Source organism: Lissotriton vulgaris, chromosome 7, assembly GCF_964263255.1.
Source record: "Lissotriton vulgaris chromosome 7, aLisVul1.2, whole genome shotgun sequence".
In the NCBI taxonomy this organism is placed as follows: domain Eukaryota; kingdom Metazoa; phylum Chordata; class Amphibia; order Caudata; family Salamandridae; genus Lissotriton; species Lissotriton vulgaris.
The window spans coordinates 887170525-887314703 of NC_141695.1; the positions used below are offsets into that span (position 1 = coordinate 887170525).

The window sequence follows — 144179 nt, forward strand, 5'->3', positions numbered from 1 at the left end:
TCCTCTAGTTTCTTCAGCTCGGCTTCTACCTGCGGCCGCAGGTGAAAAGGAACCCTTTGTGTCGCAGTGCCGTGGGCTTCACCGTGTGGTCGATGTGCAACTTGAACGTCTTCCCCTTCAGGCGGCCTAGCCCTTGAAAGAGCGCTGGGAACTCGTCTAACATGGCATCCGCATGTCGTTCATGTATCTGGTTAGCGAAGAACACCAGTTGCAGGTCCTCCGCCGTGTGGCAGCTGAGGAGCGTTCCGCGCTTGCCGCCGGTCACATGGAACTTGGTGGTTACTTCCTGGCCATTGCAAGCAACTGTTATGTCAATTACACCTCGCAGGGGTAGTGGGTCATCGCTGTCGTACGTGTATATTCTTGCCTTTGAGGGTGACAGTGGCGGTCGAGGGGGCAGTTGCTCATACTGCACATTGTCCATCACATTTACCGATGCGCCGGTATCGATTAGTGCTTTCACCGGGGATCCGTCAATCTGAACCTCGCACATGGGCGGTGGCCTCCTCCTCGAACCTTCCCGTCCCACAAACGAGACGAAGAACACCTCGTCATCTTCATCGTCTATTCTGCAGGCCGACTGGGCGGTGTCACCATCGGGGCTAGGATCCTCCAGCGATAGTTGGCGCACCCCTTGGGCGACGCCTCTCCCCCTTTGGCCAGTCCGTCGATTGCCATTGCTGCGCACACCTTCGCGAAGTGGTTCAGTTTACCGCAGTTTGAACAAGTCTTCCCTCTCGCAAAGCATCGACCCTGCGATGGGTGATCCATTCCGCAGTTCCCACAGGCAGAACGCGGTGACGTAGGCTGTTGGGTCTTCTGCGTGTTTTGGAAAGACCTTCTTCGGAGAGCGTCGACGTGTTCCTCCTTCACCGACACGTGTTTCGCTGGAGCAGCAGGCCTGTCGAGCGCAGCTTGCATCGCCTCAGCCCGGGCATTGGAGAGTTCATGCGACCTTGCTAGGACGAGGATCTCGTCGAGACTTATCCGGGGCTGTCGTAGGATGAGGCGTCGCAGTTGGACTGATCTGCAGCCTTGTATGAGTTGTGCCCTGATTTCCAGAGTCCGGTCCGGCAGTTCGCAGGAGGTAGCCAGCTTGTGAAGCCTTGCATAGTAGACGTCGATCGACTCGCCTTCCGCTTGACGGGCCTGGCGCAGTTTGAACATTTCGTAATCCGGGTTGGCGCGTGGGTCGAAATGGCGATTGAGCGCTGTGACCGCAGCCGTGTAGTCATCTTCGTCACCCCGGTCCGGCAGGGTCTCGAACAGCTCGTACAGCTCGTCGCCCCCGTAGCACATGAGTAGGGAGCGCTTAACCCTGGCGTCAGTCTCCCGCACACCTACGAAGTAGTGTTCCAGCCGCCCCAACCATAGGCGCCACCGCGCAGCCGCTGTGGGCGGATCCGCCAGCTCGCTGAAAGGTGGGAGCGGTGCGGCCATGGCATGTCCTGGCAGGGCGGGCGTGGCGTTGGCGACGGGGGCCGGCGCCTGCGCATTAGGAGGGGCCGCTTGTTGCTGGGCCGGAGCTTGAGGGGCTGGGGCCGGAGGAGCCGCGTTGCCGTCCCCTTGCACGTTCATTCTCTATGTGTGGTGGCGCGTGGGCCACGCGCTGGCCGAAGCTCTGCGAGGTGACGTGCGTCTGTCTGAAGCAGCGTAAGCGAGCGTGTGCTTCCGCAGCCGCCAAGGGGGGGTGTCAGGCGTGCACCCCCGCGTAGTGGCCGGTTCCAGGAGGCTGTGGAGCCTTGAGAGCGCAGTATCTGGTTCACAGGAGTAGCCCCAGTCACTTCCTGCAGTGAAAAACGGACCTCCGCGAGATGCGTGAGGTTCAGCAGGGCGGGAAACACGTGCCCGTGAGACAGCGCTAGGGCAGGCAGTGCACATCCGCGGACGTTGAGCGCGGAGGCGGGGCACGCGTCGGGGGCCGATGCTACCCCCCGGCTGACGCTCTTCAAGCACCCGCGTGGTATGGCGGCCACTGGCCACGCACAGCCGCGCGGGCCCGTTGGGGACGGGGGCGTGAGGTGGGGGCCCCTTCCCAGGACACACGGCGGGTGGCAGCAGACAGCGAGGTGAGGCCCCGAGGATGGGAGTCGGGGGTGGCTCACCTGAGCGCCGAGGCAGGCGCGATGCTCCTTTCCGCGGTCCGACAGGGCTGACCAGGCCCAGGCAGCAGTGCCACCCACGTGAGAGGCGACGTGGGCCAAGGCCGCAGGCTCGAGCGCAGGCAGCGCGAGCGCGGCGCCCAAGACACCGCGGGACACAGCAGGCGTGTCCGCGGGGCGAGGCGTGGGCAGAGTACCCGCCTCGTCGCCAGTGCGCTGTTGGCAGGGGTAGGGACCACCTAGGCCGCAGAGTGGGGCCTTACTAAACAAGAGCACAATAAATGAATGCTGACACTAGCTAGCAGTTAGGGCCGAAGACCCCGAGGCGGTCTCGCGCCCGTTTATTTATACCTGGGGCGTGACCCGCCTTCAGGCTGTGTGCGTGCGTGCGTGCGTGCGTGTGTGGACGGGCCGGGTGGCTCCGTCAGTACATCGAGCAGCGGACTGTAAGTTACAGTTTTCATTGTTTGGAAAAAAGAGAGATATGTAGTGTAGCGGTCTAGTGCATGCACGTTGCGTGCCCATGCGACGTGCGGCGGCGGCCATCTTGCGATGCGCGCGCATCGCAATGCGGCATTAGCGCGAGTGCCGGAGCAGAGCAGGCGGCTGGCTCAGCGATCTCTGGTTATTATAATAATAAATTCCAAGAACCACACAACAGTGTCCTGTGGTCATTTGGGGGCATAAGAACTTTACAGAATTAAAAGCAGATAGCAGGAAGGGGATGTGAGCAGAAGAGATCACAGGCACAAAGTAGCTCGCAGTCTGTCACAACACACGAGCGGAGAGCGAGGAGCTGCCACCACCCTCGCACTACCGCATCGAGTCCCACACTGTCAGCCGATGTATGCTCAAGCCCTTCCCCCAGCTAGATTAAATAAATAAATAAAAACCTATGAATGGACTCTAATATCAACCTATGAATGGACTCTATTTACGGCTGGTAGCAGTAGCAGTTCAGGGAAGAAACGTTTTCATCTACAAATTCACTTGCTGCAATGTTGAGCTAAAGATACTAAGGTGTGATTTGTCTAGCGCCATGGCTTTAGTGCCGGTACATACATCACAGTCTGAAAGAGCACTCTAGTCGTTTATTAGAGCTCCTGTGTGCCGCTGCGTTTTTGTTTCCGGGTCCCCTACTGCATTATGGGATAACGGTGGTCTGCGCATGCGTAGCAGAGGTGGCAGTGGTGTTCTCCAAGATGGCGACCTCCCTGGGTTCCAATACTTACAACCGGCAGAACTGGGAAGACGCGGTATGTTGGTAGATCGGCGCACGGAATGCTTTTTGGGGAAGCGCCAGGGGGGTGTTGGCCTTGCTCTCTTTTTAAAACCATAGGCACCTATGCAGTCCCTTTATAGAGGGTAGCTCGCCACTGGGCAGGGGTTCTGCCAATTGTTATGCTTTGATGCCATGATTAGGGTCTATCACTCTCCATGTCACTTTGCGGGGTTTGTTCCTCTAATAACAACACTGCTTTATATGTGAGTTTCTAGTCACCGAACACCCTCATGAATACGTTCCATGTACACTGGCAGCATCCTGTCATGTGGATGGTGGTATTTGGTGTCTTCTAGGGAAGGGCTTGCTGACCTGTGGGGTTTATGTGGGTTGCCCTCCCCGTGGAGGTGCCTGCATAGGAGAGTAGCTGTTGACAAGCTGATTTTCGTAGTATAACATATTTTTCATTTAAACTACAATGAAAATAATGTACCCTTCTCCCATTGCCCACATCAACGGTCTATTACAGAGACGATTCTAATGCTGTTCTGAGTGTTGAAACAGAAAGTGAGATATTTCGGTTAATAGAAGTACCCATGAAGAAATAGTCCAGATCCTTTCTTAAATCAATAATGTTAATTATTAGATTCGTTTTAAATGTTGACAGAACAGTGATATTTGGAAACGCTGCCTCTTATTCCAACTTTATTTGATCATGTATCCCTTTAACCGCACCCGAACCATAAAGCATGTCTAGGTAAAGCCTCCTCTATATATAAAGCCATGCGTGGAATATCCGGCAGTTATCGTCCCTTTTGTAATATTTCACTTATGCAATTAGTATGCGTGCAAAGGCTGACCCTATCCGGCACATTTTCGAACATTCATCACGTTTTGGGTAGTTAAGGTTTCAAAGTAACCGTGATATTGTGTATTGTTCACAGGAACTTGAATATGATTTTTGCGTCTAATGGGAGCCAACCATACGATTTCAAGGAGGTGTAAAGGATGACTTCTTTCTAGTTTAATAAGTTAGATTACTACCTGGTTCTAGACTCGCTGACGTGGTAATTTGGGCCATCAACAATGATCTTGTTTATTGTGTCAGACTGTCTGAAGAAATTGTAACATCTTTCGTGGGGTGGAAAGTTTGTGTATTTTCAAATGTATTTGAGGTTAGAATGAACGACTGCATACAAAATCGAGGTTTAAAAAAAAAATTGCGTGGGTGTTGTAGAACCACATATTGCTTGCTGTTGGGCAGCTGAAATTGAAATAATCGTTCTTGGTGCTACACACTTTTAGAAGTTTGACTTTGGGAGAATCTTCTATTGTCTCTATGTTTCCAATCTAGAGCAGTATGTGATATTTGTACTTCATGATCCTTTCTTAGCATTCTGACCTATCTTGCATACACAGTTTGATTTTAAATATCCTGAATATACACTTGCAATTCGGGCATTGTGTGAATCTATCGTCTTGGAAAATTGACATGCATGCATATTTCGAACAAATTAAACAGGAGTGAGATGAGCCCAATCCATGTGATGAAATCTAAAGCAAGAGGCAGCCTCTTGGCAATAAGTGTTAGACACTGTTTACATTCTTCTAAATCCTGAGATTGGAAGTTGCATGGAGAAGATAGACTGGACTCTAAAGGAAAGTTAGATGTGTTTATCCTTCAGTTTAGGTAGGTTGAAGAGCATTAGCAATATTACATACCGATGTATTGTACAGTAAACACAGCTAGTGGAGCTAAGAAAAAGAGGGTGAAGTGTCTGCAAAATAGAAGCAGGGAGGGAACTCATCATCATCATTAGTCTTTAATGATGATGATGAGTTCCAAACTGGATACATATATAATATTTTTATATTAGTATTTCACAAAAGAGAAACGGAGTGGAAAAGAGGTATACCTGAGATTCTGAAGTAAATATTTTGAGAGGTATTTCATGCAAAAAAATCCAATCCATGAATTGAAAAATAGTATGGGTTTAATGAGGGACCTATGGCAGTGCTGTAGCTTCCTGCCACCACATAGAAGTCCGTTGCTAGTTCGGAACTCTTAAAACCTGAGGTAGCCACCAAAAAGAGGCAGTATTTCATGCATAGGATTTCAAAAATTCATTAATAATGATTAGTTGGGGGGGCAAGATGGCCGCTGAGGAGTTGAGCTGAGCGGTCGCATCACTTTCCTCTCCTGCTCAATATGACTCGACAGGTTAGGACGCTGTGCATTCCCTGATGGCGTTTGATGTACTGTGGCAAGGTGGAGTAAAAGAATACTGCCGATTCAAAAAACAGCTTCGGTTGAACAGCGCGGCTCTGAACTGGGTAAAGTAGTGTATTTACAAGTTGGTGAGAGCGATAAGAGGTGAAGAAGACCCAGCGAGCGAGATGCCTCTCAGACCGCCGCGGTAGGATAAGCCCAGAGAGATGGCAGATCCGAAGACGAAAGGATCGGAGAATGGGGAGACACTGACAGGGAAAAATCCCGGAGCAATCCGCAAGGTGCCCGCTATACCGCCAAAAAGAAAAGCAGAAGCCCGCGGTAAGACTCCGGTGCTCCCAAAGAAGACACCGGATAATCGTACAATATCCAAAAGCATTAATTCATCGAAATTAAGCCTGAAAGAACGCAACGCGTGCAAAAGCAAAAATAAAGACAGCGGGATGCGCCAACCTACCCTGACGGAGGTTTTCTCCACGGTTACCCCCGGACAGCCTGAGGAGTTGCTGGAGACGCAGGCATCGGGAGAGAGCGTCCGCGAGGACGCAGCGGGAGCGGCCGACGCAGCGGGAGCGGCCGACGCCGCTGAGAACCTGGGTGCTAGGCAACCAAGTCAGAGCGCTGAGGCAGCAGGATTGACAGACGTGAGTAAAGAGGTTACTGAAGCAACGATGGTAGGTGCAGCTCGAACACCACTACAAGCAAATCAGAAAGTTACAACAGATTCTACGGAGACTCAAACGGTGGAGTCAGCAGGTATAGCGCCAGCGCTGGTAAAAGTGATATCAGGCAGAGACATGGGGAGGCCCCTTGGAAACGCTGATATGCTGGGGGCTCTGATGTTGGTGGAAGCGGAGATGGAAGAAGGGAATAGAAGTACCCAACACCAAAGAGTTAAAACCTGGGGTAGCAATGAAAGCATGGCAGATGATAGTGGACAGGGGAAGAGCTACAAGAGCAAGCATTTAACAGAAAAGCTGGAAGGAGGCTGGTTAGAAGGCGAGCGCTTTTATTCAGTAAATGAAGACTCGGAGTCAATAATTTCTTCTGAAGAGAGCCAGGAAGAGGAGGTTGATGAGGAGATTACAGACTCCGGGTCCAGCACTTCCGGTAAAGCATCCACGCAAAGAAAAAGGCTCTCGAAAGTAAGGAGGCGCACTTCAGAGTCTTCCCCCCCCCCCCCCCCACCATGATAGACGATTACTATGGGATTATTCAGCTACATCCCAGGTCTATCAGGATAGTGGTAGTGGTAATGGTGGGGGCCCTACTCCTGACACTGCACCCCAGCAAAAGTCTTTCGAAGTACTATTTGATACCCTGAAGGAGATGCAAGCAGAGGCAAGAACTGAAAGTCGGAGAGCAAGACAGGCCTCAAAAAAGATTCAGGGCTCACTGAGGAAAATAAACAAATTGTATAAGGAAGTAGAGGTGAGAGTTACAGAAGTAGAAGAACGTACAGGCAGACTGGAGGACGACGTGGGAAATTGGCAGGCATTCAAGACGGAGCAAGAGAAACTGGCAGAAGACATGAGTTGGAAGATGGAGGATTTTGAAAATAGGCAGAGACGGAACAATGTGAGACTGTTGGGTGTGGCAGAGGGGGCAGAAGGGCAAGATGTTAGACAATTCGTCGTTAATCTCTTAATAGGCGCTTTCTTGGAGTCCCAGTGGCAGTGGGAAAGGGAAGTACAGAGGGAACACAGATTCCCCTTTACAATAAGGAAAACTAGAGGCATGGGAGGTACAGGTGGTGAGACCCAGGGGAACCTGCCCAGGGCAATCTTGGTTAATATAGGGAACTTTTTACTGAGAGAGGAGATAATTGGCAAGGCAAGGCCGGATAGCAGAAGGTCTTTTGAAGGTATTACTTTCTTCGCCAGGCCTGCTTTCTGTCATGTCACCATAGAGAGGAGATGGAAGCTTAGACAGATGATTGCTCCTTTTCAGGCTCAAGGCTGTGAAGCATATCTCCTCTTCCCCGCTAGGCTCAAGGTAGTTGTAAGGGGAAAGGCCTGGATGTTCTCTTCAGAGATTAAAGCCCAGCAATTTCTGGAAGAAACGAGGAAACAGAAAGGCGGCTAAAAAGAGGAGGGCCAGGGTATTGGTATATAGAGTACTCCACAAGTTTGCTGAATACAGGTATAAGAAGGGGAGGTAGCACAGCACATCAAAGGGAGAAGCAGGAGAGGGATGCGATTGGCACAACTCAAGGCGGGCACTCATAGGTCGACTGACCTATTTGCCTGTAAGAGGGAAGGAAGGGTCCGGGGGGGTAGGAGGGGGAGAGGGGGAGGGGTAGGGTGGAAGGGGGGGGAAGGACACGTAGGCTTATTTTTGTTTTGGTATATCACACTTGGGGGAAAAATGCAATAGAATGTACACAATATGAGAATTGCAATGCATTGGAACCAGAATGTATACAGTGCAAGAGGAAGATTGTATGGTATCAGCAGATACAGAATTTTCTTAAACATTTAGTAGATTCATTGGAAGGACAAGGGGCGCTACTGTATGGCGTGTAGAATTGCCTCGATAAATGTATGCGGGCTTAATGAAATAAATAAAAGACTTAGAGTAGCTGCTTTCCTCAAAACATTGCGCCCGGACTTAGTATGTCTGCAGGAGACCCCCACATAGAGGTTGTTAAAGGTCATCTATTGGAACAGTTGGGTTTCTCGTTACTAGCGAACTCTAAGCAAGGGACTAACACCAGAGGAGTAGCGGTTTTAGGGAGAAGGGGAGATGCAATAGTGCAAAGAAAGAAGGAAGATCAGTGGGGAAGGTGGGCTATATTGGAACTTTTTTTTAAGGGAGATACCTTCAAGTTGGTTACGATTTACGGGTTAACAGAGGATGACCCAGATGTTTTTCAGTACCTGGATTTCGAGTTAGCTCAGTGGTCCGAACCAATTGTCTGCTGGGGGGATCTCAACTTACACGACCTTAGTAGCTCATTTGCTCAACCTGGGGGACAATATACGGGGAGGAAAAAAAAGGTGTATAGAGCACTTCCAGATATGGTGTTTCATAATTCCCTGGACATGGTGGCATCCACACTTAGATGGTAGTACATTTTATTCAGCTCCACACAAGGTATTGGTTCGTTTGGACTACTTTTTGATTTCGAAGAACCTTATCGCTGATTCAAAAATTGAAAGACATCCACGACTAGTCTCAGACCATAGTCCACTGGTAGTGACACTTAAGCTGGGCCAGAATCAAAAGAGGGATGTTTCATGGACTTTTGAACGAGCACTACTACAAGACCAGGCATACCGGGATTATATGAGCATATGGATAAAGGACTTCTGGGACATAAATAGAGGACAGCATCACCGGGGGTTGTTTGGGATTCATTTAATGCGGGGATTAGGGGGGAGACACTGAGTTTTGTGTTATTTAAACAAAAGGAGAAATTGAGGTCTGATGAAATTCGACAAAACCTTCCAAAACTTGAAGCAGACTTAGCAGTAGCTGTAACGCAGAACTCCCCGCTCGACCAACTATTGCTTAGGATTACCATAACTGGAGCAGAAGCCCTTGAAGGAATGGCTAAAAAAGTAGTGAAGTATCTGACTCAAAGGGAGAATGCATATGAGTTCAGTGAAAGGGTGGGGCACGGAGCAGACAAAGGGCAGCAAAACTTGATGTGAAGCAGATTGTTGATCCACAAGGCAATTCATTTACAGAGGCTGGGCAGGTAAGGGAAGTTTTTAGACAGTTTTATGAAGATCTTTATTCCTCTGATAACATAGGGGGTGTGGAAGAGATAGAGGGATATCTGAGGGGTGTTCTTCCTCCTGAAATTGAGGTAGAGGACAAAGAGGAATTAGAAGCCACATTCCAAATGGAAGAATTTCTCATGGCTCTGGGTAGCCTACCCTCTGGGAAGGCGGCGGGTCCAGACCAGATCCCATTGGAATTCTTTAAAGTGTTTCAAACTGTATTGGCAGCTGATATGTTTAATGTTATGGCACTTGCCCAGAAGGGGGAATCAGTACCTGACTCCTGGGGGGCTGCGGACATCATAGTGATAGCCAAAAGGGGTAAACCAGCAACAGCTCCAGGCTCGTATCGACCTATCACTTTATTCACTTTAATGAACGCCGATGTGAAGGTGTACTCTAAAATGCTGGCTAAAAGACTATCAAGGATTATTGAGAGATTGGTTAGTCCCTCCCAGCATGGGTTTATCCCAGGAAAGGGCACAACGCAACATGTCAGGCAAGTAATTACTATGTTCGATGCAGCAGGTACTCTAGGAGACCCTATGGCAGCACTCTTCTTAGATGCTGAAAAAGCATTCGATAGGGTCTCCTGGAGCTATCTATGGGCTGTTATGAGATGGAGTGGTATAGGGGATGGATTTATAAAGGCTATACAAACCCTTTATAAAGACCCAAAAGCTAAGATCAGGGTCAATAGGGGGCACTCTGCCTAGGTTAAAATCAGCCGAGGGACCCAGCAGGGTTTTCCTTCCTCTCCCTTATTATTTGCGCTTTATTTAGATCCTTTTCTCCGCCGACTAGAACAAAATCCGAAGATACCGGCAATGCTGATGAATGGCTGCTCCATAAAATCTTTGGCGTATGCTGACGATGTGGCCATTTTGACACCCAACCCGGCAGGGGCTATTAGGGAGGTGGAACTGGAAGCCAGAAAGTTCGGCCTGGTATTGGGATATAGTTTCAACTCCTCAAACACAGATAGTAAAGAATAGGCATGTAGACTGCAATGATGACAGGGTAGTTGGCTCCGCAGTATACTTGGGAATTGTGATCTCTGCAAATCTAGAAAGCGTAGTAAAGAATAACATGACTCCTTTAATGACGCAAGTAAAAGCAGACCTGGACAGACTAAACAATTTACATTTGTCACTAGTCGGATGTACGAATATAATTAAGATGTTGATTCTCCCTAAGTTTCTTTCTTTTTAGATCCATCCCACAAGCTGGTTTAATGCACTAGAGGTCATTATGAATAGATTCATATGGGCGCAGGGGAAGATACGGAGGGCTTATAGGTTCATCTCCCTTCCGAGAGAGAAAGGTGGGTGGGGAGCACCAGATTTTAGATTGTATTATATGGCCGCATCTTTACAATACATGCAGGGATTAATTGGAGGGGCAAATCTTGATAGAATAAATAAATCGTAAATCATACGTTCTTATATAGCGCCTTTCACCGCAAGGTCTCAAGGCGCTTGCTTTGGGAACCCGTCCTGGCTTTTCCCTGCGAGATAACCCCTAATAGGCATCTCCAAGGTGAAAGTCAGGCATCCCATCGCAGTGGGGCCATAGTGGAGATTAAGCAAGTTGCAGAGTGTGAGCCCATGATTCGAGTAGGCACCGAGGCGAGAATTATCGAGTCCGTGGACATTTTGAGCTCAAGACCCTGCCGCGTCGGGGATTGAACCCTGGTCCTGGGTCTGACCTCTGCATCAGGGTATGCCTCCTCTAACCGGTGAGCCACACTTCTTCAAGTATCCAGCTTCTCCACGGAGGTATATGCTACAATACTTGGGGCAGAAGCGGGAAACTACTTGTTAAATAGCATCGATTTTGGATAATTTAAAAGGGCAAGGTATAAAACAATAGCTGCCGTAGTGAATATTTGGAGTGCTTTTTTTAAAAAGTCTAAATTAGGTAGATACAACAGATATGTTATTATGTATAGAAATAAGTCGTTTCCCCCAGATGTATTCTCAGATACAGTAAAGCAGATTGGGTTGCAAGGGGGATCACACAGATTGGTGACATCGTTAACTCTGATGGAATGATGCAGTTTAGCGATATGAGGCACAAGTACGGTCTGGGTAATAGATTTTTTTAAGTATCTTCAAATTAGGAGTTTTTTAGGTAACAAGCAGGGTGGAGCTGCTGGGTTCAGTAGAAATGATATTCTGGAGAAAATAAAAATGTCGGGGACTGTACAATACGATTGCGTAAAAGGAAAAAAATGATGAATTGGAAAAACACAGTAATAAGTGGGCTGAGAAATTGGGTGGCGGCCAGGTTTGGTTTCAGGAATCCCTAGAATTAGGTCGTACAGTTCTGTGTTCATCCCCTTTGCAATCACAACACTATAAAACTCTTTTCTCTTTATACTTCACGCCAGCCAGGATTGCAAAGTGGGGTGGTAATACGGGTATTTGTTGCCCTTTCTTTTCCATGCCGCATACTATGCGAGTCCATGTGTTTACTTGGTCTCTTCCTAATGTGATGTTTCCCTCTGTCCTATAACTGCCCCACACCCTATGTTAATCCCAGCCCCTCCCCACGTCACTATAAAAGCACAGCAACAGGTATATTTTTGGGTATTACTAAAGAGCAGATTGGAAGGTTTTGTTTTTATCTTATACATTGCCTCCTCGCCACAGTAATTACCCATGAGCCTCCGGCTCCACACAGAACTCCAAGTATAAAAAAACGCTCTAGTCTCCCTCTCCAAGATGGCCCCCAGTGGCTCCAGCCAATCCCATAAAGGGATACAGAGACCTGAACTCGACCTGTTCTTTTTTTCTGCACTACTCCAAGTGCTGTCTCCCTGCTGGTCAGGTGAGTGGGGCTGGGGTCTTGTTTCAGCATCCCCTTATGTCCGTTGGTATTTGGAGGGAGGAAGTTAGTCTCGTTGGTATCTGTAATTATGTGTTGTTTTTAATTAAGTTGTTTTTTTTCCACCTTTCTTTGCTAGGCGCCTTTTCCTGCTATAGCGGACTTCCTGGTGCTTTTGGTGTTAGCGAGTACGTCGGTGTTCTCGCTTCGTGTGCCTCGCCTGCTCTTCCCGCTGAGCGTGGAGTTTGTTTGTGTGGCTCCTTCCCGTCCACGCGTCCTGTTTCTTGGACGTTGCGCAGTCGGGTGATTTCTCCCATTGCATTTCATCGCTTACCGTTTGCCGTCGTTTTTATCGGCTGCGGGAGGCTCGCCTGTTTCTCTCGTGATGCATCCAGTTGTAGGGAGTGGGGGTCTCTTTGGGAGACGCGCGCTTGACTTCCTCTGTGTTGTGATGCATTATGGGCGGGCTATGGGAGTTGGCTTTGGTTGCTTAGCGACCTGCTGCTTTATGTTACAATCGCATATTTCAGTGCATTGCTGGTTTTTATCACTTTGTCTTTGGCTATCTTCGAGAGTGGATCTTTGAGTTTATCAGCACATGACTCCTTGGAAGCTTCTGGTTCTGGGATGTCTGTTCCTTCTATGGATTTGCTGTAGAAGATTATCAATTCTGCGGTGGCTGCTGCCTTGCAGGACAGGGTTGCTGTTCCTCCTGACAAACATGCGCGTGTTTATGACGTCCCGGCTGTTGACTCTGACGCTGAGGAGGATGTTAATTTCGGGGGTCGTTTTGTGCAGGGTGCCGACCTTAAGGAGGTGCTGTGTCACATATGCAATAACTTGGTTTTTCCTAGCTCTATTGTGCCTATGGAAGATGATTTCTTTTCCCTGTATCAGCGTCCTGGGCCTGATTCTTTTCCCCTTCCTTCTTCGGTGTTGAAGGTGTTGGAAACTGAATGGAAGGATGTAGACAAAGGCTCTTTTCCTCATTTCCTGGATTTACGTTATCCTCTGCTGGATTTTGCTGCGCAATTTCCTTCCTCGGTCAAGGTGGATTCCTTGATGGCCGGTATGACGTCGCATGGGGCTGTGGTCTCTGAGGATTCTTTGTAGTGTAGTTCCTATATTCCCAATAGGCTCTACGCATTGAAATAATATATTCAGCAGTGTAGACGTAGGACTGAGGTCGACTAGGTCTCTACTGACTATATTAGACTTAAGGTTTGCCAGCTAGCTCAGAGGTCACTAGAAACTTTCTCGAATAAACGAGGAGGAGTTTAACCACCCTGGATAGACAAGAAGGGATTAGCTTCTGACAACCATATAACATGACAACTTTGCTCCCTCAGAATAAGAGTGTATCTCTAGAGTCGTGAGAAAACAATAGACCGTTATTTCACTCAGTCAATCGTGTGTACTTAGTTTCACCAGAGTGCAGAGAAAAGAGAGACGGGCGTTTTCAATAAAAGGTGTAATTTATTGAGCAGTCTTCTTTCTCATGCAAGAGAAATGAATTGCCATAATTGCAATACTTAATGTAAAGTAAAGTGCGTACAGTAAAAGGAGTATTATGAAATAATACTGTAAAAGCATTGATCTGGTTTCTTAGCCATAAGATATTTTAAAATGGATAAAATATATACATACATATATACATTGATTAATGTACTCACCTGGTGCTTCTAAATACGCCTACCCCGGTGTACCTGACCTAAGCCTAATACGTGGGAAGGAGTAAGTAAGTAGCAGTTTAAGTTCAGTTGGTTTTGCCGAGAATCTGACTCAAGAATTCTCTTTAAGGGTTTAGTCAGCTCCGTACCTGGGTAATAGAATGCAGGAGGTCTGGAATCTCTCTTTCAGGACTCGATATCCCAGCAGCCCACGAAGGCGGCTGAGAACACCGGAGCTGGATTTCTGGGCAGGAGAAAAGACAGCGTCTCTCTCAGTGCGTCAAAAGGGAGGGTCGGCGTCCGTGGGCTCTCGGATCAGCTGGGCTCTCGGGCAAGTAGATAGCTGCCGGCTCCAAAACCACCACCATGTGTTTGCTTAAGGCAACGTTGGTATATTGATACCTGAAAGGTGCCGGGTTTGACGTAAGGTTGGACATAAGACGTCAATAAAGATGTCACTAAGAACTGGCCGTTCTTACAGTGCTCACAGGAGTTCTATGACAAATCAAAACAAAAGCCATGGGGATTTCCCAGGTTGCTAGAGGTTTGGTTTGTTTTGAGAACTTGTTGTGCTTTCTAGGAGTCCGGGGAAGTAGCCTTGCTTAATGTGGACGGCATGGGCTACGGCTAATATGGATATGATTCCTATGCCTTTATGAGGATATTATTTATTATAACCACCCAAGGGCATAAAATATGAATATCGAATTAGGATCCTAGATAGAAACACAATATCTTCTTCTGTTGACCCTGTTGCTCGTAAGGTTGAGGGTGCTGTGAAGCGCACTTTTGCGGCTGCCACTTTTTCCATTAGAGCGGCGGCCTATTCCTCTTACACTATCCAGTCCTTGCTTATGGATTTTCAGTCTCTATCGGAATTTTTTGACCAGGGGGAGGATGTTTATTCTACCCTGGAGATGATGGGGTAGCGGGTTAGACTGCTTTCATATGTCTCTTTTGACTCTTTGGGAGCGGCGGCCTCGGCTGCTGGGTCTTCTGTCGCTGCGAGACGTCAGTTATGGCTTCGTTCCTGGAAGGCTGATGTTGCACAAATACGTCTCCTGATGAGGACCCCCTTTTTCTGGGGTTATGCTTTTTGGTTCACCTCTGGATGAGATGGTGAAGGAAACGGCAGAGGACCGTTAACTCCTTGCTCCTGAGTGGGCTGGTCGCTTCCGTTCCTTTGGTTCGCAGAGGGCTTTTTGGTCCTTCTTAGAGGGGTCGGGCTGGTCTGCCCTTTTGTGGTGGGGGGCGTGGCCGGGGTGCTCCTTCCTTTGTCAAGTCCCAGTTCTCTGGTGCTTCTGCCTCCTCCACTCCCGCTTCCGAGTCGTGACTGGATCGCTCCTAGTGTAGGTCCTATTGGGTGTCGCCTCGCTCCCTTCATGGACTCTTGGCGCGAGACTGTGTCAGACCGGTGGGTCCTTCAGGTTGTTTCAGAAGTTGTGCGTCTTAGGTTTACCCAGACTCCCCCAGACTGTTTCGGATCCACACCTTGTCCCAGAGACCCTCTAAGGCTGTTGACGCTTTTGTGAGGCATAGATTCCCTGGTGGTCAGAAATGCGGTGATTCCTATGCCCGGCGATCAGTTGGGGTTGGGCGTGTATTCCATCCTGTTTATGGTGTCCAATCGCACCGGGGATCTTCGGCCGGTGATGGACCTGTGATGGGTCTATACTTTCATCCCTCACCAGAAATTCAATATGTTTTATCTTCAGTTGATCCTTCCTCTGGTGTCTCAAGGCGTTTCCTAGCATCTTTTGACTTGAGGGATGCTTCTCTGCATGTGCCTGTTCGTCCCGACTCTCTGCGGCTTCTCCGGTTTTGCGTCCTGGGTCGTCATTGCCAATTCCAGGTATTACCTTTTGGGCTCTGCTCTTCCCCCGGATTCTTTACTGAGATTCTGGCTCCTCTTATCGGACATTTACATGGGGAGGGCATTAGTGTTTTTCCTTATCTGGACGACAATTTAATTTCTGCTTCTTCTCTTTCTAAGGCGGAGTTGCATGTCCAGAGTGTGTGCCATGTCCTGAACCATCACAGGTTCCTGGTATACATCCTTAGGGGGCGTGACATGGGTGTTTCCTTTGGTTGCCTGGCAACCTCCAGCCTTTTTTACCGGTCGAGGATTTCTGAACATTATCCGGGTTCAGGGACTGATGTCTGCATCCTTGTTGACCGTACCATGGGCTCGCCTTCACATGTGTCCGGTGGTGTCCCTCGTTTTTGTTGCATTGGGACCTCTGTTCCCTGGATTTGTGTGTTTTGATGCCTGTGTCCGCGGATGTTCGAGTGGTCCTAGATTGGTGGTTGGACGTGGGTCTTCTGTCCAGTGGCCACCCATTTCTGGTTGTTCCCACCCGGGTTCTCGCTACCATTGCTGGCCTGCTGGGGTGGAGGCTACTCTGGGGGATTCAACGACTTAGGGTGTTTGGCCTCGGTCTGTTTTGTCTTGTTCTTCCAGCTACAAGGAGCTAATGGCCGTCGTTTTGAGTCTGTTGGCCTTTTTGGATCTTCTTCTGGTTCACCATGTGCGAGTCCGGACGGACATTCAGGTGGTGTTGTCCTATGTCGACCATCGAGGGGGGTGCAGGGTTCGTTCCCTCTGTTGCTTCGGCCGTCGGATTTATTGTTGGGCGGAGTTGATCCTGGCTTCCCTGTCTACGATTTACCTGCCGGGTCCGGTGAACACTGTGGGGGTTTGTCTGGCCGGGTGTTTCATTCCATGGGGTCTTTTGTCCCTCACATGATTGCTGTTCGGGTAGTTACGGTGGATGTTTGGTTCTCCGTTTGTGGACCTGTTTGCTTCCCGGTACGATGCCAAGATCCGCTGCTTTTGCAGGATTATGCCTTGCCGGGATGCCTGGTGAGTGGACGTTCTGTCGTTCCTTTGTCCAGGGGGTCGGTTGTATGCCTTTCCCCCTGTTCCCCTGATTCCGTTGTCTTGCAGATGATCAAGAGGGAGGGGTCGTTTTTCCTTCTGATTGCTCCTGGTTGGATACGTCGCCCCTGGTATCCCCTGTTGCTGGAATTGGATGTATCTCCGGGCTGGACGTTACCGTTCGTGCCTTATCCTCTGTTGGGTCCTCTTTAACTCTGACTGTGTTCCGGTCCCTGGGTCTGCGGGCCTGGCTCTTGAGAGGGGATCGCTGTTGCGTGCAGGTTGGTCTTTTGCGGTTGCTGGCGTCATTCAGCAATCTCGGATGCCTTCTACTCTTCAGTCCTACGCTAAGCATTGGGATAACTTTGCCTCTTGGTGTGTGTGTCATGGGCTGTCGTTGGATTCTTTGGACCCTGCTCGGATTCTGGATTTTTTAGATGATGGTTTCATTTTGGGCTTGGCCATTTCCACTCTCAGGGCTCAATGGGCCACTGTTCGGGCATTTCATGTCCTGCCTTTGGTTCAGATTTCTCCTTTGGTGGCTCGACTTTTTAAGTCGCTTTCTTTGCAACGTCCCCGTCCTATCTTATGTTCTCTTCCTTGGGATCTTCCTCTAGTATTGCGTTCTTTGCAGTCGGCTCCTTTCGAGCCTTTGGAGTCGGTGGGCCTGAAGTTCTTAACACTCAAAGTGGTGTTTCTTGTGGCTATTGCATCTGCCTGGTCATTTTGGCTGATCGTGTGGTTTTGCGCCCTCATCCTACGTTTATTCCTAGGGTCGATTCTTATTTTCACCGTTCTGCTGGAGTGGTTCTTCCGGTTCTTTGTCCTGATCCTTCCTCGGCTGAGGATTGCCTTTTCCACCTGTTGGATGTGCGTCGTGCATTGTTGGTTTGTTTGTCACGCACTTCTTCCTTTTGTACGGTTGACAATTTATTTGTCAATTTTAGTTTGTCTCGTCAGGGCCTGTAGCCCTCCCTGTCCCCTGTCAGTTGTTGGAATGAGGAGGCCATGCTGTTGGCTTAAGGTTCTGTTTCTGACCTTCCCCCTCTTCCGGTTCTGGGTCGGTCCACCAGATCTGTTTCTGTATCTTGGGCCGCATTTACGGGGGTGTCCATGGAGGATGTTTGCAGGACTGCCGCTTGGTCGTCCCCGCATACTTTCATGTCCCATTGTCGCCTTCAGATTGGAGGTGGGGGTTCTGTTTCCTTTGCCTCTTCTGTGCTGTCGGCTGGGATTCCTTGAGGCCTCTGTTTCTGTGGAATTTTTGTACCTCTTGTGATTGAAATATGCTTCTCTGCATGATTTCTGTGGAGTGTTTTCCTTGCATGAAGCTGATTGCTTTGGTATCGGCTCATGGGTAATTACTGTGGCGAGGAAGACAGGACGAGGAGGTAATGCCCCGGTTACTTACCGGTAATCTTCATTACTCCGAGTCCATGTCTTCCTCGCCACAGTATAGTTTCCCTTCCCTCCCGGCCCTGGTGGTGGCTTCATGTCTGCGGCTTGGTTTTTCAGGTCGAGTTGAGGTATCTGTATCCCTTTATGGGATTTGCTGGAGCCACTGGGGGCCATCTTGGAGGAGGGAGAGAGAGTCTAGAGCGTTTTTTTATACTTGGAGTTCTGTGTGGAGCCGGAGGCTCATGGGTAATTACTGTGGCGAGGAAGACATGGACTCGGAGTAATGAAGATTACCGGTAAGTAACCGGGGCATTCCCACATATTTTTCAAAAGCTCAAGGCTTGATTCACACATGCTATTAGGGTGGCGGGGGTACTGACTGCTGCTCAACAAGTGTTTGGAACAGAAGATGCAATTAGTATTTCTGAAAAGGAGATGTCTCTTCACCCGAGTCTCATTGAGCTGTTCTGTGGTATACAGCAGAGGACTAAGTGGCCGATGCATGCTTCAGTTCAAAGTTCTATGGAAAGTAAATTAGGCCTTGACAAGTGTTTCCCTTTAAACCTCTGTATTATTTTTATTTCAGAGAATCTAAAGTGAAACTTATTAAAAAAATTAGCGAAGCTATTTGAAAGGATACAAACATTGGAATCCGGGTACATATGAGAGATGCCTTTTAAGATGTGTATTTGCTTTTCCTCCATTAGTTTGAGCTGCTATTTTTCTTTAATTAAAAAAAAAAAGTCTTTATAAACTAGCACTGCTAAAGCCAATAGCTTTGTACTCTCTTGATAAAGTCATGCCCTGTTAGTTTTGCCAGTGCTTGTTGCAGTCTGTGAATGGTGCAGTTGTCTTCTCGTATACAGAGATGGGATTACAGTGAGCTATGAATGCTTCAAACAAATTTAACTAGAATGGAAAAAATAGAAATGAATCATACCTAAACCAAGATTATACTTTTGTTGCCAAACCGGGTTAAGAAATTGAGCTGGAAAATCAGCAGTAGTAAAATTACAAGAGTTTTATCTTAGAATTATGTGGGAGTGTGGTTCGAAGAACAGAGCACAAATAGATGAAGTGTTATAAATTTCAGCCAGTATTCTTATTTTAGCTTTGGGAAGACTTGTTTACAAACTGGACAGCCAATATATTCATCCGACACTACAAGGGATCTAGGCAAAATATTCGACATTCTTTATGTATGCACAATACGTTTTTCAATGTGGACAAGGTGCAAATAAGTGATTTGCATTTGCACAACATAACAAGCATTTGCAATGCAATAGGTCTCGCATTTGCGAGAGTTTAAGCTATTGACATAGTATATGACAGTGCCTTTTATCTGTTTTGATAATTAACACATACATAAAAGGCATTATCATTTACAATACCAGTGGCTGAAACTCTTGTAAATGCGAAGCGTATTACATTTAAAATCAGTGGCCGCCTTTGTACCGATCTGCTTGGAAAGTAAAAGCGCACATGGGCGCTGAATGTTGCAGGGAAGCATGTCGTGCATGCAGTAGGAAAAACTCATTAAAGAAAATGGTGCTTACAGACTAAATAAGACCTATCGTGTAACAATAGAGGTAAAAGGGCCTGTCCTCATGGGAGGTTACAAATGAAGACAAGGCTGTACTTAGGAGGGACTAACAAGCCTATTAACGAACCAGAAGCCAGCATTTACAAAGGACAGTGACGCAAGCCAATGCCAAATATGGACGAAGAATGGGTGCGGCTTCAACTCCATACTAAAAGTAATTTCCTACAATACTGCCCTACAGTGAGATATGCAGAACCTGGCATCAGTAAAAACATCGTGTAGCTATATATTTGCAACCAACAGTTCTCATTGTAGCCATGTTTGGGCCAGTTATTGTTTTTTCAGCTATATTCAGCCTGGAGGTATTGCTGTATGGAGATGGCCAAAGCATCTAAAGAAACATTCATATTGAAAACATTTTTAAGGAGGAAACACACTGTTTGTTTATTACCATCTTATTCAAATCTGAACCCACAGAAATGTGTAGGATTTATATATAGCTCTTTCTCATCAGTTGGCAAGACTTGGATTCAGTGAATTCAAAGGGACATACTGGAATTCAGCCCATCATGGGCTCCTCAGTTTGAGAAGTTGAATGTCGTTTGACTGTGTGGTGGGCACAACAAAAATATTAGCCATATAGCCTGTATAGTTTCAGTATTCCTCTTTGCATGTTACTGTCTGAAACCAATTTTTAGCAAAAGCTATTCTCGAACTCTGAAAGATGCTATTTTTATGTGTTTAAATCCACCCTATGCAGAACTGGTAGGTAGTCTGTCAAAGCTTTTTAATAATTAAAAAACGATCCCAGTGAATTGTAATAATTTAGTCTGACTGTGTTTTATTGTTAGCCGGTAATTTGCTATGTAGGATCCTGGATTTTTCTGGTAGTTTCCCCTTTTGGCCATTGTTCTTTTTTTGAACAGCATTTTTCCTCTACTGCTCGAGACTATGTCAATCATGCCTTGGCTCAATGTAGTGACGTATCCATCTCTCTCCTTATGCTATTGACTTTTTGGGAATATCTTACCATGACCCCTGCAGTGCTTGCATTTATACGCATTCAGTAATACCTTATAGAGGTAGCCCTCTGCCCTCTTCTGCTGGCTCCCCCTTTGTGCATCGCTTACATGCAAAGTCATTCCTTAAAGCCTGTTTATGTATAGAAGCAGATCACTGAATTTATCATTGATCTTTGGGGTTTTATTGGATTCTGACTGTGTTGAGATGTTCATTATTCTTTTCATGAGTTTACGGTTTGATTTCATAAGCAAGCTCTGAGCAAGTGTTTTCCTGAACACTGGCATCACCTGTAACAAGTGTTTCATTCTTAAAAAAAAAAAACACAGAACAGTAAAAGTCAATGTGCTTCAAAAATTCATGTTTTTTATTCCTTGGAAAAATGTTTTTTTCTGTCTGGGGCTTCTCATATATCCCACCCCCTTCTCCCTTTAAAAAGAAAGTGAGGGGAAAAAAAAACAATCGCAACCTAAGGAATAGTTTCTCCGACTTGGCATCAACGTTTGAAAATGGATATAATTGAAGTACACACACTAACAAAAAAACTGCATAATGGTTCCCAGCCTTTTCAACAAGGACGCAAAAACAGTGGTGGTCTAGTCGTAGCAGTGTCACCGGAGGTGGGACCATGGATGCATATAAAGAATACATATTTTCTTCAGCCTTTCAGCAATCCACATTGACTTAAGTATAAGCTTGTAACATACTGTTTATATCCGCCTCACACCGCTGTCAAATTACTTATTTGTATAGATAATCCTGCATTCCACCTGATTCCCTTACTGTAGAAACTGTGTTTATTCAACAACAATAAAACATTTTTTTATTAGTTAAAACAGCTACCTAAATCTATTGACAACCGATATTAAGGATCCAGTAAATAAAATGATAAGGAATTTGTTACTAAAAGAATAAATCAGTCCTTCTGAAACTATATCGGTTGCAGTAGCTTCAAAAGGTCAATTTTCTCTTGTTCTTATTTGCACTTATCTGAGACATTACTTTCTCTGAAATTACTGCAATCATGCCACTACCCAATGTTGGATTTAATTTCATGAAGCCTAAGTGATCTCTCCTTAAGGATCCTTTACCTGATGAAGACCTCAGCTTAACTATTGTTCCGTACTTCAAGGCCGCAACATATTAACAGTTGACTGGAGTATTTTGAAATTCTGGAGAGAAAAATGCCTTTCTTGCCAGGTTCATAAATGAAATGTTGGTTGGCTGGTAGAATCAAATCTCAACCGTACTTTTGATTGTGTGTTTTTTAATTTTTTTTTACTCAGGACTTTCCAATCCTGTGCCAGACATGCCTTGGTGAAAACCCATATATTCGTATGGTAGGTGGGGTACTTTATATTGAATTTTCTTGAATGTTTACTTGTCTTTTGCTTTCTCAATGCTGGTGATATTTGCTTTGTGACAAATTGTAGAACATAATTCAACAAAAAGGGGTAACCCTGTGTCCCTCAGAACCTGGGTATTGGTAATTAAACAAACAAGTGGTTCTGTTGGGTAGGACCAATTACTTTGGAAAATGCTAGTATATGCAAATGAAACAAATATAAGAACTCTCTGATACAAAAATGCAAATGAGAAATCAATGCTCAAGCAGAAAAAAACAAATAAATGGTATAGCCAAGTGTTGAATTCATAAGTATTTATATTTAGAATTCAAAATCGTTTGTGCTGAATTGCTTCATTCAATTACAAAACAATCGATACAAAATGAGACCATCAAACATAGATACAGTTCAGTGACAATAGGTGCAAAACGTGCTCAAGTGCTAAGATATATATATAGAGTGATGGTGAATAACTACAATTATGTACAAAGATGATAGATAGGCCAAAAATTAATTAATCTCCAGGGAATCCTAGTACATGTAGAGGAATCGCGGAGTGTCTGGACCTAATTGGGTGCCGACGTTTCGACCCTAATGCGCCCCAGTCGGTGGTCGCGGCGGGTCTTTATCAAGACAGGAAGTGGACGAATGACAGTCTGCAATGTATAAGGCTAGGTATCAGAGAGAGTATGGTGCAATTAAAATTTACAACAGAAATAGAGGTGAGCGCGAGGGTACTCACATGAATCGGGAATAATGATTTGCGTGATGTGCTGCCACTCATTTGATGGTCATATCTATAGGTAGGAAACGGAAACTATTTGAGTAACCTGTGCGGTTGAAACTAAAAACCTAATGACTAATGGACCTATCCACTGTTGAGTCATGCACTAAAAATGCCGACTGAGTTAGAATAAGTAATGTTAGGCAATGACTGGAGCCGTGCCTGAGGACGTAAAAAGGCCGACTGGGTGTGATGGAAGGTGGCCCTTAGCGATCCTTTTAATAACCAGTACAACGAGCTCAAGTGCCAAACGGGGTTAGAATACCCAAACAGTGACTCGATCCGTGACTACAGACGAAGAAACCGCCCGACTGATGCTGTGCAAAAGTGCCCCTTCAAAACCTATATTTGCCGGTGAAAAGTGAACTTGGGATGGATTAGAGGCACGATGTGACAAAAAAGTGATAGCCGTCTAACTCCATGCTATTTAAATTAATGCCTATGTGGAATGGAATGCGGCAACCCCCTCATGGACTTACCCGTTGTGAAGACGATCAGATAAAGCTTGCTCACTGTCGGGAACTAGACGCGATGTGAAGCGATCCGTCACCAGAAGCGGTATAAGACAGTTCATCAACAAGCGTGTACGCAGAGCACGCCCATTGCTAAGCGACCGCGTCAACCAATGACTGTAACACGCTACGTGCGTGAACAGTGAGAGTTAACCATTGGGTCACTGGGGCAGCGTAGCATTAAGATTGGAGAGATTTGACAATTTCAACAATTTATATAAGCCGTACATGGCAACAAAACTAGGGTCACGGGATAAAGTTCAAGCGATCGTGATCATACATAGGAGGATGGTACATTTCATTGGTACAATGTCCAAGTGTGACCCATATGGAGTAGGTTAAAAAACAATCGTTAATCAGAGACGCATTAAAAGTTTGACAAAGGCACATGAAACAGTGTTGCATGATATTAATACAGTAACCATGTAGGGTGTGTATGGAATAGCTAAAAAGGAGCTAATGGTGTTGAATTGCTCATAGGTATTGGGTCCAAAGGTTTTTGACATACAAGACAGCTGTACTGATCCGCAAATTGTAGATGTAGGCATAAACCTGTGTGGTATCTGTAAGTTCAGAGGCAAATTGTAGAACGTGTCAGGCTGAGTGTACAAGTGAGAGGTGAACAATTTGTTATGCCCTTCAGGTTCTGCAACACTATTGCTGATGTTTTGCTTAAAAATATTGCTATGTAGACAGCCAAATAAGCACATTTGTTGGATGAACTTAAATGTATTTGCTTTTCTTATTTAGTAAGTGAAAAGGTGTTTGTGCAGAAGCCTTTTGCTACTAAGCCACCAGGCCCATCCGCTTGTCTCATACTTGGCCCATTTATACATAAATATTGATGCCCGGTGAGAACTGCCAAACCCAACAAAGTCTGCCCGTTTTCCTTCCAACTGCAACACATAAACTCTTCTTATTCATTTGCTACAATGTGCTGTGAAACACTGCAGTCAGGAATCGCGGTCTGCTTTAGATTTGCCATTTCCTGTGAGAAATGTTACTTTCTTTGCAGGCCCGCAGAACATCCTTATTGTATAAAAGGAAATTCTTGAAACTCGGTTGACAAGTGCACAGTGGCATTGAACTACTTATTTCTGTCTCTTTTACAATAATCTGTTTCTTATTGCAGACTAAAGAGAAGTATGGCAAAGAATGCAAGGTACGTTTTGTCTCTACAACAAAGAAAATTGTTTATGTGGCAGGACATGTTAGGGCCAGCCCTAATGGGGTTTATGAATATAATCTGGATTGCGTTCTAGCTCACTGCTGGGAATGCGACTAAGGGAAACTATGTCATGAGCTTGGGTAACATAGGAACTGCAATTGATTATGTATGATGTGTGAAACAAAAACCCAATAAAAATTTGTTTAAAAAAACAAAGAAAACTGTTTATTTGGGATTAAATGTTGCTAGGTAAAGAATGTGCCTGTAGTCAATAGTGAAACATTTAAGCTTAATATTCAGCTTTATGGATAAATGTGTAATACTTGGTATCTGCCTGTCCTGCAGATTTGTGCCCGTCCGTTCACTGTCTTCCGATGGTGTCCTGGTGTGCGCATGCGGTTCAAGAAAACTGAAGTTTGCCAGACATGCAGTAAGCTGAAGAATGTGTGTCAGACCTGCCTGTTAGACCTGGAATATGGTATGTGCTAGGCTATATACTGGTGCCCCTAGGTTTTTATCATGTGGGTTATTCTAAACACTAATATCCCAGGTAGGCCCGTATTGATCAGATCTTTGCTAGATTTTCAGGATATCCTGATGAAGTATGTTTGCAAACAATTATTCTAAGTGAAAATCAGTAATATCATTATCAATGGTTACCTCCAATCCTGTATCTACTTTTCACTCCTGTTCTTTTAGACCAGAATTCAAATTACAAGTGTTGATGTCTGCATTGCTGCAATTGTTTCGGCATTGCGGTGGCAAAAAAGTGCAATGGGAAATGATCATTCTGAAATTATCTTTTGATCTCTCCTGATTTGTAGGATTACCCATTCAGGTCCGTGATGCTGGCATCTCCTTTAAAGATGATATGCCAAAATCGGATGTAAATAAAGAATATTACACACAAAACATGGAACGCGAGGTACAGTATAAGGGGTGTTTCTGACTGTACTCAAAGTTGCTGTGTGGGTGGGGTTAATGGCTGAATATGTTCTTGTTCTGATGTGATGGATGGGGTGAGATATAGTGGTTTGGGAGAGGTAAGAAGCCAGTTTACTTACTTGTCCTCTGGTCCTTCTTTGCGATTTATTTGGATTTCTTGATACTTCATGCAGATTTTGAACTCCGATGGTACAAGGCCCATCGGTGGCCTTGGAGGAAAGGCAACAACCACTAGTGACATGCTCCTGAAGCTAGCCCGTACTACTCCATACTACAAACGTAACCGGCCGCACATCTGTTCCTTCTGGGTGAAGGGTGAATGCAAGCGAGGAGAGGAGTGTCCATATCGGTAAGTTAATATTTTGGTTGTAGTAAGGGGTGAGGCATGACCTGTGTGCCTGCAGCATAACCGGATAACTGGTTAGTGCCATTTCATAGCAGTTCACCTCCTTGTCAACAGTTGAGTAAAGGATTGTCCTGTCATATAAGGAACGTCTTTTCAGGTAAATTCAAGAAAGGTAATTAGAGATCATAGAGTGGACAGTCCTTAAAGATGGTTTCTGTGCAATTAGAGATGACGAGAATCATTGGCAGATATATTTATCTCCGGTTCACATGTTCAGCATAAAGTAAGGGGTAAACTTAATTTCACTTTACAGACCATATCCCTGCTTTTTTAATCCCTCTCTAACTCTTTCTCTTAAATACTTTGTGTGCTGTTTACTGCCCTTCCTTACTGCACTCGCTTAAGAAACATGACAATGTAGTGCTGCTAATTTTCCTCCGGGTGCTCTCTACGTTGCTGAATGTGTGCCAGAATAACTGGGGTCTTACTACTTGTCGAAGGAAAATAGAGAAGTTAGAAGGGTGTTTGTTCTGATGGTTTGTGTTGATCCCAGCCCTATTATGTTTGCATCTTGGCTATTCAAGAGGGGTCTGTGGCATCTAATTTGAACACCTTGAAAAACACCCTATAGCATTACATACCAATTGCGGATCTGCTCATTCTGTTACATCCATTACTCTCCTCTCTTGGCTACATGTCTGCCCAATTGTGGCTTTTTATGGTTGAATGGCACCTGTGCCCAAACACAGTATTTCGAACATTTCAAAAACAATGCATCCAGAATGAGATTACACAAAGAGACAAGTGAAGAAAATGACCTCCATGCCCCTCTTATGTAGGATTTGGCGCTATTAAGTTTCTGCGGGAGATGTGGTTGTTAGAGACAGATTGTATGTTGATTTAGTTTAGAACCTATTTATAGTGTTCAGTAACCATTGTAGTAATGAGGGTACAGAGGGATGGGGTGAAGAAAGCTTAAGGTGAAGGACAGCTGGATTGTGTTGAGTTGGATTGAGATGAATGGTTCATTAAGCTTGAGCTTAGAAGAATCCGTAGGAAAAGGGTTTCTGTAGACTAATAGAGCAAGCTTTAAGCGTACAAGGAGATTGGGGCTTATGTGGCGGTAGAAATCTTCATATGGCGAAGTGGGAATGGTGGCTAGATGATGATACTTTTAGGAAAGGGGCGAGGGCTAGGAGCACAGTTTAGAAGTATGAGGCAGCTCTTGTTGAGTTGTAGGTTAGTGGTGTACGGCTCAGGAAGCAGTACAGCCTGGGAACAGAAATTGAAAAGAGGTTTTAGGTGTGTCAGCCTTAATTAAATATATGAAAAAAGTTTAGGAAACTTGAGTTAGGCATATGAGAAGGAAGCGGAAGAGGTTGGGCAGATATTTGGTTAGTGGAATTGTGAGATGAAGTGTTAAATAAGGATTTGTATGTTTCCTTGATAACTAAGAGAGGCGGTGACTTAAAACTGTGAAATCCTTCTATAAATACTTTTTAAACATCCATCTATGTTTACTTTCTTTACAATAGTAGATATCCCCTATTTGAAAACCTTTCTCCGATTTACCCTTCAGGCACGAAAAGCCCACGGATCCTGATGACCCCTTGGCGGACCAGAACATTAAAGATCGTTACTATGGAATCAATGATCCTGTGGCAGACAAACTTCTGAAGCGAGCGTCTACCATGCCACGCTTGGACCCACCAGATGACAAGACCATCACCACTCTGTACGTGGGCGGGCTGGGTGATACCATCTTAGAGAACGAGCTTAGGTAAGAGATGATTTCTTTTTAATCCTTCCTCTGGTGTTGCTAATTCCCTAAGAACATGGATTCAAGTGGGAACTGATCTATTATATACATCACAGAAACAGGCCAGATGTGGATTGCTTTGTTTTCCTCTCTAGCTGCTATTATCCAGCTAGCCTGTTGAAAAATAATTTAAGTATATCTTTCTGTTGGGTATACCCAAACCCTCCTGTCTCCATTGGTGCTTGTCAAAAAGAGGTTAAACATGTAACTTTTTGCCCTCGCCTCAGTAGACCTGGAATAATAGTATAAAAAGCTTAATAATAATTCCATTCTTTGCATGACAAACCAGAGATGCTCTAATTTCACGTAAAGTGCTTAAAATTAGCACTGGCTTGCAGCACTAACTAAGAATAAAAATGTGGTAATTGTGTTGCTTTGTAATAAAAGCTTTTGCATTGAGGTGGACTGATGTCTAGGTTTTTCACCAAATCTATATTCCTAATAGCATAAACCTTTCTTCCAATTGTCTTGCTTCATCCACTTTTAACAATTATATTTATTGAGTTTCTATCTGATGCAATAAAAACATATCAGAGACACTTAACCTCATGCTACATGAACACCATAGAGACATCAAGGGGCTCATTTATATAATTTTTTTAATTTATTTCATTTCACTTATAGAGCGCACCAATCCCCTTGTAAGGGTATCTCCGCGCTGGGGGCCACATAAGCGAACTGAGGATACTTGTTTAGAAGAGCGATGTTCAACAGTTTCCTAAAGGCCAGGTAGTCTGTACATTGTCGCAGGCGAATGGGGAAATCATTCCATAGGCTTTGGGCATGATGGTAGCAGGCCTTACCACCTTGTCGAGACTTTATAAAGTGTGGGACTGAAATCCGGGCTTTGTCTCCTGAGATAACTAGGGCCTAATCTGTATACTTCTTTGTAAGCCATACAGCATATTTGAATCCTTTTCGTATGGGTAGCCCATGTAATTTCTTCAGCAAAGCGAGGGAGGCTGTTCTTGGGGGGGGGGGGGGGGGTGCATTGGCCACCAGATGAGCTGCGGTGTTTTGGACAACCTGTAATCTGTTGATGTCCCTTTCGTTGGCTGAGATCAACAGCGCGTTACAGTAGTCTAAGTGGCTTAAAATCAGTGCCTGACTCAAGGTTTTCCTCGAAGACAGTGGTAGGAAAGGGAAGACTCTTCTGATCTTGCTAAGGCTATGGAAGCAGGCTCCGATAGTAGAAGAGACATGGTCTCCCAGGGTGAGTTTTTGTTCCAGTCAGACTCCAAGGTTTTTCACCACTAATTTTGGGCATGGGGTGGGACCTAGTTCCTCTGGCCACCAACTAGGTGACTATATCACAGTGGCATCACCAAATAGCATTATCTCGGACTTGGTAGCGTTCAGTTGGAGAAAATTCATTTTCATCCATTCCGTTATAGATTTCATTCCTTCATAAAAGATGGCTTGAATATTAGGGTTGGATTTGTCAAGTGAAAGGAGTAGCTGGATGTCAGCGTAATGATATAGGGATAACGCCCAGTTTTCTCAACCGTCCCGCAAGGGGAGCAACGTAAACATTGAACAAGGTAGGGCTCAAGCATGAGCCCATGGTACTCCCTTAGTAACCTTGGTGATCTTAGAGCAGGGGTCTTCAATCTGTGGGGCGCGACCCCCAGGGGGGGCGCCGAGTCCTAGAAAGGGGGTCGCGCATTCCCGTTGGACTTTTGCCTTTAACTGCCTGAATCTGAAATCCAAAACATTTGCTCTTTGTTTTGGATTCCGAATAGTGGCATCTTTAGGCGCTCTCTGATTGGAGGACATCGTGAAAGTATGCAGCGTCATCGATGCTTGTCCTCCAATCAGCAAAATTGAAGATTAAACTCCAGGAAATGCCTTTTCGAGCTTCTTCTTCGTGGCTGCAGTTGAAATACTATCTTGTGGCTGTTTGCTGGTTTCCACGGCAACCGGAACTTCGACTGGTTTCTCTACTCTGTACCATCGAAAACTGCTAGCATGCAACTCCAGTGAGGACAGTAAACTAACCCAAATCAGTTCAAAGAAATATAAATAGACATAAAAAAATGTAGGGCGCATTCAGTGTTTACATCAGCGCCTTCGTTAAGTTCCCGCCCCTGCTCCCCTCGGTGTCAGTGAAGCCCAGCAGAGCTGAAGTGTTAGTTCTCTGGGGGCGCCTGTCAGTCATTTCTAATTAGGTTTACGTAGTCAGCAGTAGTAGATTAAGGGAGATGTTACTGTAAATCCAAGCAGAAATGTGAGGCACGAAGTGGCCGCAGGGAATGAGCTCACAATTGGACTGCTTGAGAGATCGTTAAGTAGGGGGCATGTTGCTAGAACCAGTGGAAACATACGTGATATTGTTCTTTTCAGAGCTGAAAATAGTTCCCTTGCACTCTCACATATTTCATCTCATCCCTATCACTCCCCTCACACTCACTCATGTCATTCACCTGGGTTTCACTCACAATCATTGTGCTTGTACTTCTTTTGCTCTCTCCCGCTCCTCCCCCTCCCACCCCTCACTCAGACTGACATTTACTCAGACTGACATTCTCACTCAAGATCTTTTCCTAGTATAGAAAGTAACGAGTAGCATCTCCACCTGTCATTATGGATTGAAAAGCATGTGAGGGGCTGTACTAAGATTCCCCCTCACCAACCAAAACCCTGTTGTCTCCAGCTGACCACGTTATACAGAGCCACCATTGGCACCCAGTTACCATTGTGACAGGAACATGGTGTGCGTGTGGTATTCGCTGTATTTCTGTTTAGAAGATTATCCATGGCAGGGGGGTGGGGGGTGTATTCCGGCCTTACCTCCTTGTCGAACTTCCTGTATCTCTTCCTATCTCCTCTCCCTTAATTTCCTTCAGGTAGCTCCTTCACTTCTGGTTTTGTTTTCTCTACACCTGTCCTCCCACTGCCATCCTGTCCAGGGCAGGCATGACTCTCTGTTTCGTTATATTAGTGCATTACCCACCATCAGGATCATGTGGATCCTTCTCACCCCTCCTAGCTCTGTCTTAGACAAGGTCTCCCCCTGTTGTGAGTGAGGGGTGTCTCTCCCACACTGGGGCTCTCAGGTGAGTCCTGCCCTCTCACCCCTCCAGTGGTCTGCCAGGGCCTGGCTCTCTATTCCACAAGGTCTCCCGCTGGTGTCTTCCACACCGAGGATCTCTCGGTGGGTCCTGCCCTCTCGCCCTCTATCTGGCATGGCAAGGTTTGGCTCTCTGTGCCACAAGGTCTCCCTCTGTTGTGATTAAGGAGTGTCTCTCCCACACTGGGGCTCTCTTGGGTGGGTGCTGGGTCTGCCAGGGCCAGGCTTTCTGTTCCATAAGGTCTCCCTCTGGTGTAAGGAGTGTCTCTCCCACACTGGGGATCTTTTGGGTGGGTCGTGCCCTCTCTGTTCCATAAGGTCTCCTCTGGTGTAAGAAGTGTCTCTCCCACACTGGGGAACTCTTGGGTGGGTCTTGCCCGCTCACCCCTCCAGTGGGACTGCCATTCCACAAGGTCTCCCCTTCTATTATTATCCAACATATTAACCAGGAAAACTATGTTTTTGACTTTAATGGTTTTCTGGAGAACAGGTGGATTGAACACTTTTTTAATTTGCCTCAAACTTCATGTAGAACCTGGTCTCTCTCTAGACAGGAACACTGTTTACTGTACTGCCTGTTTATTTGAACAAAGTATTGCTTTCTGGGAATTGTAGTTCTCCAATGTTTAAGATCATTTGGATTGCTGCACCTGATAATAATTTGTAAAAATGAAAGCCTGAAAGTGGATGCATGGACACTCTTTTACTAATGTTTTGTAAGGACGCTTGCACGCTGAAAGGCTACACAAAAGTTAGTGTCAATCTACTTACTTTTTAAAGGCCTGTTTGCTTCATTGCGTAGTGTTATGCACCCTCCAATGCATACTTTAGTAAATAAATGCCATGGTGTTTGGCCTTCATTCTGAGATCTAGATCCATTGTGACCTGGTAGCATAGTGTAATTTAGCGTCCCTATGCAAACTAGGGTTCTTTGCGGCACTCTAAGGCTGGCTTCAGAGCCTGGCCTCTTAGTAAAGAGGGATGCAATGTGGTTCCCTGGAGAAGGTAAGGTGTGACCCTGAAGAGGCAGGAACTCGGTGGTCTACTCCATAGCACCCCCTGGTAGTATGGAGGTTGTCCACGAGGAGTAAGCAGGTGGTGGTTTGCGTCCCAATTTTTATTGATGGGGCAGAATGAAACCTGGGGGAGAGCCAGAAGCAGTGGTGGTTGGCATGGACCCAGAGAAACAGATAGATACTGCATTGTCTGTGGTTGCCTTGTGGGCTGTGGCCCAGGTCCTGGTCTCTGAGGGTAGCAACCAAGAGACAGAGAAAGTAAGGACTAGGAGGTACGTTTCACCTGCAGCAGTGAGGCTAAAGAGGGTAGTAGGAGAGTGGGCCATGCTTAAAAAGAATTGCTGAGAAACATTTTCTAAGCAAACCAGTCTTCTTCGGGAGCCCTAATTATGAGGAGTACTTAGTTCTAGAAATTTTTGGAAGGGGGGTCCTTATGCCTGAAAACTTTTGACAGGGGGGTCTCGGCATCCAAAAGTTTGAAGACCTCTGTCTTAGAGTGATAGGGGCCTAGGTTAACAGTCTGTGTTCTGTTGGATAGGAAATTGGTTAACCATTTCGGAGCTTTCCCTGTGATGCCTATGTCACCCAGTCTTCTTAGTAAAATTTGGTGGGATATGGTGTCAAATGCTGAGGAAAGGTCAAGCGGCACCAAAAGCACCGCCTGATCCTTATCCAACAGCATCCTGATGTTGTCCGTTACTCCCACTAGGGTAGACTCAATGCTGTATCTGGGGCGAAATCCGGATTGTGGGGAATCTAGGCTGTTAGTGGATTAGAGATATGTATTAATGTGTTTTTCTAAAATGTTGGTGTGGAGGGGAAGGAGCGAGATGAGTCGATAGTTTGTTACGTCTTCCGGTGAGATTTTGAGATTCTTTTAAATCTGAAGTATCTGTGCAGCTTTCCAATCCAGAGGGAGGGCTCTTTCCTTCGGGGAGCTATTAAGATTATTACAAATGGGGACGGCAAGCTGTTTGGCCAAAGTGGCGATTTGTTTAGCAGGTATCTGGTCCAATGGTGACCCTGATTTAGCGCCTTTTAAGAGCGCTTCTGTATCTTCTATAGTAAGTAGTGGAAAATTTCCTAATGAACTGGTTACTGGTGGGATGTGTTGGGGTTCAATTCCTGATTTATAGTAGAAGGGATTTTGTTATAGATCGTGTCTATTTTCTACGTGAAATGACTAGCAATGTTATTGCACAGCGTTTAGGATGGTACAAATGCTGTGTCGCAGGCCAAAGGTTCGGGGAAGGTTTTTAGAATCTGATAAAGGCATTTCTGAGAGCTCCCAGCTTGTTCGAGAGAGGCTGTGATATGGGTCTTCTTAAGATTGCGGTGGTAATGGATTAGAGCCTCCGTGAATTTTTCTTTATCTGAACGGTTTTGAGAGCGGCCCAATGGCGTTCGAGTCTTTTGCATGAGCCTTTTTCTAGCCCCAGGGGAGTCGAGTACCACGGGGCCTGGCGCTGGTTTGCGATTGTAGGGCTTTGTTTCAGAGGTGCTAATCTGTCTAAAGTAGGCATTTAGGCTAGCATTGAAGGAGGCTAGACGTTTCTCAACCTTATCTGTTTCCGCGTGATGAGGTGGGCAAAATGCACCTTCAAAGTGTGCTGGTGTAATTAAATTCCACTTTCTATAGCTTTTATTTGGATAGCATTTGGGAGTGAGGTGAGCCTTGTAGTTAATAATCCGAAATTCAACCATAGAATGGTCAGACCAGGTCAAAGGAGTCGTAGCAACATAAGATATGTCAGGAGAGTTAGTTAAGATGATGTCTAACTTATGCCCTGCCTGGTGGGTTGGATCTTTGTTTATTACAATAAGGTTGAGTGCAGCCAGTTCGGTCCGAAAAGATGAGTTTTCCGGATTGTCTTGAATTTTGCTATGTAGGTTGAAATCTCCAAGAAGAAGGACATTTCTGGAGGAAATGACATGTGGGGCAATAAGTTAAATGAGCTGTGAGGTGGTATTGGTTAGTGGTCCTGGTGGGCGATAGACTATGGCTCCTTTCCAGTTACGGTTGTGGTGCAGATTCATGCTAAAAACCAGTATCTCCAACTGACCGTTACTTACTTGGTCTAGGACGGAAATAGTAGCTGAGTTATTATAGACTATTGCTATTACTCCCCTTGTCCTATGTGGTCTATCTAGTTTTAGTATGTGGCAGTCATCAGGGAGTGCTACTGCTATGTCGGGATTGGAGTGAGGTTTAATCCAAGTCTCGGTTAGGACCCCTATGTGGGGATTGTTGGAGGACAGCAGGTTCCATATATTGGCAGCATGTATGGGCAGTGATCTTACATTGGCCAGGAAACAGTTCCAGTCATTGCTGGTATTTGCTCTGGCAGAGTGCCTGTTTTCTGTAAGATGGGAGACAGTCTATGTTCTGCTTTGGCTTTTTTCCGATGTCTGGTGGGAAGCCTCCTCTCGACAGTCGTTATCTCTTCGACCGCGCCAGATCCCTTCTTACCGACTCGTTTGGTTTACATTCCGAACGCCCGATTACGATGTTCGCAGTCGAAACATAACCGTGCGGTCATTCCAAATTGATTTCAACGAACTCGCAGAGTATTTGTGTCTGTTGTAAACGCATTGTTGGACAGCGTCTCCGCCCTCGGCATTATGATGTCTATTTCCAGCAGCCTTTCTGCGTCTGCCTGCCCGACACGGAAAGTGATTTTGGGGGCCCCTGGCAGGGCCCCCTAGCCCCCAGGGTGTTGGCCCAAGGGGGTACCTAAGGTCTCCCCAGTAAAACCCTGCAATGTGTGGCAGGCACCGTGAGGTGCCTGTGAGAGGGTGCAGGGTTTTCGGCAAACACCCAATTTCCCCATAGGAGCCTGTGTTACAGACGGTTGTCAGGTGTAACACGAGCTCCCATAGGAAACAATGGGAATCCGACCGAACAGTGTTTTTGTTGTATCGTAATCCGCAAGTCGGTCAGTCCCCATTCCGAGTCTGTGTCGGACTGAGACTTTCCACCTGACATCATAATGAGCCCCTAAATGTACATTTCCTTAATGCCGATATAGCCCATCGACCACATAGAGTTTGGGTATACATTCAGTATACTTAAAAATTGTACCTGACATGAGACCAGGCATATTCCTGAGACTAACTGAAAGGAGTAGAGTATTCATCATCCATTTCATCCTGTTAGGAGTTCCTCCCAGTTGCACTAGATTTGCCATGCTTATGGGGACATCTCCTGGTCTCATGTACAGGAAGCTCAAGTATTCAACATTGGTCCATACCACATCTCTAGTGGTTCACACTCGGTGGCGTTTCCTTCCTCCAATTCCGTAGTATGTCTCTCTTCCCCATTATAAGTTCCAGTCTCAACAGGGTTTTTACGCCACTCGTAAAGCCCTCATCTTCCAGGATGTTTTTTTGGGCGATCTTTGGATTACGTTCGGTTGGTCTCTTCTGTACCGTCTGCAATGTGTTAAAGTTTCCTCCCAAAAGGGGTTAAGGATTATGCATCCCCAGATCTTATGTAAGAAATTTCCTACCACATTCCTAAAGCATAGGCACTCTGAGCCTGGCCCATTTACAGAGCACCACAGTCTTTTGGGGCTAATATCTTGTGCTAATATTCTAATTGAATGAAGTACAATCTGTTTGAGATTGCTCCCTTAAGAGGGGCCGTTATGGCCCATGTCTCCCTCCCAGGTCTCTCAAAGTTGAGCAAAGATATTTGGGTAATTAATTATTAGGGTCCTCTTGTAGGCATATATAACCTTCTCCTGTGTGTGTAGCTGAGGCATGGTCAGTTTGGCCTCCATGGGGCTAAAGTCTGGTATTTCCTTGATTGTTTATTAGGTAGGTTGTGACGCCATGCCCATCTTAGAGAGATCAATCAATCAATCAATCAGTGACACTTATAAAGCGCGCTACATACCCGTGGGGTCTCAAGGCGCTGGGGGGGGGGGGAGCCGCTACTGCTCGAACAGCCAGGTCTTCAGCTTCTTCCTGAAGGAGAGGTGGTCTTGGGTCAGGCGCAGGTCGGTCGGGAGGGAGTTCCAGGTCTTGGCGGCCAGGTGGGAGAAGGACCTTCCTCCTGTAGTCGCTCTTCGGATGCGGGGGACGGCGGCGAGGGCGTGGTTGGCTGATCGGAGGTGGCGTTTGGGAGCGTAGAAGTTGACTCGGCTGTTGAGGTAGCTCGGGCCTTGGTCGTGTAGGGCTTTGTGTGCGTGGGTGAGGAGGCGGAAGGTGATTCTTTTGTTGACGGGGAGCCAGTGAAGGTCTCGCAGATGTCCGGAGATGTGGCTGGTTCGTGGGATGTCGAGGATGAGTCTGGCTGAGGCGTTCTGGATCCGCTGGAGTCTCTTCTGGAGCTTGGCGGTGGTCCCGGCGTAGAGGGCGTTGCCGTAGTCCAGTCGGCTGGTGACGAGGGCCTGGGTGACGGTCTTCCTGGTCTCGGTGGGGATCCACCAGAAGATCTTCCGTAGCATGCGTAGGATGTTGAAGCATGCCGAGGAGACGTTGTTGACTTGCCTGGTCATGGAGAGGGAGGAGTCCAGGATGAAGCCCAGGTTGCGTGCATGGTCTGTCGGTTTGGGTGCGGTGCCCAGGGCGGGAGGCCACCAGGAGTCGTCCCAGGCGGAGGGAGAGGGGCCCAGGATGAGGACCTCCGTCTTGTCCGAGTTCAGTTTCAGGCGGCTGGTCGTCATCCACTCGGCTACCTCTTTCATCCCTTCGTGCAGGTTGGCTCTGGCGGCGGCGGGGTCGTTGGTCAGGGAGAGGATCAGCTGGGTGTCGTCGGCGTAGGAGATTATGCTGAGGTTGTGTTTGCGTACGATGGCCGCGAGGGGGCTCATGTAGACGTTGAAGAGGGTGGGGCTCAGAGATGATCCTTGGGGGACGCCGCAGATGACTTCGGTGGCCTCTGACTTGTACGGTGGTAGGCGGACTCTCTGTGTTCTCCCGTCGAGGAAGGAGGTGATCCACTCCAGCGCCTTGTCCTGGATTCCGACGTTGCTGAGGCGCTGCACTAGGGTGCGGTGGCAGACCGTGTCGAATGCCGCGGAGAGGTCTAGGAGGATGAGGGCCGCTGTTTCTCCATTGTCCATCAGGGCTCGGATGTCGTCGGTGGCGGCGATGAGGGCGGTCTCGGTGCTGTGGTTGGCTCGGAAGCCGGACTGTGAGGGGTCGAGGGATCCGTTCGTCTCGAGGAAAGCGGCCATCTGCTTGTTGACGGTCTTCTCGATGACTTTGGCTGGAAACGGGAGGAGCGAGATGGGGCGGTAGTTCTTGAGGTCGGTGGGGTCCGCTGTTGGTTTCTTGAGTAGGGCGCTGAGTTCGGCGTGTTTCCAGCTCTCGGGGAAGATGGTGGTGTCGAGGGATGTGTTGATGATGTCTCGCAGGTGGGGTGCGATGACAGCGTCGGCTTTGTTGAAGACGTGGTGAGGGCAGGGGTCGGTCGGTGATCCGGAGTGGATGGAGTTCATCGTGCGGATGGTGTCTTCGGTGCTGATCGGGGTCCAGGCGTGGAGGGTGGTGGTGGGGGGTGGTTGTTCGGTTATGGTGTGCGTTGGTTGGTTGTTGAAGCTGTTGTGTATGTCCGCGATCTTGTTGTGGAAGTATGAAGCCAGGGAGTTGCAGAGGTCTTGCGATGGGGTGATGTCGTTGTTTCCGCGCTAAAACTGTGTATGCAGAATTCCAAATAGTTCTCTTAGATGAGGAAAGGGGCTTAGCGTCTGCCAGGAGCAATATTTCATGATAGTAACCATCCACCGACTCCCTCCAATGAGACAAACTCAGATAGCACAGTGCACTCCTATATGGGAGTTTGGCCTGTCCTACTTCCCGGCAAACCCACATCTGTTTGCAGCTTTCCATGTGGCCATAACTACCCTTGCTGCTGAGTGTGATCCCTGCGTAAGGCCTGCCCCATATTATGTCAGAGTTGGGGATCCTCCCAGCCCCCTGCCCCCAATTGCCCACAGTTCATCTGCCTATGCCAGGTTTGGCAAGGCTTCTAACTCGGAAGATGAAATCCATTTGTTTATGACCATAATACGAAATGGGTACAATCATTGACAGGCGGCTCTCAAAAGGTTGATTCAACGCACTGAGCAAGTGATTCTCTGAGTTCTCCCCCACCGCACAAAAAGGACCAAGGAATTCCTGTGGGATGGCAGATGGGTAGATTAAAAATTGAAATACTACCCTTCACAGAGCTTATTTTCCATATCTAAGCAAATGCATGGAAATAGGTTTCCTTTCTGAGCAATTTCCTCTACACCCCTAGGTATTTGATGCTTTGTTTAATGATACAGACCTGATCCAAGGTGTATAATCATCTACTCAACATAGTGGGTAAAATCTGGTCTTATTTCAATTAATCGTCAGACCAGTGAGCCAACCAAAGTCCTCTAGATTTTGGGCCTGATTCCACTGGCTCACTGAAGTATATAAGTAGGTCATCCGCTTATAGTCACAACTTTTATCCTTCATGTTGTTAGATCACCAAATCTAATCGCACAAGCGAGTGGTTTAATAGTAATATCGGAGAGTAGTGGTAAGAGTAAAAAAGCTGCCTTACTCCGTTCCTCAGAGGAAAGGGCAGTGACAGTGTCACACCTGCTCGTACCCAACCGCAAGGTTTCTGGCCCAGTGTTTATACATAAACAAGAAAGTTCAAGCAGAAGCCCATTTGGTCCAAGAGATCAAAGAGGTGCTCTCACTAGACATTATCAACAGCGTCCCCCTAATCTATTAACAAGAGTGACAAAGGCTCCTTTAGTTTATTGCTCATTGTCAGGGTAGTATAGGTGCAGCTGAATGTCTGGTAGTCTGGTGAGGCATGAAGCCATTTTGGCCTGAATGTATTACGTTTGTGATGCCTGTATTAAGATAAGTTGCAAGGGTTTTACCAAGAATTTTAACCTCCACTTCAATATTTATCAGGGAATTTTTACAATCTGATTAGTACTTTGGGCAAGGAGGGGTTTAGAATGGGCATCGTATGAGCCTCTCATATCCCAAGTGTGTAGCCACTACTCTCCCTGGCGTTTTTTAATCAGCGGAGTGGCTATGTTTTTATAAAACTCTGCTGGGAAACGGTTGGTTTCCGGTGACATGCCAGATGTGAGTTGTTTTTAAAGGCCTCTAGAACTGCCTCTACTGAGATTGGACGGTCACGTTGTGTTATCACATCATCCAACAACGCGGCACAGATATTGAGGTTAAATATCTATTTAAAAGGTCCTGTGGTAGGAAGCTCTCTGTATAGGCCTCTGCAAGAGTGCAAATTCATTGGCTGCGTCTTCTGGCTGACACAGAACGGATCCATCCCACTTCTGTTTTTTATTCAATATTTTATTTAACTTTGAGTTATACAATGTTTCCTCTACGTGAGCTGTTTGTTGCATGCTTTCTTTGCATAATAACTCATTACTTGTAGCTTTTCAAGTGCATAACAATACACTTTTGCTTGACTTATGTATGTTATCAATTATACAGCCCATGCCTGTAGTTTGTTTGTATCAGGATGGTTATTCAACTTCTTAACAGACCACCATTCCTCCTTATTTATTCTTGGAGAGAACTTTACAACGTAATTACATCTCAAACATGGAAAGTTTCAGTTGTGGAGCAGTCTGTGTGTGGTTCTTCCCCCGTCCCATCAGTAATTCTATTGTGGTAGGATGCATTCTTCTCCACAGGCCAGTTGCAGTAAATGTCTGCCCTTGTGGGTCTATTCCCCCTTCCTCCTTGGTCATGTCCCATCTGTACTGATTCAGTCTATACGTCAACCTCCTCTAGAAGGAGCATCTTATGACTAAAATATTTCCGCAGTAGTCATATTGTCAAACTTAAATTTCTTGTGTATTATTGCTGCATATGGTGATCTGTCCTTGTTATTTCCATTTCCTTTATAAGCAATCATGAATTCATCCCAGACTAGAAATTACTCTTTTATGTAATCCTCGTCGTTCCTCCATGCAGAGCACTGTGCTCTCTGCTCTGTCCAATACATCACGCCTCCAACTCTTTAACACCGGGGGGCATCTCATGGTTATGGCCCTTTTTGGCTTACAAAGTCCACAGTGTCCACAAACTTGGTGACTACCTTTCTCCTTTGGGTCTCAAGCTTATCCCAGAAGGTAGCCATCAATTTCTCCCAGATCAGCAAATCCTACTATCTGGCCCACTCCATCTAACACTGCCCACCAGTAATTTTTCATCATAGGGCAACTCTACCTCGTATGTATTTTTGTTGTGTCGTCTTCACACCTAGGGCAAGCAAAGGAGGCCACGGGTATATCCAACTGATCTTACATGGTATGCTCTGTGTATTATATTAAACTGAATATATTGAAAACGGGCATTACGGGATATCTTCAGTGGGTACTCTAAAGCTCTTTGCCACTCCTTGTCTTTGAGCGCCTGACTCTAGATATTCGCATTGGTTCCAGTGCGCATGCAGAGAGATGCCTGCATATTGTAGTATAGTTTTAACAGCCAGGATACCACTCTTCTGTCCTGTCCTATTTTGTTTGTCTACATTGCTCCATGAGTAGAGTCTTCTATAGTGTCTATGTCCCATTGCTACTTCAAAGCATGGATCACTCTATTGTCTAGTGGGAATTGACCTCTCAGAATGCCCCATTCCTCAAATGTTTAGAATCCTATAAGAGTACATCATAACATAAGTGTCCTATGTTGTCGATCCCTGCAGCTTCCCTCTGCTGTAATTCTCATGTAGGTAAGAAATCCCTGCAAGGTTGGGAGCCAAACTTGCCAGCGTCACTCTTCGCCTTCCCACTATCCCTATCAAAGATCCCAATAACTTATCTATTTCCCTGAAAATCTGTGTTGGGAGTGTATATCATACATTTGCGAAGTAGTGTAACAATCAAATGAGCATTACCATCTGGGCAACTGCTATTCACTGTAACACTGAAAGTGGGAGCGTGGACCAAAATGCCACTTGCAGTCTTGGGGATCTTATTGGTTTACGTACAATGCTCTCCATCATGTCTACTTCGTTGTGATATGTTTATACCTAAATATTGATAGCTTTGAGGCTTCTAACGTAGCGTTCGGACGCTCCGGGCAACCTGACACATTGGTTGTGACTGTCTCAGTGGCAACACAACAGCACTTATGATAATTTACTAACCGCCCCAAATACCTGCATCGTAGTTATGGTATCTGTTCTGTCTTCATGAATCTTGCATATAATACTATGTCATTAAGAAGAAGGACATGCGTGTATTTGATTCACTAGTGTTATCCCCAAGTTTGGACCACTTTGTCTCAGTTTGGATGCCAGAGGCTCAACAGCTAGCCCAATCAATACTGGGGATATAGGACATCCCTTTCTTGGTCCCCTTTCAAAATCATATGAATATGGTATAGTAGGGCTCCCAGTTTTCTGGTATTTATTTTTTTGTCATTTGTCTGTATTTATCCATATTTATTTTTTGTCAACGTTATCTGTATTTATCCATATTTATTATGGGTTTTGTGAAAAAGTAAAGCTGAAACTGGTATATTTCCACATATATTTAACCAATAAATATGCATTCCTACTTGAATGCATGCCGGGTTTCAGGGATCTGAACACCTGCAGAAGATAAATCAATGCTCTTATATGAAAATATGCACATTTCAGTAACAGCCTTGTGCATAGCTACTGCTGTTTAAGCCTCTTTACTACAATTCCTTTCTTTTTTAACGCCCTTACCTATCAATTCACACAGTTATTGGCCTAGCAGTCATTGCAAAGTGTATTCATAATCACTCAAAAAGCACCCAATTTCCGTTTTTACACATTTAAAAATAAATGCAGACAAGAAAATACATGTTTTTCTGTCTGTAATTATCTGTAAAAATGAAAAACAGGGAGCCTTAGGGCACACTGTTTGTGCTCTGGCTGTGGGATCCACGCACAGGAGTTTGATCCATAAAATAATTTCTTCACATAATCCAAAATTATGTAACACTTATCCAGATATTCGCACTTGACGGTATCAAACGTTTGTTCTGAGTCTATTGCGAAGCACACAAATAGGCAAATATATGCAGGCTTTCTCTTGGATTAGATAGGACCTTCTCAAATTGAACCCGTTCTGATGAGGGAGAATTTAGTTCAGGCATTAATGGGAGGAGTCTCCAAGTATTTTGCTTAAAATTTTAAGTAACCACCAGCTTTCTGATCGTAATTGTGAGGCATCCCTTTTTATTTGCTGCTTAGCATAATTTGGGCACCATCATAGATCCGTGGGTAGGTTAAAACTAAATGGGTAGCTCATCTGTCCCTAGTGTCTTCCCTTGCACTAAAGAACACATTTCCTGTCTGATCTCTTGTGCAGCAATAGAGCTCCCCATGCCGCCACCTGCTCTCGATTTGGCCATGTTAGTGTTATGCCTTCCATGAAGTGATCTAAGTCATCAACATCAGGGGTGTGACATTAGCCTACAAGTCTGCATAATAGTTGCTGAAGGCTCTATTTATTGGATCTTGTGTTCTTGCTATTTTTGCAGCGTGAATCTTTCTGGATTCACTATGCTGTGCATTATTCCGCGGTCTAGTGGTTGGGTCCGGAATCGTAGTTTTCTTCTTTTTTTTTTTTATTTTTCTGTAGCCCAGGTGGGCGTCGACGTCCCACCTTTTGGTGTCCTTCTTGTGACGTCGGCATTGTTCCTGCGGAAGCTCCCACCCTTGGGCGCCATCTTCAGATTTTTTTTTCCGCTGTTGGGTCTGGATCGTTCCACGAGGGGCTCCAGAGTTTTGGAGGGAAAGAAGACACTGAGAAACCGCTTTGCAAGGAAAAGCCTGAAAAGACGATGAGGGATAACAGCTTTGAGCCGGGACGACGAAGAGGAAGGAGAACTTCGAAGAACTTCGACGTCCAACAGAGGATGCGCACAGGGGGCCCCCTGAACGCGCGACATGGACAACACACCTTTCAAATTCTGCCGTAACTGCCACCACAAATACGCGCAGAAGGATCAACACCTGGCTTGCGACCTCTGCCTACCGGTCGACCACGAGAGCAAGGACTGCAACGCGTGCGCCGCCTTCACACCGAAGACTCTCCGGGTTAGAGAGCGACAGAGACTGGACAACTACAACATGCAGGGCAAAAGTCAACAGCTGTCCATTCAGGACATGAGGTTCTCGAGCGACGAGAAGGTTAACGTCGCCGGAGAAGACGACAGCTACACAGTCGTAGAGATCGATAAGAAGACTTCTAAAGAGGTAGGAGAGTCGACGACAACTAAAGCCCTGACAGAGCCTTGACAATCTGAGGCAGACTCTTGAAAAACAGAGTCTGTCCTCGAAGGGAGCACTGGCGCCGAAAATCTCGACTGCCACAGCTGCACCCAAGGACAAACTGCACAGCGGATCCTTCGAAAAGGACTCCCAGACGGCGAAGACCGGCGAAAAGCCAAGGTCGTCGAAGCACGTCCCCGAAAAGGAACATTCGACTTCGAAAGAGTGGGCCCCGAAGATGGCTTTGGCGCCGACGAAAGACCCAAAGCTCATCTCTACGTCGACGTCGAAATTTACGACTAAGAGAGCAGCTGAACTGTTCGACGCCGAACAGGCCGCAGAAATGGAGAGGAAGAAAAGACGGCTCGAGGCCGAGATGGATAACATCCTTCAACGAAAGAAGGAGTTCGACGAGAAAATGAAGAGATTCAACATCCCGTCGAAGCAAAGCACAGTTATCGTGGAAATAGAAGAGGAGGAGGACTTCGAGGCCGAAGAGCCGCTGAAAAGTCCAGAGGCCCAGGAACACCCGGATGAAGAAGCCTATACTACGATGAGGAGGGAGAAGACTATCAGAGGACGACCCTCAGATCAGCATCCTCGGGGACATAGGACCTGGAGTGGCAGGACCTCGACACAGAGAGCCCAGAATAGGCCGTGGACACGTACCCTTTGAGGCCTTCGCCGCCAGATGACATTGGGTTCGACAATATGGTTGTCAAGAACGCGGCAACAGCTTTTGGAGTAAAGCTAGACGAGGAGAAACCGAAAGCAGACTACCTCCTCGAGACCCGGCTCCCCACGCAGACAAGGAGCCATTACCTCCCTATGCTTGAGTGTCCTGCCCAGGGAAAGGAGGCGTTCAAGGAACCAGCGACATGCAGGTCCGTCACGCCTAGAACGGAGAAGAAATATAAACACTCCGCCAAGGACCCTCCATACATCAGGGGATCCGTTACGGCAGACTCCATTATTGCGGCGACCGCCAGGAAGAGGGCTAATGTCCCAACGACTTCAGGGCCACCTCCAGACAAGGAAAGATAGAGGATGGACCTAACTGGGAGAAAGATAGAAAGGAATGCTGCAATGCATTGGCGCATGGCAAACTCAAACACTCTGCTGAACAGGCACCAGTACCAGATCCTGGATGAGATCGGACAGCTGCTGCAGCACCTACCAGATGAGTACCAGCAAAGAGCTGCACACCTGGTGGAGGAGGGAAAGAACGTGGCAAATGCCTGCCTCAAAACTGCCTTGGATGGAGCAGACACGTCCAGCAGGCTGATGATGTTGGGAGTCACTGAGAGAAGACCGGCTTGGCTCAGGATTTCAGGCTTCAAGCCAGAGGTATAGCACAACATTCTTAGCACCCCTTTCAACGGGGAGACACTTTTTGGGGTGCTGGTGGATGCAAAGCTCACCCAGCTGAAAAAGGAAAACGAAACGGCAAGGTCCATGGGGGCTTTGCAATTCCGAGGAACAAAGAGAGGTACCCCGTCACGGAGACCGAACGAAAGGGGGGTGTAACCAACTGGGAACGTCACACCAGACATTCCAACAGTCACAGCATGGCGACAACCAAACACAGCAAGGGCACCAGAAACAACACTGGCACCAACAACAGAGAGGCCAGTCCTTTCGCGGGAGAGGGAACGGATGTGGACAAAACAAAAAAGGGGGCCAACTACCTGCCTCTAACGGACTCCGTCACGAGATCAGTGCCCACCCGCGCAAAGCCTCCCAGGGTGGAGCACAAAAAGACCGAATAGGGGTTACACGGAACACACATCGCAGAACATGTAACACCAGTAGGAGGCAGGTTAAGTTGTTTCTTCAAGGAGTGGAAGAAGATGACTACTGACAAATAGATACTCAACATCATACAGTTCAGATACTGCATAGAACTGGAAAAGACACCGCCAAACAGATAGCCAAAAAGGAGGGCGCAGTCAGGAAAAGAGCTAGAGCTACTTCAAAGGGAAGCGACGGACCTCCTGGAAAAGGAGGCCATCAAGCCAGTACCATACCGAGAAAGGAACAAGGGAGTGTACTCCACATACTTCCTCGTGCCAAAGGTGGACGAAACAATGAGGCCCTTCCTGGACCTAAGGTACCTGAACAAGTTCATAAAGACACAGAAATTCAAGATGACGTCCTTACAGGAGGTCATTCCTCAGATAAGAGATGGAGATTTCATGGCCACCATAGACCTCAAAGATGCTTACCTGCACATTCCTATGAACAGGCAGCACAAACACCTACTGAGGTTTACAATAAACAAAGACCACTACCAGTTCGCAGCACTAGCGTTTGGACTAAAATCCGCACCAAGGGTCTTCACCAAGTGCCTCGCAGCAGTGGCAGCGCACCTAAGACGGGAAGGGATCCATGTATACCCTTACCTGGACGACTGGCTAATTAAGGCAAGCTCACATAAAACATGCAAGGAGCACGCACAACTCGTGACGAATACGCTGATGGACCTGGGGTTCTCCATCCACTGGGGAAAATCCTCCATGGAACCAGAGCAAGTAAAAATCTTCCTGGGAGCACAGATCAACACCATACAGAGCAAGGTGTTCCCCAGCGACAAGAGGACAGTGGCACTACTGAAGGAGACGCGCCTCTACCAGAAGGGGCGAGCTCTGACAATGAGGACAGCGAGCAAGGTCATAGGCATGATGGCCTCGGTCATACATTTGATACCAAACGTACGCCTCCACATGAGACCATTCCAAGAATGGCTGCAAGAACAATGGTCACAAGCTACAGGAAGTTGGGAAGATCTAGTGGTTGTAACGCACGTAGTGTAGGAGGAGATGTCGTGGTGGAACAAGAAGAACATGACAGAAGGGAAGCCTCTAACACCACCGACCCCAACGGTGACCATCACAACAGACGCATCCCAGAAGGGATGGGGAGCACACATGAGCAAGCTCAGGGTGTGGGGTCTGTGGACTCCAGCGGATGCGGTCAAACACATCAACTACCTGGAACTTAGACCGTGTTCCTCGCCCTGAAAGCCTTCCAGACGAAACTGTACAAACACAGAGTGCTGATCCAAACAGACAACACAACGACTATATTCTACATCAACAAACCGGGAGGAACACAATCAGCTCCGCTATCAAACCTAGCACATGAGATATGGAGATGGGCCATCCCACTGAAAATAGACCTGTTATCCATACACCTACCAGGGAAGGACAATGTGGAAGCAGACTGGCTCAGCAGACAAACATCAGCCTCCCACGAGTTGGAGCTCAATATGCAGGAAACACAAAAGCTATTCAAAAGGTGGGGAACGCCGTAAATGGACCTATTTGCAACACACCTGATTGCAAAATGTCAAAGCTTTGCGTCCAGGCAACCAGGTGAAGGATCCCTGGGGAATGCACTATGGATAAGTTGGTCGAAAACATTTGCCTACGCTTTTCCCTCGATACCACTGATACAGAGTACTCAACAAGTGCAGAGCCAGCAGCATGACTCTGATCCTGGTGGTACCACAGTGGGCCAGGCAGACCAGGTACTCACAGATAATGGAAATGGCAAAAGGTGCCCCCCACAAATTCGGGAAAAGAAAGGACCCTAGTCTCCATGCAAAACGGAGAAGCATTACGCCCACAGCCGGAGAGCCTCAGCCTGGCGGCATGGCTCCTGAAGACTTAGAGTTTGCGCACCTGATGTTACCTGAGAGCACCCTGCGGGTACTATGAGAGGCAAGGAGACATAGCACACGGAAGTGCTATGTGGCGAAGTGGAAAAAGGTTCACTCGATGGTGCAGCAAGAAGAAGCGACACAAAAAGATGACTAGAGAATCAACGGTGCTAAGGTATCTTGCGCACCTGCTGAAGGAAGGACTAAGCTCATCCTTACTGAGAGTACACCTGGCAGCAAAAGTGGCCTACACAAGAGGTGAAACAGGGAAGAGTTTCTTTACATCACAGATAGTAAAGAGATTCCTGGAAGGGGCTAAAAGAATCGCACCTCCAAAGAGGATGCGGCCACCGGCATGGAACCTTAATTTAGTCCTAACAGAACTCATGAAAGCGCCTTTTGAACCCATCCATAAGGCCTCTCTACAAATGCTAACAATGAAGATGGCTTTCTTGGTGGCAATCACCTCACTGCGCAGGGTGAGCGAACTACAGGCGCTAACACTACAAGAACCCTACATCCAGATACACAATGATAGGGTGGTGATGAGAACGTACCCACACTCTATGCCTAAGGTGGTGTAGAGGTTCCACATCAACCAGACCGTGCAAATACCAAGTTTCTTTCAGAAACAGACCACAAGCGCAGAGAGGGCGCTGCACTCTGGACACTAGAAGGGCAGTAATGCACTACATAGAAAGAACCAAGGAACTCAGGAAGACAAAGCAGTTCTTTGTGTCCTTTGCACGCAGTTTTCTGGGTAGACCAGTAACGAAGGGAACCATCGCACGATGGATCGCACAGACAATACAATTCTGTCACAAACCAGCAGACCAAGAACTAGCGGAGGGGGCACAGGCCCACTCTACTAGAAAAAAGGGAGCAACAATAGCCTTCCTGGCTAACACACCCATTCAAGAAATATGCCTGGCGGCAACATAGCTTCAGTGCACACGTTCACTAAGCAATACTGTGTGGATATACAAATGAACAAGGAAGCACAAGTAGGACAGAAAGTGCTTCAACATATATTCAACAACCAACGCTCATCTTCCACCCAGCCGCTACAAACCTAACAAACCGCTACAAAGTCTATGCACAGCATAGTGAATCCAGAAAGATTCACGCTGCAAAACGAATAGTTTCTTACCTGTCGGTGTAGTTTTGCAGCTTGAAGATCTTTCTGGATTCACTAGCGAACCCACCCACCTCCGCCAGAAAGATGAGGCTGGAGAAGCAGGTGGAAAAACAAGGACAATACTGAAAACGGACACCTTGAAGGACTAAGCGGGTAAAACACTTACTTGAACATTGCCAAGTATTCGCAAACGGAGCACAAAACGAGAAAAAAAGAATCCGAAGATGGCGCCCAAGGGTGGGAGCTTCTGCAGGAAGCGTGCCGACGTCACGAGAAGGACACGAAAAGGTGGGACGTCGACGCCCACCTGGGCTACGAAAAAAACAAAACAAAGAAAAGACTACGATTCCGGACCCAAGCACTAGACCGCGGAATAATGCACAGCATAGTGAATCCAGAAAGATCTTCAAGCTGCAAAACAACATAGACAGGTAAGAAACTATTCATTCTCCTTGCTGTTCCACATAGTTAATATTGGGGTGGCTGATGGTGAGGGCCTTATGAGCCAAACCAGCAGTCTGCCTGCCATGTCATCCTGGGTTTGTGCTGTTTCTGTACAGTTCAGCCGATCTATTCACTTGAGGTCATCCAGCATGACTGTATGTTTTTCTCCCTCTCTGACGATTAATATGGGGTCTGAGATTGCTACTTTTTCCAGCTCCCTGAGGGATTCTTCAGATGTGTAAGGCTTGTCTTCTCTGCCCCTTCTGCCTTTATCATAGAGCTTATACACACTCCCCGTATAACAACTTTAAAAGCTTCCCACTCAATGTTTAGGGAAGACGATCTACCCACATCTTGGAAATTATTTTGGATCACCTGGCACAACTCACCCTTAAACTGTGGGTCTTCCAGCCATGCTGGTTATAATTTTCATGCGGGAACTGAAGAAGGCACCTTGCCCCACTTCAAGGCCACCTCGAAATGATTATGGTCAGAGAGGGTTTTTCTTCAGATAGGTTGTATGATAGACTCCCGTTCGAAGCAACATGGAGCAGACCACTCGATCCAACCTAATATGGAGTTTGTTTGCAATGGAGAAAAAAGGAGTGTTCCTGTAGGCCTTTGTTTCTGCTGTGCCTGGCCTCAATAAAGTCACAGTTCACTAACCACATTTGCATTGTGTACAACTGGCAAGCCTGGTGGTGGTGGTATGAGAGATACACACCCATGTTTTAGAAGCAATTGCAGGTCTCCCAGATAACCCACAGGATATGATGAGTCGTCTTGGAAGCAAGCCTGGTCCATATTAAGGGAATAACTGTATAATTTGTCTCCTCTAGTTTCCCTCTATTCGGTGCATATTGACCTTCTATGTTCAGACTTGTCTGTTCCTTTTCGAATGGCAATCCGGCTCTGAGCCTAATTGTTTTTCCCCTTGCTTATGACGAGAATGTGGCGTGGGGGTGTATGCTATCTTTCGAATTTCACTTAAACCTACTGCTCTCAATTCTGTCAAAGCGACCTATGTTTCTTGTGTTATAGCTGAACTAAATTAAATCCTTATTGCGCCCTCACCCCCGCCACCCGAGTTTATAGATCCGCCTTTCGCCGAATGCATCGTTCTCCAGGTCCTGCTCACATTTGTTACTTAGTACATCAAAGGGTGGCAGACTATTAGTAATCCGTTTGGTGCTAATGTGTGAGACTGTGTTTGTTTTGTGGGGTCCCAGGACTTTGAAATTCCGCAGTGTTTCCTCTGCAATATCGAACCGTTAATCCCCATAGCCCTGTATGATTTGTTTCACTTGCTTGTATCTGAGGGATAGTCTCCCCATTAGATCAAACTGTTCCTGCAGTTCAGGAAACTGTATCATATTGGTGTATCGACAAATTTCTCCTGTCTTGGATATACACAGCAAGTCTTGCGTCTTGTAGTTTTCTACTGCCTGTTGCCCCTTAATGCTTCTTGAGTGTTAATTTACCCTTCCAGCCCATGTCACGAGCTACCTATCTTCATGCCTGTCCCATAAAGCCTACACATGTATCCTCTCTGATCCTTATCCCACCTATTTGCCAGTAATGGAGGCCTCCTGTTGTGTCCCAAAGGCCAGTCGTTAACAACCAATAACTGGGCCACCCAGTAGTATAGTTGCAAGATTGGAATGACAGCCCCTCCATCAAAGTGCATCCTGGTCTGGGCAGAGAAGGCTATTCTTGTTGTACTATCCGACACCCACCTTACCCCAATCTCCCCGTTGCTGCATGTACACCACAGCAGAACCTATTAAGAACTTCAATGGGTGTATTCCCAAGATATAAAGAAGCTTGGGCACATATATCATTTTATGTAGGACAGCCCTCCCCATCGTAATCGGGGGAGTCCCTGCCAATGTCCCACATCTTCCTTGTATCTGTTCAGGCTTCTCTCTTATTTGTACCTGAGGAATAATTCTTTAATCGTAGTTATATAGATGCCCAGATACATAAAATCGGTCTTCCTCCATTTCAAAGGACATGCCCCAGTCACTTGTGGTGCCCAGTCAGTTAGAGGAAATGCTATGGGTTTGCTCCAATTAATGCAGATCCCTGCGTAAGTGCCAAACAGCCAGAGCATTTCCAGAAGTCTCTGGACAGTTCTCTCTTGGTCAGCCAGATATAAAAGAATGTTTCCCACATATAGCAAAATTGCATCTTCCCAATCCGGGTCCTATCTCAGGCTGCTAACTCATGTGTCTTCCTGTATCCATGTCCTTAGCGCAAACAACAAAGGGGACAAATGACACCCCTGTCTCATACTTCTGCTTAGTCTAAATTATTTCAAGAATGTGCTTTAACCCTAACCCAGGCCAGTAGATCCCTTTATAGCAACCTCACCCAAGCCAGAAAGGATGGGCCAAAGCTCATCGTACGTAGAACTACCATTAGGCATGGCCACCCTATCGAATTAAATGCTTTTTCTGAATCAAGAGCAAACCATATTGCCGGCTCCACCATTCCATCTCTGCGGGCCAAGCATCCAAACAGTTGCCTGAATTATGTATTTTTGCTCTATAGGACATAAAGCCTGATTGATCCGGTATGATTATACTGTCTACCACCTAGACTAGTCAATTTGCTAGTACGTTTGCTAAAATTTTGGTTTCTATGTTAAGAAGTAAGATTGGCCTATAAGAGGCATGTTCCTCAGGAGGTATCGGGGAGAGAATTGGCATAACAGCCAGAGCTGCTGACTTTGAAACTGGGGAATCTGTTTTGAGTCTCTGTGTCAACTCAATATCTTGTGATTCTGGGCAAATCACTTAATCTCTCTGTGCCTACCAAAACATGAATGTGTCTTTGTATAATTTACTCATGTAAAGCACCCCAATACCTTCGGGTAAAGTTTGAGCAATATAAAACTGCAACAAAAAAAAGATTTGCCCCTCGTGGACGAGAACAATACTGGCTTGGCACAGGTCTCTGGGCAATATGCCCTGTTTCATGGCCTCACTAATCCTGACTTTAAGGAAGCCCATGATGCTAGACTTAACTTATTAAAAAAAATAATCAGAGGAGAATATGTTTGGGTTTGTATTTCTTGATTTTTCAGAGCCTAAGAGATTTCTATTATATCCACTCCCAGAGATCTTCAGGCCTCCTTCTCGAGCTTTGGGACCGACAGCTCCAAAAAACCCTCCCAAATTAAACGGTCCCCTACAGCCCTTGGTCGATGCAAATGACTCAGATAGTTGTGAAAGCCTGCGCAAGTCACCTGACATCTCCACCAGGGTCCCTCCCTCTCCTTTCACTCTTTGTATCCATCTTTTTCTCTCCTCTCTCTGAACTAGCTAACAGCTTCCCTGCCTTGTTACCTACACCCTAAAGCCTACCCTGTTTGTTTCTGTACTGTGCTCTCCTTTCTTATTGGGCCAAGGAGCTATACTCTTCCCTTATATTTTCTAAACTGTGTACAAACTTCAACGTGGGAGTGGTCACATACTTCTCCTCCCTCTGCACCAACCTATTCTCCAGTACACTGACTTCTTTCTTCCTCCTTTCCCCAGTCACTTGAGCAATCAAGTTTCCCCACATAAATGCTTTTAAACTTCCCACAGATCAGTTCTATATTCCAATGTCCCAGTATTTTCCTCTATGACCTCCACCACTGAGAATCGCGTATTCCCGTCTGTCAACTCTCATGGGTCCAACCTCCATCTGGCCTGTGGCTAAACCTGGGCCATCTGCCAGGCCTTGGCTAACGGCGAATGAGCACCTATACCTCTGGGTAAATAGTCTGTGTTTCTAAATTCCCTGACTCTGTGATGCTCCACCAGCAAGTAGTCCACTCTCTCACTCTCTCTCTCTCTCTCACTCTCTCTCTCACTCTCTCTCTCACACTCTCTCTCACACTCTCTCTCACACTCTCTCTCACACTCTCTCTCACACTCTCTCACACTCTCTCACACTCTCTCACACTCTCTCACACTCTCTCACACTCTCTCACACTCTCTCACACTCTCTCACACTCTCTCACACTCTCACTCTCTCTCACACTCTCTCTCACGCTCTCTCTCACGCTCTCTCTCACGCTCTCTCTCACGCTCTCTCTCACGCTCTCTCTCACGCTCTCACTCTCTCACTCTCTCACTCTCTCACGCTCTCACGCTCCTGTTAGGATTTTTCAACCCCTACCCCGCTCCACCAACACTGATGGCAACCACTCCTTGAGAAATTGCTCCATGCTAGAGTCTGCTCTGGATCTCCGATCAGACGAATGTTGTTGCATCAGTTGTCAGTTTTTCTGTTAAGGTGGCCACTCCCTATTCTAGCACCCTCAGGCAAAACCTTGCTCATCGATACAGCTGGTCTAAACTGGGCAAGGTGGACTCTGTCTCTGTCACTCTTTCAGACCGTTTCTTGTGGTCGACCCTCACGAGGCCTACATCTTTGGCCACACTATCTATCATGAACTTTAACACTATCTTGGTTTCTTTTATGACCACCAGAATTGTGGCCGTGTGCATGCTGCCAGGCTGCAGTCGATGGTCTCCAGCATTAGGCCTGCTTTGTCCCCCACCGCCTCTCTGTGGTATCCTCTGGCTGAGGCTGCATGGTAAACTTGGGCTGAGCCATCACATTTTCTACTCCCACTGGACCCAGATGGTGTCCTGCTCCCTTGAACATCTTAGTGGAGGTTGTTTAGTTTCCGAACGCCATCTCTGCCCTGTATTTCCCAAGGTAACCTCAATCATCACTGCTTCCTCAGCACCTTGTTCTAATCCTTCTCAGGATCCGTCTTTGCAGTTGGGGCCTGTCAGGCCACCAACTATGAGTGCTACCACCCCAGCACATCTAAGGACCAGCGCCTCCTCCTGTCTGTATCGGCTCACCAGGAGCTCAGCCCATACTGAGAGCCATTTCAACTCCAGGCAAGCACCTCGGTCACACCCAGGGCACAAGCACCCCAGTTTCCACATCAAGGCCCTCATACCTTTTCTCTCTCAGGCCACTGTGCTTGCAGCCATGTTCACTGCCGCCCCTGATCCCCTGTGCCTGGCTCACTCAGCCATGGGCACCATGGTACGCTTGTGCTCCCTTAGGTACGAGCACACCCAAACGGTGGGATGGAGTGGTGTGGCACTGCAGTCTTCAACCAAGCTGTCTCAAGCTGCCAGGACATCACCTCAGTCCCTATACTCCCTGCTCTCTGGGGCCACAGTGTCCACCTTCTGTGGGTTCTTGAGTAATGAAAGAGGCGAAGGTGGAGGGCCAACAGAGGGTTATTACTGTTAGCCTACATCAGCTTCTCCGTTATGGCAGCGGAGTGTCACCCCACCCGCTACCACGCAGCAGGCACACACATTCATAAAATGTTAAGAAATACCATTTTATTATGTGTGGCAGGCTTGCGCTGCTTCAGCGTGAGTCCAGGGGATAATTAGTGTAATTGCACTTACGCCTGCCAGTGTGCATGAAAGATTGGTCGGCTGTAGACAGCCAATCTGTTGTGTACACTTCAAAGCCTGCAATCCCAGGGCTGAAAAAAACAGCCGAGGGATTGCAGCCGCAGGCTAATATTACAATTACACTAATGTTATTAATAGCTCTCATTGCATTTCTTTGAACACCAGTAGGTCTCAGTGCAGAAAAGGTTGGAGACCCCTGTTCTGCAGTGTAATTGCTGTACGGAGTCAGATTCCTGGCTAGAACCTGATCCCGCAGTGTCTTCTTCCCCTCAGTTGAAGGATATTTATCGATTGTGGGTTGTGCAGTGTCCATTTCAGTTGCTAACTTGCTGTCCTCTCGCACCTGCATCGGAAACTGCAGGGCTTTTTGAGACACTTGTTCTTGGTTCCGCAGGCTTTGCCTACAGTGCACTTTAGCTGTGTTCCTAAATAGCGATTTTTAAGGAATCTCTATTTAGGAATCGCAAAATGGTATGTATGAAGAAATTCGCTTTTTTTTAGCGATTCCTTAATCTTCCTTATTTGCGAATTCGCATTTTGCGAATTCGCAATTAAGGAATAATTTCCAATGCATTCCTATGGGCCAGAAGGCCCATAGGAATGATTGCGAAATAATTCTCAAATTGCGAATTCGCAATTTGCTAATCGCAATTTGAGAATTATTGTAAGGGTGCGGGGGTGTCTCAAGGATACCCTGCTGCACCCCTGTAAATGACATGTGTGTGCATATGGCGCACATACATGCCCAATGGGCATGTATGTGCGTCATATGCCACCCTCACAAATGCACAATTGTGCATATTTACAAGAAATCGCAAATTACCACCAACTGCAAGTTGGTGGTAATTTGCGATTTCTAAACCTGAAATCGCAAGTCTAAAAAGCTTCATGCATAGCATTTAAGGAATCGCAAAATTGCGATTCCTTAAATGCTTAAGCAAAATAAGGAATCGCAATTTTTTGCGATTCCTTATTTTGCTAAATGTTCATACATTACAAAATCGGGGAAAAAAGGCCGTTTGCGATTCGCTAAGGCCATAGTGTTCCTTCAACTGTCTGAATTCCTCTTCGGCACCTGGTGTATTGGTAACATCTGTTAAAGACAAACAGTCAGGTGAGCCCCAATCAGCTAACAAGGTCTGTTAGATACACACTTCGTTTCAATCTTTTTACATGTTAATTACTCACCCAGTATGTCCGGGGAAAGGACCAAGGACCTCACCTCTTCCTGGACCTGGCTCAGGATATGTGAGACCCCGCTCTGCAAGAACAAAAACAACCCAGCACTCAGCATGGGCAGAGAGAGCTAACTCTGATCTGCTCTGTCCATTCGTTATGCCCGGGGTTACATAGTATTCTGCACGCAGAGCAAACCAGCTTGCATCAACCAATCCCAACCCGAGGACTTCACTCCACAGCCACACTGCTACTGCCTGCAACATTATGGTTCCAACATATGTTTAAGTCTAATGTGGTGCAGCTTAACTTGTTCCACATTCACATCTGAATAAAGAGTTTTAAATGAAAGAAGTTCCCCAGTTTGCAGTATATGAGTTATCTTCCTTACTTTGCCAGTTATAAACAAAGGGAGAATGAAGAGAACAGAGAAAAGTAGTAAGGAGTAGCCCATTTGGGCTGTGTGCCTACCTGTCCGTCGTTGTCTCGGTCTGTGACTGAGTCAGGGGGAGGCACTGGGCTCTCGTAAGAACTGCAATTTCACTGGTTGAGCCCTATCTCTAACAACCAAAGGATTTCTAGTTTAGACCCCTAAGTTTGTTTGTTGTATATGTGTCCAGGTTGTATCTGGCCCCTTCTAGTGTTTTTTCCACTCCGCTTGCTATCGTCCTACTCAAAGCCATGCTTTTTTTGGCTCTGTGAAGAAGTGGGAGCTTTGGTCTGTTATTATCGTCAGCCGGGCCAGAAACTGCGTGTTTCTGATTTGATTCATGTAAACGTTGCATTAATGACTGAAATGATGCTCTATGGCCCTGCATTCGTACTGTGAAATCTAGAAAGATCATTCTGAGGTTTTTTACTACTAGCTGATTACTCGACCTGGCCTTGTGCAGAATAATCTGTTGGTTACGATGGTGTTGCCGGCGGTGGTCTTCTGGCAAGTACTTTGCATGAGCCCTCCAACGTGAAGCAAGAAGATGACGCCTGTGGGTGGGGGCACCTCCTTCATAAGCCTTGATTCAATATATTGCGTGGCATTTGCTGCACCTTCTTTGTTTTTGGGCATGCCTATGATGTGCAAATTGTTGCCCCATGCCTGCTCTTCTGCTGCTTCTTTTCGTTCCTCAAATATGCACACCCGATCCATCTATTCTTGTAGCTATTTAGTAAAGTAAGTGATTGGAGGGAGCAGGTTTTTCAATATGACCTAGTGTTGTGAAATACGGTTGCCATGCTTCTGCTGGAAAGATTAAGCACTCCTGCAACCTTACGACTTTTTACTTCCAGGGCTTTCCTAGTTTCCCCAATTGTTGCATGTTTTTGGTCTAGTTTGTTGCCATGACGGAGTGTTCTCCACCGTCTCCGTTTGCCTGGGGCGAAACTATTTTGCTAGTTCCTCCTTCCCAGCTGGCTCGTCCTCCTGCATGGGGAGGTGGCGCTATGCTGTAACTGTCTACATTAATTGGGAGTGCTAGTCTTGAGCTATTCTTGGACAACATTTTAACAGCCTGGCAAATGCTTGAGTGGGGAATTCCTTAGGCCCAGCTGTAAATCTACTGGGTTTATTTTTTGCCTTCTGCTCCACTCACAAATGGTAGTAAGGGCACATTCGAGTGGTGCAAATGTCACATCTCAGTCCTCTTTCGGTCCTTTAGTGGAGCATCTCATCTGACTCTTGCTGTGGCTCTCCCATCCCGGGCTACCCCGGCCTCTGCATCCTCAGGTGCGCAAGCACTCTTCTCAGTCAAACTAAGTTGCATTTGGACAAATGTATTACATCACGAGGGGCATGAGGTTTAAGCTCGGGCACAACACCAACAGAGACTCCTTTGTGCCTGTGTTAACGTAGAAATATTGTGTTGTTACTTGCTAGGGTGTCGGGGACCTCCGGCTTTTTAGACCACCACACACTCATTTGCCTTTTTAATGGGTGATTGGTAGTTTACCTATAAAGTAATGCTCGATTCCTTTAGGATGATTTCAGTCAAGTGTGACCCTTCAGATGTCTCCACTGTTACTTACGCATCTCCTTTACAAGACTCTACTTTGTGTTTAGACTTCTATGCCTTTTTAGGTCTTTCCTAGCGTTGCAGCACATGCGCTGTTCGCTCTGCGAGACATATTGTAGTAGAGAATTTTTTAGAAGTGGGTTGGAAGCCCCGCCCATATTTTTCATTGGCTGGCGTCCTCGTCCATGGTAAATTCTGGCTTCCGATTTGAAAATGAGTCTTCTTAGTCCCTCATTGTTACCACCCTGTCTCCTTTTGGAACTGCCCATCGCTCCCCTCCCTCTTTCTACTCCCCGCCCCTCTCTGTCTGCCTGACTGTCTCCCCCTTGCCAGAACCCAGTCCTCCAGGCTTGCCTGTGATGTTTCATTCCCCAGGGAAGTGGAGAAATAAAGGCCTTTTGGTTTTAAAAAAAAAGTTCAGAGGGAAGAGGAGGAGGAAGTATGCGTTTTCAAGTCCTCCCCACTCCAGTCTCAAGGAAGGTAGAGAGCAGGCAGGAGAGGCTTGGATTTTCCTCTGTCTTCCCTTTTTGGAGCCCCACGCTTGCATCCAGCTCCTCTCCGGGATCATGGTTTTGTTGCTGGCTGGGAGAAGCCCCTCCGTATTTTCGGGGGCCCATGGGCAATGAAGGAGCTCCCTTAACAGAGTTGCATTGCTCCTTTTCTTAGTAGCGTGCCATGTGCCCTTTAACTGTGGCTGCCCCCAGCGCTTGTGGGACGTCAGCAATCGCAGAATATAATGTCATACAACACCATTAAGTAGGCAAAGAAAATATTGCAACATTTTCATTTTAATGAGACGTCACACTATGCATCTTCACTCACCCACATTTTTGGAAATCAATTGCCTTCTATTCGTCTTTAAGTATAAAAGCTGTAATTTGCGAAAGTACTTTCTAAAGCAAAAATACGTGTGCCGTTTCTTTCAGCAAATTATGTCCTAATTTTTCATTAACGATGGATAACATTGTGTTTACAGTTCAGCGGTGGTAACTCATAAGAGCAGGTATTAGTTATTTCGTTGAGGGCTTTGTTTCAGTATTGTGGCAGCGCTGGTTGTTGGGTGCAATTTTTTTCAAGACTGGGAAGTGTTTTCAATTAAGTAAGGTCCCATATGTTCTGATAGTAAAACGCACCCTGTGCTTTTGATATTCTAGCCTTCTGAAGGTGCCAGCAATATTTTTTACATTCTGTGGACTGAGGCAATGGATTGTAATGCGCTTTATGCACTCTATTAACTAAGACAGCCGGTAAGAAATGCATTACCCCAGACAACCTTCATGAGCGTCATCCCTGCTGCTCATAAATCTTCCTAACTATGTTAACAGTGGCTTGTCTTGTTCACTCAGAGGACTAGCTTGGGCGCCAAATGCATTTGAAATGCAATAGGTCTTGCATTTGTGAGAGTTTAAGCTATTGGCATTGTAAATGACAGTGCCTTTTATTTAACTATTTTAAAAACGACACACTAATGAAAGGCATCGTCCTTTACAATGCCGCTAGCTCAAACTCGCGTAAATGCGAGACATATTGCATTGCAAATGCTAGCTCAAATTACTGGCAGGTTTATTCATACAACAAAGTATGGTACCAACTCCTCAGACTTCAGGTTCATGACAACCGGATTAGATCTACAAATTGATATATAAGAAGAGCAGTTTAATGCTGTGGGGTTCAGTGCTCTCTCAAAAGGCCATAAGAGAAGTGGATGTACTATGGTGAAAATACAATGATAGATTGAATGTATCATGTCATTCTTTTCACACTGCCTTGTTTCAAAGGAACTGTGAGTTTTTGAGCATTTGGTGCCCCTTGCCCTTTATTGCAAGTTGGGCATTGTAGTAGGAGTAAGACAGAGCTTGTGTTCAATTAAATAGGCCTTTATTCTTCACATGTTGGTGCAAAATTGCAGTCCAGTCCTTGAATGACAGTTTCTGCTGGTGGATTCAAGCAGATACCGGTCTTTCCTGGAGTGTGCTTTCGTGTTTAACTGGAAAGATAGTCCAGTCTTCCTCCAAGAGGCTTTTCTAAGCAGATGTTATGTATTTATTTTTGTATAGCGCATACATCACCAATCGGTCTCATAGCGCTTGCAGAAGGATAGGAGAGAGATGAACGGAAAGGGAATTGTGCAACAGGTTAAAAGAGCCATGTTTTCAGATTTTTTTCAAAACGTTTTATGATTAGGTCAGTTCTGATAGATAGTGGTATGGCATTCCATGTGGCAGGGCCAATCTTGGAGAAACTTCTTTCCCCATTTCTGACTGTTCGGACTTTTGGGATTTTTAGAAGATGTTTGTTGGATGATCGCAGGGTTCTCTCTGGGCAATATCCCTGGAGTTTTCTCTTCAGGTATATAGGTCCATGTCCGTTTATTGATTTATGAACCAGACAGCATATTTTGAATGTGATTCGTTTTCTAACTGGGAGCCAGTGCAGTTTCTTTAGGCATGGGGCCGAGGGAGTGCGAGGTGGAAGGTCGAGCAGCTGAGTTTTGGAGGGTCTGAAGCTTGGTTAGGCAGTTTTCGTTTATGTCGGCGAATAGAGCATTGCTGTAATCCAAGCGACTGATTATTAGGCTCTGAATAAGGGGTTTCCGAGATGCTAAAGGTATCCACTTGAAAAAATTTCTGAGACTTCGCATTAGACCAATACTATTGTGCACAACTTTGTTTATGTGGGGGGACATGGACAGTTTGTCGTCAATTGTGACTCCAAGGTTCCTACAGTGTTTTTCGGGGCAGGGCAAGGGCCAAGTGACGGAGGCCACCATTCATCCGTCCAGACTTTATTGGCCATGCCAAATAGCATGATTTCAGTTTTTCCAGCATTTAGCATTAAATAGTTGTTTGTCATCCACTCTTTTATGGAGATCATGCATTGCTGGGATCTGTCTTAGGTTCTAACCCCTCAGATGCCAAAGGTAATCAAAATTTGGGTATCATCGGCGTATGATACCGTATCAAAGCCGTAGGCCTTGATTACCTTGGCTAATGGTGATAAATATATGTTAAATAAGGTTGGGCTCAATATTGAGCCCTGAGGGACGCCTTTATCCTTTTCAATAAATGCTGAAGAAAATGAACCAGTTTTAACCTTTGAACGCCTTCCTAAACAATTTTGAGTGGTCTTAAATGTCAAAATGACTTTCCGGATTCAGCATGGCTTGGTTTTGTGGTGTCTAATGTCCTTGGTATTAGAATATTGTTACCAAAAAGGTTTTCTATTGTTGTTTCTGCTCAGGAATCACTTCTACCAGTTTGGTGAGATACGGACTATCACTGTGGTACAGCGGCAGCAATGTGCCTTCATCCAGTTTGCGACACGACAAGCAGCAGAGTTAGCAGCAGAGAAGTCCTTCAACAAGCTGATCGTAAATGGCCGCCGGCTCAATGTAAAATGGGGCAGGTGAGTACTGTTCTAGCTGCTCATCTTTCCTCTTTGCTCATTCAGAGATGGTATGTAAGCAGGAGCTATGGTGTGCTATGCACTTATTATGGTTGTAACATTGCTGTATTAAGTGGATGTAAGGATAGTGTGCAAACATTGTGTTTTCAAGGTTATGGGGCAGTTGAAAAACTGTTGGCTTTATAGAATTCGCCTGAGAACATTAGAGCCCTATGTACAGTTGAATTGAGTGGAAAGATGGCTAAGGGATATGTATGTTGTGAAGCTAGAAAGAAGCAGTTTCAGGTCTACCACTAAATACTGTTTTGCTTTGTTTTTTTACCCTTTTTTCTGCACACTTTGATTTTTTGCAGATTAGATGTAAAGAGAATGATAAAGTAATTTGCCCAGAATTAAACAGTTTTATCAGCTGTTGAAACAAATTGTTGAAATCAGTTGATGCATTGTGTCCCTACAAATAGCAAATAAATGAGTATAGTCAAATAAGTCTTGAAACAAGAAGACTTGCAGCCTTCTTTAAGTTCGAAACAATGTAGATTTATTAAATAATGAGCATTGCAGTAGGCAAAAATAAGATACTCAAATGCATGGTAAATCAGTGTAGGGAATAAGGCCAATGCTCCATTAGATGCAGCAAAGAGAAAGACAAGCTGTTCAGTCTCAGAGTAAACCGACTGTTGCAGTTCTGCTCTCTATAGTCTGGTAAACCAGGCTCATGGCTCACCTCCAAAAAGAACCTTTTATATAGAAAATACACAGGTAAAATTGCAGTATCAGCATAAACTGATCATTCATCATTTGACAAATCAAAATACAAAATGTAATACAACATCATCACCTAACACTATCCCAAATCAACAATATCCAACAACCCCTTTTGACCTGATGTCATTGGATGTGTCGGTGCATATCTAGTTGCACTCAAAACAATGACCGTCTCAATTTAAAAATAGACCCACAATAGTACAGAGAAGAGCCTTGAAAATGGCGAAAAGCTTCCTCTGGAATTCTTCGAGAATGGCACGTCAACACAAAGCATTCCAAGAGTGCACACACACTTTGCTACATGTGATGAGCGGAGAAATGAAAAGCCACATCATGACTGCAATGTAATTCAGTTTGGAGTTAAGCCAAGTTTAACCAAGCACTTGAAAATACCGTTTTGCAAGGTGCAGAATTTTCGTTTTAGTGCAAAAATTTTCATAATAGCAGTTACAAAATGTAATACAACATAATCCTCTGCTAGTCCGGCTGAAGCTGATACAGAGATTGCAGTAAGAGATTGTGTAACAGGAGCTCAAATTAGCTTGTGCGTACCAAAACATTTTCAGTTTGTGGGAAGTCATCTGAGTTTTAACACAACCGGTCAAGGGCGTTATGCCCTCCAAAAAATGACCGTAAAGTTTCTGCACAACTGCAGGGCCCGTCAGTGCTTTGCGGGAAGAAGCACCTGACGCCCAAGCTATCTGCTCTGAAATACATTATGAAACTGCCCATCAGCTGATGGAACTGAGAAAAATATTTAATAACCGTGCATTTTCTTTCAAAGTATATCTGAAATTACAGTTTCAATAGCTAGATGAAAATGGCATCTAATTGTCTACTTTTATAATTGTATTAAAACAGTTTTTTTCCAAAAAGCAATTCCTTCATTTTAAAGCAGTAAGTCCTCTAAACCATACCAATAGTGTTTATAATGCGAGTGCCAAGTTATTTGCTATGCCAGTGCTTGTTTGTAAACCACTGTTACAAAAAGTAAAAGGAGAAAAAATGCAAAAGCAAACGTGTTTTAATGTATTACAAAACTGAATGTGGATTTCAATATTTTCAGTCTTTAAAAAAGGCACCGTTTATTTTTTAATTACTTTTTACTCGCGGAATTCCGCACGGGCGATAAAAACAATAAGGAAGTGTCAGAATATAAGGAAAAGACTTGTCAAAGTCTAATTTACTTTCCACAGGACTAGGAATTGAAAAAATGTCAAATGCTAAGGCTGTACAGCTTTGGTGCTGAACAGCAGCTAGGAAGCAAATGTATGTGCCTCCAGGAGAAGAGACCTCACCTTTTTGGTCATATCAAGTGCACTTTCTGCCTCAAGCGCTAGCTGTAAGTGTAGCAGCCTGCCCACCCCCCAGCGCCATAAATGCTTCATTTGCGAACTAAGGTATGGGCTTTCATTCATAATGTTGAATGCAGGCTGCTCTGTAGTCGAACCCCGGCAAATATACACCTGTTGCTGTGGGAAGCATGGGGCGCAGCTCTGAGAGTGCAAGTGTTTGAGATTTGATTTGTATAGCACTACATGCGTAGATTGTACACGTTTTTAGAAGCAAAATCCGAGACCGGCACAACACTTCAAACGCAGTGTGTGGCAGTGGCTTTCCGACACTGAAAATCGTTCCATTTCTCTTGTTCATTTGAACACTTCATTTACATAACCATTGCTATGGCATGACTCTCACCCTGTGCCGCCATCATCCAGCAGCTCAGTCTCCCTTCTGGGAGCATTCAGCTGACCCCCTCCTGTGCTTTAAAGGAAAAATTCTCAAGTTGTTTCAGACTTTAGACACTCATGTGGAATCAAGACAGTACGTTTCAGTTTTGCTTTGCAGGATGACGTGACCTTTGTGCCAAAAGCGGACATGTATTTAAAATATAATGGCAATAGCTTTAACGTTTGTAAATTAATTTTGTGAAGATTATGTTCAGTGTATTTTATTGTGACGAAAATCCAAGAACATTGCATTTGCACCTGGTGGTGGATGTGGTGGTGGTGGGTGTGGTGGATGTGGTGGTGGATGTGGTGGTGGATGTGGTGGTGGATGCGGTGGTGGTGCATGTGGTGGATGTGGTGGTGGATGTGGTGGTGGATGTCATGGTGGATGTGGAGGTGATGGTGGATGTGGTGGTGGATGCGGTGGTGGTGGTGGATGCGGTGGTGGTGGTGGATGCGGTGGATGTGGTGGTGGGTGTGGTGGTGGTGGTGGTGGTGGTGGATGTGGTGGTGCATGTGGTGGATGTGGTGGTGGATGTCATGGTGGATGTGGAGGTGATGGTGGATGTGGTGGATGTGGTGGTGGATGTGGTGGTGGTGGATGCGGTGGTGGATGTGGTGGTGGATGTGGTGGTGGTGGATGCGGTGGTGGATGTGGTGGTGGATGTGGTGGTGCATGTGGTGGATGTCATGGTGGATGTGAAGGTGATGGTGGATGTGGTGGTGGATGTGGTGGTGGATGTGGTGGTGGATGTGGTGGTGGTGGTGGATGTGGTGGTGGTGGTGGATGTGGGTGTGGTGGATGTGGGTGTGGTGGCGGATGTGGTGGCGGATGTGGTGGTCGTGGGTGTTGGTGGATGTGGCGGTGGATGTCATGGTGGATGTGGAGGTGATGGTGGATGTGGTGGTGATGGTGGATGTGGTGGTGATGGTGGATGTGGTGGTGATGGTGGATGTGGTGGTGATGGTGGATGTGGTGGTGATGGTGGATATGGTGGTGGATGTGGTGGTGGATGTGGTGGTGGATGCGGTGGTGGATGCAGTGGATGTGGTGGCGGTGGATGTGGTGGTGGATGCAGTGGTGGTGGTGGATGCAGTGGTGGTGGTGGATGCGGTGGTGGTGGTGGTGGATGGGGTGGTGGATGTGGCGGTGGATGTCATGGTGGATGTGGATGTGATGGTGGATGTGGTGGTGGATGTGGTGGTGGATGTGGTGGTGGATGTGGTGGTGGATGTGGTGGTGGATGTGGTGGTGGATGTGGTGGTGATGTTGGATGTGGTGGTGGATGCGGTGGATGTGGTTGTGGTGGATGCGGTGGTGGATGCGGTGGATGTGGTTGTGGTGAATGCGGTGGTGGTGGTGGATGTGGTTGTGGTGAATGCGGTGGATGTGGAATCAAGACAGTACGTTTCAGTTTTGCTTTGCAGGATGACGTGACCTTTGTGCCAAAAGCGGACATGTATTTAAAATATAATGGCAATAGCTTAAACGTTTGTAAATTAATTTTGTGAAGATTATGTTCAGTGTATTTTATTGTGACGAAAATCCAAGAACATTGCATTTGCACCTGGTGGTGGATGTGGTGGTGGTGGGTGTGGTGGATGTGGTGGTGGATGTGGTGGTGGATGCGGTGGTGGATGTGGTGGTGGATGCGGTGGTGGATGCGGTGGTGGATGTGGTGGTGGATGTGGTGGTGGATGTGGTGGTGGATGTCATGGTGGATGTGGAGGTGATGGTGGATGTGGTGGTGGATGCGGTGGTGGTGGATGCGGTGGTGGTGGTGGTGGATGCGGTGGATGTGGTGGTGGGTGTGGTGGTGGTGGTGGATGTGGTGGTGGATGTCATGGTGGATGTGGAGGTGATGGTGGATGTGGTGGATGTGGTGGTGGATGTGGTGGTGGTGGATGCGGTGGATGTGGTGGTGAATGTGGTGGTGGATGTGGTGGTGGATGTGGTGGTGGATGTGGTGGTGCATGTGGTGGATGTGGTGGTGGATGTCATGGTGGATGTGAAGGTGATGGTGGATGTGGTGGTGGATGTGGTGGTGGATGTGGTGGTGGTGGTGGATGTGGTGGTGGTGGTGGATGTGGTGGTGGTGGTGGATGTGGTGGTGGTGGTGGATGTGGGTGTGGTGGATGTGGGTGTGGTGGATGTGGGTGTGGTGGCGGATGTGGTGGCGGATGTGGTGGTCGTGGGTGTTGGTGGATGTGGCGGTGGATGTCATGGTGGATGTGGAGGTGATGGTGGATGTGGTGGTGATGGTGGATGTGGTGGTGATGGTGGATGTGGTGGTGATGGTGGATGTGGTGGTGATGGTGGATGTGGTGGTGATGGTGGATGTGGTGGTGATGGTGGATGTGGTGGTGATGGTGGATGTGGTGGTGATGGTGGATGTGGTGGTGATGGTGGATGTGGTGGTGATGGTGGATATGGTGGTGGATGCGGTGGTGGATGCGGTGGATGTGGTGGCGGTGGATGTGGTGGTGGATGCAGTGGTGGTGGTGGATGCAGTGGTGGTGGTGGATGCGGTGGTGGTGGTGGTGGATGGGGTGGTGGATGTGGCGGTGGATGTCATGGTGGATGTGGATGTGATGGTGGATGTGGTGGTGGATGTGGTGGTGGATGTGGTGGTGATGTTGGATGTGGTGGTGGATGCGGTGGATGTGGTTGTGGTGGATGCGGTGGTGGATGCGGTGGATGTGGTTGTGGTGAATGCGGTGGTGGTGGTGGATGTGGTGGTGGTGGATGCGGTGGATGTGGTGGTGATGGTGGATGTGGTGGTGTTCAGTGGGAATTTGCCGGACAATTTACATTAAGATGTTTTATACTTCATGAATATTTTCAGGGTTGTCTTTGCTTTGGTGTGAAAACTAAAGGGCAGTCCGAAACGAAGATCTGAACCCGTCTACCTTTGAACAACCAACATAGTACCATGGCACTCGTGCACTGCAATGCTTGCTCCAAAATCTGCACAGAATGATCAATGCAAACACATTTGCACCGATTGCTGCAGAAGCCCGTTTTGTGCAGCCACCCATCTGTGAAAATATTATATTTGCACTTAGAAGGTCGGTGCAAAAAAAGCTCATGCAAAATTCACTGCACTTGTACAAAGTTTGCATAGTCTGGCCACGCTCAGAAGTTTTTCGTTGTCCAGGCTGCAGTTACACGTGTGCTTACAAGCATCTTTCTGAGCATGTACGTGTGTGTTTGAGAGAGAAAAACAGAGCGAGAGAGAGAGAGGGGCATAATATGAGAGAGAAACAGAGACAGTAATGAAGACAGGCTGCGGAAAGAGTGACTGAAAGAGAAAGAGTAAAAGAAGGGGAACAGCAGAGAGAGTAATGAAAGCTGAGAGCAAAAAATGTGCATGCAAAAGGGAGAACGAGAGTGCCACGGAGGCTAAGAGTAAATGTGTGTGTGTTTGAGCGTGCGAGTGAGAGATTACAAGGGACGAGTGATAGCTATGAAAGGCAGATAGAGCGTGCACTTGGGAGAATTTAAAAAAAAGGATGCGGAAAGAGTGAATGAAAGAGAAATAGTTAAAGAAGGGAACAGCAGAGAGTGTCGTGGAAGCGGACAGCAAAAAATGTGCGTGCAAAAGGGAGGACGAGAGTGCCACGGAGGCTAAGAGTAAATGTGTGTGTGTTTGAGGTACAAAGTTTACATAGTCTAGCCACACTCAGATGTTTTTCGTTGTCCGGGCTGCAGTTCGACGTGTGCTTACAAGCATCTTTCTGAGTGTGTATGTGTATGTGTTTGAGAGAGAAAAACAGAGCGAGAGAGAGAGAGGGGCAAAATATGAGAGAGAAACTGAGACAGCCGTGGAGACAGGCTGCGGAAAGAGTGAATGAAAGAGAAAGCATAAAAGGAGAGCAGCAGAGAGTGTCATGAAAGCTAAGAGTAAATGTGTGTGTGTGTTTGAGAGTGCGAGAGAGAATAGAAGAGACGAGTGAAATGTGCGTGCAAAAGGGAGGACGAGAGTGCCACGGAGGCTAAGAGTAAATGTGTGTGTGTTTGAGGTACAAAGTTTACGTAGTCTAGCCACACTCAGATGTTTTTCGTTGTCCGGGCTGCAGTTAGACGTGTGCTTACAAGCATCTTTCTGAGCGTGTATGGAACTCCCAAACAAGTTTAAAAAAAAAAAACACTGGGAGTGGGGAGGAGAAACACGAGAGACGGCCTGGGGCCGTCAAAGTGAAATTGCTGTGGGGAGGGGGAGGAGAAATGCGGGGGCCTTTGAAGTGAAGCTTCACTTGTGTGTGAGAGGTGTGGGAGGAGTGCGGCTCGGCTGAGCCAGAGCGCACGCTGGGGGAAGCTTGTGGGGCAGAGCTGCTGGGGAACAGATGGCAGATGGCTGGCGATTTGATGCTGTGCACGAGCATTTCACGGGCACAGCACCAAATCGCCAGCTAGTTAAACCTCTGTTTAAGCCCCTTTATATCGAGCTCCCGCTCAATGCGCATGCGCATTGAGATAGGTCGCTCGACCTAAAAAGCGTTGGCACACCTGGTTAGTCCTCTGAAAAAGGAGTCTGTCGGGGGAATCTGCAACGTCTAGTTACCCTATATATGGGGGAGAGATTTAACAAAACACATGCACTCCCATGGCGTGCTTGAATAAAAAAGTAGCTCCCTGAATGCAGGCAGCAAATGGACAAGTAATCCAATCAAAGGAATCCTTGAACTCTTAGCTCTCAATCTGCCAACCTTTTAGTGATTCCAAGTGTCTCCAAAGCTCACTGCGGTGTCTGCATTTTATACTATTTCTGTGAAAAGTTGGTATTCACTATCATCCAACTTAAGTCCGTCTTCATTGCTTTCGAAAACATCTGAAGACATATCTTTTAAGTAGCCCATACGTTTCTTAGATGTGTATGATGGTGGTTTCTGTTTAGCAACAAGAGACTATGAGCCAGATGTACGACCGGGTTTGCGACCCTTTGCTCACGCAAAAACCTACATGGCCATGTACAAACACTATTTTGCGACTCACAAAAAATTGCGACTCGCAAAATAGTGTTTTGCGACTCGCTATTAGGAAGGGGCGTTTCCTTCCTAATAGCTAATCTCTAGCCATGTAGGACTGTTTTGCAATTGCGGTTGCAAAACACTCGCAATTTACCACCCTCTTCAAGAGGGTGGTAATGGAGTCACAAATGGGAAGGGGTCCCCTGTGGACCCCTTCCCCTTTGAGACTGGCTCAAAAAATATTTTTTAAGGGCAGGCAGTGGTCCTAGGGACCACTACCTGCCTCCAAAAAATGAAACGCATCCAGTTTTCCTATAAAGAAAACGGGATGTATTTAAAAAAATAAACTGCTTTATTGAAAAGCTGTCCCACTTATGGAGGTCTGCTGAGACCAGCAGGCCTCCATACCTGGGAGGGCCAGCCGTTCCTAATGGGGTTGCAAATTGCGAGTGGCTCATTAATATTTATAAGCCTCGCATTTCGCGACCCCATTGGGAATCGCAATCGGTGTCTCTGACACTGTTATACATTCTAAATTGTGACTCGCAATCGAGCGCAAATTGCGAATCTCAATTTAGAATGGTCGTACATCTGGCTCCCAATGCGTAAATGTTGCATTGTATGAAAATATAAAAATAAAAAAATGATAGAGAAGCTGTGTTTCAAAGTGGGGACAAACACAAGACAAAGATGAAAAGTAATTGAATTAGATAAAGCAAAGGAGAATTACAAGAAAGCTAACCACTGGTGAGCAATGAGCTGGCACAAATCCCACTGTACGTTATTGATCTGGTCTACAAAACACCTTTTGACAACAGATTGTTGAACGCGGTCAGCAGTTGAGACTTAAAAATAAGTAACAAGTGTATCGTAACTTCTATGAAAGGACCACAGACATTTTAGGTACTGTTGTCTTGTCCATCCATATGTGAACAGTTGAGTCAGTGACCCCTTTTGACATTTTTCTTGCAGTCTTGAGTGGGCCATTGATGTATTAGGAGGGCTGGGTGTGCATTAGAAACTTGCATTGAGGCAGTATGTTTCGAAGTGTTTGTCCCTAAACTTGAATTGCCATTGTTAGGACAGTCTCAGAGTACAGAGAAGGATGGTGTTGAAAATGTTGCCAATACCTAACAAAAAATGTTAACTGATGATGGTATGGACCTAGAATATCAAAGAGACAATCCGTATTTACTGGCAATGATGGCTCTCGAGGAGAACTTTAGAGCCAAGATGAAATTGGTACTGGAGAGTCCTACTTTTTTTCCAAAGAGTCTGATGAACAATAAGTTTCAGTACTGAGTACTTTGACATCCACTTGTAAATTCAAGGATTAACATGACAAAATTATCAGAGACAAATTAATTAATATTCAAGTAGTCTAAAAAAAGTTCAGGCGAAACGTCTATGTTCTTGCACCTTTTTTAGGCAAAGCTGTGAAGAGCGCTGAAATAACTGATAGTTCAACCATATAAGTGAGAGTGTAACATATCAAGAGTGAGACTAGGGGGTCTAGTCATAGTGGTGTAAATGTGATGGTTGGGGAAAAAAGATGCAAGATTATTGAGGTAGCAAAGTGAAACAAAGGACAAGATGAAGATTCTAGTTTTTTTCTAATAGGGCAACTTGTTTTAGGTGGTGTAGCATCAGACCCTTGTGGATATTTGATGATTGTCCTGCAAAGAAGACTCTTTATATGTAGGAAGGTCAGATTTTGTGTTCAGTTATGTAAACACGACACAGTGTTCTCAGGAAAGAAGGTGAGGTTTTGGCTCTGCATGAGAAGGAATGCTCTGAAGTGAGCACTGTAATAGAAGTCTTTAACCCTTCTAATTGCAGTGCCATGTTAATTAGTAAAAACGTTGCTACATGGGCTAATTGCTGTTCATAGAGGAGCATGAAGTTGAATGTTGTAACTCTGGATGAAGTTGATATGTCTCCTATGGGGTACTGTGGGGGTAGGTTCCCTTATTTGGATATTTTATTGCGAGTATTCAGTATAAAGGACGAGAAGCAAATGGCAAAATATAAGTGGTGCAAAAGGAAAGAAAATACTGAGTTGGAAAGAAAAAAGCTTTAGGCATCGTGCTTGACAATCATCATCCCGACCAGGTTCTTTGGATCTGGGAAAATTATTTAGGTTAGTGGAAGAACAAGTGTCTTGCAATGTTTAACAGAAGATTGGGATGCTCGAAGGGAATTGCGCATCCAGTAATTGTTAAAGAGGTTCTGATACCGTCCTGTATGCTAGATGAGGAGCATTCCAATATCACTGAGGGGGTATGATGCAAGAGGAGGTAAGCAGATTGTGTGAGGCAGACATCGTAGAATCTATACAATAATCAAAATTGGTGAGCCCATTGGTTTTAGCGAGGACATTCAAGGGCAGAATTAGAATGTGCATAGATATGAAAAAACACAAATTAATTTGGATCAGTAGACAGTCTACCCACATGCATGATAGAATAGCTACTTTGGGAGAGGCTGATGTGATCTCGAGACTGGATCTGTGTAAGAAGCACCACTGAAAAAAACCTCAGTTCGTCCTCCAGGCACTTGACATCATTTGTAAAACTTGAGTAGGATTTAAGCAGAGATTGATTGAGGGTGCAAGGCAGGTTACATCTTTCAAAATTGCATACTATTTTGATGAAGGAACCATTTTTGACTAGGATAATATTTTGAGGAGACTTGACAATTCTCAGTAAAGCAGGGTTGCCTGGGGAATTAGAGCAAGGCCAGCTATGAAAAGGAGGAGGTGGGAGGACAGGGGACAACCCGGTGGATTGGTTTTAATTGTAAATTCGAGCGGATTTAAAATGTATATTCTGTTGTCCATGTTTCTTGCTTTCTCAGTAACCTGTAATTGTTGGGACTCATTGCCACTGCCACTCAGAAAGGAAATTTTGAATGAAATCAGGGAATCTGGTTCGAGATTAAAGCTTGAAGCCACAAAATAAAACTAGAGTTGAGTGCAGTTATTGTATTTATTTTAGCAACACCATTTCTGGCACTCCACCACAAGTTCTCTCACTCACACTCCCAAGGTCATAGTGAGAGCTTGAACATTCCAGTCAGTCAAACAGTTTTTAAACTAAACAAGGGAGGCATTATGGCAAGTAATGCCTGTGACTCTTATTTACAGATCCTAAGTAGTATCCTACTTCAGTATGGATAGAGCAGCTTTATAGATATTTCTTTCTAGTCTCAACTTCCCTTAGTTGTCTCATCTTATACAACTGGGCAGTCTAGACAGCCAGAGTTGACTCCTGACATTTCCAGGCTCCAGTTTATTCTGCAGGGCTATCTTATTTCTTTCTAATGAGTGGTTTTCTCTTATCTATTTTTTTCAGGTCGCAGGCTGCTAGAGGAAAGGAGAAAGAACGAGATGGCATAATTGATTCTGGGATAAGGCTGGAGCCTGTCCCAGGGCTGCCAGGAGGTGAGTGGCCTGTTTCATGGTGAGGTCATAAGTGAGGGAGCGGCAACTTGTTCCATAATGAATGAAAAAGATTATTTATAAAGCGCATACAGACGCCTAAATGCTTCATTGTACTAGAACTGTTTGAGGACAGATCAAGAACTTCTACATCCCTAACAGAATAAATACAACTTCAGAGCGTGTCTAAATGATTAAACATTTTTATGTACCACGGATAAAAGAGAGAATTTTCTTTAAAATTCTAAGTTGGAGGAAACATGTGAAAACTGCAGAAATGATTTACCTGAACCAAGGTAAGTTCCTTATTAAACAGAAATTGTAGGTACCAGAGTTAATGGATCCAGGAGAAGACCATGGGTCTGCCTTCTACTAGAACCTCGGCCTTTGACCCGTAAAGTCTCAAATTGCAGTTCATGCAACTCAACATTTCTGAAAGGATTCATGTTCGGTCCAGATTCTCCCATAAAAGTTTGGCAAATCTTAGAATAAGCTGGTTATCATCCAAATACAAAATTATTCAGCTGTAAAAATTTCTAATAATGTTGGCTAGCTGTCGTAAATGTTAGAGACCTGCCGATGGAGATGAGCCTTAAAGTACTCCACATGAAGATATAACAACTTTACAAGAAAATAGAGTAACATCAGAGAGCTTTTTCTGTTTTGTAGAAAGGAGTTGCAGCAATCTCTAGCTGTTCCATTTCACCCCACTTCGTCCAAACACTTGTTCCATATCAAGAGATCCACTACTTTGAAAGTGGCTGATCAATCAAGTAGGATGGATCAAGTCGAGATGCCACAATCTAAATTGGCTTTTAAATAATTGCCCAGTGTTATTAAAGCTGCTTTTGTTCCCAGTCCTACATTCCATTTGACTGTCGTCAAGGAGATGATATTCATCCAGATATTCCACTAATAAAAGAAGCAATTTTTCTCCAATCTTGGAGACTGCCTGCAGTGGAGACCAGAGTCTATAATTAGCCTAATCTATGAGGTTAATATGAGTTTTTTCAAAAGTGTCAATCCTGCATGGAAATAAGAGTATAAAATGGTGCGGATTGCAGGAATAATAGCAGTGGAAATAGACTTAAATTTCTTCTTCAGGGAAATATCAGGGGATCTAGATTCTTGAGAAAGTAACCCAACTCACTACATTTAGCTCAGATAATGTAGGTAGTGAACTCACTATGACATTAATAGGTGGCTTGGAAATTTAGGACAGCGTGGTTAATTTTCATTTTATTTCCTCCAAATTGATTGTACTACTTTTATCGGTATCCCTGCTTTTGTTTTAGTGAAGTGTGAAGGTAACTTATCACAAAATAATTGTGTATTGGGTTGAAAGGAATTGTGCACTCGGTATTTGAGAGTTTTTAAACCACTTGAATTAATTTTTTTGGACAGTTGGCTCTTGATGTAACAGAATTACACAAAATGGAGGTTTTAGCATTGGCAAGTGATGGTTTATAAACTCTCAGGCGTGCTCAATAAGCCAAGCATGTCTGCACAATGTTTCCCTCTGCTTGTATTACTTTTAGCCTCTCTTCCCATAATTCTGCTGAGAACCATGGATTAACCTTATGCCACCTAAAACTAGTAGTTGTTGTAGAGACGTTCAAACGTACTAGATAGACAGAAGTGATACCAGTTGTTAAGTAAAGCTTCTTGACTCTTTGATAGATGTTTTTCTGCCCATAGTTGCTTAAATAACCCATCAGCCTTTGTAATATCAAACTTGGTCTACGCACAAGTGGGCTTCGTGTTATTTAAGTGGAATGGATAATACCTGATTTAAGCGAATAGGAATTGTGTAAGTAATTAGGAAGTGATTGGTCCGAACGAGGGACAAATGTTTCTGCTCAGTAAATAAATCTGGAGGAGAAAAAGGTATGTCCTGCAAAACCAAAAGCCCTGAATCTGACATTGCTCCCATCAAGTGTGTATGGTGACTTCCTATTGGAGCCGTATTTGCTCGATGATTCCAGCATGGCAGGTCCTGACAGTGATTGCTAGGTGTTTGGCAGCTGTGGCCCCCCACCACTCAAATTCAGACAGATACCGGAGAAAGGCAGTTGTGACCTCCCCTGGGCTGATTGGTCAGCGAGAATGTGTCCTTTGCAGTTATTGCCTTTCCAACTGCGACCCACCTTCTTTCTACATCTGTGGTGGCAGCACTAGATTATGGTCCTCTGTTGTACGAACGGACAAGATGATTGTTAGATCTGTGTAGCCTTTTGGTGGCAGTTTTCAGCAGGGAGGCATACCCTTGGCACATGTCACTTCTAGTTACCACTCTCTTAAGTAGTCACTTTCTCTGGGCTTTACTCGTGCTGGAAATGGGCTGGGCTTCTCCTCCTGGATAGTCTCTTCTGCAGAACAGGCAGGCTCCTTCTAAGCTGTAGGCAAACCCTCGGCTTCTTCAGGGGAATGTGAAGACCTCAGGTGATGTCACTTCTCTGGGAGACTGGCTGTCAGGCAGACACCAGCCCTGGTCATACAATCCTTGGGGTACTATAGGGAGTTCACTCTTCCTTGGTCATAATGAACTTGTAACTGTAACAAAGTTAATTTATTTTATTTATTTATTTTATTTTGAAAGTTTTATATAGCGCGGACAAGATCTTTGCAGATATCAGAGCGCTTTACATAGAAGGGGTACATGAGGGAGCATAGTCAAACAGATAAGTAAAGCTAATAGTACAAATAAGTGGATGCAAAGCCAATCATATAAATCAATAAGACAAGTAATACAAATAGGCAAAGGGGTCAAACATGTAGTACAGATCGGTGCAGAGTCTTTAAAGAGTTCGAGATAATAGTTCAGGTGTATTTAGCCATGAGGATGGCTTTTACTTCTTTCTTAAAGATTATGGTGGAAGAGATGAGCCTGGTTTCGGGAGGGAGTTGGTTCCAGATCCTGGGCGCCATTCCTGAGAAGGAGCGCTTATAGGTTTTTTTCCTTCTGGAATCTTCGAGGTTTCAGCAGAAGATTGTTTGTGCCTCTAGTGTTTCTAGCTCCGCCAGAGATTGTCAGCTTCTGAGCGAGGTATCCGGGTGAGTTCAGGTGTACCGCCTTGTGTGTAATGCAGGCGATTTTCAGATGTGTTCTGGCTTCAAAAGGTAGCCAGTTCAGGGATTTCAAGTCAGGAAAAATATGAGAGTGCTTTTTTGACCCAGTGATGAGTCTCGCTGCAGCGTTTAGAGAAGCTCTTAGGGGTGCAGTAGTAGTTAGGGGGAGTCCGCAGAGGGCGATGCTGCCATATTCTATTTGAGGGATGACTAGTGCTTGTACTGCGGTTTGGAAGTCTTTGGCTGGGGGGAAGGGTTTAAGTTTCCTCAGAGTATTGATTTGGAAGTTCGCTCCCTTGGTTGCCTTGCTGATATGTTGCTGCATGTTGAGATTGGTGTCGAGTGTTATGCCTAAAGATTTTGCTGAGTCCACGATGGTGGGTTGGACATTGAGTGCGGTTAGATGTTTAAGCCAAATTTCAGTGGTGGAGATCTTTGCTGGAGGTGAGATCAGAAGGAACTCTGTTTTCAGGGCATTGAGTTTGAGATGATTATCGGCAAGCCAGGATTGGGTGCTTCTGATCGTTGAGTTCAGGAGCGAAATGTCTTTGGGGGATTGTAATTTGAGATAAAGTTCGGTGTCATCGGCGTACATGTGAAAGTGTACATTGGATGCTTGTAGCAAGGTGGTGAGAGGTTCCATAACTAGGTTGAACAGAGTTGAGGATAGAGAGGATCCTTGGGGGACGCCTAGCGTTACAGGTATTGGCGAGGACATCAGGTTGTTTCTCTTGAATTTCTGCGACCTGTTGTGTAGAAAGGAAGTGAACCACTTGAGAACAGTTCCAGATAAACCCATTCTTGTGTTTAGTAGTTCGAGTAAATTCTCATGTTTAACGGTGTTGAATGCTGAAGATAGATCAAGAAGGATGAGGAGGCAGGTGTCGTTTTGGTCTAGCATTTGAAGTGCGTCGTCAATTATGTGAGTCATAGCAGTTTCTGTGCTGTGTCCTGCTCGGAAGCCTGATTGAGGAGGGTTGAGGAGATCAAATTGTTCAATGTGTTTAGTCAATTGTAGTTGTGCGCATTTTTCCAGCAGTTTGGCGAGAGTGGAAATATTGGTAATGGGACGGTAATTGTTCAGATCATAGGGGTCGGATGTAGGTTTCTTTAGTAAAGGTGTGACTTGTCCAACTTTGAGGGAGTCGGGTATGATTCCTTGTTGAAGTGAGCTGTTGATAATTTTAGTCTAGAGTGGGAGAAGCAAAGGGGTAAAGTCTTTTACAGCGTTAGCAGGAAGGGGGTCCGTGAGAAGATTGGATGGTTTCAAGGTGCTGAGGAGTTTGCCAATTTCTTCTTCCGAGTATGTGCCAAAGGTTGACCATGTACGATTCAGAAAAGGGGGTGGTGATGAACAGAGTGTCTGAATTAAGCAGACCACTCTTACCCAGTCCAAAGATCAGGGCTTGATCCATCACCGTTATTTATTTCACTGCACCATCCCAGCTCAGAACCTGGCTATATGCAAATCAGTCTGTCCCTGGCCCAGTGCATCATGGGAACAGGGTAGACTAAACTACCAAGCCAATTCTTCACCAGAAAGGAGACAAGCTACCGGGGACCGGTTTCTGGCATTTCAGCCTTCTTCGGACCGGCTTGCTTGAATCCTGATGGTGCACTGAGAAAGGGACTCATGTCTGAGTATACCCTGCCACACCTATAGTGGCCAAAAACGATTCAGAAAAGGGGGCTTGTTTCCTTCCCAGTGAAAGAATTGGCTTGGTAGTTTGGTTTGCCCTGTTCCCATGATGCACTGGGACAGGGACAGACTAATTTGCATGTAGCCAGGTTCTGAGCTGGGATGGTGCAGTGAGCTAAAAAACGGTGATGGATCAAGCCCTGATCTGTTGACTGGGTAGGAGTATTCTGCTTAATTCAGAAACTCTGTCCATCACCACCCCCTTTTCTGAATCGTTTTGTCCACCATAAGCGTGGAAGAGTATACTCAGATGTGAGTCCCTTGCTCATTGCACCATCAGGATTCAAGCAAGCCGGGCCGATGACGGCTGTAATGCCAGAAACCGGTCCCCGGAAGCTTGTTTCCTTCCCAGTGAAAGAATTGGCTTGGTAGTTTGGTTTGCCCTGTTCCCATGATGCACTGGGACAGGGACAGACTAATTTGCATGTAGCCAGGTTCTGAGCTGGGATGGTGCAGTGAGCTAAAAAACGGTGATGGATCAAGCCCTGATCTGTTGACTGGGTAGGAGTATTCTGCTTAATTCAGAATCTCTGTCCATCACCACCCCCTTTTCTGAATCGTTTTGTCCACCATAAGCGTGGAAGGGTATACTCAGATGTGAGTCCCTTGCTCATTGAACCATCAGGATTCAAGCAAGCCGGGCCGATGACGGCTGTAATGCCAGAAACCCGTCCCCGGAAGCTTGTTTCCTTCCCAGTGAAAGAATTGGCTTGGTAGTTGGGTTTGCCCTGTTCCCATGATGCACTGGGACAGGGACAGACTAATTTGCATGTAGCCAGGTTCTGAGCTGGGATGGTGCAGTGAGCTACAAAACGGTGATGGATCAAGCCCTGATCTGTTGACTGGGTAGGAGTATTCTGCTTAATTCAGAAACTCTGTCCATCACCACCCCCTTTTCTGAAAGGTTGACCATGTAGCATTGTTTTTTGGTTCAGTGGGTGCTATGCAGTGGGGTTTGGAGTAGAGGCTTACGTCAATGAGGCGATCGCTCTTTATGTTGTCAGTTTTTTGGGTAAAGAAAGCGGAGAAGTCTTCACAGGATGGGGCTTCGCGCACAGTGCTGAGTGGTTGGGGTTGTTCCTTGGATTGTGATCTGATTAGCTCAAACAGTTTTCTCGGACGTTTTTTTGCTTGGTCGAGCTGGAGGCTGAAGAAATCTGATTTTGAGCGTTTTATTTTCCTGAAATAGGCGTTTCTCTTTTTCTTCAGAGTTTTTAGGTGTAGTGCAGAGGGAGCTGATCTCCAGGTGCGCTCTGCCATTCGCATGTCTCGTCTATCCTCATTGAGACTTCCGTCGTACCATGGATTGGAGATTTTAGTAGAGACACTTTTTAGCTGCAGAGGTGCAGCCTCATTAATTATTGAGGTCATAGCGTTGAGATAGTGGTCAGTCAGGGATTGAACGTCCGTAGCGCCGGTCGGTGCGAGTAGGAGATTGCATCTGTTATGAGGCAGAGAGCTTGGGTTGAGTTTTTTCATGTCTCTTTTCCAGACTTTGGGCTTGGAGGATTGAACCGGGTTAAGTTTAACTTTTTCATTGATGAAGAATGTGACAATATGATGATCTGACCAGTCACAGGGTTGGATAGACTCGAGTTGGATAGAGTCCTCTTTGGAGATGATAAGGTCGAGGATAGAGCCTTTCTCGTGGGTCGGGCTGTTGCATATTTGGGTGAGGTCAAGGGCATCGAGGAAATTTTTAAGACTATTTACCACCGCGTCATTGCGATCGTTCCAGTGAAGGTTGAAGTCGCCAAGGTATATTTGGGTGAGCTGCCGTCCGGAATTGGTTGAGATCATATCCATGATTTGTTGAGAAAAGGTGAGGTTGTCCCTGGGTGGGTGGTAAATGCTGTGAAGAGAGCATATCGGTTTGCCCTCACTAATAATGTCGAGGCAGATGTATTCACAGGATGTTGGAGGTGGTAGGGAGGTGGAATTGACTTTCAGAACAGAGAGGTTGTCCCTGTAGATGCATGCGATTCCACCACCTATTTTGCATGATCTGTCAAGCCTGATGATGTGGTAGTTGGGAGGAACCAGAATGTCCATTATAGGTGACGAAGATTCAGTTAGCCAGGTTTCAGTCAGGATGATTAGGTCAAGGTCCAGCATTAGGAGGAGATCAGCAATGGCGGCGGAATGTTTCGAGGCCAATCTGCAGTTGAGGAGAGTGCATTTGAGACGGGGTGTGTTGAGGGTGGTAGAGGGTTCTAGAGAGAGAGGGACTTTTCTAAGGTTATTGGGGATGGAGAATCTGCTGTTTAGTGTGGGGGGTCTAAGGGGATTTGAGTATATCGTGGGAATGGTGAGGTGTGAGGTGGATGTGTGATTTTGGGGGGCTGGGTCGTAGGAGCGGAGGAGGGTGAGTGTGTCGAGGTCCGAAGTAGGGTTGCAGGTGCGACGAGGGCGGTTGTTGCGATTGTGAGCAGGGATTGACGCCCGGTGTGGGGAGTGTTGAGTGAGGGTGTCAAGCGGAAGGGTAGGGGACAAGTTGGGAGGGGAGGTGGGGGTGGGTGAGGGGTGTATGGGGTGTGTGGAGAGTAGTTCTTTGATGATGTGAATGTCTTCTTTGATCTGGATGAGGGTGGCCATGATCTTGTCCAACGTGGTGGAGGTGGGGGTGGCGGGTAGGTGGTGGAGGTGGGGGTGGCAGACAGAGGTGAATGACTGACCAGGTAATTAGCGTGCAGGTGGGGGAGTTGGCTAGTGTTCGTGCATTGCTGCGTTGTTAGTGTACGGGATGGTGTTGGGGAGGAGAGAGGTTTTGGGCGGGAGGGGTGTGGATGAGGTAGGGAGGAGGTTGGTGGTATGAGTGAGGGCATTGTTGGTAGGCGGAGAGGTTTTGGGCAGGAGTGGTGTGGATGAGGTAGGGAGGAGGTTGGTGGTATGAGTGAGGGCATTGTTGGTAGGCGGAGAGGTCAAAGTGGAGGATGGGTGTCTGATAGTAGTGGTGGGGGTGCAGGAAGGGTAATGGGGGCTGAGAGTGGGGGGGGGAAATGGGATTGGAGATGGTCCTGTTGTGGGGAGGGGGGAGTTAAATTAAGAGAGGAGGTGTGATCTGCGTAGTTCGTTAGAGGGTAATGGGGACAGAGAATGGGGGGGATAAAGGGTGGGATTTGTCGTTGTGCATGTCGTTCTGGTGCCGAGCTAGGTTAGATGTGTTGTGGGTGGGAGCTGTGATGTCAGGGGTGAGAGGAGTGTTAATGTCAATTGTGCTGTCAGGTGTGAGAGGAGTGTTAATGGTATGCGTGGAGGTCCGAGGGTTGGTAGGAGGGGTTGGGGTGTGAGTGGTGTATGAGGGGGAGAGATCTGTGTCTGTGTTTGAGGCGTGTGTGGTAGCTACCTGGTGCTGAACTGGGATAGAGGGGTTGTGGGTGAGAGCTGAGAAGTCGGGGGTGGTAGGTGTGTCTCTGATTGAGGAGCGTGTAGTAGCTACCTGGTGCTGAACTCGGTTAGGAGGGTTGTGGGTGGTGGGAGCTGTGAGGTCAGGGGTGGTAGGACTGGAGGAGATATGAGTGTTGGTCCGCGAATTGGAGAGGTGCTCTTTGAAAGTGGGGAACAGGTTGTCTAGTAGCTCCAGGTTCCGGTCTGTGGATTGAGATAGGACAATCCCGTTATTGTAGATAGTGATGGTGGCTCTGCCTGGGAAGAGTTGGGATGGTGTGATGGAGAGAGTTAGTCTGTGAGCGGATTTCCTGGTGGTGTAGACGGTGAGTAGGGTGAGGAACGCTTTTCTCCATTGAGCTCTGCGTGTGGTGTGGAAGGTGATATCGGTGTTCAGGGATCCATTGACCGGTGAGAAGTAGGTGTCGGCAAAGGGGGTTTCAGGGTGGGACCTCAAGAAGTTGTGTTTAAAGCGTTTAGCGGCTTTTTTGGTGAGTGTGGATGGATAGTTGATTTTATATGTGTGCTTGCCGATGGGATACATGTTGGGATGGCGGTTTAGGTGGGTATGGGAGGATGAACTATAGTGATACACATGTGCAAAAAACAAATACAAACAGTAAATTACATGGAACAACAGTGACACTAGTGAGCAACCAACATAACCAAAATATGAGAGGTAGCAATTGGTGTAGTCCAGGAATAAAAAGTGAAATGGGTGCAGCTTACAAAAAATGAACAAAAATATATGAGGTGCAATCCAGGAATGAGAAGTGAAATGGGTGCAGCTTCCAAAAATTGTACAGAAATATGAGGTAGCGATCAGTGCAATACAAGAATAAAAAGTGAAATGGGTGCAACTTATAAAAATGTACAGTATACAAATAGAAGTATAATACTAATGATATACCGAACCAAAATACAGGTGCAAACAAAAAGCAACATGAGTCAAAAATGACACTAGTGAGCAGCCAGAAGTATATGAGGTAGCGATCGGTGCCTTAAATACAAGTAGAAGTATAATACTGCAATAAAAGGCAGACACTCGGTATTTGAGATTATTCTAAGAGGCCAGTTCTTAGGGTATGGTCATATATTGAAAAAGACTAGTCCATGATGGCCGCCAAAGAGAGAGAGAGACCAGTCTAAAATGGCCGCCAAAATAGGGGAGATAGATACGATACTCCTCTGTTAGTTGCTGTTGCTTTAGGAACAGGGAAGGGCAGATTCAGTTTCTATTTGAGCAAGCCCAGCTCCTATCTTGCTGGGAGGGAGTCTTATCTCTATTTTGGTGGTCTTGTGTGGAGGAGTCAAGCCGGGGAGCCTCGTGGGCATCGAAGGTACAGGAGGGGATTTATTGCTACAGTTTTATGGCCCCAACCATTTTGAACAAAAGAAATGTGTACAAGCGAGCGGGGTAGATAAATACCTTCAAGTTGTATTGTTTCTCTTTCAAATGTGTCCATGCTGCTCTTCACACAGCCCTTTTGTATAGCGATGCTTATCAGAGCAGATCACAACAGGGATGGCTTTAAGAAAGTGCATCTAAAACATGGGCACAATGGATTGTGAATTCTCTGCGGCTGCCTGCCATCATCCTTTCTGAGGCACTAATCAGGTATAGACAATAGGCTAGGCCTTTTCTAGAAACTTCCTCACCTTGAACAACATCTCCTCACCCCTATCTTCAACAAAACAGCAGTGCTCAGGAAGAACTACCAAGCAGCCCCTTGATAGCAAAGTCTGCATGGAAAGGTAGCTCGATCTCCAGTCTCCTATTTTTAGTGTTTACATCATTCCCTTTCTACCACAGGAATGCAGGCAGTATACTTCCACTGCCTGGGAAAACTCTTATCTTCTGGCATGCCAAACCAGGGGCTTCCAGAAGGGATCCTGCGTATGAGGCATTCTCCCGATGCCACCTGTAAAAGTGACATGTTGACAAGTGTAAGACTCTATGACTCGGTCAACACTTCAGTTTAGATTTTGCCTTTCGCTTACTCATAACCAGGACTTACTGTACCACTAAATTGTCAATAGAGCGTGGGCAATATGGATAGGTTATGTATCTACCACAGATGCTGTCTCTGTGTACTAGATTTACGCTTGATGCCCTTCCTCTTTGGGAGTTCGTTTTGAAATAGAAATGCTTTAACCGGGCTTTAGATCTGCAATAATGAACTGACTGAGACAGCTGAGCAATTTCTTTTCTTCTCTGTTATACAGGAGTTCAAGGAAGCATGGGTTGATTAGTCTACTGTGGGTAATGATAGAAACATAATAACTGATGCATTTGAATTTTGCTGCTCAACAGCTAAAGAAATTATGACATGCAGTGGTTATGTATTTTTGCCATCTTAACACACCAACCTGAGATTAGCGATGTAGCTATCCAGACTATTAGCGCTCTCATAATATAATAAGAAGCAGTGCTAATGCTCTACAATAAATGGTTACATCAAAGTGAGGTCCACAGTTTGAAAGGAAACTGTTTATGGATCTATGCTTTGCACGTAACTAGGCTCACGCCCAAGCACTTTTAATTTTCATTGTGATATGCTGGATTCCTGTTGTGTGCCGAATAAATATGGACAATGGAATTGGGTGTTGCAGACAAGGCACTCTAATCAAGGTTGCAGTTTTATATTGTTTTGTCAGTTTAGTAAGAATTAGCAATAGTTTTATTCAGTAAAGCAGTACACTGTTTTCGAATTATGTTTAGTTCACTCTAACTTTTACATTCCTTACTGTGCTGCTTTTGAATATATCCTTCTTAAATGGATGTTTCTGTGCATTTTCTTTTATATCAGAAGCAGCCTATTCATATACAAATCTAGTTCAAGGTTTCCAGTATGGATTGCCCCCATTGGTTTTAAGTAAAGTACTTTGCACTATTTTATTGTTCCACAAGTTATGTGCTTTTATTTACTATAGTTGTGATGGAAGGTTCTAGGTCTTACGTTGTACTTAATTGCCCACAAACAGTCTTTGTTCATTGGGTTAACGTGTTATGGAACTCCGGTTTCGTTTGCGACTCCAGAGGAAGAGGGAGTAGTCAGTCATAATAATCGTTCCTGTGTTAGGTCTCATCCCAAGTAATTTGTGAAGGGCTGATTAGAAGGTGGTTTTGTAAGTGGTTAATGCTGTCCATCTAGCATGAAATGCACTAATCGTAGCTAAAGTTTATTTTGCAAATCTGTCCTGATTTTGCTAACTGATCACATGTATTCTGCTTTTCCACACATATAATTTGTTTCTTATTCAATTTAAGCCGTTCTTGGACTCTAGTCTTAATCGTTTTCCACTGTATTGTGGGTTGCAAATGATTTTAATGTACTGGTTTTGTACAGAACCTCATTATCCCTATAACTAAGATACTCTCTTGACTTGTGTTCTCTAATGGATTTTCTCCTTATTGAAAGGAAACGTGCCAATTGTATTGATTTTGTCATTCAATTGTTTGATGTTTATTGAAAAAGGATCAGAAGTATATCATAATGATTAAGATAATACAGGGTTCCATAGTAGTCAGGAGGGGCCTCTTGGCACTGGATAGGGTCATGTGACTTGCATTTTCCAAAATGGCAGATAATGTCTTGGTCAGTGAATAATATAAGTTGTTGAAGCGGTACCAGGGACATGTGTGTGTGATCACTTTGCAATGTTGCACAATTTACTTGCTGCATCATAGGCAGTTGCTCTGTTTCTTCCATCACCAACTCGGGATTTCATGGCTGCTGCTTCAACATAGTCCCATGAAAACTATATCTTAATATCTCTTTGTCTGTTGCCTTGTATTTGAAGATCAGAAAAGCAACCAATTGGAACACTGGCAAGATCTGTTTAACGTCGGTGTTGAGCCTTTGGGTGGGATACTCTTCTTGTAAACATGGTATTGGAAACCGTGTAGAGACAGTCTTTCACCATTCAATCCGTGGCAGAGTTACTTATAACCTGGGACTAGGTACACTTTACAACCTTTGGGTCTCCATTTAAAAATTATCATGAGCTCCTATCCTTTGATTTGTCTCATCTGAGTGGGATGAATTTCCCTATATGGTGACAAATGTTTAGCCACTTTTGGGAGATGGGAGGTGGGGGGGTGTAACGAGAAAGTGGGGGTCCCTTCTTCTGCTCTTTTAGTAATATGCATGGAGTCTGATGTTTATTTGTTGCCTATATATTTCTGACATCGTAAATTCTTCTCTCCCACAGCGCTTCCTCCTCCTCCAGCTGCAGTGCAAGAAGAAGAGGCTTCCCCCAACTTTTTCAACCTCCCTCCCAGTGCCCCTGCTGTTGTCAACATTGCCTTGCCTCCACCTCCCGGCATTGGGCCCCCTCCTCCTGGTTGGTCTATTTTCTACATCTGTTTTAGTCCTCACAAGTGCAGACATGGAGTAAAAGGCATAGCACGGCCATAATTTAACATACTGTGTATAATCATACAATTCACTGATTGGAAACAAATAACAATTTGCAGAGCTTGATACATCATAAATGTTTCTTGCTGTGCTGCCTACAAAGAGGTTATTTACCTGATACTAATATTCCATTGCTGATTTCCAGTTGAATCGCATGCTTCACATCTTCAGTCTGTGTCTCACCTAGTGTGACAGGAAAATGCTAATTATATATAACGAGTATTTGTGTATGCATACATTAGCCATTTTCTTTGGAGGCGCAGTGCACTGGACTCCCTGAATTGCATGGTTCTGGCTTTTCCTTTGCTTCCTTGTCGATCTGTGTTGTGTTTGGTATTGTGATCTGCTAATTCCTTAGACCGTGCCCATTGCATGCTGTGAATTTTAAGCCTTGGCTTCAATTGTAGGAGTACCATAAGTTGTCATGTTAAATTGGGGAGTAGTTACGTAACAATAACATTTTGAAATCACCTGCTAGATAGTAGCAACGACATGAGTGTGATCTGTTCAATACACAAGTTGAATATTTTCATTAGATTGTGGCCGTGCGTCATTGAGTCGATGCCAGTTGATAGATCCAGAATGGTAGGATTGAAGAAGCATCATTAATGGGGATTACAGTTAATAAAGTCATAAATGTTACTGGGGATTGATAGCAAAATCACAGACTTTGTTTAATGTTGAATGCAAAGCTTAATGGTGGTGAGATACAGGAAGATCCTCTCAGTAGCACTTTGTAGTCCAATGCAAAGAGACTAACTTAAGAAGAGGCTTTAATGGCAGAAAAATTCTGGGTTTGATGATTTGGAGATATAGCGGCCTGAGAAGGCACAAGAAATGTTTGTGGTGCAGTAGATCTGTGCTCTTGAAGTTCGTGATACAGTGGGATACAATGAAAGACGGAATGGTGGCGGCAGTTGATAAGTTCTGCAAGATTTGAATAATGGTTTAGATTTTTCAACAGAAGTAGGTAGCAAATAGAAAACAAAGGTATTGTCTGCTTGTGATGACTTATTGCCAGTTTTACTAAGTTTAGAAGAGAATTATGTAATAGATGCATTAGTTTAGAACAGAGTGATGTAATAGATACATTGTACCAGATTGTTATTCAGTACATTTGTAGTAGAGAAACAGTTTTATAGGTACCTGTAACTCTTATTGACCCTCTTGCACTTTATCATATTCCAAAGTGCCTGCTAGAACACTAATAACCTGGCTTCCCACAAAACATTCACACCATGATTAGACAGATGGTTTGCAAGGTCATCAGTAATGGGTGGTGTTGAGGTAGAGAGCAGTCAAATTGATTTAGATAGGTGTTAAGGGATTAGAATATAGGCAGCACGCGAATCAATAGATTTCTCTATTTGCAAAGCCATTTGGGTGCTGAGATTACAGATGGTGGACATTTGTGTGATTGGGTTGGGAAGCTTAGGGATACAGCTGTGCAGATGGTGTATCCTGTTAATGGCAAAGTAAAAGTTACTAAAAAATTGGTATGTGGAATTTAATGACTGTTGCCTTGTTTCTTGCAGGCTTTGGTCCGCATATGTTCCACCGCATGGGACCACCACCTCCCTTCATGAGAGCACCTGGTCCGATTCACTACCCCTCCCAAGACCCCCAGCGCATGGGTGCCAATGCTGGCAAGAACACCAGTGCCTAGCATAACCTCATGAGGAATGGATTTGTGTGTCTCCTTCATTGAACAGATCTCATGTAGTCTGCTGGAAGCAGACGTTGGACTTGTTGGTCACGGCATGAAACCATGCAGGCCATCTCTACCAGCAGTATAGGACTGTTTCTGTTACTTGGCCTTGGTGAGGCTAATATTGCCAGCATCTTTGACAGTGGCTCTGAATATTTAATACCAGCTAGATACCGTTCATTGATGCTTGCTAGCTTGTTGCTTGCCATCCGTATTTAAGGCCAGGCCACAGGCGTGAAAAATACTGAAAACTGTGAGTTGGTTACTTTTTTAATGTAAACATTGCAGAATGACAGCATTTACGAAATCCTGTGATTAAACTCATTTTTCAGGAATTTTTGGTATTTGCTGGCACTTAATACAATGAAGTGTAGACGTTGTGGCTCAGTATGCTTTGGCATTGTTTGAACTCTTTCATCCTTGACAAACACAGGTTACCTTCTCACGCCTAATGATCATTTTTTTATAAATATGTGAAGTTTATTTGGTTTACTCAAATTAGCCACTGGGGGTGCGTTTGGTTTTCCTGTATTGCTCTGGGCTCAATCCTGCTACATCCACAAGCTGCTGCAGCGAAATGGTAGGTCCATTGCAGCACTAAAGGTAACCCTTCTTTTAGCAGACCCTTCCTGGGTCCTTTTGAACATGTTTGATTTGTGAACCAAGCCCTAAGAAATATGGTGCGTATGTATTGAGAGTCTATTTTTAAATGGCAAAAGAGAATATTGGTATTGGCTTTGTGTGAAGTTTTATCTTGACTAAGTAGCTTCTTCCATACCCTTTTATTACTCCTTTGCCAGCGCCTCCATTTAAAAAAAGAAATTGTTTCCACTTTTCCTTATGGACCGGCTAATATGCCCTTATTCCAATTCAACTGTCCTTCTCCAAAGATTACATTGCCCTATAAGACCACTCCTTCCAGGGTGCCCATCCTTAGCATCTAGGTAATGGGTCGATAGATTAATAATATCTTCTTGAAGTGCATTCCTTGTTTTTTCCAGGAAGGGCATAGTAGTTGTGCTTTGCCCCCCATGGACTTTCAGCCCCTCACAACTTACTTTGCCTCCAAATGTTGTTCAGTAGACTAAATGCATTACCTTTACAGAATCACTGATTTACACACTCTTGCTTCGTTCTCTCACACCAAGGAATGATGCCATTGTATCATGTGGGTGGACCAACGGAAGACCTAATTGTGGTGCCTGAACATTCCTTTGGTTGCTCTTTGGCCACTCCTAGGTGGTCTTGTGACCATTTGAAATGTATAAAATGGTTTGTATGTTTGTAGCATGTGCTGCTGTACATATTCCTGCCATGCATGACTCCTAAGCTCACAGAGCTGTTCCCTTGGAAGAGTAAGCTGATCTAGAGTACGAGCATGCTTTGAAGCCTCCCACCACCTCTCAAGCATAAGAGACACAAGGACAGGGGTAACACCACCCTCCCACATGTACTTCATCCACCAGCACCTCCATCACCATTTCCATATTCCCACAGGGCTCCCCACACCCTGCTCATTGGGTATGCAGCCCACAGAGCTTTCTATCCAATAATCACCAATAACCTGTGGGAGTCCAACTTCCACAAGGTGAATATGCATGTCCTCCACGAGGAAGACGACTTCGTAGTGGAGACATTGTCCAGGTCCGAGAGGACGCTACAGTTCCTCCGAATGCAGAAAGGTATGTATAAGTCAGCTATAGGCCCCTTCAAGGAACCAGTCAAGACCAGGGTGGTAACGCCCTGGTTGGAGAAAGAAATATGCCGTCCCCCCAACAACTCTGCCTACATCAGGGGTCGGATTTCTCCTGATTCCTTTGCCATACATACCGTCCACAAGCACATTGATGCTCAGGCCATGTGCAATGCTCCCCTGCCCTACAAGAAGAGCAATAAACTGGATGCTGCTGGGAAGTGGGTTACGGTAGGAGCCACAATCCACTGGAAGTTGGCTACCTCTGTAGGCATCCGCTCCCGATATGACCGGGCGCAATGGGATGAGATGCAGGAGTTAGTGAAGCATTCTCCTGAAGAATTCAGAAAGTGGGAAGCAGTTACTGGCAGAAAGAAAGGCTGGTTCCAGTGCAGCTTTCTACTGCGCCTTAGATACTGTAGACACCACTTCTCAAGTGGTCAACACCAGTGTCGTCCAGCGCCATGCATGTCTCTACGTTATTAGCTTTAAGCCCGATGTCCAAAAGCAATTGCTCACCCTGCCCTTCAAAGACATGTCTTCAGTCCGGGAGTTGACTAGATGATATAAAAGCTTAACGTGGACACTGACCAAAAGCCCTCCACGGCATGGGTGCCCTTCAGACTTCAACCTCCCGGGGCTTCCTTCGGAGACATATGGTGGTGGATCCAAGACAACTTCCTACCAGAGGCAACTACAGTCTTATCATAAGCAGACACAGAGGTTATACCAGGGTTGCCTACAGGGGCACCAACAAAAGGGGCAGTGAAAAGGGAGGGTCTGGCAAAGGAGCCTCCACCTCAAAACATTGATTTCCCCTGCAGTCACACACCTGTCCGAGACAGGCTGTAGGGTTTTCTTCCTCTGCAGGAAATCACATCAGACGAGTGGGTTTTATCAGTGGTTTGCCATGGCTACTGCCTAGAATGTCTAACCCCTCCCCTACATTCCACCCTGCAATCATGCCCTTAGCAGAGAGCTTCTGTAGTAGGGGATCTCTGTGTATAGTCCTAATCTGTGAATAGTCCCGCCCATGTGCAGGGACCCCAGAGCAATCAAAATAGTCTCTTAAGTTGTCTTCTTCTGCAGTCCTGCATAGACACTTAAGAGAAAATGAAAGACAAATAATGCAGCCTGACATTAATAAGGCTACATTGGCCAGCACTTCATCCTGAAGTGAAAAAGGATAGCCAAAAATATAGAAATGTACACATTTTACAGAGTTTCACACATAGAGAAACTCCCCTTCACAAAAAATCCGTTGTCATCATAGAGAGGAAGGGTTGGACAGACAAGCCCCATAGGCTGCCATTATGTTTCTGGAAAAGGGATACTGTGTCTTTATGGAACCCTCCAGAGACCCTCTGTATCCCAGGATGCACAGCCAAAGACAAGTTACTTTCAGTTCTTTTTTCCGGCTCCTGCTAGCAGGGCCCTGGAGCATTGAGCTCTACCTTTATAGGTATAACTTCAATTTTTGGAGCTTTTTGATACGTTTTAGTGTTTCACTCTACGTCTGTTGTCAAAATGCCAGCTTTATTTGACAAGTGCCCTGAGTGTGGCAGGAAGAAGGCCAAGTCAGACTCTCAGAGAGTGTGTATACTCTGTCTTCAATCTTCTCATATTCCGGACTCCTGTGTCATCTGCAAGTCATTCTCCAGGAGGACCCTGCGTGACAGGGAGAAGATGCGTCTTCAAGGCCTGGAGCAGAGAAGACATCAGGATGCAGATGGGACATCGGGCTTGGAGGGAATCTATTTGCTTCCAGTTCACGTGAATCGGCCTCTGGGGGGCTCCCCAGTCACAAGAACTCCCAGAAACATCATCGGTCCTGGTTGCCGTCGATGGCTACGACTTAGACGTCGAAAGGTATGACGATGATATGTTCCCCGTTGACCCAGGGCTCTGGGTCTAAGCGACGTCGACGTTCCACGTTGAGACCTCGGACGAGGTCGACGTCGAGGACTTCGCAGGCGGCGTTGACACATCATCTTTGTCGATCTGAGTCCCGAAGGCATCGGTGCTCTCAGTCGAGGCGACACCGCCGTTCGCTGTCAATATCGATGCGCAGGTCGGCGTCAATAAGGAGATCTTCGACGCCGAGAAAATAGCCTGTCACACAGGAGATCGACTTCGAGGAAGACATCGAAGTCGGGAAGATCGACGTCGAGGAGAAAATAGACGTCTAGGAAGAGGACTCCTTCCAGGAGCAGGTCAAGCTCGGTGGTCACCATTTCCACATCTGCCAGCTCGAAGTCGGAGTGGCACAGGCGGTCTCCATCAAGGGACACGGCCTCCAGACCCTTTTCAAGGCCAGCCTGTAAGCGGAGAAGAGTGAGGCTTTCACCGGATTCTGAGTACTCCAGGACCTACTCACCAACTAGGTCTCCGGGGATGGACCAACCTGTGGTCCCTCGTCTTTTGCCTCCACGGCCTCGGACTCCGACTCCTCAGTCTCCTCCTACCCCTCCTCCTCCACCGCCTCTGCCCCCTGCTCCGCCTCTGACTCCGCCCAGAGCACCGCCACCTCAACCAACGGAGCCAGTGGTTCCACCTGTGCCTAGACGGCTGAGATCTCGCTCCAGAACGCGACATCATTCTCATAGCCGGCACAGATCTTCCACCAGGTCTCGACATAGTCGCCACCGGGAGAGATCACACTCCAGATACACTAGGGACACGGATTCCTCTGGTGATGGGAGATATTCGCCGACCTTGTCAGACTCTTCTCCCACGAGGGTGTCTCCAGTTGATGACATCATTACCTTCACATGATGTTCTGCTGAGGGGAGCGGCTTAGCTGGGCATTAAGCTGACTGCGCCCACCCCTTCCACTTCTGTGATCTTCGAACCATTGTAGCGGAAGCAGCTCTCGTGTCCCCTGCTTCCTTTGGTGCCCGGTTTGGAGGAACTGGCTATGGAACTTTTCTTGACGCCTGCCTCTGCGAACTCAGCTCCAGCTCGACTTCAGAAAAAATAGAGGCTCCCAGACTCGGACCCTGCATTTCTGCAGATGGATCCTCCCCCGGACTCAGTGATAGTGGTGGCGGCCAAGAAACAGCACTCTACGGCTCCATAGTCTACTGTGCGAACGGACAAAGAGCCGAAGGCTGTACTCAGTGGGGAGGAAGGCCTGCAGTACAGCATACACTTCCATGAAGGCAGCAAGTTCGACTGCCCTCTTAGGACGCTATGACTGCTCTTTCTGGGAGTCTCTCCAGCAGTTTTTTTTAATTTTTTATTTCAAATCATTTTTATTAGTAGAAGGAAAAAAAAAGAACATTACAAAAAAAGACTTCCAATATAAAGATGAAAGCAGTTATAATGGCTAAATACAAAACAGTACAGAACCTAAAGAAATCATAAAGTGCTTGTAGAAGACGCCTGTGGACGAAATTATACAGTAGGAAAACCAAAATGTGTAAGCCTGCAAATGAAATCAAAGATACATACAGTTACACAGTATTTCTAGCCACCATCTATGAAGTCTGACACCAACACTGCATTAACAGGAGTAAACAGCGACAAACAGTATATCACGGAGGGTCAAAGTGGAAGGAGGACCTATCAAGTGATCCCCAAAGTTTCTTGTTGGAAGGGCACCATGTGGCAGATTGTAGTGCCAAATTATCCGCACCCCGCAGAAACGAAAGCCATTCCTGCCAGATTTTAAAATTTGCTTCTGACGTATTTTTCACTTAACTTGCAAGCGTTAACATCAGGTCCAAGAGTTGGCGATCATTTGCATCCAACAGATTTGGTTCAAGAGCTCCCAAAATAACATATACAAAATCTCTTACAGGCGTCGGACTGAAAACATGATGAATACAATCGAAGATCTTCCCCCCCAATAGGTCTGTATCGAGGGGCAGTAAAAGAGCATATGAGCAAGGTCACCAGTCCCCGACTGGCAATTCCAACAGGTGGGCGTGTCTCTCAAATGGCATTTAAAAAGTCTGTCTGGAGTCCAGAACGCCCTATTTAAGAGCATATATTTTGTTTGAAAAAGGAGGGACGATACCTTATTGGAAAGAGCAGTTCTGTGTATCATGTCCCAATCAAATTCTATCCCAGTGGAATTAGGTTCGGCTTCCCATTTGGATTCAACCTGTCTGTGGGATTTCCTGGGCATTGGAAGTAGTAGTTTATACACTCTAGATACGAAGTGACAGGCAGAAGGCGTGGCAGATGGGTCACCAACCAAGGGACGTGAGGGGAAAAATTACGAGCTGATATAATAGCCTTTAAGTTCAAAAATTCAAAGGAGTCCATGGGTGTGAGGGCATCTGTAATCTTGAGAACGGGAATGGTTGCGTGCCTTCGTAAAGGTCCGACAATAAATTGATCCCTTTCTTGGACCATAAATCCCAATACAGGGTTTTACCCTCCCATTTAAAATATGGGTTCCTCCATAGTGAGTAGATTTTTTGATCCCGAGGCTAGTTTTATGTGTCTGGTCAAGTCTTAACAAGGACCGTCTGGTATTTAACATGATGTATTTAGAGTGAGGCAGGTAAGACAGATCCATGGTAAGCAGGGAGGGGAGAGGCACATAACCGATGATAGATTTTTCAATATTTATCCACAATGGGACCTTTGATGGGGAATCAGACAGCCATTGTGCACCTTGTTTACAAAGGAACGCTGTTTGGTAGTTCCTAAACGAGGGAAGACCCAGGCCGCCTTTATCTTTAGACAATTGTAATTTTTTCAGAGATACCCTGGCTTTCTTGCCCCGCCACAGGAACCCACCAAACAGCTTATCAACTTTATTAATGAATTCGTCCGAAAATGTCATGGGGAGCATGCTTGCCAAATAATTCACTAGCGGTGTGGACATCATTTTAAGGGTCTCTGCTCTACCCCACCAGGAGAAGAATTTAGGAGACCACCCTTCCAGCAAAGTGGAGATATTCTTTTTTAAGGTTATTTCCTCTTTTATTTTCAAAGTGGTGATCAGGTCTTTATCAAATTCTAGCCCCAGATATTTAAAACAGTGCGGTTGCCAGGTAAGGCCCGAGTCTCCCAGTATATCTTTATTGCCTATATTATTAAGAAGCTTTACCTCCGTCATATCCTTGTTCAGTTTGTAGCCTGAGACCCGTGAAAACTCGTAAATGTTTTCCATAAGTGCAGGTATGGCTTCTTCAGCTTTCTCGGACATGATTAGTACATCATCTGCATATGCTGTGAGTTTTACAGTGCAGTTAACAAAAGGAATGCCAGCAATTGCATCATTGTGTCTTATGTGGTATAGAAACGGTTCTGTAGCCAGAAGGAATAAAGAGGGTGATAGGGAGCAGCCTTGTCTTGTGCCTTGTTGCAGTTGTAGGGAAGAGGAAAAGGAGCCACCCGCCCTTACCTTTGCGGAGGGACTAAAGTATAAGGACATAACGAACTTCGTGAATGTTTCATCCAGGTTGAACTTGTGTAAGACCGCTTCTAAGAAGGACCAGTCGACTTTGTCAAACGCCTTCTCGGCGTCTAGTGTTATTGCAGCAGTGGGTGTGTTGAGAAGTTTTGCCTTCTCCAGTACGTGCGCTAGTATCCTAGTATTATCACTAGACACTCTATTCTTCAGGGATCCTGCTTGCGAGGGGTGGATCAGTTTAGGTAGAACCTTCTGAAGGCGCATAGAGAGGATCATAGCCAAGATCTTGCAATCGAGGTTAATGAGGGCAATAAGCCTATAATTTTTGGGAGAGAGGGGTCTTTCCCATCTTTTGGAAGTACTGCAATTATAGCTTCTGACAAGGTACCCTTAACTTCGCCTGATTTATTTATTTCTTGAAAAAGGCTCAGCAAAGGATCTATCAGTAGGGATGGAAAGGATTTATAAAATCTAGCCGTAAACCCATCGGGGCCTGGGGCTTTCCCACTTTTTAAAGATTTGATCGCTTCATCTATTTCTATGGTCGTGATTGGAGCATTGAGGCTTAGTTGGTCATCAGTGGAGAGCCTTGGTAAATCGCATTCGTTTAAGTAAGCCTGAATTTTATCCTCTTCCACAGATGCATTTTTGGCATATAGAGATTCGTAAAAGTCCTTAAACACCTCCGCTATTTTGTCCGGTTCTGAGTGAATGACCCCTGAAGAGTCTTTGATAACATTAATAGTATTCTTCTGCACCTTGAATTTCAAATAAGAGGCCAGGCTCTTACCCGCTTTATTGGATTCACAGAGTTTGAACCTCCTTTTATCTAGCCATATCCCTGCCCTTTCACTCACTACTTTATTATATTCATACTTTTTATTAGCGAGTGCATTCAGAGTAGAGTTATCCCTGATCCTCTGATGCTTACTCTCTAGAGACAGTATTTCACTTTCTAATTCTTCCAATTTATGATTATGATCTTTATTCATCGCCGACCTAATTTTAATACATACCCCCCTTATGGTGCTCTTCAGGGCCTCCCATCTAACTAGATCGGTGGTGTCCCCCTCTTGTGTTGTAAAGATGAGCCGATAGCGGACTGTATAGTAATCCGGTGTTGTTCTTTATCTAATATTTCGTCGTTCAAGCGCCACGACGTCTGTCGGGATGAGGGCTTTATATTGGCTATAGACAATGAAATGCATGAGTGATCGGACATAACCCTTGGTTCTATAGATGCGTCCTCTATCCTTGAAACCCCATTTTGCGTTATCAGAGTGTAGTCGATTCGGGAGTACGAGTCATGTGGTGAAGAATAGAAAGTGTAGTCCCTTTCCGTGGGATTCAGCAGTCTCCACGGATCTACAAAGTGAAATCGTTTACATGGGTTGAGGAAGGCTTTGTGCGATTTATTTGGCCGAAAGGGGGAACGTGAATCTCTGTCTAAGGTAACGTCCATGGGGAAATTAAAATCCCCAGCCAAAATGTGTACGGCTGAGTCAGGTACGGTTTTGATTTGTCTACCTAGATCATCCCAGAATTTAAGGTCATTAGTGTTAGGAGCATAGATATTTGTGATGTAAAATTCTGTGTTATCCCTGCTTAGTTAAGCTGTGATCCACCTGCCATTCTCATCCACCTCTGTTGAGAGAACTTCAACCTTAGATTTTTTCACAATTAATAACACCACACCATTTTTCTTCCCTTTAGCTTCAGCTCCCACTACTTCTGTGTAGAATTTATTCCTCAAATGGTAGAATTGATTGGCAACAATTTTGGTCTCCTGCAAAAGGACAATGAACCCCCGCTGTCTTCGTGCATAGTCTAGTATCTTTTGCCTCTTTACAGGTTGGTTGAGACCTTTTACATTCAGGGACAGAATTTTCAATTTATCAATAGTAGCCACTCCAAGTGGTGTATCAATTGCGGTTTGTACCATTAAACCTGCTTAATCATCTTGGCAAGCATAGTGACAGACCAACCTAGATGGCAGGCATAACCAGTAGTTTGTCTAATCAGCGTGTAACTGTTCAGCAGCATCCGTACAAGCACAAAAACAAAAAGCACGAAATGGAAAAGAGTAAACATAATACAAATAACACATACCCTCCCTCCCAGAACCCACATCCCCCCTCCCTTCCCTCCCCAACAGTATGTAGTAGGCATGGTGACTGGAGAGAAATAGCAACACTTCCTCCCCGTGGTTCACAACTAGATGAAAACTTTGGAACTAATTCAGCAAAATAGCAAACTATTGCCGAATCTAAAACATAGTTATCTACCGAAGTCAAAGGTCTAGGTATTCGCGCGTCTAGGTAGGGGTACCCCTTACAATGGGCTAAATCGAACTATTTTATCCCTGGGTTCCACAACAGTGGCCCAGAGTATACACCTCATTATAGTCAAACCTCAGAATGAATCATAATAAGCCTTTATATGAACAGCACCGTAATATTCATCCTTAGAGGACGATGTCCCTATGGAGAGGCCTTGTTCCGGTTTAATTGTAACAATCGCACACACATACGTCAAGAGTAGAACATACAACGTTAATCGCAGTAGTAAAGCCTGCAAACATGGAACTTTAGGACAAATGAGCCACTTTCTACATCAGTAAAAACAGTGAATGGGCCACATGACCGGGCATAATATCTACATGCCAGAGGGAGGCGAATAGGTGCGTGCATCTGTAACCAAGTCTAGGTAGCTTCAAAGCGTTCATTGCACCCACAAGACTCATAACTGGTCAAAGTAGTGGTTGCTTCAGTGCGTATGAAGTCCCATACCCTGCGCAGTATAATACACTGACATTTAGGAGAAAGCAACCCAATAAGCAATACAATTGGCATAGAAGGAAAGGATACTCATTTGAAGCCGGAAGAAGAGGATGCTGTAGTATCAGAATTGTGGGTATCCATGACTAAATCCTCTGGTCCATCCAGCATCCTTTTGAGCTTTATGGGGTCCGTGAAGATGTGTGGGTAGCCCTGGATGATTACTCTGTATTTTGCCGGGCCCACAAAGCCATACTGATAGCCCATAGACTTTAGCTGAGGACGGAGTGCCAAAAATGCCTTCCATACATCTACCGTTTCCTTGCTGTAGTCCTGTGAAATATATATTTTGGCATTCTTCCATAGGATATGGTTGTGTTTACGGACAAAGTTAAGGATTTGTTTAACATGCTGATAGCGTAGCGGTTTACAGACAATGGGCCTGGGGCCTTTTTGGCTTTTGGTGATTCTTCCAGGTACTCTATGCGCCCTGTCAAATTCCAGGGGCTGATTAAAGGTCATGCTAGTGGCTTGAGTGAACCATGATTCCAAGAACGGTACACAGGACCCCTGCGAATCCTCGGAACCCTCCGGAATACCAAAAATTCAAAGATTCTCTCTACGATTTCTATCCTCTAACTCGGCCAGCTTCCTTGTTGTCTGATCAGATGCGATGGTCAGGCGTCTGAGAGCGCCACAGGTCTTAACTTCGGTGTCTTCCAGCTTGCTGATCCGTGACTCCGTTTCGTCCAATCTTGCATTGGTCTCACGTATGTCCTGTCTAATAGGCACCACCTCTTTAGTCGATTTGGCTAGATCTCTAACCTCGTCAAGCCTGCTTAGTATCATTTCCGTGGGTCGGCGTTATCTTTTTTACCTTTGACAGGCGAGTTTGGATTTGAGTGATCAGATTTGAGCCTTTTCAGGTTCTTGGCTAATTCCTTGTTGTCCATATTCACTGTTCTCTTGATCGAATCGACACCAGGGACTTGGGGTGAACCGGAGAGAAAGAGTGTGTGAAATCAATTGAGAGAATGCAGCTTCATGTAAGGACTACAAAAATATGAAGAGGCGGCTGTTAGGTCACAGGTAGCGTGGGAATTCTACAGGCTGAATACCTTATGTAGCAATACGATCATGAAACCAACCTCAGCACGTTGTAGTATGCACCCACCTCATCGATGAGCCTGCCAATATAGAAAGGATCATGGCGCGCCTTGTCCTCGTTTCACAAATGTATTTTGATCAAGGAACATTGACCAGGAAACCTGTCCTGATTGCTGTAGTTGGTAGGCGGAGGAGATTTATTATGGTGCGTCACACACGACGTAGCTCATGCCCACGACAGCATGGAACAATAAACTGTAGGTAGCCGCGTGCATTCAGATGTTTCAGAATCTTGCCAGTAAGGTTAAACGAGAATCACCACTGCATATCAGGAAGGCATGGGACACTCCTTTTGGATGCTCAAAGATAGCCAGCATGCTCAATAGCCCTCCGCATTCTCATTCATGGAGTCCTACATTCCCTCGATCCAATGAGGTATGCACCGTCATCTTGGAGCGAATTGCATGTAGATGGGATCCTACATGTAGCGCACATTAGGTGTCTGTGTTAGTAGAACATGTTGAGTATGCAGTACCTTTGGGTGCAGACGTTGTGAATGACAAATGGCAGTGTGGCAGGATTGTTCGTATAGTATGGGAGCTGACTCCTGGTCAGAGAGTAAAGCTGGCCGCCATTTTAAATAGGGCGGCGACGGCTCGGGTAGCGCTGCTTGCGGGGCACCATATGTGTGGGCTTACGAGTTGCGCATTTACTCTAGACCACTGCAGGATAGCTAATGACGAGTGCACACTCAGTTTGCTGCATGCATAATATCCCCTTGTGATGGTCCCATGAGCTGTGATAGAAAGCCAAGTCCCGCTTATCAATTAGACACATCCACCATGTTGGGGGCAGCAGACTTGCGTGCAGGCTCAGCGTGTGTCGGTCAACTTTTTACAATGCCTGCGGGGATTACTCCCGGTTGGACATGGGAGATCATACGTGTTTCTCTGGGCCAACAGAGCTCAGTCCGCTCCGGTATCGCGTGAGGGTAGACCGCTTGTGACGCCCTCAGATCCCGGCCAAGGCAGCCATCAGATTGCTTACTTTCTCTTTCGTGCGCAGCGGCACTCAGGAAACTCGGCCGTATTTCCACTTCTCGGCCACCTCCAGACGCCGTCAAGTGCTCTAAATGCTTCCCTCACATTCCGATTCCCAAATCTTTTATTTTCTCCGGCTCTGGAACGATGGAAAGTGTTCCAAGATCGTAGAAAGCTCCGAACCACGGGAGGAGGAAATCACGGAGCCGTCATTCCTCTAGGCGTCCAAACCACCACCCCCCTCTCCAGCAGTTCATTGAACTCCTTCCGAGGGATAAACGTGAGGACTTTCAGGAGGTTGTTAATGAAGGCATGATGGTGTCAAACCAAATCATTAGTGCGGCTGCGGACACATCTCTCCTAGCAGCCCATGAATACGGTCACAGTCTGACTTTGAGGCGGCATGCCTGGCTGGGGATTACCTCCCTAAAGCCGGAAGCACAGCAGCGGATTGCCAACCTGCTCTTTTCTGGTTCCACGTTCTTCGAGACCCATGTGGACGAGGAAATGGTCCGTATGAAGGCGGAAGTTGAGACACTCAAGGCTGTGGGCTTGGAGAAGCCCAAGGAACAGCGGAAGACTTTCCGTCCCTACCAACGGCGCTATTCCTCCCAGCGGTTCCAACGCGGGCAGGGTCGTCAAGCTAGGCAACAGCAGCAGCAGCAACAACAATATCAGAGGCAGCCCTTCCAAAGGCGTCAGAGGGGCAGAGGCAACCAGCAGTCTACATCAGGGAATAAGGGCCTGGCTGGGTCTAAGCCCTGAGGGATTGCTTCCCCCTCTTCTGTTACCCGCTCCAGTGGGGGGAAGCATTCAGAACTACCTGGCAGAGTGGAGAAAAATTACTCAGGACAAGTGGGTGCTGAATATTGTTTGCAATGGATACAGTCTTCGTTTTCTGAGCCCTCCTCCAGTTATTCCACCGGTGCGCTCACAATACCTGCTGCGCGAACTCCAAGAGGAGGCCAATACCCGGTTAAGAAAAAGGGACGTCCCTCCGTCTCAAAGAGGAAAGGGTCTATACTCTATTCTTTCTTGTGCGCAAAAAGGGCAAAAACGAGTTCAGGCCCATTCTGGATTCGCGACAAGCAAACAAATGGATTCGCAGAGAAACATTTTGCATGCTGTCCTTGCACCAGATTCATCCTCAGCTGCATCGAGGAGACTGGCTTTGCGCAATAGATCTGCAGGACGCCTATTTCCACGTGCCCATTGCACAGAAGCATCGGAAGTTCCTGCGCTTCCTAGTCTACACCAATCACTATCAGTACAACGTACTTCCGTTTGGTCTGAAGTCTGCACCCAGGACGTTTTCAAAATGCATGGCAGGGCACATGAGGAAGAACTAGGTGTTCGTCTACCCGTACCTGGACGACTGGTTGATCAAAGCATCCACCTTCCAGGAAGCCCAACTGCATTTCAACAGAACGGCTGTTCTGTTGAACCAACTGGGTCTGCACATCAATATGTTCAAGTCTATCCCAACTCCTGTTAAGTGTCTGCAGTACTTGGGAGCCTCCAGCGATGCTCTCAGAGCAAGCGTGTGTCCTTCGGAGGAACGATGCTTATCGATCCTTCGGAAGGCTCAGGCTCTCATGTCTGTTCAATCAACGACGGTGAGAACAGTGTCTTCTCTCCTGGTGTCAATGGCTTCTTGCATCTTTCTCACACCACATGTACGCCTCAACATGAGGTCGCTGCAGGAATGTCAGGTGGATCAATGGGACCAGAAACGAGGGAGCTGGGAGGACAGGATCCAACTGTCTCAGCACACTCAGCAGCCCCTGAAGTGGTGGTGTTCAGCAGAGAATTTCCTCAAGGGGGTTCCATTCCACAACGACATTCCCATACAGACCATTGTGACGGATGCTTCTCTCCAGGGCTGGGGAGCGCATTCCGACCATCTCCAGATCCAAGGCACGTGGTCCTATGCAGAATCCACGTATCACATCAATTTTCTGGAACTCCGAGCTGTTCATTTGGCGCTGAAAGCCTTTCATCCGTCCTTCTGAACCAGTGCCCTGCTTGTACAGACGGACAGCACGACAACGATGTATCACCTCAACAAGCAGGGGGGCTTAAGATTGCGCACACTGTCTCAGGAAGCACAAGCGATCTGGCACTGGCTGTTAGCCAGGTGACTGACGATAATTGTTACCCATCTACCAGGTGTGGAGAATGCTCAGGCAGAAGCACTCAGCAGGCTCGTTCAGGAAAACCACAAGTGGGTCTTAAACGACAAGGTGTTAGAAAACATCTTCGCAAGATGGGGCACTCCAGATATAGATCTGTTCGCCACCGCCGACAACAGCAAATGCAGAGGCTTCGCCTCCAGGTTTTACCAACCGGGGACTCTGGGGAATGCACTGTGGATCATCTGGTCGAACAGCTTTCTGTACGCTTTTCCTCCCATTCCCCTGATTCCAGCAGTGCTGATCAAGCTGTCCCAATCCAAGGCCCGGATGATCCTCATTGCTCTGGAGTGGCCTCGGCAGTGGTGGTTCACCGACCTGCTACGCCAGTCTCTCCAGCCCCATCTGCGGCTTCCATGTCGGCTGGACCGTCTCACGAAGTTCGGGGGAGGGGGGAAGGGGGGGGGCAGATGTAGCACCCCAACCTCTCATCGTTGAGTTTGGCAGCATGGCTCCTGAGATAGTGCAGTATGGATACTTGAACCTGCCTGACAACTGCATGGAAATACTCAAGGAGGCAAAGAGACCGTCTACAAGGACCTCATGCGCCTACAAATGGAAGAGGTTCTGCATTTGGAGCACGTTCAAGAATGCTGACCCTACATCCTGCAAAGATGATGTCATCCTTCCATACCTACTGCATTTAGCTCAATATGGCCTTAATTTCCATTCTATTAAAGTTCACCTCGCAGCATTAACTGCGTATCGGAAATGCCCTTCACAAACATCATTTTTCCAAATACCTGTTAAAGATTTTTTGGAGGGTTTGAAGAAGGTATTTCCCCCCCATAAGGCGTCCTTCGCCTTCGTGGGAGCTGAATGTGGTGCTGTCTAGGTTGATGAAGGAACCTTTTGAGCCTATTCATAAGGCTTCGTTACAGCACTTAACCTGGAAGGCGGCTTTCCTTGTGGCTATATCATCGGCTCGCAGGGTGAGTGAGATTCAGGCTCTGTGTTGTCAGGAGCCCTAAACTGTATTTCATGCTGCCAAAGTTGTCATGAGGACTCACCACAAGTTTCTCACTAAGGTGATATCTGACTTCCATGTCAATCAGACTATCACTTTACCTACCTTTTTTCAACATCCTTCCTCTCCGGCGGAGAGGTCCCTTCATTCACTTGATGTGAGACGGGTGTTAAAACTCTACTTAGATAAGACCAAAGACATTCGTAGGTCAGATCAGTTGTTTGTGAATTATGGTTCAGCCAGGACTGGTCTTGCCACCTCCAAACAGTCCATATCTAGGTGGATTGTGTCCTGTATACAACTATGTTACCAGAAGGCGAACAAGACTCTAGGGGGTAAGCCTAAGGCTCATTCAACTAGGGGCAAAGCGGCAACAGCGGCTTTGCTACATAATGTTCCCATTTCAGACCTCTGTAGGGCGGCTCTGTGGAAATCTGTCCACACCTTTGCCAAACATTACTGCCTGGATTCTGATGCCAGGACAGATGCGCAAGTTGAATTTGAATTTAAAAACACTTATAAAGCGCGCATTTACCTAGCGGTTTCTTGGCGCTCGCGGACTTTAGAACCTGGGTGGTAGCTGTGAGAAAGCTAAGCTGGGAATGCTTGCAGAAAAAGATGGGTTTTTAAGGCCTTGCAAAAGTCAGGGTAAAATGGGATGGATCGGAGATTGAGAGGGAGGGAGTTCCAGAAAGTAGGGCCAAGGACCGCAAATGTCACCGCCCCCCATCCTCTGCTTCCTGAAACGAGGAACGGAGAGAAGGGACTGGGAGGAGGAGCGGAGCTCTCTGACTGGTGTATAGCTGGAGATTGCCGAGTTTATGAAGGCTGGGGCAGTTCCAGCTCGGGCCTGAAACGCAGTACAGCCAAGTTTGAAGAGGGCCCGCTCCCTAATGGGCAACCAATGCAAGTTCTTTAATACAGAGGTAGCATGATGGAATTTAGGGAGACCATGAATGAGACGGGCCGCTTGGTTCTGAACCAGCTGCAAGTGTCGGAGAGCATAAGCCGGAACGCCGTTGTACAAGATATTACCATAGTCCAGCCGTGATAAAACCATTGCCATCATGCTGAGTTTAAGGGCGGGAGGGGAGAAGAATCTAGAGATTTTCCTAATAGTGCGAAGAGTGAAAAAGCAGGAAGACACCACCAAACTGATCTGAGAGTGCAAGGTAAGGTTTTGGTTTAACGTGATCCCAAGTGTTTTGACAGAATAGGAAGGTGAAGGTGGGGGACCAAGTGGGGGCCAAAACAGGGGTCCAGGGACTGGATGCACCACCAGTCAAAACCAGCTCAGTTTTGTCTGGGTTGAGTTTGAGGTGGTTAAAATTCATCCAGTCCCTGATAAAGATCATAATTGATTGGAAATTAAAGATAGATTTAGGAGAATGCGAGAGGTTGAAGATCAACTGGAGGTCGTCTGCATAGTTGAAGACAGTGACCTCCAGTTGTTGTAGAGCAGAGATATTGAATTGAATAGAAGAGGAGAGAGGGAGGAACCTTGGGGGACACCACACTGCACCTTACGTGGGGGAGCAGAAAACCCTTCTAGATGGACGGCCTGGGTGCGGTCCCTCAGGAAAGAGGTAAGCCAAGCCAGGGGAGGACCGCTGCCCTGACACGGGTGAGAAGGATGGAATGATCAACCGTGTCAAAGGCAGCGGACAAATCTAAGAGGACCAGAGCCTGAGGGCGGCCCCCGTCCATTCCCTCCCTGAGGCTGTCTAGGACCGAGACCACGACCCTCTCGGTAGAGTGGCGAGGGGGAAATCCAGCCTGGCAGGAGGCCACGTAGCCACTGTCCTCCACAAAGGAGCTGAGGACAGAGGCAACGTGACATTCCAGAATTTTTCCCAGGTAGGGGAGAAGGGAAATAGGGCGGTAATTAGTGAGGGAGGCAGGGTCAGCACCAGGTTTTTTCAGTAAGGGAATGATTATGGCTGATTTATGAAGGTCAGGGACTGTACCGTTCCCGAGAGAATCGTTCAGGAATGCCAAGGGAGGAGAAGGGCAGGCCTGAGAGATTTCTCTCAGGATAGGCGCTGGACAAACATCGGAAGGAGAGCCTGTTTTGACTTTCACCGCCAGAGAAGATAATGTCTCTCTGGTCAGTAAAGGGATGTGATCTAAATGAAACCTATTGGGAGGAGGTTCAGGGGCCGGGAGAAGTGGGGGGGGGGTATGTTGGCCTTAATGGCTTCGATTTTCTCCACAAAGAAGTTGTTTAGGGAGTCGCAGAGGGCTTGGGAAGGGGAAGGTTTCAGGGAGGTTCTGTCTGACAGGGCCAGCTCATGAACAGTAGAGAACATTTCTCTAGACTGATTTCCAGATGAGAGCATTTTATCTGAGAAATAATGAGTCTTAGCTGAAAGGATTGCGCTTTTATATGCGTTAAGCGTACGCGAGTACTGGGCTGGCTTCTCTGAGGAATTTATTTGTTCAGTAAGGATTTTTCTTCTATGTTTCTTCCACCGCTGGGCTTGGTTGTTGGGGATGGGCTTGCCATTCTATTCACAGATTATACAGAGAGATCCCCTACTACAGAAGGAGTAGTTTCTTAACTGTAACTCCAGTTCTGTAGTAGGGGTATCTCTGTTATAGTCCTAAGCGTCCCACCCTCCTCCCGGTGGAATAAACTTTGTGTTCCTGGATGCTACAGGCCTGGCTTTAAAAGACCTTCAAAAAGAACTGAAAGTAACTTGCCTTTGGCTGTGCATCATGGGATACCGAGGGTCTCTGGAGGGTTCCATAAAGGCACTGTATCCCTTTTCCAGACACATAATGGCAGCCTATGGGCCTTGTCTGCCCAACCCTTCCTCTCTATCATGACAAAGGATTTTTGTGAAGGGGAGTTTCTCTGTGTGAAACTGTAAAATGTGTACATTTCTAAATTCTTTGGCTATCCTTTTCACTTCAGGATGAAGTGCTGGACAATGTAGCCTTGTTAATGTCAGGCTGCATTATTTGTCTTTCATTTTCTCTGAAGTGTCTATTCAGGACTGCAGAAGAAGACAACTTAAGAGACTATTTTGATTGCTCCAGGGTCCCTGCACATGGGCGGGACTATTAACAGATTAGGACTATCACAGAGATACCAATCCTACAGAACTGGAGTTACAGGTAAGAAACTACTCCATCTCAACTTTCTAGAGTAGGTCCAAGCTCTCTTTCAAAAAGGAGCCATAGAATCAGTCCACGTCTCCCCACACCCCACTCAATCATCAATGCAAATGTGTTTACTCCATCTACTTCCTCATCCCCAAGAAGTACAGCTCCCTTAAGCCCATCCTGTGCATCGGGCCCCTCAGCCGGTACATTCTGTCTGAACACTTCAACTTGGTAACGCTACAGAATGTCATCCCTCTTTGGCAACAGCATGGTGGCATTTGACCTCAAGGATTCCTACTTCTATGCCCCCATTCACCCCACACACCAATGCTCCCCATGATTCGTAATAAGTGGCCATCATTATCAGTGCTTCCATTTGTCATCACCACTGCCCCAAGGGTGTTCACCAAACCTCATAGTAGTCGCTGCCCATCTATGGAGGGGAAGCATCCATTTCTTCCTTTAGATGATTAGCTGATTAAGAGTGCAGTCAAGCGCCAGCGCCTAGCACATACCCAGGTTACCATTGCACTCCTTCACATATTGTTCTTTGCCATAAATGCCACTGAGTCCCACCTCCACAGATTTAGCCCTTCCTGGAGGCCATATCCTATTGTCACAGGCATAGCCTAACCTACCCTGCAAATATTCTTGGCTTTTCAGCAGCTTGTGTTTCTTTTTCAGCCAAATTGTTGCTTCACCGTAAGGATATTCATACACCTGCTTAGTTGGATGGCCTCATGCATCGCCACAGCACCGCATGCCCGGCTTTATATGCGGCTGCTCCAATAGTGCATTTCAGCTCAGTGGTCCCAAACGAAGGGTCAAATGGAGGATCTAGAAATGGTAAAGGCCAGTACACTTTGCTCTTTGCAGTGATGTAACTGCCTCAGTGCGTTGCCGGGCAGGCCTTTTTTAGATCCCATTTTTATAGTCTAGTCACCACAGACTCTCCTCAAGCCGGCTGGAGCGCATCTCAGCAATGCCACTTTCTAAGGACTCTGGGCCTCTCATAACCTAAAGCACCACATGAACTATCTTGAGTTTCTTGCCATAAGCCTCGCCCTCAAAGCCTTCCTTCCCATCACTCAGGGCAAAGTAGTCCTCATCTGGACGGGCAGCATGACTATGTAGTACCTGCAGAAACAAGACAGCACTCACTCTGCTTCACTCCCTCCTGGCACGGAACACTTGGTATTTGGTGCCCTGCCACCACATCCATCTGATGGCTGAGCATTTTCCTGGGATGGACAACAAACTTGCGCACCTGCTCAGCAGTTTGCATTGACAAGTCCCACGAGTGGGAATTCCACCCATAATTCCTCCATTTTTCGGCACTGGCACTGGGGTACTGATCAAATAGACCTATTTGGCACCCCTGAAAGAGCACAAACTTCGCCTCTAGGTAAAGACACCCACAGTAATACAATACGGATGAATTGACCAAGGATCTTTGCTTATGCTTTTCTGCCTCTCACTCCTTCCTTTCTTGGTTCAGAAGATGCGGCAAACATCTCCGACTGTCATCCTCATAGCTCCCACCCACGCCCAATTGACAATCCATTCCCCTGAGAAGCTCCCCTACAGGCTGGATCTGGAACAACAGGAGCTAAGCCAGAGCAGGCACCCCAACCTTATGCAGCTCAATATAGTGATTTTGCACATCGGGTCCTAAAGATGGGATACCTGCTTATTCCACAGGAATGCAAGGACATCTTACGAGAGCAAGCCTACCACATGAGCCAGCTGCGCCACATGGTTGAAGAGATTTATCTATTACTGTATCTCCTAACACCTGGACTGCCTTAAACTTTCAGTTCAAGATACCATATGCTACTTGCTTCATCTGCAGGACTGGCCTATGTTTCAGTATGTCTACTTTTAGTAGTCTTAGCTGCATACATGCAAAATAGGGAGCATTATTCTGTTTTTCATACCCATTGTTAAAGCATTCATGGAACGCCTCAAAAGGGGCATTCCTCCCAGGGTGCCACCTGCTTCAGCATTGAATCTTAACATAGTCCTCACTAGACTCATGGAACCTCCCTTTGAGCCCTTACTCTCTTGCCCACTCCCGTACCTTCCCTGGAAAGTAGTCGTTCTTGTGGCCATAATCTCTTTTAGGCATATTAGTGAGATAAAGACTCTCGTGCTCCCAAGACCCCTTCATTCAAGTTCATGAGGATCAGTTAGTATTCAGAACCAACCCTAAAGTTCATCCCAAGGGTTGGTCCCCTTTTCATCTCAGCCAAACCATAGAGCTCCCAGCTATCTTCCATCAATCAAACTGGACAGCAGAGAGAGCCCTACACATCTTAGATGTCAAACATGCTCATATCCTTGACCAGACTAAGCCCTTTTGTAAAGCGGATCAATTGGTTATAGACTTTGCTAAACTTCATAAGGGCCACCGTATAGCCAAAGCTGTTATTGCCAGATGGATAGGTCGAGCTGTTATCACAAAGCTAAAAGAACCCTCACTGTCCCACCCAGGGCAGACTCTACACAAAAGATGATATCAAGCGTGTATTTCTTGGGAAATATTCCCCTAGCGGACATATGTAAAGCTACTGCTAGGTCAACCCAACACGCCTAAACTAAGCATTATTGTGTGGATATCTTAGCCAGGCAATTGACTATGGTAGCCAGACTGTCTTAAAGACCGTATTTCAGACTTCTTCAGCATTCGCACGCTAGCTACTGCTTGTAAGGGGGTCCTGTTTTAAGCTATATGTAGAGCATCTGTATCTGTATCAACTTATACTATGAATGGAAAATGTCAGCCTTGAAATATCTATTTGTAGAGTGTAGTGCTGTTGGTTCACATGGCTCAGATCAGAGCGCTCTTCCTTTATTACCTAGCTTCCTTTGCAATCCTCATGTGCACCATACTGTGTTTATTCATTACTCATTCTACTTTCCCCCCTGTACAAAAACAATCTAACATGGTGTTCTGAGCCCATACTCGTTGCCAACTAAGGGAGGTGTCCTCATATACCTTGTGACTCAAAAGACTTCTTTGAAGAAAGGCAACTTACAAATGTCTAAGCCCAACACAAGATGGCAGAAGTATGCAAAGCATGTAACTATTAACAGATGCTTATATGGTAAATAACCTCTTCCACAATGCCCATTCCTGTTGTCTTTTCGTCTGTAACTTGTGAGTGGACTCCTCAGGCCTATAACATGGGCTGGTGCTATAATGCTCATGTCTATGGCTTTTCCCCGTTGCAACTCCAGTATGGTCTCACTGACAAAATACTATAACTGGCTGTATAATTTCCATTCTTATGGGTTGCTCCTTTGTAGCGTCTGGATGGACTGTCAAACCTTGTACTATGTCTGGTTGCATAAGAAATATTCCTATAGATTTTTAACTAACTACCACACCTTAGCTGACTCCTCTGAGCAGAGACAGGCTGGTAGTATAGTGGCCACACCAGAGATTGCTGCCTGCCGCTCCTTGATGGACTCCTCAGATAATATAGAATGGGTGGCTGTATCATGCCTATATCTTCTGAGTTTATCACTCCCACAATTTGCTAAACTTCTTTGATAAATACATTGGTTGATCATATAATGGTTACCATTTGTCACTTGAAGATGGAAGTATCAGATTTTATATTATGGCTGATTTATAATGCTCATTTTTGTGTGTAGCTCCATGATGCCTATGCATGGAGTTCTTAGAGCATAATCTGTGGGTAATTGCATAGTGCTTACTCCTGTGGATTTCTCTTCTGTCTTCCCTGTTGGACTCCATACCATATACTATTTTAGACGCAAGTTTGCACTTCCCTATAGAATCAACCTTCATGGGTTTTTAAGTAACTAGCCTCCATAGTCTATGCGATTTAGACTGCATGATACAGACTAATTCAAAGATGGTAGTTATCGGTATGTGGTCATGGTCTCTTCTCACTGTACATCTATACATACTTGTAGCTGCATGCTTGCTGAAGCACGGTTTGAAAAAATTCTCCAAACAAGTATATCACTAAAACCCTTTCCAAATAGGCATCGCTGCTCTCAAACACTACTTTCCATTCCATCTCAATTTCTCATAGAGGTCCAGTGACAGAAATTGATTTAGCACCATTCTGGTCCATGTGCATAACCTTGAAACTCTAGTCATATAGTGCTCATGACAAACTATTCCATCCATAGCAATTCTACTGAGTATATTGCTACTTGTCTGCAAATGTGCTTACACGCCACCACAGTGGTCTGAAGCATTACAAATGCAACAATAATACAAATTTCAAATCCGTCCAGCCATTTGGGGGCATCTGAATTGCCTTCTGCCTTGGTGAACACATAATTTAGTAAAGTTATTACAAAGGTGCCCTTATTATTTGCTCTGCCTCTCTTTATGATTCTCAGGCTGCAAAGTTAAAGCAGTAGTTTGGGTAAGGAGACAAGACTGTTCACTTGAAGGTTACGAGGTATCCGGCACTGGAACTTGTAGAAAGAATACACAGTCATTCTTCAGTGTCTTGGAACAATGGCCTTCTAACTATTTAATGTTGGGCACTTCATCACCTGCATCCAGGCAACGCTTCCCCTATAGTACACCAACAAATATAGACAAAACTGACATTGAAGCCAAACATTTCAAGTTAAGGATCTGGGTAGAAGGGTATTTTGAAAGAATAGTCCAAAAGCAATGTTCTTTGTTTGTTTTGTACAACAAAGCACATTTGTGAAATTAAAAATCTATTGTAAACAGAGAAGCCAAAATGTGTGAGAGACTTTAGAGTATGTACAAAAACGTTTGCGAAAAGTTATTGTTCATTGTTACATTTTATTCATGTTATCCTACCCAGATGGCAATTGACTCACATCATGAGTAACACCGTAAACATTTTTTTTTAGTTTTAACACATTTTACATGGTTTTTTTTGCTAGCCCTTGCTTTCACTAATAAAAGCTATAAAACACAGTGTATCGTTTGCAAAAATACTCCAACTGGCTGACGGTAGCATAAGGCATGGAGCCATTTGGAAACTCTGAACATATGTAGTATTTTTAACATTGAAGTTATGTTTAATTATCTCTTTTGAGGTTTCCCTCAATACATGATTAGGAATGTACCATTCACAGACGAACATTTGATCTCAAAATGTCTACTCTGTAATCCTTTATGCATGTGTCTGGCATTGGGGTTAAAATGGATGCCCTCCTTTTACAACTACTGCCAGCCTGGACATGCATAATCTACAGAAATTATTGGTTGTCTGTTACAGGGAGACTCGTGGTCACTCTGGGTGTGTTACACTATTTCTCAGCACGGTTTATCAATGTGATGTTTGCGTTCCTCATGGCCAGAATAAGTGCTCCTCTTTGCAAGAGCCTAGTGCCTCCTTGACTTCCAGTATTCCCCACTAGAGAGAGCTGGCCTAGAGTGTATATATTTCTGGACTAGAAACTGTTGCTAGACATTGCAGAAAGGTTTCAATCCTGTTAACAATAGACACTGAAGATAGCACAGACTAATGCCTGAAGAGACAGAGTTTAGGTGCTATTATAAATGCATAACATTAGCTGCACAGGTAAGGAAAACAGGATGAGTGCTTGTGTGGGTAAAAGGAATTTGTAGAGGTGAGATTAAAGAAAATGGGGCATGGAAGGTAGGTACATTTTGAGCCAGGTGGTTGTAAATTGGGACCTGGGATTATGTTAAATTTGCTTCATCACTCACTTCCTCCTCATCTTGCTCTTCAACACCTTCCTAGGTAAAAGGCACATGAGGACCAAATGTCACTAGAATAAAATTAAAGATATGTAAAAATAAATCCTACAAAATGTCAGTTGACACTTATTAGCTGAAAATTATACAAATAAATGAATACATCCAAAATATCACTCACAACCTAATTTAAATGTTGCCTAAGTGCCTTTACTAATGATTATAGTATTAATGATGCTGTCGTGTGACAACACAAGTAATTTGCAAATGCTAATCTATGCAATTTAACCAACAAGAAACCCCTACCTCTGATCGAGAACAGAAACAGGTTCTTATAATAAATGAGAAGAAAACCTGTATATGACTTGTTATGTTTTTATGCTTATCCAAATTGAATTCATTCAAAACAGTTTATACAATCAACCAAAAATGACTGTCAATATATTAATAAAAAGTGCAACAAAGAGAGTGAAAAATAGTGAATAGTGATCATGTGACAAAAGCAATATATACAAAGAGTTTCAATATGTTCAATCTATAAAATATATACACGTTTTAATTTCATAAAGGCCATCCACAAATATCATTTTACAGAATCCTATATATTTCTTTCAATTCTCTAGAATTCTGGAATTCTAAGGCCTATGAAGAAATGTCGACGTTTCGACCCTGTGAGGCGCCAATGTTTGAGGTCGCGGCGGGTCTTTCTCAAGACAAGTGTGTAGGGCACGACAGTCCAGGGATCCAAGTGCCTGTAGTTCACCTGGACCAGAAAGTCAGCTGAATTTCTGCAGCCGCTGAACGTAAAGTTGTGACTCGTATCCATAGCGCATTCGGGAAGCACTGCCCTTTGCATGGGCTTCGTTGTTCATGCACTTATTAACTAGGCCTTTTCTTAACTCTAAGGTGAACTGTAATGAACTGACTCCTTCACCTGAAACTGACCTCGCTAAGCCAATTTCCTTGGTTGATCGTTGTCTGAGATTGGCAAACAATGTTCAGGACATGGTTAACTTTTAGGTTCTTTACACATGCCTTATCTTGTTCATTATCTGTCATTGTTTCCTTTCTATGTTTCTTCATTACATGCATTGTGCTTTGAATTATGGGTTTGCGGCTTGTGGAGATTGGATTTGGGACATTCCTAATAATTAACTTGTGGGTTGGGACAATGTAAATTGAGGTTTTTGCTATGTGATACTGCGTGGGAAAATGTATCTTTTGCAGCGTGAATCTTTCTGGATTCACTATGCTGTGCATATTCCGCAATCTGGTGGTTGGGTCCGGAATCGTAGTCTTTTTTTTTCTCTTTCTTTTTTTTTTTTTGTAGCCCAGGTGTGTGTCGACGTCCCACCTTCTGGTGTACCTTCGGTGACGTCGGCATGCTTCCAGCGGAAGCTACCACCCATGTGCGCCATCTTCAGATTCTTTTTTCCGCCGTTGGGTCTGGATCATCGCGTGAAGCTCCAGAAGTTTTGGAGGAAAAAAGGAGAAAATACAACTACTATTCGACGGTAAAGACCGGAAAAGATTGGGAGAAGAAATCCATCAGAGAGGAGACGACGAAGAAAGAGAAGAACATCGAGATCTACGACGTCCTTGGAGGAATGCGCATACAGGGGGCCCCCTGAGCGCAGGGATGTACAAGACTCCATTTAAATTCTGCAAAAACTGCCACCACAAGTTCGCGCAGAAGGACCAACACCCGGTCTGCAACCTCTGCCTGCCTATCGACCACGAGAGCAGAGACTGCAACGCCTGCTCCGTCTTCAAGCCGAAGACACTTCGAGTTCGAGAGAAGCAGAGGACAGCTCATCACACGATGCAGGGCAATGGCCAGGCCCCGACGCTTTACGCACTGGGCCTCTCCACCGACTACGAGGACATCGCCGAAGGTCCAGATGACTTCACGGTCGCAGAGACCGATAAGAAAACGCCTGACAAGGTAGGAGAGTCTACGACCCCGAAAACTCACTCAGGGCCTCGAAAGCCAGAGGCAGACCCTCGAAAGGCAGAGTCCAAAGCCTTGAAAGGAGCATCGGCACCGAAAAGTTTGACGGCCGAAGCTGCATCCTCTGAAAAAGAGCCCAGCGGATCCTTCGACGAGGACTCCCGGAGGCAGAAGACCGGCGAAAAGCAAAGGTCGTCGAGGCAAGCCCCCGAAAAAGGGTCTTCGACTTCGAAGGAAAAGGAGCTGAAGAAAGCTTCGACGTCGACGACGCCACCGAAGAGAGCGGCCGAAACGCTTGACGACGACCAGGCTGCAGAGATGCTGAGAAAGAAAAGAAGGCTCTAGGCCGAAATGGAGAACATCCTCCAGAGAAAGAAAGACTTTGACGAAAGAATGAGAAGTTACAAGATTTCCTCGAGGCCTCAACGTCCGTCGCTGAGGTGACAGAACAGGAGGAGTTTGACGTCGAAGAGCTGCCGAAAACTCCGGAGCTCTCGGAGCACGAAGAGGAAGAGGACCTCTATTATTTATTTTATTTATTTATTTTAGCGATTTCTAAAGCGCCTGGTGACCCAAGGGCATCCCCGCGCTATGTGACTTGAAATCCTGTTGAGGGGAAGAGAGGGAGGGGAGAGCAACAGAAGGGTATTATTTAGGGAACAGGTGAGTCTTTAGTTTTTTGCGAAAAACCAGGTAGTTGGGTTCTAGTCTGAGGGAGCGAGGGAGTGCGTTCCAGCCCTTAGCCGCTTGAACGGAGAATTGTCGACCTCCTGTACGGGTTCTTTTGAATCTGGGGGTGCTGACTAGGTTCTCATTCTGAGATCGTAGGGATCTGGTTGCTGTGTAGGGAGTGATCATTTTACTAAGAATCGCTGGACCAGATCCGTTGTAAAGCTTGTGTGTTGTACACATTGCTTTGAATTGCACCCTTTGGCGCACAGGGAGCCAGTGCAGGGCTTTGAGGGCTGGCTTGGCGGACGTTCTGGAAGGGGTGTTAGTAAGCATGCGTGCCGCCGCGTTCTGTGTCCGCTGGAGTTTCGTGATGGTGGACTCGGGGGCTCCCAGATAGACCAGGTTGCTGTAGTCCAGGCGGGACAACACTAGTCCCTGGATGAGAAGCTTCCTGGAGATAGGTGGCAGTAAGGGCAGGATTTTACGGGTCGTGCGCATGAGCCCGAAGCAGGTGCCCGAGGTTTTAGTTGCTTGAGTTTTCATCGTGAGCTGTGGTTCGAGCCACACCCCGAGTGTCTTGATTTCACGTTTTGGGGGGGGGATTTCTCCGAACACATCGGGCCATAGTGTTGGAGGGATGGTCGTCCATTGCTTTCCAAGTAGCATCACTTCCGTCTTTGTCCCATTCAGTTTTAGTGATGAGTTATTCATCCAGTTATGGATACCTATGAGGCAGTTGGTCAGATTTTCTGGGTGATCAATCAACTGGGACAAGGAGACGACTAGTTGGGTATCGTCAGCGTAACTCACCATTTTTATGTTAAATGGTGTTACCACGTCCTCGAGGGGGGCCATATAGACATTAAAAAGCGTCGGGCTCAGGGAGGAGCCCTGGGGGACGCCGCTGGTGAGTGGGAGGGTGGATGAATGATGATTATCGTCCCACACTTGGAAGGTGCGCCCTGTAAGAAAGGATTCAATCCATTTGATTGCTGTCCCGGTAAGTCCTGCATCCGCCAGTCTATGCAGAAGGATACGGTGGTTGACCGTGTCAAAGGCTGCGCTTAGATCCAGGAGGATCACTGCCACTGATCCTCCTGAATCCAGTATGCCCCTTGCCTCCTCGATGACTGCGAGGAGTGCAGTGTCTGTTCCATGGCCCGGGCGAAATCCGGTTTGGGATTGTCGAAGCAAGTTGTTGGTTTCAAGGAATTGGGATAATTGGGTATTTACCAGTTTCTCAGTGACTTTGCTGATGCCAGGGAGTAGAGATATTGGTCTGTAGTTAGACAGGTCTGATGGATCTAGCTGGGTTTTTTTTAAGAGTGCTTTGACCACAGCACTCTTCCAGCTGTCGGGGACAGTTCCGTGGGCGAACGAGCAGTTGATGAGATCCGTGACAGTAGGTACGATTACTGAGGCAACGGTCTTGAGGAACCTGATTGGTGCTGGGTCCAAGGGTGACCCACTTTTCATTTTTGTTAGAGTTCGCTCAACCTCTAGGGGGGTGACTGGTCGGAATGTTAGAAGAGTGGGGCGTCGGTTACTTTCAGTCTGGTCGAGGAGTGTACGGCTTTCCGTGATGCTGGGGGGACTGGGGGGTGGGAGGGAGACCAGGATGCGGGTGATTTTATCGTTGAAGAAGTTCGCTAGCTCATTGCTTCTGTCAACTTTAGGGGTGTTGGAGGGGGAAGTGATGGGGACCTTGATCAGCTCCTTAACGATTAAAAAGGATTCTCGGGCTGAGTTAGATGCTTCTTGTATCCGCGTATCATAATAAGAGGCTTTGGCTGATTTAATGGCCTCTTTATAGAGTTTGACCGTAGACTGGTAGGCATCTTTGTTGGCGTGTTGCCAGTTTTTTCTCCAGAGCCGTTCGGCTTTTTTACAATTTTTGCGGTGTATTCTGAGATCCGTGGTATACCATGGTGCTGAGCCAGGTTTACCGTTTTTGTCTTCCCTGTTTCTGAGTGGGAGTACTAGGTCTAGGGAGGAGGTGATCCAGTCCCTGAATCTTCTGTCTGCCGTGGTCGGGTCTTCTGCGTGAGCAGGGATGTTTTTTTCAAGGGTCTTAGCCCATTCTTCCGTGGGGAGTCTGGACCAGGTCCTGTCCTTACTGTAGGTGGGGGGTATTCGGTTTTTCCTGAAGATTCCAGGTAATTGGAAGGGGACTAGGAAGTGGTCTGTCCAAGGGAGAGGAAGGGCCTCCTTCGCTAGCATCGAGGGAGAGCTGGTAAACACCGGGTCCAATAAATGGCCCTTGATGTGGGTGGCTCCGGAGTTTATTAGGCGGATGTCGAGAGCCGCTAGGTCTTGGATCAGATCATTGGCTACCGAGTCTGCCGGGTCTTCCAGATGGATATTCAGGTCCCCGACTATCATAAAGTTTGATAGGGAGTGGGCCTGGGTTGTGACTAAGTCTAGAAGAGATTCAGAAAAGGGGGTGGTGATGAACAGAGTGTCTGAATTAAGCAGACCAATCTTACCCAGTCCGAAGATCAGGGCTTGATCCATCACCGTTTTTTAGCTCACTGCACCATCCCAGCTCAGAACCTGGCTACATGCAAATTAGTCTGTCCCTGGCCCAGTGCATCATGGGAACAGGGCAGACCAGACTACCAAGCCAATTCTTATACTGGGAAGGAAACAAGCTTCCGGGGACCGGTTTCTGGCATTTCAGCCGTCTTCGGCCCGGCTTGCTTGAATCCTGATGGTGCAATGAGCAAGGGACTCACATCTGAGTATACCCTTCCACGCTTATGGTGGACAAAATGATTCAGAAAAGGGGGTGGTGATGAACAGAGTGTCTGAATTAAGCAGACCACTCTTACCCAGTCCAAAGATCAGGGCTTGATCCATCACCGTTTTTTAGCTCACTGCACCATCCCAGCTCAGAACCTGGCTACATGCAAATTAGTCTGTCCCTGGCCCAGTGCATCATGGGAACAGGGCAGACCAGACTACCAAGCCAATTCTTATACTGGGAAGGAAACAAGCTTCCGGGGACCGGTTTCTGGCATTTCAGCCGTCTTCGGCCCGGCTTGCTTGAATCCTGATGGTGCAATGAGCAAGGGACTCACATCTGAGTATACCCTTCCACGCTTATGGTGGACAAAATGATTCAGAAAAAGCCCAGATCTTTGGACTGGGTAAGAGTGGTCTGCTTAATTCAGACACTCTGTTCATCACCACCCCCTTTTCTGAATCGTTTTTGGCCACTATAGGTGTGGCAGGGTATACTCAGACATGAGTCCCTTTCTCACTGCTCCATCAGGATTCAAGCAAGCCGGGCCGAAGACGGCTGAAATGCCAGAAACCGGTCCCCGGTAGCTTGTCTCCTTTCTGGTGAAGAATTGGCTTGGTAGTTTAGTCTGCCCTGTTCCCATGATGCACTGGGCCAGGGACAGACTGATTTGCATATAGCCAGGTTCTGAGCTGGGATGGGGCAGTGAGATAAATAACGGTGATGGATCAAGCCCAGATCTTTGGACTGGGTAAGAGTGGTCTGCTTAATTCAGACACTCTGTTCATCACCACCCCCTTTTCTGAATCGTTTTTGGCCACTATAGGTGTGGCAGGGTATACTCAGACATGAGTCCCTTTCTCACTGCTCCATCAGGATTCAAGCAAGCCGGGCCGAAGACGGCTGAAATGCCAGAAACCGGTCCCCGGTAGCTTGTCTCCTTTCTGGTGAAGAATTGGCTTGGTAGTTTAGTCTGCCCTGTTCCCATGATGCACTGGGCCAGGGACAGACTGATTTGCATATAGCCAGGTTCTGAGCTGGGATGGGGCAGTGAGATAAATAACGGTGATGGATCAAGCCCAGATCTTTGGACTGGGTAAGAGTGGTCTGCTTAATTCAGACACTCTGTTCATCACCACCCCCTTTTCTGAATCGTAAGTCTAGAAGAGAGCAGGCGAAGGGACCTGGGAGGCCGGGGGGGCGGTAAACAAGAAGTCCTGTTAGTGAAGTGGTTGGGTTAAGTTTAACGGTAAAATGCAGGCTTTCTGCGTCGGTAATCTGCGCGTCGTGGGTTTTGCAGTGGAGATGTTCTCGATGGATGATAGCTACACCGCCACCTCTGCCTAGAGGGCGGGGTAGGGACTGAATACAGTAGCCCCGTGGTGTTGCCAGTACCATGTCTGATTGAGAGTGTGGACCGAGCCACGTTTCCGTGAGGAAGAGTATATCTATCTCCTGATCTTCTAGGATATAGGTAATCTGTGTCGCATGTTTCGGAAGTGAGCGACAGTTCAGAGAGGCAAGTTTGAGGGTGGCGGGTTTGATAGGTTTTGTAGGGAGCGTGAGCTGGGCTGGCTTGCATAGGGAGCAGCGAGTGAAAGGTCCATTAAAATCATGGATGTAATCACAGGAGGGGGGGGGGGTCTAAGGCTTAATAGTTCTCTTCGTGAGTAGCTTATATTTGGGTAGGATGTTTCAGGCAGGGGTTCTGGCCCTAGGCCCGGTCGTGCGCGGACGGGCGCAGACGGGCTTGCCTTAGGTGCGCCTTCGGCGCGCAAACGGCGCTCCCGCTGCGCTCGTCCGCTGCGCTCGGGAGGTCGGCACATTTGTAATAATTGTAGAGGGCGTTGCCTCGCAGTGGGCGTGGCTACACCTTTGCCGCGCTGGCGGTGAGGGCGTTTTTCGTGTCAATCTGGAGGGTCTGGCTGGCGCTTAGAGGCAGCGCTTTCACACAGGTGAGCCCAGATTTGTTTTTGTATTTAAAATCAACAAAAGTGACAGTTTTAAAAACAGTGCGTGAGCAGTTACCAAAACCTCCGGCTTTCCGCCTCAGAGGGAGTTCAGGACATATATACATATATAATGAAGGTGATTACCGGGACCAGCAGTCAAGCTACGGCTCGGGTTCTTCGACGGCCCAAGACCAGGAGTGGCAGGACATCGAGGCCGAAAACCCGGAGGAGGCGGTGGAGACATATCCGTTGAGGCCTTCGCCACCGGATGACATCGGAGCATACAACGAGGTTGTCAGGAAGGCAGCAGCAGCTTATGGGGTTAAGCTAGAGGAGGAAAAGCCAAAAGCAGATTTCCTGCTAGAAACATTGCTCCCCACACAGACAAGAAGCCAATTCCTTCCCATGCTGAAAAGTATCACAGACCAGGGAAAGGAAGCCTTCAAGGACCCGGCTACATGCAGATCAGTAACGCCGAGGACGGAAAAGAAATACAAATTCTCCTCACAGGACCCGGCTTATATCAAGGGGTCCGTCACAGCAGATTCTATTATCGCTGCGACGGCCAGAAGAAGGGCCAACGTCCCAACAACATCTGGGCCTCCACCTGACAAGGAAAGCAGGAGGATAGACCTAACTGGGAGGAAAATAGAGAGGAATGCCGCAACGCACTGGCGGATGGCGAACTCAAACGCCCTCCTAAACAGACATCAATACCAACATTGGGATGAGATGGGGCAATTGCTCAAGCACCACCCGGAACAATACCATGAGAGGGCATCACACCTTGTGGAAGAGGGGGAAAAGCATTGCAAACTCCTGCCTGAAGACAGCCTTGGATGGGGCTGAAACATCCAGCAGATTGATGGCTATAGGCATCACAGAGAGAAGGCAAGCCTGGCTCAGGATCTCAGGTTTCAAAGCTGAGGTGCAGAACAACATCCTGAACACACCCTTCAATGGTGAAACACTGTTCGGAGCCCCAGTTGATGAGAAGCTCACACAACTGAAGAAGGACAACGAGACAGCAAGGTCCATGGGGGCCCTGCAATTCAGGGGGATGAGAAGGGGCACGCCTACGCGGAGGCCAAACGGCAGAGGTGGAATCCAGCGAGGAGAATCACACCAGGCGTTCCACCAGGGACAACAGAGTGACAACCAAGGTCACCAGGGCCAGCAGAGGCAAAACTTGAACTACCAGAACAGGGGCCAGTCCTTTCGATCAAGAGGAAACGTACGAGGACAAAGCAGAAGAGGCGGTGAACAACCCCCCTCTAAGTGACTGCTCACGAGAAAAGGTGCTCACCCACCCGAACCCTCGGGGGGGAGAGCACGGAAGAACAAAGAGGAGGGGGATACACGGACAGGACACAAAAGATCATATTACTCCAGTAGGAGGCAGGCTAAGATTCTTTCTCCAGGAGTGGAGAAAAATCACCACAGACAAGTGGATACTGAACATCATGCAGTTCGGATACTGCATAGAGCTGCTAAAGAATCCACCAAACAGAAAGCCAAAGAGAAGAGAGCACTCGGGAACAGAGCTGCGACTGCTCCAAAAGGAAGCCCAAGAACTACTCCTCAAAGAGGCCATCGAAACAGTCCCATTCAAAGAACTGAACAAAGGAGTGTACTCAAACTACTTCCTGGTACCGAAAGTGGACGAAAGCCTAAGGCCCATCCTGGACTTACGGTTCCTGAACAAATATGTAAAGACCCAAAAATTCAAGATGACGTCCCTGCAAGAAGTCATCCCACAGATAAAGGCCGGGGACTTCTTGTCCACCATAGACCTCAAGGATGCGTACCTGCACATCCCCATGAACAGGCAGCACAAGCACATGCTAAGGTTCACAGTGAACAACGATCACTACCAGTTCACAACCCTGGCCTTCGGTCTAAAATCCGCACCAAGGGTGTTCACCAAATGCCTCGCGGCAGTGGCCGCGCATCTGCGAAGGGAGGGGATACACGTGTACCCCTACCTAGACGACTGGCTCGTAAAGGCAAGCTCGTACAGGACATGCAAAGATCACGCACAGCAAGTCACGAGAACGCTAATAGGCCTGGGTTTCTCCATACACTGGGGAAAATGCTCAATGGAACCGGAGCAGGTGAAGATCTTCTTGGGTGCTCAAATCGACACCGTCCAATGCAGGGTGTCGCCCAGCGAAAAGAGAACACTCAGCCTTCTAAGGGAGAAACGTCACTACCAGAAGGGGCGAGCTCTGACAGTGAGAAAGATCTTGGGGATGATGGCGTCGTGTATACACCTGGTCCCCAATGTACGACTACAGATGAGACCGCTCCAAGAGTGGCTACACCAGCAATGGTCACAAGCTACAGGAAGTTGGGAGGATCTAGTGGTTGTAAGGCACAGGGTGCAGGAAGAAATCAGGTGGTGGACCAAGCAAAGGATAACAGTAGGGAAACCTCTAACACCACCGGACCCAACAGTGACCATTACCACAGACGCATCCCAGAAGGGGTGGGGCGCACACATGAACAAGCTCAGAGTGAGTGGCCTGTGGAGTCCTACAGATGCGGTCAGACACATCAATTACCTGGAACTGAAAACAGTGTTGCTGGCACTCAAGGCCTTCCAGAAACACCTGTACAGCCAGAAGGTGCTGATCCAAACCGACAACACCACAACGATGTTTTACATAAACAAACAAAGGGGAACTCAATCATTCCCCCTGTCAAGCTTGGCACAGGAAATCTGGAGATGGGCAATACCACTCAAAATAGACCTGCTAGCCATACACCTGCCAGGGAAGGACAATGTAGAAGCGGATTGGCTCAGCAGGCAGACTTCAGCATCCCACGAGTGGGAACTCAATATACAGGAGACAGAGAAACTATTCAGGAAGTGGGGCACTCCGACAATAGACCTATATGCAACACGCCGGAATGCAAAATGCCAATACTTTGCATCCAGGCAACCAGAAGCACTGTCACAGGGGAATGCCCTATGGATAAGCTGGTCAAAGACATTTGCCTACGCTTTTCCCCCGATACCACTGATCCCCAGGGTTCTGAACAAATGCATGACAAGCAACATGACGCTGATCCTGGTGGCACCACAATGGGCCAGGCAGACCTGGTACTCTCAGATAATGGAGATGGCGCAGGGGCCCCCCACAAGTTCTCTAAAAGAAGAGACATACTCTCTATGGACAACTGAGAAGTTCTACACCCAGAGCCGGAGAGCCTCAACCTCTCAGCCTGGCTCCTGAGGATTTAGAGTTCGCACATCTAAAACTACCAGAGAACACCCTGAGAGTGCTGCGAGAGGCAAGAAGGCCCAGCACACGCAAATGCTATGGAGCAAAATGGAAAAGATTCACTCAGTGGTGTCGCAAGAAAAAACTACTCAGAAAACTGACAAGGGAATCTACGGTGCTAAGGTACCTCATGCACCTAATAAAGACTAAACTAAGCTCATCCTCGCTAAGGGTACACCTGGCAGTGATTGTGGCATACACAAGAGGAGAAACAGGGAGAAGCTTTTTCACATCTCAGGTCATGAAAAGATTCTTGGAAGGGGCGAAAAGAATAGCGTCACCAAAAAGAATGCCACCACCGGCTTGGAACCTGAATGTAGTACTAACAGAGCTCATGAAAGCACCTTTCGAACCTATCCACAAAGCATCACTGCAAATGCTGACTATGCTACCAGAAAGGCAGTTTTCAATCACATCGCTACGGAGGGTGAGCAAACTGCAGGCTCTAACACTACAGGAACCCTACATTCAGATACACAGTAACAGGGTCGTAATGAGAACTGAACCGCACTTCATGCCGAAGGTGATGTCAAGGTTCCACATGAATCAAAGTATTCAGATCCCTAGCTTCTTCCAAAACCCCACTACAAGCGCTGAGCGAGCACTCCACACTCTAGACGCAAGAAGGGCAGTGATGCACTACATTGAAAGGACGAAAGGACACAGGACGACAAAACAGTTCTTCGTGTCCTTCGCAAACAGTTACATGGGTAAACCAGTGACAAAAAACACCATAGCTCGATGGATCGCACAGACTATACAATTCTGCCACAAGCAAGCGGGCCAGGAGCTAACAGGAGGGACACAGGCCCACTCAACCAGGAAGAAAGGAGCAACAATTGCCTTTCTGGCCAACACACCAATTCAGGACATATGCCTGGCGGCAACATGGGCTTCAGTGCACACGTTCACTAAGCACTATTGCGTTAATGTTCAAATGAACAAGGAAGCACAAGTAGGACAAAAGGTGCTTCAACATATTTTCAACAACCAACGCTCATAGTCCACCCAGCCGCCACAAAAGTAACAAAAACCTCTACAAAATCTATGCACAGCATAGTGAATCCAGAAAGATTCACGCTGCAAAACGAATAGTTTCTTACCTGTCGGTGTAGTTTTGCAGCTTGAAGATCTTTCTGAATTCACTAGCGAACCCACCCGCCTCCGCCAGAAAGATGAGGCTGGAAAAGAAGGTGGAAATGCATAGAAAAGGAAAGAAAGTGGAAGCTTGCAAGATATGTGAAAAGATGCACGAAAAAAAAAGAGGATTAACAATACATAGCCATGGATTCACTACAAGCAGAAAAGACAAAAGAGACAGAAAAAAGAATCCGAAGATGGCGCCCAAGGGTGGTAGCTTCAGCCGGAAGCATGCCGACATCACCGAAGGTACACCAGAAGGTGGGACGTCGACGCCCACCTAGGCTACAAAAAAAAAAAAGAGAAAAAAGACTACGATTCCGGACCCAACCACCAGATTGCGGAATATGCACAGCATAGTGAATCCAGAAAGATCTTTAAGCTGCAAAACTACACCGACAGGTAAGAAACTATTCGTTATTGGTTAGAACTTTGTGCAGTGGGTGTGCCCCTGGTGTCGCTGGGTTCTTCAACTGGCGCCCAATGTGGGGCGACTTCAGCGGTACCGGTCCAAGCCCGAAGATTGTGAGGAGCTTCGTGAAGAAATTCTGGAGGAGGGCCCCCACTTCATCGACCCCCTGCATGTCGACTGTGGGCCGAAGATCTTTACTGCGAGGCTTCCCCCTTTCCGACGGCTACGAAGGACTGCTGCCCTGACTGTCGCCCTGTCTTGGGCCCTCTTGTGATGATTTGTAAGGCGAGACGTTAGACGGTCTTCTGGTGGCGTGACAGACATGTTGGTTAGGTACAAGTGGGTCGCTCTCACAACTTTGTTTGGTTTCTTGGGTTTCTTTGATTTGGTTATTGCAATTACCAAAGCCAAGGGGCTCGTACATTTGCGAGTATATCGTTTTTTGATAACCCCTTGAAGTTTGAAGCTAGATTGGTGAGCTATAAGATGCCTGGTATTAGCAAATTTAGGAAATGGTTTAGTTGTAGTTGTAACAGGGATTCCCGATTGGAGGACTCGTGTCCGATACCTCCGGTTGCAACTCCAACTTATGAGCTCTATTCAAAGCATGGCATGGGTCCAATTACATTTAATGAAGTATGGATCCGCTATACGAAGAAAGATGGTGTCTTACGATGGCCCCAACATGGTAGTTTCGAATCAGAGGTTTTAGATAACCTAGAAGTTGCGCTATTTAGGAAGAAAGCCCGGCCGGCGATGTTTGACTCTTTCCGCCTCTGGCGTAAGGAAGCCAAACAGCGAGAAATTAAGCAAGCTAAGAGAGATAGGAAAGAAAAGAATATATTGATACTGCAAGCTGCTAGGCAGTTTAAGAAGATGAAGAAGATTGTGCGATTGAGGTGTCAGATAGACAACATTGCATTGCCATTGACCAATGTTATCCGGCTTTGCCACCTCTTCTTCCGAATGCGACAAATGACCCTGAAAAGGATCCTTTGATGTCGCGTTTGTTGAGATTACCACCCCCTCATGTGCAGAGTGCTACCACACCTCCGCGACCCCCAGTTGTTCAACCCCCTGTTGCTGTCCAGCCACCAGCTCTTCCCCAGGTGGTTCTTCCTCCATTGACGTAGCCTCCTCTAGGGCCACCAACTTTGCTAACAGTTCTGCCTCAAACTCCTTTGCCTTCTTCTCCTTTACCTTCGACTTCCTTTGCTACTGACCCTACGTTTCTGTCACCTCAAAACACTTTGTCTCCTGTCCTTATGTCAACTTCTTCTCCTTCTACTCGAAAACGAATGACTGAGACTGTTGCTAGTCTTTTGTCTCCACTCTTTGGGTCACTGAGTATGGCCCCGGTTTCGGAACGTAAGCAGTCGTAGTCAGCTTCCTGGTCCCGAAGAGCGGGCAGTGTTGGATCTTTTGACTCCTAGATGGGTTTTAAATGTTTCTAGGTATAATTTACAAGCGGTTATGGATGTTTTCTTGCAATGGGATCCGCCTAAGCAAAGGTATGTTTTTGATGTAATGTGTACTTTCCTTCGTGAAGAATGGGAAAATAATGATTTGGGTCTGATTCCGCGGGAAGTGCTCGATGTTCAGTCTGAATTTGCTAAAGGGACGATAGTGGGTCCCGATGTTGAGGAAGCGGTAGAGACGCTTCTTGCAATTAGGTGTAGACTTCCTTCTCAGTCGTTGTTTGAACCTGATCCTTCTGTTAGGAGGAAAGTGAAGCAGTACCCTATGAGAGAGGTTCTCCCTGTATAGAGAGAGGCAGTTGTTCCTGATCCTAATAATGGTATTGTGGCTGCACCGGCTCATTTTCAGCAAGTGTGGGTACATGTTCCTTGGAAGAGAGCAGAGGTCCTGGCTCTTAAACAGACTTTGCCTGACCCCCGTAAAAATCCTGCTGGTTACTATAAGGAGTTGTCTCAGACAGTTGATGCGTGTGTTATGAATTTAGCTGACGTGGATATGTTGTTGGGTAATGTAGTACCTCATCCTTTGTGGGCAAAGACCCGTCATGTGGATCATGCGGCCGAGTTAGGAGATACGTGGGTTAATATTGTTGCTGCAGATGGTCAACCGGTAGGAGGTGCCAAACCTGAGCCTTTAGTTGCAGAATTACCCGGTAGGATTATTAATTTAATGAAAACCTTGATGCCTCCTATGCGGGTGAATTGGGACAAGTTAGCAGCATGCAAACAAAAGAAAGACAAGAGTGTCTGATTTCTTCACTAGGTTTGAGGAAACATTCATTGATCACAGTGGTCAGGACATGAGTACAGAAGGTGGCCAAAGGTTGTTCGTAGACAAGTATGTTTTTAATTTGCTCCCTGAGCTTTCTAATAAGTTAAAGGACTCTGAGAGTTCATGGGCTGTTTCTTCCTCAGGCCAGATATTGGCTACTGCACAATACTACGCGAACAGAGATAAAGATGAGAAGGATAAAGCAGAGACAAAGACTAAAGAATTGAAGACGAAGGTTCTCTTACAGCAGGAGTATCCGCCTCGCTCTAATCCGCGTCAGCAACCTTCCCAGTTTCAGCAGCCCCCACAGTTTCAGAGATTGTTGCAGAAGCCTGAGTCTTTTCCTCCGCGACTTCCGCTAGGCCCTAATCAGTGTGCTTACTGTAGGGAAGAAGGTCACTTTAAGAATAGTTGCCCGATTTTGCTACAACATACGAATGGTGTGTCTGGTCAGAGAGGTCGTGGTGGTTTTCAACAAGCACCTAGGGGTAGAGGACGTGGTACGTTTCCTCAGAATGAACGTTCCTTTCCCCCTCCGAATTCTATGAATTATTTTGATCAACAGAATGTTCCGATTGTTCAGTCTGCTCAATACTATACGGATGATTATTATGTTGAAAGCGAGAGTGCTGGTTTTAATGATAGCTAGGACAGCCATGGACAAAGAGAGGGAGTAGTGTCAGTTCCAGTAGACCAGAGTGGACCTTATATTGAAGTAATTACATCAGGTGTGTCAGAACCTTTTCTTTTGGATACTGGTGCTGCTAAGAGTTCTATCATGCACTCTAAACTCCCTGGCGCACCTTTGTCTGGCTTGATGAATGTCTCTGTAGGATTTTCTAGTGCCCCAGTTCGTAATCCGGTTTCTAGTCCTTTGCCTCTTTCTATTGGGCCTTGTGAAATGGATGCACCCCTTATTTTAACGACGGGTTGTGGTGAGAATCTGTTGGGTTTGGATTTGTTGAAAAGGTTGCATGCGACATTACATTGTTCTCCTTCTGGAGTACATCTTACGTTGGGTAAGAGCGTGATTTCTCCGATGTATTTGTCTAAAGATCGGCTTCCACTGGAATTGCGTTCACTCCCTGATACTCTCTGGGCTACAGGTCCCAATGATGTTGGCCTCTTGCAGATTCCACCCTATGTTGTTACCCTCAAGTCAAATGCTAAGTTACCTCGCATTCCCCAATACAAGATCTCTAGTGATGGTGAAAGAGCTCTTTTAGCGATTATCTATGATTTGGTTGAGAAAGGTGTGATTGAAGAAACGAGAGGTAATGTGTGTAACAGTCCTGTTCTGCCTGTCCTTAAGCGTACTGACTCTTCCCAGCCACCTGTGTATCGGTTTGTGATCGACCTTCGAGAGGTCAATAAAATTGTCGTGCCACAGTTTCCTGTTATTCCGGACATTACTGCCTTACTGACTATGATCCCTGCTTCAGCTGCTTGGTTTTCTGTTATTGATCTGAAGAATGCTTTCTTAAGTATTCAGATTGCTGAAGAAAGTCGGGATATTTTTAACTTCTCTTTAGGAGGCCGAAGCTTCCGATTTAAGCGCGCTCCTCAAGGTTATTGTGAGAGTCCCTCCATCTATAGTCAGGCTTGGAAAACTCAGCTTGATACTTTTTCTTGCCTCCTGGTGCTACTCTAGTTCAGTACGTGGATGATCTGTTGGTTGCTGCTGATGATGAAGAGATTTGTAAAGCAGTTACTCTTTCTTTGTTACGACACTTGTCTGACCTGCATCATAAAGTTTCACCTTCGAAGTTGCAGTATTGCCGCCAAGAAGTGACCTACTTAGGTCATCTCTTGTCGAAGGAGGGAAGACGATTGACCCCAGAGCGTATTCAAGCGATTGCTCAAATGACTGTGCCATCCACAGAGAGAGAGGTGCGTGCCTTTTTGGGTATCACCTCGTATTGTAGACAGTGGATTCCAAATTTTTCTTTGTTAGCGAAACCTTTGTTGGCACTTACTATTAAGGACACACCAAACCTTCTTCCTTGGTCTGACGAATGTCAGAAAAGTTTTTCTGAGTTGCGTGATGCATTGTGTTCTGCTCCGGTGTTGGGTACTCCCGACTACAGTAAGCCTTTTACACTCTACGTACACGAGAGAGAAGGTTGTGCGTTGTCAGTGTTGACGCAACAATTTGGAGACAAGCAGTGCCCATGTGCGTATTTTTCATCTACTTTAGATCCGGTAGCTAGGGCGTTGCCAAGTTGTTTGAGAGCTACAGCGGTAGCAGCTGTTTCTATCCAACAGTCTGCTGGTTTGGTATTGGATAATACATTGATTGTGATGGTCCCACATGCAGTGGATACCTTATTGAATAGAACGAGGACTCAGCACCTTACTAGTGCGCGCTTGTCAGGTTATGAGTTGACGCTTTTGGCTAGTCATGTGCACATAAAGCGGTGCAACACATTGAATCCAGCTACATTGTTGCCGATTTCTGTAGAGACAAATGCTCAGGAACAGCATGATTGTTTTCTCCAGATAGAGGAGGAAACGAAGGGTAGAGTTGATCTGAAAGATACTCCTCTTTCGAATCCAGATGGTACCCTATGGGTAGATGGTTCATGCTTTAAGCTTCCGAATGGCGATACGACTGCAGCGTATGCGGTTATGACTTTGCACACGATTGTTGAAACTGCACGTATTGCACAGAATTCAGCTCAAGCAGCAGAGTTGATTGCACTGACGAGAGCGTGTGTGTTGTCAAAAGGAAAGAGAGTGAATGTGTATACTGATAGCCAATATGCATTTGGCGTGGCTCATAGCTTTGGACGTTTGTGGAGAGAGAGAGGATTTCTTACTTCCCATGGTACGAAAATTCAGCATGGACAATTAGTGAATGAACTTCTTGAGTCACTTACTTTGCCGACACAAGTTGTGATTGTGAAATGCATAAGAAAGTTACGGACGATGTTGGTCGTGGCGATGTGTTTGTGGATGAAGTAGCGAGAGAAACGGCGAAAGATGTGACGAGTCGTATGTATGTTGCAGGTCCTGCTCGATGGGTTATGGCAGGAGGAATGTGCGAAGACACAATAGAAAGTGTGAAATCGATTCAGGCAGAAGCTACTGAGAAAAAATTGAGTGTGTGGAGAGAGACTATGGGAATGTTGGATTCGACTGGCCGTTGGGTTGAGTTGTCAGAACACCAGCGATGGTTGTTGCCTGATGCGTATGTGCTTCCAGTGGTTACGATGGCTCATGGATTGGCTCACATCAGTTCAAAAGGGATATGTAAGTTGTTGGCTCCGGTATGGCAGAATGCTGGAATTCCTAAATGTGCTGAGAATCTGGTTAAAAACTGCATGATTTGCTTGATGCATAATCCGGGCAAGGGAATCCCAACTCCAGCGGGTCATTTTGCTCCTCCAACGTATCCGTTCGAGGTGCTACAGCTGGACTTTATTTACATGGAAAGATGCAACAACCTAAAGTATGTCCTTGTGGTTGTTTGTGCCTTTTCCAGATGGATAGAGGCCTACCCACTCAAAGATAATACTGCTTTATCTACAGCCAAGGTTTTGCTCAAGGAATATTTCCCTAGATATGGTTTGCCGAGAATGGAATGGAGTGACAACGGAAGTGAATTCGTGGGTCAGATTATGAAGAAAGTGTGTGCGGGTTTGGGAATCAGACAGAAATTTCATGCAGCGAATCACCCCCAGTCAGCTGGTTTGGTTGAGTGCTTCAATGGCACTCTTAAGCTTAAATTGGCCAAGATACAAGCAAGCACTGGCCTTACATGGCCAGACGCTTTATTTTATTTATTTATTTTATATTCTTCTATAGCGCAAGAATAGACCCCCGGAGGGGTATCTCCGCGCTTTGCCAGTAAATAAGTCCTCAGATGTTAGATGGAGAGGAGAATGGTGCAATTAGAAAGAGAGATTATTCAGTTAGTGGGAAATAGATGTGTTTTCAAGACCTTACGAAAGGTCAGATGATTGGTCAGTATCCTTATCTCAAGAGGCAGAGAGTTCCAAAGCTTTGGTCCAAGGTGGGCCAGTACCGTTGGCACTTTTGTCCACGAGGACAACAGTACATTCTCGTGTGGGACTTAGCCCATACGAAATTGTTTTTGGTCGCCCGGCGAATGTTTGGGGTGTGCCGAGGCCGAATGAATATAGCGACATCGAGTATCCTATATTGGTTGATTACTTGCATGACTTGACTGCTAAATTGTGTGTTCTTCACCAACAGGTACACAATACTTTACCTTCAGCTTCTGTGGATGCAGGTCACTCGATTCAACCTGGAGATTGGACTCTGGTGAGAAATTTCCAAAGGACAAAGAATCTGGACCTAGGTGGATGGGTCCATACCAGGTGTTATTGGCGACTCGGACTGCCGTCAAAGTTTGCGGGAAGAAAAATTGGCTGCACGCCACCCATTGTAAAAGGATACCCTTGCCCTTACCATATGACCAGTGGATCAGAAATGGCATTGCTGATTCCGAGACTGAAAGGGTTCCGAGATTTGTGCCTTTTAGTGACGCACATTTGAAATGGACTCAGTTGGAACGTGCAGATGACGAAGTTCTGCAAGAAGCTGTGCCATTGCATTTGAGACTTGACACTACGCAACCAGAGACGCTTTTCGAGGATCAGACGGTGCCTGGTAAAGAATGTTATAATCTGCGGTCTAAAAAGGACAAATAAGATTTGAATGTTTTTTTGAGAATTACTCTCTTTCAGACAAACTTTTTTGTTCTATTTTTCTTTTTTTTTTTTAGCTACTATCCGCGCTCGGCTGCAGGGTCACGGTATAAGTTCTTAAGGGGTGACCCGCGTATTGACAAAAGGTCTGCGGTTCTAGGGACGTCTAGGACGCCTGGACGCACACTTAAGTGAAGAAGGAAAATTGCCGTGAGCAGCACGTTAGAGGATGGAGTTTTTTGTAACTGAGAGAGTTGTTGAGAAAATGGATTTTAAGACAAGATTTTGTACATTAATACGTAGCAAATGTTTTATCATATTGTGTTCTTTTATGTTTTTAAGTATCACATTCGCTTGTGTGGGTTGGATTGTTTATGCTACACCACTGAAATCTGCACCCACTTCCCAACCTATGCTTTCCTTTACTACTGTTTCTTTGCACCAATTTTACACGTTGCCTGAACATGAACAGACAAGGTCAGAATTTGTTAACAATTCGTTTATACAGCTGTTGCATCAGCATCAGTTGGTAGTAAATACCACTAATTGCTGGGTTTCTAGTCTTATGCCTCATACGACAGATAGAGGTATGCCTTATTTGGTTTTGCATTTTCTTTCAATGGGTCTGTATGGGCTTTTCAGACTATGTTCATCTATGCGAATGAGGTATATCCCTTACGTTCCGTGAAAGACAACCCGAGTAATAGTGCCTTGATAAAGGGAATAGTAGATATGATCCGAGATATTGATGCATATAATGCTATCCCTAAGGATGAGGTGCAGGCTTACGTTGGTTGGAACGTGACTGGATACAGTACCAGTTTGACCGAGAAGGAGAGACGAAAAAGGTCTCCCCCGATTTGGATTGTACCACATCGAGGCCACTTTTGTTTGCAAGGTAGTGGTCGGAATCCGAGAGCTCAGCTAGGTAAGAGTGTGTGTGTGCTCAAACCTATGTCTATTCATCTCAGACTTCTCCTCCGTTCGTGCCAGCTAAAGGCACGTATTTTGTTTGTCACGGCAGAACCTATACATGGTTGCCGCCTGATTTTTCAGGAACTTGTTATGTGGCATTTTTGCTTCCCCCTACATACACTACAACTCCGGACTATCATAGGACAAGATATGGTAGAGGTGTCTTTGATCAGGAAGATACTGCAGCACAGGAAGTAGGATACTTTTCCAAGGGTTTCCTACTATGCAGACCCTCCAGGATATCGCGATTTTGCGGTTTGCCGCGAAATCGGCTCTATTGTAAAAATGCTGCGATTTTTACAAAAGTGCCCAGGAAATCGGCACTTTTCTAGAAATCGCGCGGCATTTTTACAAAAGCCGCTATATCCGGGGGTGTCTGATTAGAGTTTCACACGTGCGTGTAATCAGTTGTGAAAGGAAAAGCAGCGGCCGTGGGGGACTGCAATCTGAGAGTCGAGTCCGCCGTGAGTACTCCTGGTGCGCATAAATTAAAGCGTTGGGCCCGGCCGGCGGCAGGAGCCTAAACAGCATCAACAAACAGTGAGTGACACTCACTCTAGGCAGCTCTGATGGCCGTGCTGCAGTTATGAGGCCGCGGGACCCTTGCGGCTCACCACCGCGCAGGCCGGACCGGGGACGCACTCGTAGATAGGGAGACACCTGCGCAGTCACTGAAAAGTAAGTACATTGGCCCCACGCTGACACCAGGCAGCCTGCGGCCACTGCTTAATTTTAAGTATACACTGTAAACTTCAGTCACACAGCGCCTGCACCACGGAGCGCACCACCATTGTAGATCTGCATCGATAATTTCAGACACCCTAACTATTAAAATCTGCATGTAGGTCTGCTCTGTCCCCTTATTATCGAGGTATCTGCAAGTTCTGATTCATCATGATTTCAAATTCATAAATCTGCACTGTCAGCAAGCCGCAGCAGGGCTGCTCTGCCTCGGCCGCGTGACCCTTGCTTTTTCTCACAGTTAGGGAGAGTAGCGAGGCCTTCCAGAATATATTGAACACAGTCCTTAAATTCAGAGTAAATGCCAAGGTGGGCCTTGCTGCACCTGTCACGTGCCGAAATATCTGCACAGGAGTAAGGACAGACATTGGTAATCCTGAGGCTTGCCTGGTGATGCAGCCACGCTCCGAGTCAGTGAGTATGTCAGCTGTCCTGACTAGTACTATTACCGTAATTTATTAACAGGCTGAGGCAGATGAGATCCAGACTGGGGCCTCACAGGACAGGAAAGAAATATTCCTTCCTGGTTGTAGATTTGCTGTGAAACTGCAGCAGCCCATAATTGTGAAGCACACGCTCGAGGGAATCAAAGTGTCTACATTGTAAATAAATCAAATGTACATAGCTTCATGTTGTTAAATATCTAAAAAAACTAAGATATCTGTGTTTGTTGTAGGAAAAATGGCCACATAAAATGCCGCAAAATTGCCACTAAATTTCCATATTTGTGCCGCTAAATTTCCATTTTTGTGCCGCTAAATTTGCTAATCCATGCCGCTATATCCTGGCGGGTCTGCCTATGGCCAATAGTAGGAATATACGACAACTTACGAGAGTGGTTGAGGCCACTATAAATGAAACTGCAGGTGCCCTTAGTAATGTTACCGCTGAGCTTCAAGCGGATCGTCTTATGACGTTACAAAACCGTATGGTTTTAGACATTATACTTGCACATAGAGGAGCGGTATGCAAATTGATCCAATCTAGTTGCTGTGTTTTCATACCAGACAATGCCCCTACAGCAAGCCATCTCTAGACTGCATAAGGCTTCTGAGTCTATTCATGTGGACAAAGGAGACTGGTCATTGACTGGATGGTTTTGGGGACTACTGTCCAAATGGGGATGGAAGATTCTGATGTTCCTTTGTATGGTTTTAGCTATCCTCTTCTCTTGCTGTCTTTGCATCCAGTGTGGTCCCGCCATTTGTAGTCTTTGTGCTACCTTGTGTGTGCGGAGACCTGTCTTGAGAGAAGTGGAGAGTAGTAGGATGATGCTCCAGCAACATCTTGATAATCTGATGATTATTGACATAGACCTAGATTCAGATTAACATGAGTTTGGGTTATTGCCTACGTAATGGCAAAAGGAGGGTCTGAGGTTCTGTAAATTCTGTCTTGTCTCGTGAGGTTATGGTTCCGTCACGATTTTTGTGATGTTGAACCGTTTTTAGTAAGTGCGGCTAATATGGAGTGAATTTGTCACGTTAACTAGCGAGTTCATTACGTATTCAGAGACTTTGTCTCAAATATGGGTTCCATTTTGTCCTTGCCTCCATTTTGTGTTGCCATCACGTAGGCCCGTGGGCCCGTGGAGGTAACCAAACGAACAAAGTTGCATGGGCTTCGTTGTTCACGCACTTATTAACTAGGCCTTTTCTTAACTCTAAGGTGAACTGTAATAAACTGACTCCTTCACCTGAAACTGACCTCGCTAAGCCAATTTCCTTGGTTCATCGTTGTCTGAGATTGCCAATCAATGTTCAGGACATCGTTAACTTTTAGGTTCTTTACGCATGCCTTATCTTGCTAGTTATCTGTCATTGTTTCCTTTCTAAGTTTCTTCATTACATACATTGTGCTTTCAATTATGGGTTTGTTCGGCTTGTGGAGATTGGATTTGGGACATTCCTAATAATTAACTTGTGGGTTGGGACAATGTAAATTGAGGTTTTTGCTATGTGATACTGTGTGGGAAAATGTATCTTATTGGTTAGAATTTTGTGCAGTTGGTGTGCATTTGTAATGTGAATATTGGGCATAAAAAGGGATGTTTCGCCTTACAAAATTGAACAGTTTCCTGAGTTGTACACCGTGTTGTATTTCTAGGATTTCCGTTACTAGTTGCAGCTAATAAATTTGGTCTTTGACGCCACCCAGAAGTATTCTGTGTCTCTGTATACCAAGACAGGTGAATCCGAAGACTTTGGGCGTGCCCCTGGCGCTGCTGGGTTTAAAACCCGGCTCTTCTGGGAAAATTAGAGAACAACAGGGCCTACAGTGATTTTTCCATGCTATAAAAGAACGGATCTACATACAGTGCGTGTCTAGGTTCAATAGCCTATCCTCGTCACTGAATATGATGCAGTGTGGTGTGTTCTTACCTTCATGTTCAAATAAAGTTTCTTTCTCATGTTCTGTTACCATAGTTTCCCCTCACTGTGTAATGTAGAATGTATTAGGTTAAGCGGTTGGAGTGGTGGTTACAGGATGTCTTACTGCTATGCACCAGTTGGTCTTTTACTGGTTACCTATTTTTACATAAGTTACGAACTCCAGCGCCTCTTTACAATACTGTGCGTCATATTACTTACTGTTGGTGGCTGAGAGGCGTTTCTCGTGCGTTGTTTGAATTTACGCTCGAGCGGATCTCTCGTGCGATGCAGGATTCTCTGGCTGAAGCTTCTCTGTGACGTCTGCAGCTCTTATGCTACCACGTCTTTCCATCGGCTAGCCAGCTACGCTCTGCGCACGTAAGCCACATCCTGACGGGCATATTGGATCTTCTGAAGAGTTTATACCAAAGCTATTAAAAGGCTGATTTTAGTGTCATACTTCACGCTTTTGAGCTACAAGTTCAGTCGAGTGCACTTCAGTGATGTGCACACTTTAAATTTGTTTTCTACAGTTGGATTCTAAAATTAATTCAAGTGCCTTTCAGTGGTGTGCACACTAGTGCATACAGCTTTTTATGCATTTTGGTGATGTGCACACTTTATTATCAATATTTGTTTTAGGGAAGTGCACAATTTTGGAAGAATATATATATTTTTGCTGATCTCTACAGTGACGTGCACACTATTTATGTCTTTCCAGTGACGTGTTATGAGTCGTTTGGCGGTTATCACTCCCAGATCCCAGAACCTGGTGTGGGCCTTATTGTGTTTTGTTCTGTTAATCAGGCCCAGCACACAGGTGTCCCAGTCGTGATGAAGTTCCAATGCCGTCCCTTTCGTCAACAATGTAGTGACATCATGCCAGTACGTCCGCAGTTCGGGACATGTCCACAGCATAGGTAGGAGATCTGCATTCAGCAGCGCGCATCGTGGGCAGCTGGAGGTATCCAGGCCGAAATAACGGTTGATCTTGTCCGGGGACAGATACGCCCTGTGTATGATGTAAAATTGTATTATTTTGAATCTCGAGTTGCGGGGTATGTGCCGTGGGCCTTCCAGGATCCTCTCCCATTCCTTATCTGACCAGTCCCTCCCTCTGTCAGTCGTCCACCTGTCTCTTAGTGGCTGTAGTGAGCATGTAGTGTGGGACCGTAGCGCTTGAGTCAGCCAGTGTATTACGTGCGACCCTGCCCCCATAACGTGTAAGTATTGTACCAATAGGTGTGTCTGAGGTTCCTCTGACATGTCGCCCCAGTGTTTCGTGAGGACCCGGACCATAGATGCATGGAGCAAGAACTGTCCAGCGGGCAGACCGGGATTCTCTACTAGACTCTTAAACTGGACCAGGGCGCCGTCGTTATACAGGTCCCCCATTGTCTCAATTCCCACTTGCATCCAGCCGTCCAATTGCGCTGCAGTTACCACACCCCCAGGCCTGGGCATTCCTTCCAGCGGAAGGGCTGGGGCGTAGGGTGTAATCCCCTTAGTTAGTTTTATTGCTCGTTTGTAGCATCGGAGTGCCACCGCGAGGTGTAGTTGCATCCCGCGAGCTGCGCCGTTAAGGGGGTGGAACATTGCGAGAACCCCCGCATGAGTCAGGGCCGGGGCCGCTGAGGCCATGTCGTTCAGGTTTCTTCCCGCAAGCCAGGCCACCACCCACTGGAGTTGCGCTGCGAGGTAGTAAAGTTCTTGGTTAGGGACCGCAAGTTCCCCTGAGGACGTCGGGGCATACAGTTTCTTTAGGGCCACCCTGGGTCTCCATGTATTCCATATGAGTGTTCGCACAAGGGTCTCCAGGTCTTTAAAGATCCGGGCAGGGACATACACCGGTATGTTCGAGTAATAATAAAGGAGTCTAGGTAAGACTATCATTTTCGTCAGGGTGATTCTGGCCGGGACATTCAGTGGGAGCGTGCTCCAGAAATGTATCTGGGCTCGCAGGGAGGATATGGCCCTGACCAGGTTGCCATCCAGTATATCCGTCGGAGACCTGTATATGTGGATGCCTAGGTACTTAAAGGTGCCTGTATACCAGGCCAGCGTCGTGTCCCCTAACTGCACTGCGCACTCCTGCATATCAGGGTGAAAGGGGTAAACCCCAGATTTCCCCCAGTTGACTCTCAGTCCCGAGTGGGTTGTAAATTCTCGTAGGGCATCGGTGAGCCTTGGCGGTATCTGCGTGAGGTCCCTGACGTAGAGGAGCAGGTCATCAGCATACAGCGAGACCGCGTGTGTGCCGTCTGTCAACGGAATGCCCCAATCGGCACCCTGAGCCCTCAGCAACTCTGCCAGCGGCTCCATTGCCAACGAGAAGAGCAGAGGCGACAACGGGCAGCCCTGACGTGTGCCCCGCCTTCCCCGTATGGTGTCCGGTAGGAGGCTCCCTGTCCGGACACGAACGCTAGGTGTTTGGTATAGGAGGCCCACCATGTCCAAATATGTGTCACCCAGATCAAATTTCTGCATAACTGCTCTGAGATACGGCCCCTCTACTGAGTCGAATGCCTTTTCCAGATCTAATACTATACAACCCGATTGTGGCCAAGGTTCCCTCGCGTATTCCTGCACCCTAAACAACCGACGGATATTGAGTGAAGTGCTGCGTGTAGGCACGAAGCCGTTCTGGTCAGGGTGGACCAGGGTGGGTGTGTGTTGGGCCAGCCTCCGCGCTAGTGTGGATGCTAATATTTTATAGTCGGTGTTTAGGAGGGCGAGTGGTCTATACGAGCCTAGTAGCGACCCGTCCTTTCCCGGTTTTAAGAGGGAGACCAAGGTGGCTTCACTCAGAGAAGGAGGCAGGGAGGAGTCGTCAAATGCCGTTTCATACAGTTTAACGAGTTCAGGGATCAGGAGGTCCGGATACGCTTTATAGAACTCCGCTGGGAGTCCGTCGGGGCCAGGGGACTTACCGTTGGAAAGCGCCGCTATGACCTCCCGGAGTTCCTCAGAGGCAATGGGCGCCGCTAGGGCAGTGCGTTGGGCATCGCTGAGTGACAGTAGCGGTATCTGGCTGAGGTAGCCCTCCGTGTCCGGAGCGGGGGTGGGCAGGTAAGAGCGATACAGCGTTTTATAATGTGCGGTAAATGCTCCATGGATCTCCGATTGAGTGTGTAAGGGCGTCCCATCTGCGCCCAGTACTTTCGTGACTGGTTTCGTCTTTTCCTCTCTGGAGATGAGCCACGATAACAATTTACCGGGTTTGTCCCCCCTATCGTGGGTGCGTGCCGCATGTGCCGCATAATTCAAACATCTGAGGCTCTCTAGTAATCTTTCATGACTCGCCTGCGCAGCTTGGAGCCCAGTGACATCCCCCCTAACCGAATCCCGCTCATGTCGGCTCAATTCTTCTTCTACCTTCTGTAGGTCCCTCTCAACCTGCCGTTTGAGATTTCCCTGCGTGCCCTGGCATTGTCCCCTCATGACCACCTTGAACGCATCCCATTCTATTTGTGGGGAGGTGGCGGTGCCCGCATTCTCCTCGAAGTAATGCACTATATGTGTGAATAGTGAATCTCGGAAGGGTGCGTCCAGTAGGAGGTCTGGTTGCAGTCTTCAGTTGGGGACAGGGGGACGAGCGCTTGCCCATGAGACTGTCAGCATGTGAGGATTGTGGTCGGAGTGTGTCCTACCCATGTAGTGTGCTTCTGTTACTAATGGAAGTAAGTCGTCAGTGAGCATGTATCGGTCTAATCGGGTGTGCAGGGTGTGGGCTCCTGAATAGTATGAGTACATCTTGGTGGTTGGTTTTCGGTGGCGCCACGCGTCATGTAAGTTCCAGTGGGAGGCCCAGGCTACAAGGGCTTTCATGGCGCCCACTACCGGCGCATTGGGTAGCGGCGGGAAGGAGCGGTCTAGTGTGGTGTCCAACACGCAGTTGTAATCCCCTCCCAATATCCAGGGAATCCCATGCCAGTTTGATAGGGCTGTGGTCACTGTCGCGAGAAAACCCTGCTGATCCGTGTTGGGGGCGTAAAGTGACGCCAGTACTAGCGGTCGCCCATCTAGGCGTCCCCTCACTGCCACCAATCTCCCCTCCCTGTCTACGTGTGAGTCGTCAACCTCAAACGGGATCCCCGGTCTCACCCATATCAACACCCCCCTGGCGTAAGAGGAGAACCCCGTTGCGTAGATCTGGCCACGCCACCGCCTGCGTAGGGTGTGTACTTCAGGGGCTGATAGGTGTGTCTCCTGCAGGAATGCTATTTGCACTTTGTGTCTCTTCAAATATGAGTATATCATGTACCTGCGCGAAGGTGTGTGTATTCCGCGTACATTCCAAGTACAGATTTTAACCTCAGCCATTAATATTCAGCATGTTATTTTCGCCCGTTTTCCCCCCCATTCCACACACCCCCCCAGGGAGCTCTCCACCGCCCGACCCCAAAACATCTCCACGCCTGTCCGTAGGACACCGAAGTGAGTCTAGTGAGTACATTACCAGGCCGTGTATGCAGCACATCACAAAAGGGAGGAGGAGGGTGAACATGAACTGGGGAAAATACCATAGGGTCGGTTGCCAAACGTGCAGCCGTCCAAACATTCTACCAAAAGTACTAACAATCCATTCTGGGGGGTTGCTGCCCATCACGCAGGCGAGGTGGATAATGAGTACCAGCAGAGCGTGAATGCGTGAGTATCCTCTCATGGGGGGAAGATATATAGGTCCGGGCGGCCATCAGACGGGCCCACCGTCAGCTATGTTGTGCGATCATAAAGTCATGAGGCCGCATCGCTGTCAAGTCTCGGCAGGAGCCGGAGACCTTCGTCCACTCAGAGGGACCCCTGCCATAGTGTGCTCCGTGAGGTGTGAGTTTCTCAGGCCGTCTGTTCAGCGGCAGGCGACATTAAGTGTGGCTCAGTATCAACTTACTGCGTGTTCAGTGTTCGCCTTCACAGGGAGGAGCTGGCTCAGTGCTTCCGCCTCACCCGATCGATCGACACCTCCCGGCCATCTCCCTCCAGTGCTTCATGTCTGTCGATTTGCAGGTGCAAGGGCAGAGAATGGGAGGGAGAGTGGAGCAGTACATTGAGAGTGCCGGGGTTGCGACACTCCATCAGCCATACAGATCCGATGTTTGTGGGGTGATGTCTGGTAGACCACTTGAGATTTGTGAGTCCGGTAGACCATAGATCGCCTCGTCGTCGCTCGGTGACATCCTGGGGCTGGTGGCAGGCGGGGAGCGTTGGGACGGGGAGCTGCTGAGCTCCGAGACCATCCGCAGGGCCTCCTGTTGTTCCCGGCGCATTTCTTCCTCAGGTGGACTCGCGCTGTGTTGATTGCTACTTGCCGCAGGGGAGGCGATCTGGCACCACGTCTCCTTTTGGATCTCCTGCGTCTCCTTGACCTGTTCGGGTCTCCTGATTTTCTCGTGTTTTTGTCCGTCCCATTGTCCAGCCAGGCTTCCACGTCTTCCGAGGAGTCGAAGAAGTGTGTTTTTTCATTTGCTATTACTCTCAGCCTTGCTGGGAAGAGGAGGGAATACGTAAGTCCTAGCTGGCGCAGTCTCCGTTTCACTATCAGGAACGAGTGTCTCTGGCGCTGCACCTGAATCGTGTAGTCCGGGAAAAACATTATATTTGCATTTTCAACTTGTATGGTGCCGAGTTTGCGGGTTTCTCTCAGGACAGCATCCCGGTCTCTATAGTTCAGGATGCGGATGAGAAAAGGGCGCGGGTTAGAGCCGGTTTGGAGTGGTCTGGTCGGGACTCTGTGTGCCCGTTCCACCACAAAGTGAGGCGAGAGGGCGCCTTCCGGCAACAGGGTGCGCAGCCAGTCCTCCACGTGTGTGGTCGGATCTCTTCCTTCCCATTTTTCAGGTAAACCCACTATGCGGACGTTGTTGCGTCTCGCCCATCCTTCTGCATCCTCCGCCCTGTCTTCCAGGAACTCCACCCTGTTAAGGAGGTATTTTATCGGTTTGTCTGACTGGGCAACTCGTGGTTCCAGGTCGGACACGGAGGCTTCCAGGGTCGTGGTGCGCTCTGCTAGTTTTTTGTGGTCCGCCTTCAGGTGTGTTAGGTCTATGGTGACTCCGTCTATTTTCGCCTCCAAGGACGTCCGAGTGGACTGGATGGCGTTCTCCAGGCGTTCCATGGCCGCCAGCACCGAGTCCAGTCTGGCCGTCACCGGGTCCGCGTCCGTCTGCTTCTGTGACTTGTCCATTTTGCCCTTCTGGGACGTGCTCCCTACTCCTGTGCGTTTCCCCGCGCCCCCAGACATGGGCAGGATCTGGCGCGTGGAAGACCTGGTCGGTGCGATAGTCAGTGGTGGTGCGGACTGTCAGTGCCACAAGCGGGGACGGCGTCCGTACACCCGTAGTGAGAGGTGTTGGGAGTGCCCTCCATGGGTCGTCGCGTGGGGCCTACCAGCGTGCGGTCCAGAGTGGTCCGGTGGTAGCTGCGTCACTGCCCGGTTTTCGGCTAGGGGTAATGCGCTGCGTTGCTCGGCCACTGTGGACATATAGCGTGGGATTCGTGTCGTCCTCCTGCTGTGCCGTTCACTTAGTGATGCGGTGACCCTGTGGGTGTCGGTGTCTGCAAGTGTCCAGCGCACAATTCTGAGATCCCAGCGGTTGGTGGCGCGTGTGGCATTCAGATGGCAGAGTCTCCCGTAGGCGCCCCCCTTATTGGGCAGTCAGTATGGCTCGGGGGGCACAGTTTGCAGTGAAAACCCCCCTGACGAGCCTTAGCTGTGGTGGTTGGCGTGGCCAGTCAGATCCCCGTCCGGCCAACCGGTTGATGGTGTCCCCTGGTGTTTACCACTGCTGTCTGGTGGTGTGGGCTATGGCCGCGGCCCCCGGGGCACCCGGGTCAGTGGCAGCTTGGCTGCCTAGCAGTTGGGTCGGGCGTCGGGTGTCGGGGTCCGTGATTGCCGGGGCCCGCCAGTGCTTCTGCGTCAGGAGGGGGGGCTCCCCGCCCGGTACTGACGGGACGGAAGGTCCTTTGGTGGTGCCCCACGCCGCTTCACTCACCGCTCAGGTCCAGTGCAGGTGGTGCCGGGGGTCCGATCCTCGACCCGGGAGTGCACGAGTCCTCTGGGTGCCCCGCTGAGGTCAGTTCTGTGGGATCCGGGCGGGTGTTCAGTTCACTGGGTGGCCATACATCCCCAGTCGGCCCCTGGGCCCACTCTCCCCTATTCCAATCGGCTCCGCATATACTGGCCGAGGGGGGGAGGGGCTCCTCCTCGCATCCGACTCTTCCGTGGCAGCACGGACGCCGGCCTCAGTCCGCTGCTGTAGCACTGCGCTCTCGTCGCCGGGGTGGTCCTGGTCGGGCCACCGCCAAATCTCAGTGTCCGCGGAGGAACGGTCACCGCTAGTGTGCCCCAGCGCCGCCGCCTCTGTTCAGCCGCCCAGGGTGTCTCGCCAGTACGGCCCGCACTTCGGGTCTCGACCCCGTACTTGCCTGGCGGGCCCCGCCGACTCCGTTATCTCCTCCTCGGCTTCGGCGGACTCTCAAGCCCGGTGCGGTTCCAGGGCCAGTTGGATCTCGAGACTCGGTCCGATGCTGGGTCGCCGCCTTATGGCAACCTGCTGCAAGTTTTGGCCGACCAGTCGGAGATTTTATCGGTTAATTTATCCCCAGAGTGGAAGATCACGCCGGAGCTCCGCTAAAGCGCAGCCAGTCTTGCTGCGCGCGTAGCCACGCCCCCTCGACGTGCACACTATTTATTACAATGTATTTACAAAGAGATAGTTTATAATGGCAGGGTCACAATTGTGTAATCCACCTGCAATTTTTTTACAAGTTCCTGGAAAACCCAAATTGATATGGAAAAAGTGTTTTGATACCTTTGAAAACTAACTTTTGGGAATTGATGGTGTCAAGTTTTCACCTGAGAGAAAAAAAAAGCTATTTTATTTAGTTTTCTAGGTACACGGCCATTGATATTTTTAAAAACTTAACTCCCATAGTTGGTCAAGGTGAAGGATGAGACGTCTACAACGAAGCAACAGCAAGATTACAAAAACAGTTTGTGGATGAGCCTAATGTAATGATAGAACAATATGCGTTCAACAAAAGGAAGCAACATGTGGATAAGTCAATTGAAGACTATGTTGCTGCTCTTAGAGTCTTAGCAGCGAACTGTGATTTTGGAGCTAATATTGACTACTGCATAAGAGATCAATTTGTTTTTAATTGTAAGTCCAAGAAAGTGCAGGAAAGATTATTGGCCTGCTGAAATTCTACGTTAGAAGAAGTTTTAGATATCGCCAAGGGTATTGAGCGATCCATTCAATAAGCCAAAGCTTTTTCCAATGAAGAACTCAATACTTCTTCTAAGGTATGTGCCATTCAATCTGGACAAAGACTGTTTAAACCAGGAGTTATTAAAGGTGGTAAACTAAGTTGTTTTAGATGTTGATCGAAAACACATCTTGCTAATTTTCCTGATTGTCCTGCTTTAAAAAAAAATGTTTAAAAGGCAATAGGTTTGGTCATTTTCAAAGTTTGTGCAAAACCATAAGAACTACCATTAAGGTTTCTGTAAATTCTGTTTCAAACGTTCAAGAAGATTTGGATAACTTACTCTTAACATTGTATGATCCTTGTTCAGAATGGTCTATCAATAATGTTAACTTACTTTTTAAAGCACCTTTGGGTATTGTTCACATTGGAAAAGTAAGTTTGGATGTCATGGCAGATTCGGGGTCACCTATTACTATTTTATCTGACATTGTTTTTTAGGAAAATTGGACTGATATTGATCTCAAACATACTGATATCAATCCCAAAGCTTTTGGCAATTTTGACTTCAAGATGTTAGGGTACTTTGAAGACAGTCTAGAATTTGAGGGAAGAGTTTTTTTTTACAAAAATATATGCTGCTATTGATGGAAAAAATATTGTCGGGTGGTATGATCTCGGCAGATTGGGAGTCATGTTATGTCCAGGTACAGATACACCTATTAGATTGAGGGACATTTCTGTTAATTCAGTCAAAATTGAAATTCAAATGTTGAATGTATTCTTGCTAAACATAATGCTGTCTTTCAAAATAAGGTGGGTCAAGTAAAAGGTTTTGCTCACAAGATCAAGCTCAAAGAAGGAGCTATCCCCGTTCAACATAAAGTACTAATGGGTCAGTTTAGTGTACGTGAGAATTTGAAGTCACATTTGGATGTTTTAGTGGCTGAAGGTATAGTTGAACCTACTGATAGTTCAGAATCGATTTCGACTATCGTGATCGCACTTAAAAAAATAATGATCTGAGACTGTGTGTGGATCTTAGGTCTTTAAACAAAAATATTGTTGTTGAAATTTATTTATTTATTTATTTAAGAAGCTTATAGAGCGCACAGCTATCCCCAGAGGGGGTGTCCCGGCGCTACAGATTACATGCCAACAGAGAGAGGAAAGCTGCTTTAAGAGGTAGTAAACAGCCAGGTCTTGAGTTTGCGGCGGAACACTACCTAAGATCCAGTGGGAGGCTGTTCCAAAGCTTGGCAGCAACCACTCCAAACGTTCTACCCCCGCTCCTGGCACGGCGAAATCTAGGTACCACCAGGAGACGTAGGCTATTTGATCTCAATGATCTGGCAGATAAAGATAGTTTGAGTCTTTTACTCAAGTAGACCGGGCCTAGTCCGTTGAGAGCACGGAAGGCAAGGATCAAAGCTTTGAACTGGATGCGGCGGGAGATGGGAAGCCAGTGCAATTCTTTCCGGTAGGCTGCTACTGAGTGGCGGAAAGGGATGTTTCCAATCAGTCTTGCAGCTGCGTTTTGCACAACTTGTAACCTTTCAATAAGGTAGAGGGGGGCGCCAGCATAAAGACTGTTGGCATAATCTAGATGGGACGTGATCAGGACATGGACAATATTCTTACGGGAGTCCAAAGGGAGATAAGGAAAAATCTTCCTGATCATGCGTAGTTTGCCGAAGCGGGCAGTTGTAACCTTATTGATCTGGGCCTTGCAAGACATGGTATTATCAAATTGGATGCCCAGGTTACGAGCTGACTGGACTGGGATGGGAGGGGGGTTCAGAACTGTTGGCCACCACAGAGTAGCGGGAGGTGCTGTTTTTTGGTTAAAAAATAAAACCTCAGTTTTGTCAGTGTTCAAAACCAGATGGTTAGAGGCCATCCAAGAGCAAATGTTGCCAAGGCAGTTGCGAAAGTTGGTAAAATGGGTGTCAGAGTGATCTCTAACAGAAAACACAAGCTGCGTATCATCAGCGTAAGGGATCACTCTGACCCCCCACAACTCAACCACCCTGGCTAGCGGGCCTAGGTAGACATTGAACAAAAGAGGGCTATCCACTTCCCAGAATTCAAGAATTATTAGCTGCTGTCAATGATGCTAAATATTTCTCTATCATTGACTTAAAGTCAGCTTATCATCAGGTGCTACCTGATGATTCTTCTAAAGACTTGGACAGCTTTTGTTACACCTTTTGGTGTATATAGATTTTTAAGACTTCCATTTGGCCTGGCATCAGCTGCCAGTATTTTTTAAAAACTTGTTGAGGCTCTTTTTCAAGGTATTAAAGGTGTACAGTTGTTTCAAGACGACATTTTAATTTTTGCAAAGACCTGTGAAGAACATGACAGTATTTTAGAGTCTGTGTTAAACATCCTGGAAACTAAAGGTATGACGGTTAGCAAAGACAAATGCAAATTCCTGGTTAAAGAGATTGATTATTTAGGTCACAGAATTTCAAGCCAAGGTATTTTTCCCAAAGATGATTTAGTGAGTACCTTAGATAAGGCAAGTAAACCCTATGATAAAGACGCTCTACGTTCCTTTTTAGGACTAGGGGAATACTATGCTAGATTTGTCAAAGGATATGCCTTGGTAGTTGAGCCTTTTAGACAATTGCTTAAAAAAGTACAAAGTTTGTTTTGACACAAATACACGATGAGGCGTTCAATCAAGTTAAGAAACTTATTGCGCAAGCACCAGGACTCAACACTTTCGATCCTAATGGAAAGTCATTTGTCACGGTTGATGCCAGCGCTATAGGTCTAGGTGCAGTGTTTACCCAGTTGGTTAATGGCATAGAGCGAGTCATTTCTTTCATTTCGAGGGGAATAAGAAGAGTTGAGGAATACTACATCACTATTGAAAAGGAGTCCCTTGCATGTGTATGGGCTGTAGAAAAAAATCTAAGAATTTTCTGTGGGGTCGTGCTTTTGTTCTTGTTACTGATCACAAACCATTAGTATATATGATAGTGAGATCTGGTAATGCATCATCGAGATTAGTGAGACTTATTGCACGGCTGCAAGAATTCAATTTTGAAATAAGGCATATTGCAGGTGGGAAAAATGTAACAGCTGATTGTTTGTCTAGACTTCCTCCTGTGGGTGTGGTTGAGGAGAAGATGATTGATTTTCACGAATGTGTTGTAGCTGTGGTAGATGCCATAGGTAATTGTGGTATGGATATTTCTGAGAAAGAATGGTGTGAGTTTCTAAAACAAGATCAAGTTTTAACTAAGGTTAAAGAATTTGTGGTCAATGGGTGGCCATTGTGTAAAAATTTGGATTATAGCTTGCAAAGTTTTGCTCAAATTGCAAGTGAACTTACTATTGTAAATAATATGCTAATGAGACATGATTTGTTTGTTCCACCGATGGGTATTAGGAACAAACTGGTGGTTTTGAATCATACTGGACATTCTGGTGTATCCAGTACTAAAAGATTACTTAAATTGCACTATTGGTGGCCAGGGATGGATGCTGTTATTGAAAGTTTTGTGGATAATTGTAAAGTGTGTATTT

The 144179-nt window shown here is 46.5% G+C and overlaps 1 protein-coding gene across 1 annotated transcript; it reads left to right on the forward strand.

Annotated features, from left to right (window-relative positions):
• The first annotated feature begins 3242 nt into the window (after positions 1-3242).
• On the forward strand, positions 3243-85654 carry RBM22 (RNA binding motif protein 22). Its single transcript, XM_086931294.1, has 11 exons — positions 3243-3358; positions 21907-21960; positions 24395-24424; positions 24776-24908; positions 25255-25355; positions 25549-25724; positions 27301-27501; positions 59966-60130; positions 70950-71038; positions 83406-83537; positions 85147-85654. The coding sequence occupies exons 1-11, from the start codon at positions 3305-3307 to the stop codon at positions 85275-85277; spliced, it is 1266 nt and encodes a 421-aa protein (XP_086787420.1). The 5' UTR covers positions 3243-3304; the 3' UTR covers positions 85278-85654.
• Positions 85655-144179: the final 58525 nt, after the last annotated feature.

What these genes read in the sequence shown, in the direction of transcription:
- RBM22 (XM_086931294.1), top strand. Translation starts at nt 3,305, where the DNA reads ATGGCGACCTCCCTGGGTTCCAATACTTACAACCGGCAGAACTGGGAA. An exon ending in ATCTTAGAGAACGAGCTTAG is followed by an intron (nt 27,502 to 59,965) that starts GTAAGAGATGAT and finishes GTTTCTGCTCAG; the next exon opens with GAATCACTTCTACCAGTTTG. An exon ending in CTCAATGTAAAATGGGGCAG is followed by an intron (nt 60,131 to 70,949) that starts GTGAGTACTGTT and finishes TATTTTTTTCAG; the next exon opens with GTCGCAGGCTGCTAGAGGAA.